Raw genomic sequence first — 144,179 nt, 5'->3', positions numbered from 1 at the left:
TTCTTAGGTGGTCCATCCCTCTTTCTCATTCCCTAAAATATAATGCATGTTCTTGCTCAAATGTGGATTTACCTTAAAAAAACAAAAGACAAGAGCAGTCTGGTAGAGCAGGAACAGTTCTTTTTATTAAACATTGAGGCCAGGAAAGCAATTACAGAACGGAGGTCTGCGGACTGTCTCTCAATGTAGATTTGTTTGTAGTAGGTTTTTCTACATTCCTCTGAACACCACAAAGTAATTAAACATTCCTCTCTTGGTAAAGAATGTTCACAGTTTTCATAGAGTCATAAATACAGTTCCAGATAATGAATGCAGGTGGGCCCGATCTTGTGTGGGCCCAATGTGAGTATATGTGTAGATGTCTGACCTGACTGATACGTGGTTGCTGCGTGCGTTGTGTTCTAAATACATGTGACATGTAACTTTATAGTGTTTTGGGAATGCACACACCCCTCTGGCCATGTGTGTTTTATTGGGGCCAATCTCTGGGGACCATTGTGATGTCAGTGTGCCTACCTGTGGGATCTGATCTGAGTTTTCCTGTTTGTGTAGTTGTCTGGCAGCTAAGTGTTATCCCACCAATAACTTGTCAGACAGTAACCTCAGGTCTAGGTCTCAGAGCCTGCCTGACCATGTACCTACGTGCTAGGGTTGATGGAGAGTTCATAATTTGAGAATCTAATAATGGTGACGCCACTTAATTTGTGTATTTGAATGTATCACTGTGTGCATTGACATTGATTACTTTAAATATTAACACACTCCCAGCTGAATTTTCAACCACTCCATCAAACCAATGCATCATGATTGTTACATTGTTGGGAGTGTGTTGTCCCATTTATCTAGCTAGTTGTATCCCACCCAATTTGAGGACTGTGCTTTAATAGCAGGAAACCCCCGTGTGCAGGAAACCACACAAAACAGTAACATAATAAAAATGGGCAACAATCACGTGCACAGACCGGTCAGCCACTGGGGTAACCGGAGAACCAGTTTGTGAACTGCTCCTGCTCAGGGGCACCTCCCTCTATGTGCATGTCTTACTGTAGTCAGTGCAAAGCTTGAATGGTAAGAGTCAGAGTTCCATTGTCCATGTCATTGGCAGGTATGAAAGTACAGCAAGATGCACCCATCTTCGCACTTACCCCACCCTCCATTGTGGTCATCAAGTCCAACATGTGCCAATGTTGCATCACCATGAGGCAGATGGCTCTCAGCTCTTCCTTGATTGCTTTAAGGCTAAGCTCAATATTGTTCATCATTTTGAGCAGTTCTAACCTGGTTATTCACAACCAGCAAGCATTTATTCTTGTCTGCAAGGTGAAAAAGGGTATGCAACCTCCCTCTGACACTTAGGCATCAGGCAACAGTATAAATTCCTCTAGAATGTCCTTGTACTGAGCCTAGCCAAAATAATCAGCACGTCTTTTCTCTGGACCCTGATGCAACAGTGTTGTTTTCTTCCTGAGCGAATGTCGGTACAGTACTGATAGATCTTCTCCGGGGATGACTAGGGTTAGGGTGTGTATGGTGATTTGGGAGAAGAGGCCATGCCATGCGAGATGAGCTGGATATAAGCAAACTTGCTGTAATGCCAGTAGGTGTCCATCAGCATGGAGGTACCTTATTGCATGTTCGAAATATGTTGGATTGTGCCAGTTTTCATTCATGCCAAACAACACTGTTCCTTTCCCTCTGAAACATAAGGAATGCAGTGTGAGTTTCCACACAATTAGGTGTTGGCCCTTCCCTTCTCCCCACGTGTACCTATCTATCTCATTGTCCCAGATCTCCTGACAAAGGGTATCTACACTGTTATTTGACCCTTCCCTACAATACCAATTTCCCTTCATACCATCGAGGTGGACGGCCCCGTACTGAAACTTCATGTCTGAGGTCCACTTGTTGTTAATGAAAACAGCCCCAGATACGTTAAAAGCCACCCTCGGTCCACAGATGGAAGAGAGAGCGGACCTTTTTGTGCATTTGTTAGGTGGTTTGCTGCCTCCAACAATTTCCTCTCTGGAAAATCTTGAGGCCAAACAGTATTCTTCCCTATAGCTCCCTTTCTGCACATGCTGTTTAGCTCAGTTTGGATATCACTAGACTCAGTGAGAGGGTAAGGACCTGTAGGGTTGGTCTTGTAGCGGGTCAGATTTACTATTACTACCCTAAAGGGCTCCACTCTGTTAGGTTGTAATTTGACCCTAATCTTACACAGGTAGAGATGGAGAAGGTATTTTGCTTTTTCAGGGACTACATCTTGGGATAAGTAAAGCCTATTTGCACCTACTGCATGTGGTATCAGCAAACAGACATAACATGACCCAGCTGATGTCTGGGAACCCACATCTGCCATGTGCTGATAGCACGTGTTGTGTAAAAGCATGCTGTGTAGTGCATGTGTAATGCTAGTATTGGGTGTTGTGTAATTATACGTGACATGGGAGAGGTCCCTCTGCAAGCTCTGTGGTGATTTCTGAATGGACTCCATTAGACAATGCTGCTTTTTTTAAATGCATGGATGCAGTAGCAACCCTAGTAAATGGAGAATGTATAAATGCATAAAACACAAAACTTGTGAAACATTGTAGGTCATGTGATGGTTCTGGCGAAGATGCCCATAATCTTCTGGTGATGGGAGTTTTTTTAGGTGCAAATAGTTCAAAAAAATCTTTGGAGCGAGATGTGGTTCAGAATCCTATTGGGGGTATTGATGTGGAAAGTTCTTGGAGCGGTTGGTGGTTCTCGATCCTGTTTGGGTCTGGCAACTGAGAAGATGATGAACTGCTGTAGAGGTGGTGCCCTGTTGAATGAGAGCTAGGTTTGGTTGTTATAAAAGAAAAAAACATTACATCCTTACATGTCACCAATCATTCCTTAGGAATTCCTGTGTTTTTTATGATTTTAGTAAGGTGCAGGAAGGTGATCTCACTCAGGATACCTAGTCCGGGAAAGAAATGGGTTATTGTTTAGGCATGCATTGATTCTTATGGGTTGTTAGGCCTCCCCATCTCCATGCCTAATTAAGTGGACGTCTGAAAGTATGTTTTGGATGTTGGTCATTTTAATTTTTAACTGGTGCTTTGTTGCCAGCCCTCCAGTACCCTAGTGTGTGCAAGGAGGCACCATTGGTGTGGGTGGAGTTTTTGACCTATACATGCGCAGGGATGTGTAAAAGAAGAGGCGTGTCACACTGAATGTTAGTCGGCGATCTCAACGTGCCCTGAGGCCACATGTGTAGCCGTCTAGTCCCGGCATGTGACACTCAACATACCACTTCCAAGTGGCACCACGTGTCTTGCTAATGCCCTCTTTCTAGAAGTTTCTTTTGGACTACCTTTGAGGTTCTTTAATTTGGTAATTGGGTGCTTCCACAGACCTGCAATCTTAAGTGTTGTGAGCCAGAGGTGCCATGTGCCTCTGATTTGCGATGTGTGAAAATTGGATTGTTGTTCCCTTCAGTCGGTGCATGCTAGGCCTGCGGGGTTAGCTGATTGCTAGGCCTGAAGTAGGGGTGAGCATGTCACTGTGTTCTATAACTCTCGGAGCTCTGATGGACCTGTTGGTCTATTTTTTCCCCAGCATCGCCCTTCACCCTCTCCCTTCAACCATGTCTTATTTCCTTGCTACTACTTGAACATCTTTGAGGTAAAGGAGGTAAAAAAAACATTGTGGCGTGGAGAGCCTAGAGCAAGGACAAGAACTTGTTGAAGTTTGACCAAACTATGGCAATGTACTGGGATGACTGGATGCTCTGATAGATCCCCTCTGTTGATTCTGCACCATTGGGTGCTTTGCAATTTGCTGGAGTTCATGCTAGTACAGTGGGGGTTAAGCAGTCTTCGTTATCCCAACCGGGCTGGAAGCCTGGCTCCCGACACTGGAGGACAGTTTTGTTTTGGAACAAAAAAAGGGGGCCCCCAATTGGCTGGAGGCTGTTAACTCACTGAGGCACTATGGCTGCTGGGACTTCATGCCTAAAGACATTTAAGTTCTGTCTGGGTGGCCGAGAGTGGGGTCCTTTTGACCTTGTTAAAGGAACCCACCCCAAGTTGGTTTGTGGGTGCGAAAACCTGGGGTGCTGTTTTTTTTACGCACTGGTCGGGGAGTCGCCCAGCCCTCCTTCATAAGAATGCCTACCCCATGGGGTGAGGCAAAATGACCCCACCCTGGAGGACCAGCAGCAGAGCAGGTCCTAGGCTCCAGCCGGCACCCGATATGGTGACCTCCAATGAGGATACCCAGTCGACAACCACACAGCAACCGAGAATGGTGGACTCTAGTGAGAATACCAGATCAGCAGCCACACAACAACCCAGAATGGCGGACTTGAGTGAGAATACCTGAACGCAGGTAAAGAATTACCTTTCTGATGTTGTCTCATTTGTCCTGTTCTTGAGTTTTGTACTGTAAATTTTAGGGTTTGCTTGAAATGGATGGGGGTGTTTAATTTGTACTGCAGATTTGGGTTCTGTGTCTGTGTGAAGACATTACTACCCCAAACAGTTACTCTTCCTGCCACATAGGTGGCCACGGTCCTATTTTGTCTTGGTTCCCTATCTGTGGTCGCTGTTTCCATGTGATAGTCCAACTACCTGACCACTGTTGCAGTGGTGCACAGGGGGCTGACTTCCCTGCTGCTGAATATAAGGTGCACTCTGGATTCTCTGGGCTTGGTTTTGCAGATGGAAATGTTGTGAGGCCTAGCGCTGGCTCATTTACTTCTCCTCATTGTGTGCCTTTAGTCAGTATCTGTCAGCCACGTGGCCATTCTGTTGCAATAGTAGCAATGTATGGCGGTTGGCTGCTGTCAACCTCCCTGATTTCTGTCATTATAGCTATACTGAAACCTCTAGAGTTTTGTTGTGACATGAATTGTTGCTGTACATTCCTCTCCTTAGTTAACATGTCACTGCTGCTGAGCCAGTGTGAGTGTGATGTCATGGAATGCTCAGGAGTGCCCTGAGGTGGATGAATGGGAGTTGGTGGCTGAGTGGCAAGGATGCTATTCCTGGTGGGGAAATGTCATTCTTAATTGTAATCTGTAACTAAGACTTATCTTCAACAATAAACAGTTTTTACGTCCTACTTGACTGACTATCTGGATACTTACACACAAGCCCCCATCACCAATTATGACACTGGTGACAATTGCAGAAAAAACCTGCATGTGGGAGAAAATAGAAGAGAAACTCGAAGTACAAGAAATACAGAAGAAATTATAAGAAGTGGAAGGCTAGGTGAAGAGTAAAGCCCTTGAAGCCCCATCCTACAGCCTGCAGTCCATATAGCTTGAATGGTGTTTGACCTACTTAACATCTGCGTATGCTGATTTTTTTTGTTATTTTGCTTTCAAAAAGTTTGAAATTAGCTTATGCAGCAATTCATCACTTTGGTTTGACATGATGGATGGCTGTTAACCAGCAGCACAGATTGACAAAGAATACTGCATTTCTTATGTGCAGTTAACTGGCATCAATCACTTTAGGAGGTATTGTGCGGTTTTATTGGCATACCCTGTAAGTATGATCGACTATTGAACCAGGATGGTGTCAGCATTGGACTAAACATCACAGCAATGATATGTTTTTGGGATGATTTAACCCCATCACAGTGAGAAAGCATGCTGTTGTGTGAGGGTTATTTTTCAAGTAATGTATCTAATTGGCATGTGTGATTATGCTGGGCGAGGCTGAAATAAAGAGGACTTGACTAACATTCATTGAGGCTCGAGTTGTGTGTAACAACCGTTGACATGGTACCAACTTCTCCTTAAGGCATTATCATACTTAGGAGCACACGGTAGAGATCATGCAGCATCTGGGAGCATCTGCAGATTGAAACCAGAGTTCAGCAATGCACATTGCGCTGGCAAGACAAGCTCAATTTACCTTTGAAATCAATGCACCACATCTGCAGACATCTTCCTCTACTGGATGTGCTACTGTGGCCTAGAAGGTGTACTTATAACATTGTAGCGAAGCACACACAAGGGGCAAGATATACAAGGCTCTATCTCTATTGGAGCATCACTTTTTGTGACGCTCTTGTGGTGCAATGCCCTGTGCCGTATTTACAAGGTGGTGTAAAGCCACTTTTTGTTGCTTAATGCCCCATTGTAAGTGCAGCTCTTCACGTGCAGCATTTTGCATGGAAGGGGCGTGCAATGGGTATTGCTATGGGTGTGCCACAGCAACACCCATTGCATTTTGACACTGTCTTCAGATTTACGATATTTCGTGAAGCTGAGGCAGCGCCAAAATCTAACGCCACCCCAGGGGTTGCATTAGATTGGTGCAACAAGAAGAAATTATTTAATTTCTCCTCATTTTTTGCTCCTTCTATGTGTGCTGCATTTTGACTATCCAGATACTTGTATACAAGCCCCTATCATTGGTTATGATAGGTTTTGTGGAGGGGCACCCTTCCAAACGAGTGCCATTTGCACTCTTGCGGCCAATGTGAACCCCTCAAGGGCGGCTTTCTTTGGTTTGTGTTGGACCTACTTAGTGGTGTCTCTATGGGCTTGCTCCTGTTTTTTCTCTGTCTTTTTCCTGTTTCTTTTTATGAAAGTGCAATATGCATGCTTGTATCTGCCTCCAGGGATTTGTGTCTAGCCCTACTATGCTGTCCAAACCTTTTCGTATTTTGGTGGGCAGCACCTTTTCAAGGATATAGTATAAGAAGATTACCTGAGGGCCTGTATGTGTCCATGGCTGTCCTGTCTCCTGCCCCCACCATTCTCTCATCCTGTCTAGAAAGTCTATTATGGTCTCCCCAAGTTCAATGGTCTCTGCCATCAACCCTCATATGTCTGAGCAGTCAGGGAATATTTCCCTCAAGGCTGTTTGTGAGAAAGCAGCCTCTTTCTAGCATGGTTACCCCAATTTCTGGCATGTTTGTCAGTGTGTTTCACTGTCTCACTGGGATCCTGCTAACCAGGACCCCAGTGCTTATACTCTTTTCTCCTTCAATTTGGCTGTTGGATACTGCTAACACAGTATTCCACTCATAAGTGGCATACTGGTGCCCCCTTATAAGTCCCTAGTCTATGGTACCTAGGTACCCAGGGCATTGGGATTCCAAGGTATCCCTATGGGCTGCAGCATTACTTTTGCCACCCATAGAGAACCCATGTAAAGGATTCCACAGGACTGCCATTGTAGTCTGTGTGAAATGGTACATGAACCCTTTCACTGTCATTTACCTTGCACCAGGTCACTTATAAGTCACCAATATGTCAGACCTTGTGTGTGAGGGCACCCCTGGACTAACAGAGGTGCCCCCACGTCATCCAAGACCATTTTCCCAGACATTGTGAGTGCGGGGATGCCATTTTACGTGTGCACTGGACATAGGTCAATACCTATGTGCAGCTTCACAATGGTAACTTCAAATATGGCATTGTAAGGTGTCTAACTTCTTTGAACTGTAGCCCGATACTGGGTCTAGTATTGGTTGTACAATTCCATGCACTCTAGGGGCTCCACAGTGGACACCCAGTACTGCCATACCAGCCTTCTGAGGTTTTCCAGGCAGCCCCAGCTGCTGCCACCTCACAGACAGGTTTCTGCCCTCCTGTTGCTTAAGCAGCTCGAGCCCAGGAAGGCAGAACAAAGCATTTCCTTTGGGAGAGGAGTGTTACACCCTCTCCCTTTGGAAATAGGTGTTACAGGCATGGGAGAGGTAGACTCCAAGAGCCTCTGGATATTCATTGAAGGGCACAGATGGTGCCAACCTTGCATAATCCAGCCTACACAAGTTCAGAGACACCCAGTCCCTACTCTGGCAGGAAACTGGACAATGGAAAGGGAAGGGACCACTCCCCTGTCCATCACCACCCCAGGGGTGGTGCCCTGAGCTTCTCCAGAGTGTCCCTGGGTTTTGCCATCTTGGATTCCAAGGTTTTGGGGCACTCTGGGAGCATCTGAGTAGCCAGTACCAGCAAGTGACGTCAGAGCCCTCCCCTGATAGGTGCTTACCTGTGTAGCTAACCAATTCCCCTTTCAGGGCTCCCTTGGGTGTTTCCTCAGATTTGGATTACAAGACTCCAACAGGAATCCCTTACATCCTTTACTTAATCTTCTACCAAAGAATCTGCATCTGTACCCTCCAGGAACTTTCTGAGTGGTTCTCCGGTGGTGTGGGATCCCTTTGTTTAGTGCTGCATGTGCCTCCATTTGCACCTTCTTTGTTCCCATGCTGCGGGACTCTTATGCATGCTGCCTTGTCTTCTGAGGGCTCTCTGAGTTGCTGAGAGCCCCCTCTGTCTCCTTCATGGGTAGAGCCCACCAGGTCCCTCCTGGTCCAGGCCAGCACCATTTTCTGCTAACTGTGTGCTTTGTATGTGCCAAGGCTTGTTGGTGGAATCCAGCGATGCAAACCAGACTGCAATCAGCCATCCGGCATGTGAAATCATCTGCACCAACAAGGAACCTGCGTACATCTTCATGGGTGCAGTACTGACTGTTCCTCTTCACTGGTGGTTCTTCTTTTGCACATTCATCTGGATTAGCAGAGGCTCTTGTTCTCCCTGCACTTTTCAGTGCTTCTTGGACTTGGTACCCTTCTTCCACAGGTCTTCAGGTTCAGGAATCCATCATTGGTGTCTTGCAGTCTAATCTGGTTATTGCATAATCTTGTAACACATGTTCTTGTGTGTTCTTGGAAACTTACTGTGATTTACTCCTGCTCTCCTGGGCTATGAGATGGGTTCTATTACTTACCTTTGGTGTTTTTATACACTCCCAGTGCCCCTCTACACACTACACTTGCCTAGGTGGGAAATCGACTTTCGCATTCCACTTTTTTAGTATATGGTTTGTGTTCTCCCAGGCCCATTTCTAACTATTGTGATTTTCTCTATTTGCACTGTTTTCTAACTGTTTTCACAGCTATTAATGCATTCTAGTACATATACTATGTATATTACTTATATCCTAAGGGAGTATAGCCTCTAAGGTATTTTTGGCATTTGTGTGACCAAAATAAAATACCTTTATTTTTGTAACACTGAGGGCCATATTTATACTTTTCGACGCACAACTGCGCCAACGCAGTTGTGCGTCAAAAAATCTAACGCCATTCTGAAGCGCCATGCGGGCGCCGTATTTATTCAATGACGTTAGCCGGCGTTAGCCGGCGGAGCTGCCTGGTGTGCGTCCAAAAAAATGACTTACACCAGGCAGTGCCGGCGTAGGGGAATATGGAGCTTGGGCGTCAAAAAATGGGGCAAGTCAGGCTGAGGCAAAATTTTCGCCTAAACCCGATTTGCGCCATTTTTTTTTACTCCCAATCCCCATTGAAATGACTCATGTCTTAGCAAAGACAGGAGTCATGCCCCCTTGCCCAATGGCCATGCCCAGGGGACTTATGTCCCCTGGGCATGGTCATTGGGCATAGTGGCATGTAGGGACAAATCAGGCCCACCTATGCCACAAAAAAAAAAAAAACTTACCTGAACTTACCTTAAGTTCCCTGGGATGGGTCCCTCCATCCTTGGGCGTCCTCCTGGGGTGGGCAAGGGTGGCAGGGGGTGTCCCTGGGGGCATGGGAGGGCACCTCTGGGCTCCTTCCGAGCCCTCAGGTCCCTTAACGCCTGCCCTGACCAGGCGCTAAAAAACGACGCAAAAGCAGCTGGATGTCATTTTTTTTGACCCGCCCACTCCCGGGCGTCATTTTTGCCCGGGAGTGTAAATGCGGTGCACATGCCTCGGAGTCATTTTTTAGAAGGGAACGCCTACCTTGCATATCATTAACGCAAAGCAGGTGTCCACGCTAAAAAATTACGCAAACTCCATGAACTTTGGCGCTAGACGCGTCTAACGCCAGAGTATAAATATGGAGTTCGTTTTGCGTCGAATTTGCGTTAAAAAAAACCGATGCAAATCCGGCGCAAACAGAGTATAAATATGGCCCTCAGTGTTTTCTTTAATGTGTGCAAGTACTGTGTGACTACAGTGGCATTGCATGAGCTTTGCAATGCTCCTAGATAAGCCTTAGCTGCTCAGCTACAGCTACTCCTGGACAGCCAGACTTCTAGACACTGACTACATTTCAATAATAAGGGATGACTGGGCCTGGTATGACGTGTAAGTACCTTTGGTACCCACTACAAACCAGGCTACCCTCCTATACTGTCCATATTTGGTGCATGTATGAGATGAATGGGGCTCCATCATGCTCTGTGTTTGTCAGCATGATTGCTTGGATGCGGGCTTAGGTGAACACTGAGTCAGTTTATTCACCAATATTTCTACTCAGAAGACTTTTAGCATCGCCTATCACTAGGGTAATTCCTATGGTGTTCTTCTCGAAGCATGAGATCCATTTCCCTGCCCCATCCAACAATGGCAACAGTTTGGCTCTTATCTTTTCCTTGTCCATCTGAGACCAGGGCACATAAATGATCCTTGACGTACCTTTTTATAGTAAAGGGCATATTTTCATTTTGGTTAGCTCCACTGGTTTACCCTTGGCATGGCATTCCCATCTCCTCAGAAAATCCTGCATGTAAGGGAAGTTCCACTTGGTATCTTTCCCTCTGTGCCAGCCTTCAGCAACAGCTATGTCCTCTGGTTTACAGGATCCTTCCTTCAGCCAGGTTCTATCATACTGATCACTTCCTTTGGTTCAGTGGGCTAGCAGGCAACAAAAGCGTCACACAAAGATCTCAGCTTCATCCTGAACTACCATGGCCCTTGGTGTTGGTTGATTTGTCCTGAGTGCTCAGGAGGAACAATGGGAGTCTTTGTCACTGCTCTACTTGTGTGCACCCAAAGATGCCATCTTCATTCTCCTATGCCTAAGCTGAGTTTGCACCAGGATACCTTTCTCCATGATTTCCTGCTCAGCCCCTCTCCTGCATTGGTGCTCAGGTGAGTCATGGATCACAGTTAAAAGGCTCTCCTCTAATTCTACCACGGAATCTTCCTCATCTGGGGATCTATACCGACCCTTGATTTCTTCAGCTGGTGGGCATGCTACATTACTCTCTTGTTGGGCTTCCAGGGTGTAAGATCTCTCAATCTCGCCTCAGTTAACATCTTTCTTCCAATCCAGACTAGATTTCAACCTTCTTTCTGAGCTATGCGCTGTTCTTCCTAGTCAGGACCTTTCCTCAACCTCGCTTTCTGTTGTTTCTTGGGCTGCCAGAGTGCACCCTATGGCTCACTTCTTGGCATCAGATCCCGGAGGACTGCAAACCCTTTCCTTACCCCAGCTAGTTGTCTCATTATCCAGAATTGCTAGCAACCTCCCTGGGTGGATTCCCTGGAACCAGTGGGAGTGTGTGTTCTCTGTGCCACTGAGGTTTTGTGGCCTGAACGTGATGGATGGGAGGTTGAACTTCATAGAGCTCTGGCACTGGACTGGGGCGGTGCTGGGAGTGCCTGGGATTGTTGGCCTTTTAGTCTGTCATCTTTAGATCTGACAGCCCGTTGTTTGGTAGGGTCCCCTTAGGCTCCCTTCGACTGACGGATTGGTACAGCCTAATGCGGGGATAGCAATCATAAGGGAGAGCACCTACTCACCTACAATTTGTGGGTGAGGTGCGGTCACCTTGCCTGCTGGTTGTGGGTTAGAGTCACTGGCTTGGGCTTCCTCAAAGATGGCCCATAACTCAAGTAGTGCCCCCCTTTTGTCCTTGTTTTGCCCTGTGTATTTTGTTTGTATGTATATTCTTGTGTTTGTAAATATATTGGTGTCAAAGGTTTCCTCTTTTGGCAAGCAGGACATGTGCCTTAGTATGTGTGTATAATTTGTGGCAAAATTTGCTAAGCTTTTTTGCCTGCGAGGGGAACCTGTTCTGCATATGCTTTAGAGGTCTCTTCATGATGGATCTGGGTAGTCTTTTTTGTTTTAAGGGATAGTTACTCTGTTTAGTTTTTGTGCGTTCAGGGGATCTTAAGTTATTCACGTTTTAACTTTTCTGTTACGGATATTATCAGTTCTGCTCTGGTAGTGGGAAATATATACACAGGGATCACTAGTCCTAATGAGCTCAACATTATTCACAGATGCATCAAAAACATTTAACAACACAACCATCAATGCATTTGAAGGATCACAACCTAGAAAAAAGTGAAATTGCTAATTCAAAACAGCCTGAAATTTGGTGTCAAAATAGTGAGCCTCATTTTGCCATCAAAAAGCAATTTTTAAGAATCAGCAATATCTCCATAGCGCATTAAGACATAAGAAAAAAACACAAAACTTAAGGTAAAACACAACAGCATTAAATTTACCGGTATAGCACATTGAGTCATCAACCACCACAACACTCAAGACAAAACACAGACCCATTAATTTACCAGTGTCACAATTTCAGAATTGCACCATTCCAACTGGCAAGAAGAAAAGCTGATAAGACACAAAAAATAAAGGGGTCAGCCTTTCAGAAATACCTTAGCCTGATCCTAGTGCATGTTATCCTGTGATAAGGTGAAGCGCTGTGCAGTGCACTGGACTAAGCAAGCCTCATAACAGCTCCGGGACAAATATAACAACAATTTATATGGAGAAAGAAAGGAATAGCTTCCACAACCATAGGCCCCTCATGGCCGCACACAAGCTATGCCTAATCTCCTGAATCCCAATTGTTCTAGTTTCCTAACATCTGAATCATACCTGAGGTCACACCCAGGGGTCCTGTGTACAATCAATGTCATGTCCAGAGGTCCAAGTGAACACACCTCTCACTTCTTTCTGATACCAGCAGTGTTAAGAAATTGGTAGCACTGAGAAAACCTCTCTGACCTAGTTAGATTGAAGTGTGGGCCCTACATCACACCCAGAGCCTATGCAAAACATCTGAGTCGTGCCCAGTGGTTCAACTGAAAAGCACCTTTTACAACAGAGGTGCTGACCCAACTATACCATCTGTGTAACACTAGTGGTCCAAGCGATCAGCAACCATAAAAATATCAATATTCACCTTCCTTGACGCTGACACTCAACAAAAGGTGACTTCTGTGAGCTCTGCAGATATACTTTTTTTCCTAGTTTGCCACAGAGCAAATGCTAGGACTAAGGCTCTGATGTAGTCTCTTACCCTTCAGACGGCAGCATCAGGATGGACCTCCACCCACAGATTCAGCAGAACTTTCAATCAATTGTAGCATTTGGTCACCTTCCTTGCTGAGCAATTGTGAATACATCGGGCTGGATCCCCTTCCTTCAGCTACATTTGGGTCTGAGGAGCCCATCAGCTCCTGGCTAGCTCACCAAAATGTTGCGTGAATGTGGATTTACCATAAAAAACAAAAGGCAGGAATGGTTTGGTGAATTAGGTACAGTTTGTTTAATTAAACATTATGGTCAGGAGAACACTTACAGAACCGAGGTCTGAGGACTGTCTCTCAATGTACATTAGTGTGCAGTAGTTTTTTATACATTTCTCTGAATACCATAAAGTAAAAAAAAACATTCCTTTCTCAATAAAGAATGCAAACAGTTGTCATGTAGTCATAAATGTACTTTCAGATAATGAATACAGGTAAGCCCCAACCTTATGTGGACACTCACTGTGGCCAATGAGTATGTGTCCAGATGTCTGGCCTGAGGGTCGTTGGGTTGCTGCGTGTGGTGTGTGTGCTGTGTTCTGATTGGCCAACACTTTCTAATTACATGTGGCATCTAACCTTGTGGTGTTTTGGGAATGCACACACCCCTCTGGCCATGTGTGCTTTATTAGTGCCGATCTCCAATGACCATTGTGGTGTCACTGTTCCTATCTGTGGGATCGGATTTTAGTTTTCCTGTTTGTGCGGTTGTCTGCCGGCTAAGTGTTATCCCAACTGTGACTTGTCAGTCAATAACCTCAGACCTAGGTCTCACAGCCTGCCTGGCCACGTACCTATGTGTAGGGGTTAACGGAGAGTTCACAACAGGGGAAACTACTAATGGTGATTCAAACTTGTTCATGTGTATGAATGTATCGCTGTATGCATCAACACTGATTACTCCAATATTAACAAGACAATGACTCTTTCCCTTTCCACTCATCTCCAATTTAAGCTTGGAAGATCATTAGGTTTTACAAGGATTTCAGGCTGGCATTATTCTTCTTGTTAGAACATTGTCAGCTCGATTTCCTTTCTGTATCTTAACTTCATCTTTGCACACATTTATTGACTATGTTCATAACTTCTGGTGTTTTTTTTCTGGCCACTGTATGGTTTGTTCCTGGACTGGGCATTTTATTTTTACTTTCATTTGAAGGGGGGGCTTTGTGATCTTTTCATACGCATTACTCAATAGTTTCAGTTATCTATCAACCTTTTCTTGTGCTTCTATAAATTACTGTTACTTATCCAATGTTTTGGGGAAACACCCAGTGGACCTCCCATGCTTGCAGGGATCATGGGTATTAAGCCCCATTCTCAAGTCTATAAGGGCAGAATGAAGCATTTGCAATCCAAATTGATGGTTAGGGAGTTTGCTTTTATTTAAAAAAAATGTACTCACAGGTCCAAAAACAATTACATAGACCACGTAGCGCTGCTCCAAGCTCTTGCACAGAGTGAGACCAATTGCTTTTGCATTAGTAAGACCAAGCTGTCAGATAATGTTTACTGATATGTGAAAGAAGGCACCCGCATGTATCCAAAAGAATTCAATGTAGTGCATAATGTCTGCTGCACGCTCTTCATAGAGTAAGCCTGATTACATGTCTTTAAGGTAATCACGATCTGCAGTGTAGACCATCACAGCGTCAGTCTCAGTCCTATCTTTCACCCCAGCTATCCACCAAATAGCAATGCGCAGGAAAAAACTAATCATTATGAAACAACAATTATCCCACTAGGTTTCATTTAGCAACATAAATTATGTAGACTTTTTGATTGCCTGTTTGTACACTCATTCACAAATCAATATAGAAAGAGACCGTAATCCATTATGGAAAATCATTTAATTTATAATAAATTAGACCAAAATTGTCAAAAATAAACATTGCACACATGGATCTACAAAACACAACGATGGTGCTCGCTAAAGGAAAGTGATCACACAGTGCAAGTGGGTGCAGAGATAAAGAAAACATAAAAGGTGATCCCAGAAGAGGCAATAAACAGACAATTTGTCTGTTACAGAGGTGATGAAAACTTCTTAACGTTAAAAATTGGAAGGAATTAATCAGTCTTCTATTAGCTCCTTGTAGATCAATGCGTATTAGACTTCCTTTATGCCCCAGTTGGCAATAGTGTTTTGACTCCAAAGGCATTTGTTGAGTCATCACCTGGACAGAAAACAAGTTGTAGAGCATAGGTGGATCCTATCTTAAATGGGAGCCCGTCAAGGTCCGTGGCCTGGTACAAATCAAAAAAGAAAAATTAAAGCCTAAAACATGGTAAATAGATATGAATAAGCATTATATTGGAGGAATAAATCACAAAGTGCATTCAGCGAGTATGGGCTCTGCAAGGATGGCAAGTTTAGTTTGCAAGCATATCCCAAATAACTCTGACGGTGTGTATGGCTTCAGATAACCAGTATTGCATTTGAGTCTACCTAGAGGAGTGAATGAATCTCTGAGCTGGCATGTGGCTCTACTACATGCATGCAAAGGATTAGACCAAGAAGAACAAATAAGCAGACTTTGCCAATAAGAACTTTATGAAATGTCTAAATGTGCCGCGCCGCTGCGCGCGGCACGAGCCGAACATTCGGCTCGGACCGCGGCACGCGGTCTAAAGACACGCCGCGTCCACCAGCCTGCTCTTCACCTTACGAGTCCCCAAATTGGGCATGAGGTCTCGTTCCTTTTTAGCGTACCGCGCTCCCAGGCAGGTCTGATCTCCCCCACTCACCTGTTCTTCTTTTCTTCTTCTTCTTCTTGTTGTCCCTTACTTTATGTTTTCTCCCTTCCCATATTACCCCTCTCTTCCCAGCATTCCTTGTTCCCTACTCTCTATGGCTCCTAGTCCATTCTGTTCTCTGTGTTTTTCCCTATCTAAGATGGTGTCCTTCTACTTCCTGTTGGTCACTTCCTGTTTGTTGGTATTTAAGGGCTGTGATTCTTTCTCTCCTTGCGCTGCAACACTTTCTGTTTGGATGGTGTCTTCGCTCCTGCTTCCTTGTATCCTGTGCTGGTTCTCGTCTGTTCCAGTGTTTTTTCCTGTATTTTTGCTCCTGTTGTTACCTATTCATTTTGTTCCTGTAGCAGGAACCTATCTTTTTGGAGGTTTTTTCCCCTTTCAGGATTTTTTTCCCTCTGGCACTACTTCTGAGGGACACGGCCTGCTCTTGGCGTACTCATTGTCTGCAGCACCGTGGCTACCAGAAAGAGTCGCCCCTACCTGGGCCAAGGACGAACATTCAGGAACAAGATCCTCGCCACTCGTTCTGCGGACTCCAGGTTAAAGCAGCACGTAAGTCGTGTCAAAATGGAGCCCTGTCTCCATTCACCTCACCTTAGTGTATGCCTCCACCCTCCAGACACAAGAATGCAGGCAGCAAACTTCCTCAAAAAGTTATTTTCATTCTACAGCTGGTACTATGGCAAACCAGGGGCATCTAAAATGGGTCTGTCAGACCTGTCCACCCAGTCGTGGTCTTCCCCCTCAGATTTTTGCCTTCCTCCTCTATTTTTCTGATCTCATTTTTGCTAGCCTCAGGACTCTGCACACTTTACCACTGCTAACCAATGCTAAAGTGCAAGTGCCCACTCCTCAAAACATGGCAACATTGGCTATCCCCAATTGGCACATTTGATTTCCTTGTAAGTCCCTCAGTTGAGTGGCAATACATGTGCCCAGGACCTGCAAATTAAATGCTACTAGTGGGCCTGCAGCACTGTTTGTGCCACCCATTTAAGTAGCCAATTAAACATGATGTAGGCCTACCTTAGCAGTCTCTGTGTGCAATTTCAAACTGCTATTTCAACCTGCGAAAAAACATATTTTTTCAGGCCCAAACACTCCTTTTTAATGTACCTAAGACACCCCTAGGTTAGGCCCTGGACAGCCCAGAGAGCAAGTGCAATACATTTAAAAAGTAGGTCATGTACCTTTAAGTTTTACATGACCTAAAACCTTCAAAATCAGATATCCTTGGTTCCAACAATTGGATTTGTGTCATTCTAGTCTTGTATTATTTCTTAAAATATCCTCTATTTTCTAACTCTACAGTGGGCTCCTTTTTGTGGTGTGTTTTCATTGTGTTACTATTTATAGTGTTCCACAAACACTTTGCATAAGCACTGTGTGACATCACCCTGAGAAGAATTGTGGTTGCTGAATAAGATGGGGACAAGATCTCAGAAGAACACTGGGGGAGGTGATTGCAAACATACCCCTACAGTGGGACAGGACACCTTTCTTACATGGGGACCAAACCAGGCACTCTCCTATAGAAGCCATCTTGATTGCTAAGTTTGGACTGACAACTGAAAAGTAACATCAGAGGTTCATGTGTCAGAAGACCCTCAACTGGTCCTGGGTGGATTTAGTGGATTACTATAGTAAGTCACTGTATGGTTGAGTGCTGGGCAGCATAGTTAATGCATATAGTGGGATGTTCAATCTAATTCTGACAACTTATATGTACTTTATACCCTATTACCCCCAAACCAACAGACTTGTGGAGAGATTCAACAAGACCCTGAAGGGCATGATAATGGGCCTGAAGAGTAAGTGGGATATCCACCTGTCATGACTTCTCTTTGTTGTCCGGGAAGTGCCACAGAAAGGAGTTGGGGGTAGTCCCTTTGAACTCCTCTATGGCCCTCCTGTTAGGAGACCTCTTAACCTTGTCAGGGCGGTGTGGGAGCAAGCTCCAAGGAAATCCCCTCAGGATGTAGTCAGCTACATAATGGCTCTCCAAAACCAGATGCACCGTTTCTGGGAAAATGCAAAAATCAATCTGAGGCAAGTGAAGAAGTTATGAAACTCTGACCTGGCCAGAAGCCCACTCTGGTAGAGTTTCAATCTGGCCAGAAGGTGTGGGGTATGAAGCCTGTGAAGCCCAGAGCACATCAGCATCACTGGGCAGGCCCATGTGAGGTGACAGAGCAGAAGGTGGAGTCCACCTACCAGGGAACTTCTTATGGGTGTTCCACATAAACTGCCTCAAACTACACTTTGAGAGATCTGAATTAAGCATGGCCCTGGTGACAGATGCAAGGGAGTGGAGAAGGACAGCAAGTCTCTCCCTGACCTCATTTCTCCCCAGGAACATGATGGGTCCTGGAGGTTGTCAACCTCTCCCCTACACTGACCCCAGAACAGCAAAATGACTGCCGCCTACTGCTGGGGCAGTTCTCATCTCTGTTCCCCCCTGGACTCACATACCTGTGTGTCCATGTAATTGGCACTAGAGGTAGTCCACATGTTAAAAATAGGATTAACAGGGTGTCAGACAAGATGACGGCCAGTATCAAGAAGGAGGTCTCCAAGATGCTGGTTTTAGGAGTGATTGAGCCCCTCAACTTTCCCTGGTCCAGTGCTGTGGTGTTGGTACCCAAGGCTACCCTACCGGGTGCCACTAGAGAACTTAGTTATTGTGTGGACTACTAGGATGTCAATTCCATCACAAAGACTGTCAAAAAACCCATCCCCAAGCTTTTTAGCTCAGTGGAAGGCTGGGCACTGTCCAGTTCCTATGCAGCTTTCCCTTTATTTAAATATGCTGGCAAATTGGTCTGACTTAGGGGGCAATAGAGAGGTCTGCATTCTCAACCCCAGATGACCACTTCTAATTTAGGGTGATGCCCTTTGGCTTAAAGAATGACCCTCCCACCTTTCAGAGGTTGGCTAACAGTGCCCTGGCTGGGAAGGAGGCATTCTGTGCCACCTACCTAGACAACCCTCCAGCCATGAGAAACACCTGTAATACCTAAAAGAGATGCTTCAGGTTCTGCAGCAGGCAGGCCTGACTATCAAGGCCAGTAAGTGCCAGATAGAATAGGGTTCCATGGTGTATCTGTGCCACATGGTGGGCGGGGCAAAGTGCTGTCCCTCCAGTCCAAGACTGAAACTATCCTGGCCTGACAGCTCTTTAAAACACAGACTGGGGAGAGGCCCTTCCTGGGCCTCATAGGATTCTACAGGAGGTTTGCTAAGGGATATGGCACCATTGTTGCCCCCTTAGTGAAGACAACTTCAAAGAAGCAGCCCATACAGTTGATCTGGACACAGACCCTTTGACACCCTTAAGGAGGCCATATGTATAGCACATGTACTCAAGGCCCCTGACTTCTCTAAGGAGTTTATAGTGCATAGAGATGCTTCAGAACATAGGGGCTGTCTTAGCAAAGAACAATAAGGAGAGCCTAGACTAACCATCCAATCAATAGCCTTCATTAGTAGAAGGTTACTTACATAGGAAAAGAGGTGGAGTGAGACCTAAAGGAGACCTTTACTGTGGTCTTGCCAGTGAAGAACCTGAGACTATATCTGTTTGGGATTTACTTCTACGTTCACACAGACCACAAGACCGTTAGATTGCTCATAGAAATAAGGGATGAAAATTCCAAACTGTCGAGGAGGTCCATCTCCCTATAGGGATTGGACTTTATGGTGGAACACCATCATGGGTCAAAGCACGCCAGTCTATCCAGGTTCTTCCATTTCAGTGATGAGAACTCCCAAGGGTTGAAAAGTTCTCCCCAATTTCTGTTGCAAGGGACACATGTTAGACCTGTCAAACGTAGGATGGTCTTCCCCTCCAACCTTTGCCTTTTTCCCCCATGTCTCTGATATCGTTTTTGCTGGCCTTAGGATTCTGCATGCTTTAGAAGTGCTCACCAATGCTAAAGTATATTTGGGCAACACAAAAGGATGATGGACGGATTGCTGTACAATGCAAACACTCACCCCCAGTCACAGATCTGGGTTTAATCCATCGTTCTTTTGCTCACCATGCCACCCCAGTTTGGACCCAGCCGTATGCAAATCAGTCTTGACCCTGTTCCTCATGGGAACAGTCCAGCCTGAACTGCCAGACCAGGTCCTCCCTGACTGAAAACAAGCATAGCATCCTGTGATCAGTTTTAAGGTATCACCCTTCATCAGCCAGGCTAGCTTGAATCCAGCGGCACAGTGAGCAAGGGACCCACGTCTGGCCATACCCTTCCCACATAGGGCAACTTTAGCAACGCAAAAGGATGATGGACGGAGTGGTGAACAATGCAAACACTCACCCCCAGTCACAGATCTGGGTTTAATCCATCGTTCTTTTGCTCACCATGCCACCCCAGTTTGGACCCAGCCGTATGCAAATCAGTCTTGACCCTGTTCCTTATGGGAACAGTCCAGCCCCAACTGGCAGGCCAGGTCCTCCCTGGACCGGAAACAAGCATCCTGGGACCGGTTTCAGGGTATCACCCTTCATCAACCAGGCTAGCTTGAATACAGTGGCACAGTGAGCAAGGGATCCACGTCTGGGCATACCCTTGCCACTTAGGGCAACTTTAGCAACACAAAAGAACGATGAACAATGCAAACACTCACCCCCAGTCACAGATATTCCCTATGTGGAACCTGTGTGGAATAAATTGGATTTGAAATTGCAATCCTGAAAGTGCCTCTTTAAGAACATTGGTATTTGCCTGCTATATCCATTTATTGCCTGCAGTCTGCCTCTTATCGTATGACTGGGTATAGCTCACAGTTGGGATGAGTATATCCCTCCCAGACAACCACACACAATAGGGAGCTTAGGTGTGCCTGGATGGGCCATAACTGGCTGGAATGAATAGGCTGTGTCTGTCTCCACACAAAAGGCTGCATGCCCCCTGTACTAAGTGTGGGGCCAAGACAGGGAAGGCAGGATGCCTGCGGACTTCAAAGGGAAACCATTAGAAGCTTCTGTCCAACTTCAAAGGCACAACTGGGTATAAATACTGAACCTCAGATGCCACCACTTTGGTACACCATGGGACCTGTGGATACTCTGCCAGGAAGAAGGACTGCTCTGCTGCTGGCTGAAAGACTGCCACTATGCTGGGTTGCCTTGCTGTCCTAACCTGCTGCCCTCCTGCCTTGGTAAGAAGAACTGGACCTGCATCTCTTGAACACGGAACCCAGGGTGACTCTAAGGGCTAGTTTGCTGACCTCCTGATCTGAAGCCTAAGGGACATAACAGGATTCCAACAACCTTGCACCTTTACCTTGACTCTGCCATCTGTGAGTCTATTTTGCCAATTGGCGCCACCCAAACCCTGAACCCTTGGAAGTGGGCTTAAAGTGCTTATCAGTGTCTCTGGATTCAGTGGAACTGATGCATCTCTTCTGCTACTGCTGCTGCATGTGCTGGACCCACAGCAAAGACTGGCATTACATTGCAGCCATTTGGAACCATCGCATCACCCCGACAGCACAATGTATCCTTGGCACAGGCCCTAACATCCACTTTTGACTGCAGCCTCAATGAAGTAGCCAGAATCCACATTGCAGCCCCTCAGCTCTTTGGAACTGATGTATCACCCTGACAGCATGCCCCATCCTCAATGCCAGGCTTTGCATAGAACTCCCTGTCGATAGTATCCTCGATGAAGGTGCAGGCTTTTACATTACAGCCTCGACGCATCTCGCAACTGACACAATGATTTGGCTGCAAAATGCATCTTTGAAGCAGATCTTTGCAATGCCCGCAAACCAGGATTTAAGGAACTTTGTTCAGTGGGCCTAGCTGAGTCCCTATGGCCAGCCCACTCTACATTGTGGTTGGCCTGAAGTTGTATCTTTTTCCTGGTCTGGCACGACTAGATAGCCACAGTTGCTGTGTTACGCCTTCCGGCGCTAATTTTACTAAAACCTTTAAAACTGATTATCTCCTGATGTGCTCATTGGATTTTTGTTGTTGTGGTATTGTTTTATTTATTAAAATCCCACTGTTTTACTAGCTCTCTTATATGCTTTTTTGGCATGCTTTTTTGGCATGTTTTTTCACTATGCTATTGTTTGTAGTGTTGCACAAATACTTTACACTTTGCATTTGAGTGAAGCCTGACTGCTCTGTGCCAAGCTACCAAAACGGCCGAGCACAGATTAATTTAGGGTTTGCTTTGATGTCACCCTTAGAAGAATTACAGTTGCTGCTTGAGAAGGGTTTCACACCCTCAACCTGGCATAAAATCACTTGGGTATAACTCCATCATAGGTAGGCCCCGATTCCATCTTAGCTCATGGATGATGCTTTCATCGATAATTTAAATAATGGACACCGCCATATTCCCTGTTTTATGCAGAATCTTTCTCATGTTTGCCTTTGAACACAGTTGCTGCCAGACCTTATCTTTCTAGGAGCTGTGATATTGTTAAGCTCTTTGATTAATGACATAGATGCAACATCTAAGACAACATTTGGTTGTGACTAATGTCTAATTCACACTATGCCAAGGATAAGTAAGAATGGACACAAACATTTAACCAAAATAATCAAGTCTGAATTGACATCCCTTGTCCTTATATATCCATAAGGAGACCTCTTATTAAATGCATACTTTGATGCATGTTATCTATGTAAGAAAGTCCTAAAACAAATGTCATAAATACCAGTCTCTGATAAGACATAGGATATAAGGACTGTCACTTATCCACTTGTCATGAGAGGTCCTTCACCTAGAGTGAAGTTACTCAAGATTCTGCCAGAGATGGTCTCACCTATTGCCAGCACACTTCACACTCTGAAGGTGATACTTCTTGACTGAAGCTGATTAAGCTAAGTCCCAGAGGAAGACCAACTGATTGCCACTGCAGTTGATGTTTAATGGAACACTGTCTTTACACCTCAGCTGAAAAAGACAGTCTTTGTTGTCAGGAAGGTGTGCAATGCGTCCCTTTTCCTGAAGAAATTCTAGACTGCAAGCTGCTCTGCATGTTATGGTCTCATATTATGTTACATAGAATTATGCATTAGGGTGTTGGGTTCTGTTAGATGACAGTTTAAATTACATTTTAGCACTGCTTGAAATGTTCACTTGTTATCATTAGTTATACCTTGTCTTGGCACTCTTTTTAAAATAATCTGTCTAGTTGTTTTAGATGTATGGAGAAACAGATTGTGCTTATAGTAATAAATACTTTTAAGTGTTCATTCTTTTCAGTACAGTGTTTGTAATACTATGAATAATGAAATAAGGTTTGTTGCTGTTTACGCACTGCACCTGATCCCTTTCCGGGATTCTTAGTATCCCAAAAGCAGCATCTCTATGCCAATTGTACATTGAATAGTGTTCTCTAGGGCTACAATAACTTGGATTTACATTCATTGCTGGTGCATTCAACCAAGTTCACCTGTGTCACCCATTGTTGGGAAAGCACTCCTTGTAGAGTTACACCCAAATCATAACTCACACATGTACTGGACCTCAAACACCATCACTTCAGTACACTTTTTGGACCTGTGACTGCCACTTTGCTGGCCTGCTCCTCTTCTTGTCTCCTGCCTGCTGTGCTGATCCGCTGCCTGCTGCCCTCTTGCTTCGGAGTGAGAAAGACTGGACCTGCAGCTCTCCAACCTAGCACCCAGAGTCACTCCAAGGGTTAGTTGGCTTGTCTCCTGATCTGAAGTCTCAGAGACATGAAAGACTTCCAACCACTCTGTCCCCAGCAGGCCACCATTCCTGTGAGGGCGGCCAGTCCCAATGGGGTCGCAAATTGCGACCTACCTCATGAATATTTATGAGGTAGTTCATTTGCGTCCCCATTGGGAATCGCAGACAGTGTCATTGACACTGTTGTACATCAGGTTTTGCGACTCACAATTTGCGAGTCGCAAAACCTAATTTTCACACGTGTGGCCCTTAATGTCTAAAGTAAGAAAATGCCAACTTTCTAAAAGTGGCAACCTCAGAATTACAATTTAAAATCCAACTTCACTATCAGTTCTGATTTTAAATGGTGATTCTGGAGACACCAAACTCGAAAATTGGAAGTCTTCTAGGTTGTGAATTACACTTATAAGATGTGATAAGGTAATACCAATGTTATCCTATGGGCGAGATAGGCCTTGCTAAATGACTTTGTGAGTATTTCAACACCAGGACATGTAAAACATAAAATTGCATGTCCTGCCTTTTAAATATATTGCACCATATATTGCACCCTGCCGTCTGGGTTGTCCAGGGCCTACATTAGGATTGACATATATGGACATAAGGGGGAAAGTTTGGGCCTGGCAAAAGAGTCACTTTGGCAGGTCGACATGGTAGTTTAAAATTGCACACCTAGGCTCTGCATTGCCAGGCCTGAAACATGGTTAAAGTGATATTAAGTGGGTAGCACAGCTCAATCAGTGCTGCAGGCCCACAAGTAGCATTTAATTTACAGGACCTGAGCATATTTGGTGCACTTTACTAGGAACTCAGTTGGGGGTAAGCCAATATTCCTATGTTTAGGAAAGAGAGAACATGCAACTTCAACACTGGTTAGCAGTGGTAAAGTGCACAGTGTCCTAAAGCCGGGAGAAAGACGGTCAGAAAAGCGGATGAGGTAGGAAAACAGTTGGGGGAAAACCACCATAAGGCTGTCAGGTCTAACAATCTACAGCTCGGATTTACAGGCATATGAGAGTGTATGCTTAATCTGACTTCTAGGCAGGTATAATTTCAAAATGTGATATTTCAGCTCGCCTTTTCTCCTCAATGGCAAGTCATTTTTCAACTGGTGGTCCTTGCTTTGTCCTTGTATGTGTGATTTGTTTACATGATATCATTATGCTCTATTGTTGAGCTACAGTGGGTTATTTTAATGTTTGCATCATTGGTCCCAGTGACCTCCATAAGTATTTGAAGGTTGTTATGAGGGTTTCTAGGGAAGGGTCTCTCTCTCTCTTTCTCTTTCTCTCTCTCTCTCTCTCTCTCTCATGCTCAGGCCAGAATTCAATTCACTGCCAGGAATTCATCATACTGTATTGATTTCTTAAGACAAAGACGGCCTCATTTGCATGTGTAAATTAGCAGCGAGCGCACTGCCAGCACTCTGGTACATGTCCAGTTACTTAATAATTTCCTGCAGATCTGCCAGGCTTTTCTCTTCCGTCTGACATTACGAGATCAAAACTTCACTTACACTGGTTGTACAGTTACAGGTGATAAAGGTTCATCTGAACCACACGCACCTTCCAATTGTTTAACAGCTAAATGGTTTCTCTAATTAGGTTCATGTGTCTCACAGGAGATGAGTTTGTTTTTGTTTTTCTGATAGAATCTTGGACAGATTCATTTGAATCCTGCAGCAAATGTTCATCATCAGGCAGGCAGGGACATTTCTCGCCACCAGTGAATTTACTCGCTCAGAGTCACCCTATCTTGCCTGTAAGCTTCCATATTTTATCTCAGTGGGAGAGGGGTAATAAAAGTTGTTGAACATAATTTATCTGTTAGTGGCTACTTTGTATGCAGGCATCAAACGTGGAAATGGTTTCCCTGGTTAAATTAAATGAAGTGCAGCCGAGCGGTAGAGAAAATGGTACATAATAACCTTGCTCTGCACATCTTTAAGCCAATCTCAGGGCCACAGTCAAACGTGCCTTCAGACATTAAACTCAATAATCATAACATTTGAAACACGCAGCTTTATATTCATTTGTATTCTGAACGGGGAGGGGAGTGGTAGAAGGGAGAAAATCAGAACAGCAGTTGTACTGCGCTCATCATGTTTTTTTTTTTGTGTGTTGTACAGCTGTGGTTCCCAACCTTTTGACTCCTGAGGACCCCCACTGAATCGCTACTGGAAGCTGGGGACCCCCACGCAATTTGTATGACGTAAATTTAAAAAGTTTAAAAAGTAATTCACACAAACAAGTACACACCAAACAAATGCTGAATTACAAAGAATATAAATATTTTATTTAGAAAAAATATGCAAAAATCGAAACATTTTAATGGGAAGGTTCGCACTGCATATGGGCAATCAACTTTTCAATGTTTGGTTTTATTTAGTAAAACTGAATTCTCGGGTCAGATTCTAGATTTCCCAAACAATTTTTGTTTCTATTTTTTAGGTAAATAGGGGCATATTTATACTCTGTTTGCGCCGGATTTGCGTCGTTTTTTTTTACGCAAATCCGACGCAAAACTAACTCCATATTTATACTTTGGCGTTAGACCCGTCTAGCGCCAAAGATCTTGGAGTTTGCGTCATTTTTTTGCGTGGACACCTACCTTGCGTTAATGATATGCAAGGTAGGCGTTCCCGTCTAAAAAATGACTCAGAGGCATGTGCGCCGTATTTACACTCCCGTGCAAAAATGACGCACAGGAGTGGGCGGGTAAAAAAAAATGACGTCCAGCCGCTTTTGCGTCATTTTTTAACGCCTGGTCAGGGCAGGCATTAAGGGACCTGTGGGCTCGGAAGGAGCCCAGATGTGCCCTCCCATGCCCCCAGGGACACCCCCTGCCACCCTTGCCCACCCCAGGAGGACGCCCAAGAATGGCATAATTTGTGCCCCCCTACATGCCGCTATGCCCGTCATTTCAATGGGGTTTGGGAGTAAAAAAAAATGGCGCAAATCGGGTTGAGGCCCAAATTTTGCCTCAGCCTGACTTGCCCCCTTTTTTGACGCCCAAGCTCCATTTTCCCCTACGCTGGCGCTGCCTGGTGTAAGTAATTTTTTTTGACCCACACCAGTCAGCTCCACCGGCTAACGTCATTCCATAAATAAGGCGCCCTGCATGGCACTTTGGAATGGCGTTAGCCGGCGCTAAAAAAATTTACGCACAACTGCGTTCGCGCAGTTGTGCGTCAAAAAGTATAAATATGGCCCATAATGTCTGAGAAAGCTTTTTCACATAAATGTGGTGGGGAAAGGAAACAAAGCCATAAGGATCTGTCATCTCTCCATAGCCTCGCTGTCACATGTAATTCATTTTTTTATAGCACCTCTCATACCAATGAAGGGTATCGAAGCACTTCAAAGAGGACAACAAGGTGTAGGATTTACATGTCATCCACAGTGGTACGCATTTTCGAGGAGTGCTTGGTCTGGAGAAGCACTAAATCAGGATTCAGAACATAACACAGTGGTTAGCATTGATTTTAATAATAAGAATGTAATTCTACGCAAGCATGCCTTTTTTAGTAGCCTAAGGAAAATGAAAGACTGGGGAAAAACATAGCTTTCTAATTTGTGCTATCCAGTTTGCATGCATGAGTAGGGAGTTCATAGCTCACTTTGCTAGAATAGGATTGGAACTTATGACCTTCACAGTAACAAAAAAATCTCTGTGACAAAAACAGTAACCCACTGTGCTATGCACATAAAATACTGTTCTTTGCATGATAAACATTCTTTGCGGCAGGCATATTACACATCTGTGCTACCTTAAATGAGTCAAAACTGCCACTCCCATCTCTCTACAGCAAGTACAATAGTCACCAAAGTTATCCTGACGCTTTTATTTTTGCCTGGAACGTGGGTCCCCATATCCAAATTTGCCACTTCAACCCGCCAACCTTACCTCCTCCCCATTGTACAGTGAATGGGTGTTTCGTCCTCTACACATTCGTTTTGGAAAATTTGAAAAGCTGCACAGACATTGAAAGATACATATAAAGTGAAACTGCAAACATATAAATCACTGCTGTCAACTTTATCGTTCCCATGTTGATTGTCATTAAACGTGGTCTTTGTTAGTCTAGCTGTATTTTTGTTCAGTAGGAAAAAATAGTTGCACATATTGCATTATTTGAAAATTCAAGAGAGTTGCTTTCTTAACTGAACAGTGAAGGTAGATTAAGCCATTATTGTCTTACGATATATTCATAGTACCTGTTTCTCAAATATATTGCACTAGAAAAATGTCTCAGAAAATGGAAGAAAAAACTGTCGTCTACCAATGAAAGGCAGCTGGGCTGAACCATCTGGGTATGCACTAGGGTACACCTACACCGTAGCACATCTGTAGAAGACATCTGGTACAGTATAATGTCCTCATTTATGGAGGCATTTAGGATCCCCTCAAAAATTTGGTTGACCCTCAGGCGCAGCCTTGAAGAGTATCAAATGGCAGCAATTGATTGCACCCATAATTACCAGAAAAACAATGCAATACAATAATGATAATTAATTCTGAAACTAAATGGCACATATTAAACACCTTACTGTTGTTTAAAGGTTTACAGGAATCGCAGGACATTTGGGTGGCACTTTCATTATGGTTATCAGGGAGAGTAGCAATGTCCAAAATCATAGAACTACTTAGATGTTTGTAGTTGTTTAAGTGCAGTTTATATGCAATCTAACATATTAGACTCGCCCCTCTCTGCATGCCTGCACCTGAACTTTTCCCCCTTTTTTCTCCTATTTTTATGATTTTGTTTCTGCTGGTATTATGACTATGTGACTATGTGTACTTTCACTGCTAAAGTGTTGGTGCTCACTCCTTAAAACATGGTACAATTGGCTTACACCGGATATATTTAATTTACGCATAAGTCACAAGTAGCATGGTATACCATTAAATGCTACTAGGGGCCAGGCAGGGCTTTTTGTACCACTCACTTAAGTAGACCTTCAAATATGCCCCAGGCCTGCCGGTGCAGCCTGAATGCAGTTGTTAACCTGCAGATTCAACTTGGGAAAATAACAGCATTGCCAAGTCTTGAATTCCCTTTTATTTGCAAGATCAGCCCTAAAGGAGGCTAGACAGCTTCTAGGGCAGGGTGCATTGTAATTAAAAGGTTGGAGATACTTTTACAGTTTATATGTCCTGGTAGCAAAAAACTCCTAACATTTTTCACTACTGTGAGACCTATTTCTACCATAGGATAGCATCAGGTTGCTTTATTACATTGAATATATGCTAACTTTTCATTAGGAACAGGCAAAAATGTCCTGTTTGGTGTCTGAGAAAGTGTAATTTGAAACCCTCTTCAATGGTAAAGTCAAATATAAAGTGACAGTTTTTAAAATGTCTGCTGCCTCTTTCTCAGTCACATGACTGGGTGTAGTTGGCAGTTGAATTTTGTATAATCTTCCCAGACAGCCATACAATAGAGGGATTAGGTGTGCTTGGATGGGTCATCAACTGTCACAATTGGGGGGGTGGGGGGAAATGGGCATAGCTGCAGTTGCAACTGAATAGGTTATGCCCTGTATTTACAACAAAGGACTGCTCATCATGCAGCCAGCTTGGAACCAGGGGGGGCAGGATCCTTCAAGCATTTTAAAGAGAATTCTCTAGAAACTTCTCCTACTTCAAAGAACGCACCAAGTATGTTTCTGGACCTGTGTAAAGACTGTCAGAGGACTACTAGTGCTGGGCCTGCTGTGTACAACAGAGAACTTCTTTGCGGCACATGAATGGTCTGAAGCCTGTCTTGAGTAGGGGTGCTTGATAAATTCTGCTCCTCCTGCGGAGGTGGCAGAATTTTTGCCACTAGTTCTGGCCAAATTAAGCCAACCACTGTGTGTTGGAGTTTTTGCTACTGCAAGGCTCGCCAAAGGTATGTTGGTATGTAGGCTAGGGCAAGTGAAATTTGGCTTCCCTAGTGATCATTTTGGTTGCTGGGAGGGATTGGGTGACAATTTCGCAATGGTGGTCCGTTGGGGGTGGTCAACACTGTTCACGAAAAGTTGCAGCTGGAGTAGAAAATCTACTTGAGTGGCTGCAAAATCATCCCAAGAAGCAGTGCCCTCTGGCACACCAAGTGTGCTGTTCAAGCTGATTTTTCAACATGGAATGGACTCCCAGTGGTATTAATCAGCACAAGCAGAGTCATGAGCCGCTTTGTGTCCATTCAGGGACTCCAAAGAATCTCGCTGACTTTTCATGTAACTCCCTGGTATTTCACGGAGTGAAACTCAGTGAGTTCCAACTATCCCTAGTCTTGAAATCTCAGAGGCCTGCCCTGCTGCTTGAGCCCTATTTCACTGTCTTGAACCCAGGACTACCAGAGTGACTCCAAGGACTATTTGGCTGGCGTCCTGATCAGAGCTTCAGGAACAGAAAAGTTTCCAACCATCGTGAACGCACACCTGGACCCAACCTAAATGAGTCTTAAAGCCCAAGTGGTTCCCTTCCAGTCCTAGGCCCTTGGTGGTGGTCCACAAGGGCCCCAGATAGCTGTAATGCCAAACTTGAAATGAAAAAAACCTTTGGCTAAAATCTGTTCTGACAACCGAGAGGAGACCAGGACCAACTTGCTCATTTTTCTGCCCAAATGGTTTCAAGTCTTGAGAAACTCTTGTCGGCTAAGCCTCCAGCCTCATCTTGCTAAAGATGTTTGACTTCCAAAACAGAGACTAACAGCCTGGTTTCGAAATCTGTGGATGGGTTACTTTGCCACAGCAGTGACGGATATCCCATCTGTTGAAATATAAATCCCATTCTATTCTCTGGGATTTAGATTTTGGCGGATGGGATATTCATCACTGTTGTGATGGAGTTACCCATCTGCTGAGTTCTAATCAAGCCACCTGGAGCCTTAAGCTGCTGAACTTTACCTTTTTACTTTCTTTCAAGCCCGAGATTAATCGCAGACCGGTCTCAATCCACTTCTTCTATCGAACTTGCGCTCCATCTTAGTCTACCATATTTTTATACTTTGACCCGGTCTTGTGCAATTAAATGTCTAAAGTTGGCGATTTGATCTTTTAGGCACTAGTTTTACCTTAAACTTTAACAATTTGTAACTCCAGTTCTTCTGATTGGAGTTTTGCAGTTTTGATGTCAAATGTATTTTTAAAATTCACTCTATTGTTTCTAATTTGGTTTAGGATTTTCCTTGTGTTATGTTTTCACTTTGTTACTGTTTGCGTGCTGCATGAATACACATTTCCTCTGAGCTAAGTCTGACTGTTTTTGTGCCTTCCTAACAGAGGGTTAATTACTGGTTAATTTAGTGACTTTTGTGGTTCACACTGACAGAGATTGTGGGTGTTGCTTGACCAGGGCTATTAACCAACTCAACCAACACCCCAATCTTTCACATCACAGAAATACATTAAGCAGTTGAGATCAGCACTAAACACCTTAATATGGGGGAGGAAAGGAACAGAGTCACAGACATGCAAGCATACTATCTGGAGGCCCCGCTGCAGCTTGTAGCAGGCTAGTTTATCCATCAAACTAGCATGGTAAAAAGTATTTAGTAGGCTACTACATGTAGATGATCTGGTAGGTCGTTTGTTTCTAAGTGCCAAGGTGCCCCAAGGAACTTGCTGCTTAGCGCAAGTCATGATGAGTAATCTAGAAAAGATACCCTCTGAGATGGGGCAGGTAGATGCCATGTACGCATGACATCACTATTGTTGGACCTGGCCCTTGAGGCAGGTTCACCCCCTGACTTTTTGCCTCCTTCCTCCTATTTTTGTCTGACCTCTCGCTTTTGGCTCTAGGACTCTGAGCACTTTATCACTGCTGACCAGTGCTAAAGTGCAGTTGCTTTCCCTTCTAAAGTTGGTATGATTGGCTTATACCTATTTGGCATATTTAATTTACCTGTAAGGCCTGTAAACTAAATGTTACTAGTGGGCCTGCAGTGCTGCTTGCACCACCCACTGAAGTAGCCTTTCAAACCTGTCTCAGGCCTGCTAGCGCAGGGCCTGTGTGTGCAGTTTTCTGCCACAGGGACCTGGCATCTAAATGTACTTACCAGGCCCAGAACTCCCAGTTTCCTACATGTAAGTCACCCCTAAGGTGGGCCCTAAATAGCTATATGGGCATGGTGCTTTGTAAGTAGAAGGCATGCCGGGTTGTGTGGCCTGTCCTGGAAGTAATAAACAGCCTAACTTGGTGTTTCACTGTTGTGAGTGCTGCCTTGTCACAGGATTGCATTAGAAATGCCCTCCCTTATATGTAGGGGGTATTTTCTGGTTTATGAGTGGTAGCGTAGGCATGTTTGGTCTGGTTGTAATGGTGGTAAGAAATGCTGCTTATTGGTGTAAGTGGATTTTTTATAACTATTACTGAATGGCTACTTCTAGAAAGGGAGCAGTTTGCGGTGCTTATGACTCTGGTGTTTTGCAGCTTGACTCCAATCCACATCTGGGCAGAGTGACAGTTGGGCTTTGAGCATACTTTTCAGACAACCTGTACAAAGGGAGGGTGGAGGTGTCACAGAGGTGCATCTGCATACTGAATAGTCTTCCTGGGCTGAGAGAAGGGAGAGGCGGGGCACACCTGCATTTGTAAAGGCTGTGCCCTGGCCTCACACAATAGGGTCATTTACCCACAACTGATGTTTGGAGCCTGAGGTAGAGGAGGGGGGGGGCACTCCCAGAACCAGTTGTAGTTGTAAGTGGTTGGAACCTCCTCTCCCCTTCTTTGTAAACACACTGTAAAATTGAGTATAAGTACAGGGGAGTTTTCCCCACAATTTGGAGACATCTTGGAACTGGACACAGAATGCTAGAAGGACTCACCAGGAACTGCCATGGACTGCTGCTGCTGTGTGGACCTATGACCTGCTTGGTCACTCTAAGGAACTGCTTGCATCCCCCTTGTGCTGGCCTGCTGCTAGGCACTGTCACCAGTGCTCCTTTGTTCCCCAGGGGCAGGGTGCTGTGGCCCCTGACCCCTACAACTGCTTAAAGCACAAGGACTGCTTCATTACATCAAATGGCGCCTGGAGAATGCTTTGCAGGGCTTATATGGAGCGCCTGGAGAGCGCTCTGCAAAAATTAACCTAAGCGCCTTGAGAGCGCTTTCGTGGAGGAGTTATTGCGCTGGGAAGCACTGTGGCTGCACATTGTTGCACGCTTGGGAAAGAGTGTTATTCCTGCCGAGATCACCGCCGGCACCCAGGCGTGTTGAAAATTGAGCGTGTCAAGAGCATGCCCCTTGAAGTGCCCCCGGGGCACGAGTGAGACTAGAGAAGGAGCGAGCATGCTCCTACTGTGCCCCCGTGATGAAGTGCACTCTGGGAGCACCCCTGGGGCACAAGCAGGCACCTACTTTTGTGACTGCACACCACTTCTGCCCGGACTGGCCTGTTTGAGGAAGATGATGTCGGGCATGGAAGGGAGCCTCATCGGAGGTGCCCTGCCCCACCGGAGGGTCTTCACCTATACAGGACACAGCATGGGTGGAAGCCTCGCCGGAGGCTCCCCGCACCACAAGGTCCTGCCATTTTGCCCCACCTCCGGCAAGAGACGGACAGGGCCCCTAATGTTTGGGCCCTTGTACTTTTGGGGCATTGTTGTGGCCCCCCTTTTTTGTGAAAGGGCCAGTGGAGGCCATGGGGGCCTCTGAGATTACAGGAAACGTTTTTGCACACAGAAGCCCTAGGGGCCCTTTTTTGATCCTCGTGGCACAAGAAGTGGCGTTTTCATCATAAAACAGGTACTTTTCAAGGATGTACATATTTCACATGTTCCTGTTATGGACATTAATAATGCATATACTACCCTGCTTGTTTATAATGTTTCATATATGTATGCTAATCTTCCTTTGCTGGGCATGACATGCTAATATGTTTTCTTGACTTGTCATGTGTTTTATAATGTTCCTGATATGGGCGTTTATGATATTTCTATAACAAGTGCATTTGTGTTGTAATGTGATTCCTGACTACTGCTTATGTTGCAGAATACTAAGTAACCTGTGTGTTATATGTGACTACTGCTGGTTCTGCAGAGTAACTAATGTGTAACGTTCTGACAACTGTTAGGTAGCAGGATATTACTGACATGTTGTGTTTGGTCTAATAATTGCATTGTGTACAATACAGTATATTTTCATATAACTTGGTGTTGTGTTTCCTTTGTGGTGGGGACAGTGCTTCACGTGTATTGTGTGTGTTGTGCAAATGCTTTAGACATTGCCTCTCGGATAGGCTTGACTGCTCGTGCCAAGCTACCAACGGGGTAAGCAGGGCTTATCTTGGACGTGTAACTCCCTTGCGCTGCCTAGAGTGGGTGGGTTCTGCCTGGCTTAGGTGCATACCCTAGCCAACCAGAAACCCCATTTCTAACAATTGTGATGTTTGCCGGAGATTGCATGCATGGAAATCAGTATGGACATGTTCATGTGTAAGTGAGGAGGGTGTGGTACACTGTGCAGGAGATAGTTGTCCTGTCTTCATTTAAAATAGCCAAAGAGATGTTCCAGTTACATAAAGGCCAATTTGTTTACAATATCAATACACACTTTCAGGGCAACACATATAACTGGCCCGGCATCCCTCAACAAGTGTATCTACTTTCAGAAACCTCCCAGACACCTCTGCTCATCTATGCTCCTAATCCCACATATCCTGCACAAATGAAAAGATGGATCTGGTGGTTGAACCTTCTCCTACATCGCTCCTAGAGTCATGGAACGACTCGTTGCTACACATATGAACCTCTTCCTTTTGACTTCTTGAATTCAGCAAGAAGCTGAAGACCTGCAATTTTGAGTAGTTCCACTATGCCGTAGGTTTGGCTAGACCTACACCTGCTCAGCCACAGGGCACTCTCCTGGGTTGTAGAGTGCTATAAAAATCTGCATAACATAACATTACATATAACCTAACATAACGTAACATACCATAACATAACATAGCATGTCACTGCCTGTAAACTATACAGCAATATACAGACCACCTCCAAGGTATCCAATACTGTGAGCCTCATGGTATCAGAGACATGAGAATAATACCCAATTCTGTAGTGCTCTCAGGGAAGATATGGGTAAACATACATTAAGAACATGATAGAAATGGAAAATTGACAGTGGGATAGATTAGACAGATAACCAATGCAAGGGTAACCAATGGAAGGGTAACCAGGGTCCTTTACAAGAACCAGTGAAAGGAAATTTCACCTAATGTAAGATTTTGTTTACTGCGTTTTAATTTTATACATGACACCAGAGATGTTACATAGGATTAGCACTGATATGAGAGCTAGCTGTCCTAGATGTTGAGTACCAGAAACCGTATACTTTCACTTGGTATGAAACTTTCCCAGGGTGGCAGGACATTGGGAAAATGAAATAGACAGATATAAACAGCATGTGTCTCTTTCAATATCACTAACCCGGAAAAATGGTTGTCAGAAAAAATGCTGCCAAGTCTAAACACAAAGTAAAAAAAAAAAGCTTTGTGCAGTTTACGATGTAAAAATACAGAGTACTATTAGCTGGCTCTGATCTATAGGGGCCATGGTAGATGGTTGGATCTGGGATGTCACTCAATCAACAACACCAAAGAAGATAAAAATTGAACTGACCAGAAAAGATGACAAATTGCAAGATGATTTAGACATTTGCAAGATGTTGGCAAGAAACTAAGTTACCCATCAGATAAAGTACCCCCTTGAAATCTCTGTAGGTTTCCCATTAGAATGCTAATGGAAATAGTCAACTTATTGCCATTGTCATATGTCAAAGAATATTCTGTCATCATATTGTGCGAGTCATATTATAGATGCCTGTACAGCCTGTGGTAGTTGATCTGCCCTGAAACTCTGTATACAACACCTTTTCTGTTCATTAACCCCTTCAATGTGCAAAACTCGTGTGCGGAGGACGGACCAATTCCATCATCATCACATGACCCCAAAATCCCTCTGCAGTTTACTGCAGAGGGATTTTTTTTTAAAAATACCCTTGGGAGGTAGGAAAGAGCTTCCCCAGCTCCAGAAACTATTTTTTGTTTTTGTGAAATGACAAGCAGCATTCATAGCGTGCTGATGTCATTTACTTTAAAAGAAAAGTGAAATTAACTGATCAGCTCATTTCACTTTCACTGCCTTGGTGCTCGTGGGATTATCTTAGACCCTGAGTACCTAGGCAGATGGGAGGGGTATCATTGTTAAGGGGATACTCTCTCCTTTCCAATGGCACCCTTCCCTTGTGGATCTCTGCTTGTGGATTGCTATAGGAGCGTGATCTCTAAGCAGGGATCCACCCACTAGACACCAGGGAGGCGGGAGAGCGGCCCCTTGTGCCAGGTCTTTTGCTCTCCCTCTTAATTGTGTGGCATAATCACTATTTTTGCCCCCCCTTTGAGGGCAGATGAGGCAATAGCACCTGATCTGCGCCCTGGAGACAGAAAGTCCTTTAGATCCTGGGATTCTTTTTTTTTCAACTTATAAGGGTGGGTGGTGCCCAGAATGGGTATGCCAATGCCCCACCCCTCCCCAGACACAAACAGTCAATCTGAACCCTCTGGGAGGCAGATGAGTGTTATTAGCCCCAATCAGCCCCTAGGGGGAGCAGAAAGCCCACTAGACTTTTTTTTATATAAAAGAGGGGTGGGTCTGCACAAAATGGGCATGTCGATGCCCCTACAACCCAGACATAAATAGGAAAAGGGGGGCAGAAAGCCTACTAGACACCAGTTTATTTTATCATATAAGGGTAGGGGTTTGTGGAAAATTGGGTCATTAGTTGTGTGGCCTGCACAAATAATAGTTCCTCAGTTGTCCTAATTGGGAAACAAAAGTCCCATTGTAGCACTTGACTCTCACAGGGTAGTGAGGCAGAGCCGTCTAAGGCTTACTCAAGGGAGGTGGTGTGGGCAAGGAATCACCAATCACTGGCACACAATAATACCATTCAATAAATGATTGTTCAATTAGTATTTTTCCTTAGAAAAGGAGAAGCACATTTATTATGCACACATTTCTAAATTCTAAATGCAATCATTTACAAATATACATTGGCAGATGGAACATACCAAAGGGTCACTAAGACATTTCCAAGGGGTCACTAAGACATTTCAAGAGTGTTCAAACAGTCTTGGAGTAATAAGGATATTGCCTTGGCATGAATCATTGTCATAAGGTCAGTAATGATAGATCAATAAAACCTATTCAATACTCATGTAAACCAAATAGAAACATTTGTCAGAGATAACCTTTAGCATTTTGGCATTCTTCCTGGATTGTAATGGTCAGATCAGCCCCTAATGGGTACCACAATGGAAACAAATAGCATTATGGAATGTATGCATATAAAACTAATAGGAAGAAGCACATTTTAGTGTAACCTTACATTCAGCCCTTTCAGGGCTTAACCACATAGCATCTCATCAAAATGCAGTTGCATTCAAGGCATTACACTGAAATGTGATCCCTAGAAGTTGCAGTACTGAAATTCTCAGGCCTTCCAGACCTTTAAAAACCTTATTATACAAAAGGCCCCTAGAGGGCAAAATAAAGTTGTAGAACAAATGCTCCAGCCATGGGAAAGCTTGAAAATACGATTAGAATGAGGGAAGGTTATGAATTTGAGGTCTCCCCCAGCCTAGGGCTGGGACCTAGATGATGATCAAGGGGAAAGAGTGCATTGTCCTGAACACTTTGGTGTGGGTCCCATCGTCCTAGGACCACCTCAGGCTGAGTTTTGGGCAAACATATAAACCACACAAAAGGCCATGCAATGCATTATGGGGTGAGTTTCCCAAGTGCAGTGAATATGGTAGCAGCAGCTCTCCCGGCGTGTCAGGGAGAACCATGTTGTGGTTTTCCTCATTTTACATGCAGCTTTGCACCGTATTGTTTTTTTAGGTGGGGCACCCGGTCCCACCCGGGTACTCCAGAACTGACTGTTGCTGGAGGGTACCCACCCCAAGCTACCCTCGCTGGCTTCCGATGCGGCTCGCACTCCTGGTGTGACCACGGGAGCTGGCAACCCACTGGGGTGTCTGTCTGCTCCAGAAGCAGACGTGTGTGTTTGTGGGCACCTTCCCCTCCCCTCAGACATGGGCACGGGGAGCAGGGAGTACAGGCCACATGATGGGGTGCAGAGGCACTGCCTCAGTCATCATTAGATGCCCTAAGGCCCAGGGATACGTTCCTGGTCCCCTTCCACCTCCTGCATCCTGAGGGAGAGCGACAGTGCTTCCCCTGTGGTTAATAATTTTCAGGCCGGGGATGGGGTCCCAGCCCCTCCAACATAAGTCTGCCTCAGGGATGGGTTCCCCGGGGGGGATATTAGCATGGGGTAGGTGCCCCCATGCACACCCTCTTCCCATCAATTTGCCCCACCGTTTTCTTGAACTGTCACCTAGGCCCTGTTCCACCCTAGGGGTAATTGATGAAATGGCAGCAGAGCCCCATGCTCTTCAAGGGAGGAATTGGGTCAAAGGTCACTAAACTTAGAAATGCCATAACCTGGGCCCTGTTGGGCCGCTTTGGATGATCCTGGGCTCATTTTACATCAGTTGCAACAACTCTACTCACCTCCCAAGTGCTGTAGTCCTTCAAACACTGGTTTCCCTGGCTCCCTGTGTAGTTTTCCTTTGTGCTTTGTTGGTGGGTGCAGAAAAGTCCAGGGCTTCCTCCAACTGGTCCTCAGGGGGAGTAAGGGGGCCAGCTTCACTTGCCCTTGGGAAGACCCACTGGACCTGTGGTCAACTGGACAGAGTTCTGGGTCCTGAGTGTGGGGTCAGGGGGTTCCTTCCTCCAGTTCTCCATGGCAGTCCCAGGATCCAGCAGTGAAGCAGGTAGAAAGTTCACAGTTCAGACAGAGCCTTCCCCTTGTGCAAGAGTTTATAAAGGAGTGAGGAAGGTTCTAGAAGAGATCCAGCCATAACCACCGCTGGGGTACCACATCACCTCTCCACCCTGTCCCAACCATCCTGCACAGCATGTTGGGACATTCCAAAATGGCATCATCAAGGAACCACTGGCCACATCAGTTCCTGGGGTCTCATCTCCACCCCTCACTGACCATTGCCAGGGACCTGCACACTGGAATTTCAAAGGTGCCCCCCCAGTGGTTTGTCTCCAGTTGTCTGGCCTCTCACCTTTGGTCAGGGGGCTTGGGCAGGCCCATCCCTAGTGCAGTGTGACAGCTGGGTGATTGATTTGGAGCATTCCACCTCACCCCTTTTTCTCCTCAGGAGCAAGGAGAAGTGGTGCGAATTGCTCCTTTTGTGTGGGGATGGCCTTTGTTCCTGCTGCTGGATAGAATGTAATTACTGGACACAGCAGGGTGACAACAGGCCTGGGCTCTGATCCTGAGCTGAGCCAGCAAAACTTGAAAATTCTGAATGATCCACGAGATGTACAATTATAATTTTGGAAGTGGCAAATTCCCTCCGTCGGTGTATGGTGGAGTGTCCCTATAGGTAAAAAAGTAAAGCATACTGACCTTTCCTAATACAGTAGTTTACACTATCCCCAAGAGCAAAATGCCACGTGAATACCTACACCTGCAGAGTCCCCATTGCACCAAGCTACCTGTAAGCTGTTACAGGGTTGTGTACAACAGTAGTCTTCCATGTGCAGCCCGCTCACTTGTGCACATGCATGTGTGTTAGAAATGGGGTCTTTGTTTGGCAGTCAGTTTACCCCCTGTCTAAGCAAGGACCCTCACTCTAGTCAGGGTAAAGGAGACTCACCCTGGTTAACCCCCGGTTACATCCTTGGTAGCTTGGCACGAGCAGGCAGACTTAACTTCAAAAGCAATGTGTAAAGTATTTGCACCAACACACACAGTAATTCAGTGAAAACACTACAAAATGACACAGCACAGGTTTAGAAGAATAGGGAATATTTATCTAAAGAAAACACGACAAAAATGACAAAAATCCAACATACACAAGTCACGTTTTCCAAGAATAAGAGTTAAAGGGCCAGATGTAGCAAAGTATTTGCACGTCGCAAACTGCGAAAATCGCCGTTTGCGAGGTGCAAATGCCTCTTTGCTATGCAGAAATGCATATTGCGAGTCGGTACCGACTCGCAATATGCATTTCCGACTCGCAAATAGGAAGGGGTGTTCCCTTCCTATTTGCGAGTCTGAGTGGTATGCAATACCATTTGCGACCGCGTACGCGGTCGCAAATGGCATCGCAGTTACCATCCACTTCAAGTGGATGGTAACCCACTCGCAAATTGGAAGGGGCCTCCAAGGGACCACTCCCTGCCCTAAAAAAATACCGAAACTAAAGTTTTCGGTTTTTTTTTAAGTGCAGCTCGTTTTCCTGTAAGGGAAACGGGCTACACTTAAAAAAAAAAAAAATGCTTTATTTAAAAGCAGTCACGAACATGGAGGTCTGCTGACGACAGCAGGCCTCCATGTTTGCGAGTGCCTATACTCGCTATGGGGCCGCAATTTGCGACCCACCTCATGAATATTCATGAGGTGGGTCATTGCAACCCCATAGCGAGTTGCAGTCGGTGTCTGAGACACCGTACTGCATACCAATTTGCGAGGTGCAAAGTGCGAGTCGCATGGACTCGCACTTTGCACCTCGCAAATTTTACATTTGCTACATCTGGCCCTAAATCCTTTAGAAAACAGTGAGAATGTTGTTAGCATACAAAAGTGCCTGGGTAGCATCAAAATAAGACCGCACTGGTGAGTGTGATTCGGAAAAGGCCAGCAATGCGTCGATTTCTCACTGGCAAGCTAAACCGTGCATCGTTCCTCCTCCAGTCGGGTCAGTGTGCGTCGTTTCTCCTCTCCCGCAAGACAGTGATGCATCAATCCAAACAGGCACCTCGGGTCCGGGCAGGATTTGCATTGTTTTTCTGCACCCAGCGATGTTGCGTTAAAAATCCAGTCGCATGGTACCACAAAACTGCAATGTATGGGGTTTGCGTTGTTATCAGCCACCGTTAGTGGGTGTTGAACATCGTCTCTCCAGCCACATTGCTTCGATCTTCCAGCCACGATGCAGGTGGAACGTTGATTTCAGCCGTGAAGCTGGCGCGCGTCGTTTATCAGCCGCAATGCGGAAGGTGCGTCGAAAACCTCCCTGCACGCCGACCTGTAAGTGGGTATTCCGTCTTTGTTTACCAGCTTCACCTTTCAAGGCCCAGGAACTTGATAGGGCACCCCTTGGCAGGGCAGGAGTCTCAGCAGAGAGTCCAGGTACTGGCAGTGGAAGTCTTTGATAGACGTGAGAATTCAACAACAAGAGGAAAGCTCAGTTCTAGCCCTTGGAGATTCTTCACAAGCAGGAATGCACAACAAAGTCCAGTCTTTGTTCCCTTTCACAGGCAGAAGCAGCAAATGCAGGATAGCTCAACAAAGCACAGTCACAGGCAGGGCAGCACTCCTCCTCAGCTCTTCAGCTCTTCTCCTTGGCAGAGGTTCCTCTTGATTCCAGAAGTAATCTAATTTTCAGGGGGTTTGGGTCCTCTTCTTATACTCCTTTCTGCCTTTGAAGATGGCCTACTTCAAAGCAAAGTCTTTCTTGTGTGTAAGATCTTGCCTTGCCCAGACCAGGCCCCAGACACACACCAGGGGGTTGGAGACTGCATTGTGTGAGGGCAGGCAAAGCCCTTTCAGGTGTGAGTGAACATTCCTCCACTCCCTCCTAGCACAGATGGCTCATCCGAATATGCAGGGTACACACCAGCTCCCTTTGTGTCACTGTCTAGAAAGAGGTGCAAACAGCCCAACTGTCAAACTAACCCAGACAGGGAATCCACAAACAGGCAGAGTCACAGAATGGTTGAAGCAAGAAAATGCCAAATTTCTAAAAGTGGCATTTTCAAACACACAATCTCAAAGCTAACTTCACTACAAGATGTATTTTTAAATTGTGTGTTCAGAGACCGCAAACTCCATATGTCCATGTACTCCCAAAGGGAATCTGCTCTATAATAATATTTAAAGGCAGCCCGCAGGTTAACCTATGAGAGAGCTAGGCCTTGCAACAGTGAAAAACTAACTTTGCAGTATTTCACTGTCAGGACAAATAAAACACATTAGTATATATCCTACTTTAAACATACACTGCACTCTGCCCATGGGGCTACCTAGGGCTTACCTTAGGGGTGCATTACATGTAAGAAAAGGGAAGGTTTAGGCCTGGCAAGTGGATACACTTGTCAAGCTGAATTGTCAGTTAAAACTGCACACACAGACACTGCAGTGGCAGGTCTGAGCCATGCTTACAGAGCTACTAATGTGGGTGGCACAACCAGTGCTGCAGGCCCACTAGTAGCATTTGATTTCCAGGTCCTGGGCACCGCTAGTGCATTGTACTAGGGACTTACCAGTAAATCAAATATGCCAATCATGGAAAGCCAATTGCACATACATTTTACATAGGAGCACTTGCACTTTAGCACTGGATAGCAGTAGTAAAGTGCCAAGAGTAACAAAAACAGCAAAAACAGAGACGAACACACATTAACAACCTGGAAAACAGAGGCAACAAGTTAGGGGAGACTGCGCCAAGGATGCCAAGTCTAACAATGTGCACATGAGTTCAAATGTACCCAGCAAAGTGCTCCTTACCCTTGCTGTATTGCAGCGTCCTTATAAGGTGGGCACTCGCGGTATACATGTTCAATCCATTTGGCAGGTGATTACCTTGAGTGGGACACAGGTAGTGAGGCGCAGCCACAGAGAAAACTCCACAAACTGTGGAAAAAAACACAAACAAATCCAGGCATACTGCTGGGGGAGAATGCAGTGCAACAGGGGCACCCAAAATGGGCATGCCAATGCCACCACCCTTCCCAGACACAAACCACCTTTCTGCTCCCCTGGGGGAAGATACAGCTCATTACCCACTATCTGCCCCCCCCGGGGGGGGGGAGCAGAAAGCCCTCTAAACAGCAGAGTTTGTTTTTTTTTTTTTAAGAAGGGTGAGGGCTGCCTACAGTAGGCATGCCAATGCCCCCACCCTTCAGACACAAATAGGAACAGCCTTTCTATTACCCCCAGTCCACCTTCCTGGGGGAGGCAGAAAGCCCGCTAGACACCAGGGATTACTTTTTTTATTTTTATCGGTGGTGTCTGCCCGATATGGGCATGGCCATGCCCCCACCAAAATAGGGTAATAATCTTTCTGCCCTCCCCGGGTGCAGTTAGAGCCAGAAACCTACAGTTGCCCCCCATGGGGGTAGAAAGCCCACTAGGCACCAGGGATTACTTTTTTTATTCGTATTGGTGGGAGCTGCCCAACATGTGCAACTTCATGTCCTCTCCCACCCAAAAAGGGAAACAGTCTGTTTGCCTCCTGGTGGGGCAGATGGAGCAATTATCCCATCTGCCCGCTCCGGTACGATAGAAAATCCACTAGACAACAGGGATTACTTTTTTTAAAGTGTTGGGGCTGCCCAGCATGGGCATGGCCATGCACCCACCCACTCAAAAATCATTTTGCTTGCCATTGGAGTAAAATGCTTTAGACCACATTTCCCCAGTGGACTAAAGCATTTCACCCCAATGGCAAGCAAGAGGATAATTTTTTGTATTGTTTTTACAAATTAGGCCAGGAGAGTTTGAGTAATTCCCATTTTCATCCCACGTGCACTGATGAGCAGCACTTTTTGGGCTAGGGTAGGCTGCCACCTGGAAAAAGACTACCAGACCTAGACAATTCTGAAAACTGGACATTTGGGAGAGTCTGGGATGGTGGGACACAGCTAGTGAGGCTCACCCACAGAGAAAACTCCACAAACTGCGGAAAAAAACACAAAAAAATCCACGCATACTGCTGGGGGAGAATGCAGTGCAACAGGGGCACCCAAAATGGACATGTCAATGCCACCACCCTTCCCCAGACACAAACTACCTTTCTGCTCCCCTGGGGGCAGATAGGGCTTATTACCTGCTATCTGCCCTCTGGGGGGGGGCAGAAAGCCCACTAGACACCAGAGATTTTTTTTTTCAAATAAGGGTGAGGGCTACCTACAATGGGCATGCCAATGCCCCCACCCTTCAGACACAAATAGGGACAGCCTTTCTATTACCCCCAGTCCACCCTCCTGGGGGAGGCAGAAAGCCCGCTAGACACCAGGGATTACTTTTTTTATTCATATTGGTGGGGTCTGCCCGATATGGGCATGGCTATGCCCCCACCAAAATAGGGGATTACTTTTTTTATAGGTGTTGGGGCTGCCCAGCATGGGCATGGCCATGCTCCCACCCACTCAAAAATCCTTTTGCTTGCCATTGGGGTGAAATGCTTCAGACCACATTTCCCCAGTGGACTAACGCATTTCACCCCAATGACAAGCAAGAGGATTTTTTGGGGTATTGTTTTACAAATTAGTCCAGGAGAGTTTGACTAATTCCATTATCATCCCACGTGCACTGATGAGCAGCACTTTTTGGGCTAGGGTAGGCTGCCACCGGGAAAAAGACTACCAGACCCAGACAATTCTGAAAACTAAACATTTGGGAGAGTCCAGGGTAGTGGTGCTTTGCATCCATCCCACACCATTTTCTTACCCCCAATGCCCACACATTTCCTACCACCCAGTGTTCCCCTTTGTCTCCCGATAAAAATGATACCTCAAATGTGTTGGTGCCAAAAGGAGAGTCAAACTAAAAACATGTAAAAAAGAAAAAAACTGCCCTTTTGGGCCCACTTTGGTCACGTTCTTGGCTTTCCCCTGTTGCAGGCATTTGACCCACTCACACAAGTGAGACATCATTTTTATCAGGAGACTGAACAGAATGCTGAGTCGTAGGAAATTTGTGGCTCCCCTTAGATTCCAGAACTTACCATCACAGAAATGTGAGGAAATGTTTTTTAGACAAATTTTGTCGTTCGCAAGGGATTCTTGGAAATAAAGTGTAGTTGGAGCCACATACGTCACCGCTGTCTGGATTTCTCTAGTTATCTAGTTTTAAAAAAATTACACAGTGGCTATGCTTCCCTAGTTGCTGGCTTAGCTTGGGCCTAAAAACAGGTCAGTTTTGCATAGAAATAATTGATGTTGAGTTTTGGGATGTTTAATCTTGCAGGCAATAGGCATACCACACAGGTGAAGTACCATTTTCATCAGAACACTTAGAAAAATGCTGGTGGAAGCAAGTTTCTGGCTCTGTGCAGATTCCAGACAATTCCTTGACAGATATGTGAGTAACGTCAAAGTTTGAGGTATGCAAGGGATTACGTGTAAAACAACCTGGTAAAAATACCCCAATACTGGATTTCCCTAGGTGTATAGTTTTTTTTAAATCTACAGGTTTGCTAGCTTCTCCTATGTGCCAGCTGATGAAGGGTCCAAAAACCACAGCAACCCACTTTAGAAAAACAGGTCAGTTTTGTGTGGAAAAATGTCCATGTTTTGTTTTGGGCCATTTCCTGGCACGCACACTAGGCCTGCCCATACAAGTGAGATGCCATTTTTATCAGAAGACATATGAGAATTCTGGGTGGAGGGAAGTTTGTGGCTCTGTGCAAATTCCAGACCTTTTCATCACAAAAATGTGAGGAAAATATGTTTTTTAGTCAAAGTTTGAGATTTGCAAGGGATTCTGTGTAAAACAACCTGTTGAGAACCACACAAGCCACCCCATCCTGCATTTCCCAAGGTGTCTACTTTTTTAAAATCTACATCTTTGCTAAATTTTCCTAGGTGCCAGATGAGGTAGGGCACAAAAAGCACAGCTACCTATTTACGAAAAATGGGTCAGTTTTGCGTAGAAAGATTTGATGTCTCCATGTTGTGTTTTTGGCCGTTTCCTGTTGCGGGCACTAGGTCTACTCACACAAGTGAGGTGCTATTTTGTTCAGAAGACATAAGAAAATGCTGGGTGGAGGGAAGTTTGTGGCTCTGTGCAAATTCCAGACCTTTCCATTACAGAAATGTAAGGAAAATGTGTTTTCTTAGTCAAAGTTTGAGGTTTGCAAGGGATTCTGTGTAAAACAACCTGGTGAGAGCCACACAAGTCACCCAATCCTGGATTCCCATACGTGAATAGTTTTTAAAGATGTACAGGTTTGCTAGGTTTCCTAAGGTGCCAGCTGAGGTAGAGACCAAAAACCACAGCAACCCACTGTGCAAAAAACGGGTCAGTTTTGCATGAACAATTTTATGTATCCATGTTGCCTTTTGGGCTGTTTCTGCGGGCACCAGGCCTACGCACACTAGTGAGGTACCATTTTTATTGGGAGACATAAGGGAACCCAGAATAGTAGAACAAGTGTTATTACCAACTGTATTTCTTTGTATTTGCACCTTCCAAACCTAAGATAATGTGCAAGAAAGAAGTAATTTTGAGAAGCACCTTCTAATTCACATGGTAGTATGGGCACCCACAAATTCAGAGATGTGCAAATAATCCCTGCTTTTAAACCTCATATCTTATGCTCATTTCAGGAATACATTGGTTTCCTTTATACCTACAGTTCCCTATGTATATTTTACCAAATCAATTGCTGTATGCCCGGTAAACATTGCAAGGTGCAGCTCAGCTTTTGGCTCTGTATACCTCGAGTTCTTAGCAAACCTGCAAACCCTATACATATCCCCGCAACCAGAAGGGTACAGCAAACGCAAAGGTATATTGCTTTTGAATATTTGTCATAGTTAGAAAAAGTTACAGATGAAAATATTGACACAAATGGATGTTTTTTTTTTATTCAAGTTAATTTTTTTTTATTTCAACTGTTACTTCCTATAGGAAAACCTTGAAGAATCTACACAAATGACCCCTTGCTGAATTTATTATTCTGTCTACTCTTCAGGAATGTATAGCTTTCTGGGATCCACCACTGGTTTCATACGCATTTCTGCCACTAACTGGAAGGAGGTTGAAAGCACAAAAAATAGGAAACAATGACTATTTCCATTTGAAATGCCAAAACTATGTTGAAAAATGTGTTTTTCTCATTCGAGTTCCTGAAAGCTTGAAAGATGGTTATTTGAGCACTGCAAGCCCTTTTTTGATGCCATTTGCAGAGAAAAACACTTTCTTCTGCAGCACTTTTATTCCATTTCCCCCAAAAACCTAAAATTTAGATATATTTTGCCCATTTTCTAGGTCCCCTCCAGGGGAATCCACTAACCCTGGGTCTCTTTAGAATTCCTAGGATATTAGAAAAAAGGGCTCAAATTTGGCCTGGATACTTTCTCATGTGGACAAAAAGTTATGGGGGCTTAAGAGTGAACTACCCCAAACAGCCAAAAAAAAGCCTTAATACAGGGGGAAAAGGCCTAGCAGCGAGGGGGTTAAAGAGTAAAACTTAATACACATATGTTAAAAAAGGATGTAAAACAGTGCAGAGCTGGATTATCAACCTGCATAAATGCCTAAGCTGGGGAAACATTTGTAATATTATGCAGGTGCAGTATTACATGATGAAAATTGAGTCTTACACATTTGTATTGGCTGTGGATTGAGACATGTGGGGGTTTGCTACTTGAAATGTTCCTATGCTAGACAAACACGCAGATGTGACTTGATCATTCCAGTGTTTGTCTCCTATTGGTCTGGCACTGATACAACCAAGGTGCCAGTGTTAAACTGATTCTTGGTATATGTCGTCAGCTGGCCTAATATTGCAGATCCTTTGTGGACGCCTATGTAGATGTTGCTACACATCATGGTTCTGCTGTCTTGAGTCCATTTTAGAGCCTTGGTTAGGCACACTTAGTTTAGTTTAGGCCTGTGTCCTGTGCCCTTTTACCTAGTTCCATGCTTTCTTTCGTTCATTTTAGCATACCTTGCTTCTAGCAGGAATGTTTTATTTTTCTAATCAGTTGCTGTTCTTCAAAAGTGTTATTACTTTCCTTGCACAACTTTTCACTGTGTACTTCTAGCCAAGGCTGCCTAAGGCTGTACATGATACTCTATCTAGTATTGTCACCACAAGAGTGCACAGTCAAGCTCAACATCTAGACACAACACACATCAGGCCTGTTTCTCAAAACACAACACAATTTGTTATAAAAACATCTCATAGGCCAAAATAATGTTAGAGAGGTAATTCCAGCCAGATGATCCATCCTATTCTGTGTACCACTTCACTGCCAATTTGCTGACACCAGCCCTGCCTCTACAGCCAACAAAGGAAGTGACGGGGAGACCCCTACTTTTCAGGTATGTGGATGGGTGTTCCTTCCTAGGACTAGTAAAGGCACAGAGGGGCTATCACTGCTGTGCTGTCATGTAGAAGCTAGAAAGTGTACGTAGGAACATTAGGAAGATGTTTATTCCAATATCTTGGGAATGTGTGTCTGCTTTTCACTTATGGTAACAAGTCTAACTGTCCTATGTTTCATCTTCCTAATAATTGCAGCTGATGCATTTTTTCATAGATTTCAGTCTTTTTCAATAAATGCATAAAAACTGTCTTGCATCTTTTTGTCTGCCTTTGCTTGTGTAAGACTTGCACTAATGATAGAAAGGGGCTGGACCATAACTTCCCTGAGAAGTCAGAGTGTAATGAATCAGGCTGCCACAAATCACCTTTACTTTCTAGGTTTGGGTGAGGTGCTGCTAGCTGAAATGGTTAGGCCAACAGATACCAAAGGCCACCAGAAATCATCAGTCTTACCTCCATGTCAAGAGTCGGACGACACTGCAGCAAGATGTTTTAATACTCCGTTCATGCTTGATCATTTTGTCTATTAAATAACCTCCACCTGCAAAGCTAGACATGTATTAATTTGTATCTGCACTTTGTAACCCATGGGTGGTCCCTTTTATCATCTCTTTCTAGAAAGGGTTGTAAGCACAAAATGAAAATACTGACTCGTCGACTCTGTCCTCCTATAACATAACTCATTTTGAGCGCAGATGAAGAGGGTGTCAGATATGTACCAACAGCCTCAGTCATAGAGAAAGTATCAGCCAGCATGGAACGGTCTGCAGTGTCAGTTGTAGGTATTCCAGTTCACAGATCTAACAACTGGAAATGTCTGAGCAACACTTTCATTCTTCTGCCGTCATCGGTTTAACAAGTGGTAGGGGAGCAGGAGGAAAAGACAGTGGACCATTAACTACCATCCGCCATCTCGTTTGGTTCCCTGGTGACTTAGAGAAACTAGTGGATCAGTCTCTGCCAGAGCACTAACTTTATTACCTGGTTTTTCACTGCTCCGGTATCAGAACAGAGAATACCAGGACTATAAATCTAGACCCATATTTAAACTTTTTGACGCAAAACTGCGCTAACGCAGTTTTGCGTCAAAAAAATTAGCGCCGGCTAACGCCATTCTGAAGCACCATGCGGGTGCCGTATTTATTGAATGACGTTACCCGGCGTTAGCCGCCGGCGCCGTCTGGTGTGCGTTAAAAAAAACGACGTACACCAGGCAGCGCCGGCGTAGGGGAAAATGGAGCTTGGGCGTCAAGAAATGGGGCAAGTCAGGTTGAGGCAATTTTTGCACCTCAACCCGATTTGCGCCATTTTTTTTTCACTCCCAACCCCCATAGAAATGACTCCTGTCTTAGCAAAGACAGGAGTCATGCCCTCTTGCCCAATGGCCATGCCCAGGGGACTTCTGTCCCCTGGGCATGGTCATTGGGCATAGTGGCATGTAGGGGGGCACAAATCAGGCCCCCCTATGCCACAAAAAAAAAAAAAAATACTTACCTGAACTTACCTTAATGTCCCTGGGATGGGTCCCTCCAGCCTTGGGTGTCCTCCTGGGGTGGGCAAGGGTGACAGGGGGGGTCCCTGGGGGCATGGGAGGGCACCTCTGGGCTCCTTCAGAGCCCACAGGTCCCTTAACACCTGCCTTTTGCAGGCGCTAAAAAACGGCGCAAAAGCGGCCGTACGTCATTTTTTTTGACCCGCCCACTCCCGGGCGTGATTTTTGCCCGGGAGTATAAATCCGACGCACATGCCTCGGAGTCGATTTTTTAGACGGGAACGCCTACCTTGCATCTCATTAACGCAAAGTAGGTGTCCACGCTAAAAAATGACGCTAACTCCATGGACTTTGGCGCTAGACGCGTCTAACGCCAAAGTATAAATATGGAGTTAGTTTTGCGTCGAAATTGCGTAAAAAAAAACGACGCAATTCTGGCGCAAACAGAGTATAAATATGCCCCCTAATGTGCTCGACAATGCCCTCTAAGGGATGCCATACACTGCATTTGTGATCACGACACTTTGGAAAATAATATTCTTTTTTTTTTGGAATGCCATAAAACACAAATGGATGGTAGACTTTACTCTTGGATCGCCATGAGGTGTGTGAATTAGATATTTGTGACAGTGATATTTTGGTAATTGATATTTATTTGTTTGTTGGTTAAGCTAGAGAAGAAAATATTTTTGTAAACACTATCTTTTCCTATATGTTAGGGAATCAGCGTTGTTTACATTGATATTATGACAGGCTTTATGTGATAGAGAACAAATTCTAATATGTTGGGGAATAACAGAAAAAGCAAGCAAAAATATTTTGCTGCACATGCTTAGTTTTAAAATTGGATGGGAATCTACCCCCGCTATGCCGATATGTGTCCATGCTTTCAGAAGCAAGACACCTGTTAATCCTTTTTGGAAGAAATAAAACATCCGTGCATTAAAAGAACAGAAAAAGGGGTTTACACCAGACATATCATCTAAGCTGAGAAACAGACAAACGCAATACCTTTTGCTCCCATTCTCAATACGATTCACATTTAAATGCCAGGCTTACCCTGTCTTGGGTTTTGTCACTCCAAAGCCGAAAATCTGATTAATATACTTCAAAAAGTAAATACCAAACTCAATGTGTGCATTTTCCAGAATTGAGTTCGAGAAGAACAGTCCTGGTTTACTGCATTTACAAAAAAATAATTCACAATCATTTAATAATTGCGACACTAATTCTGGTGTTTCTTTATGACTCATTTTTATATCTGCTGGAGATCGGATGTGAGCAATATAAATATGTAATTCTGATGCTGGGTCTTTTGAAAATGTGATCAAGTCTTTTCTCTTAAACAGAATATCTGAATGATTTCTGTTTTCATTCATTGAATCTTTTGATTCTATTGGATACATGTACACTCACTATGAACGCCCTTAAATACTTTCGCCTTATTCATCTTCTCCTCTTAGTCATTAAGACTTTGGGGCTTTCTTCCACTTCATCCTTATTCTCAGGAAGGACAATTGAAAGACACTATGGGGGTCATTACAACCCTGGCGGACGGTGTTAAAGGTGCGGCAATACCGCAAACAGGCCGGCGGACCAAAAAAGGGAATTATGACCCTGGCGGAAACCGCCAACAAAGACAACCACTTTAACACACCACCCGCCACAGCGGTACAGACAAGCAGCGCGGCGGTCACTGCCAACAGACAGGGGGAAGACAATGTACCACCCATAGTATCACAACCCGCCAATCCTCCACCTTTTCCGGGGCGGATTCACTGTGGATTAAAACTCGGCGGAAACAGCCATTCCAATGGGAAAACGCTCACCTCAACACATCCCACGAGGAACGAGGACTCCATGGAGCCCGAATTACACATTCTTCCGGCCCTTGTATTCCTACTCATCTACGAAGACCAACAGCGGCCGAAGACAACGGTGAGTACAGCACCTATGACATGAGGGAGGCAAAAGTTAGGGGGACACCCACGAAACACTCCCACCCCACCCCCACCCTTACATATTACAACATACACACCAATGCATCCCAAAAAAATCACAGTAACAACCCACAATCCCCCTGGAAGAATGCAAAGACAAAGCGAAATCTGTTCAAACATTGTAATGTATCGATATACATGTCTGTCAAAAATATACAGTTATATAAGAAAATCAGCCACAAATATATACATTACGAGAAGTAGTGCAGATATGCACATAGCAATGTCCGTGCACCACTAGTCCAAAAATGAATGGGGGAGGCCCACAAAAGATACCTTTCCTCAATCGGAGAGAACACTGCTGGGGCATCAGATAGAAATACTACAGGCAACTCAGGGGGAAGGGAAGGGGGGCACCTCAACCGGATGACAGCAAAGCCAGATCCACGACGGGGCTCCATGCCCATTGATGTATCCTGGGGAGTGCAAAGCCACAGTCTCTCAAGTCTCTACAGTGGGTGGCTTGCCCACTGATCAATCCTGGGGAGTGCAAAGCCACAGTCTCTCAAGTCTCTACAGTGGGTGGCTTGCCCACTGTACCATCCTGGGGAGTGCAAAGCCACAGTCTCACAAGTCTCTACAGTGGGTGGTTTGCCCACTGCCATATCCTGGGGAGTGCAAAGCCACAGTCTCTCAAGTAGATAACATCCGCCAGTGGCTCTGGAGGGGGACTGGTGGCCAGACTGGATCAGTCTCCCCGTGAAAGTTCCTGTCCCGTCACTGTCCCAGATGCACATGGGATAAGGATGCTTGATGTGGCGGTCTTTACATTCTTATCCGGTGCATGCCCTGTTCAGCAGTGCTTTGCCATGGCGGTGCTTGCCCTGTTCAGCGGTGCTTTGCCATGGCGGTGCTTGCCCTGTTCAGCGGTGCTTTGCCATGGCAGTCTCTGGACTGTTCAGCGGTGCTTTTCCATGGCGGTTCTGGACTGTTCAGCGGTGCTTTGCCATGGCGGTGCTTGCCCTGTTCAGCGGTGCTTTGCCATGGTGGTCTCTGGACTGTTCAGCGGTGCTTTGCCACGGCGGTCTCTGGACTGTTCAGCGGTGCTTTGCCATGGCGGTTCTGAACTGTTCAGCAGTGCTTTGCCATGGCGGTGCTTGCCCTGTTCAGCGGTGCTTTGCCATGGTGGTGTCTGGACTGTTCAGCGGTGCTTTGCCATGGCGGTCTCTGGACTGTTCAGTGGTGCTTTGCCATGGCGGTTCTGGACTGTTCAGCGGTGCTTTGCCATGGCGGTGCTTGCCCTGTTCACCGGTGCTTTGCCATGGCGGTGTCTGGACTGTTCCGCAGTGCTTTGCCATGGTGGTGTCTGGACTGGTCAGCGGTGCTTTGCCATGGCAGTTCTGGACTGTTCAGCGGTGCTTTGCCATGGCGGTCTCTGGAATGGGCATTGGTGTGTGGCATGACGATCCCTAGACTGGGCATTGGTGTGTGGCATGATGTTCCATGGACTGGGCATTGGTGTGTGGCATGACGATACCCAGACTGGGCATTGGTGTGTGGCATGACGTTCCCTCATAGTGCACCGGGGCTGTGGCAGCCGGGTCCCTCCTGGGCACTGACTCTGGCGGTTGTCTCCTGACCAGTGACGATACTTGGGCCCTCCTGGGCACTGACTCCGGCGGTGGCGGTGGTCTCCTGACCAGTGACGATACTTAGGCCCTCCTGGGCACTGACTCCGGTGGTGGCGGTGGTCTCCTGACCAGTGACGGACGATACTTGGGCCCTCCTGGGCACTGACTCCGGCGGTGGCGGTGGTCTCCTGACCAGTGATGATACTTGGGCCCTCCTGGGCACTGACTCCGGCGATGGTCTCCTGACCAGTGACGATACTTGGGCCCTCCTGGGCACTGACTCCGGCGGTGGTCTCCTGACCAATGACGATACTTGGGCCCTCCTGGGCAATGACTCCGGCTGTGGTCTCCTGACCAGTGACGATACTTGGGCCCTCCAGGGCACTGACTCCGGCGGTGGTCTCCTGACCAGTGACGATACTTGGGCCCTCCTGGGCAATGACTCCGGCGGTGGTCTCCTGACCAGTGACGATACTTGGGCCCTCCTGGGCCCTGACTCCAGCGGTGGCGGTGGTCTCCTGACCAGTGACGACGGTGCTGGCGGTGGCGTCTCGACCGCCGGGAATGATGCCACCCTTCTACGCCGTGAGACTCAAAACAGGCTGGGCAGACTTTCTCTGGCCCTTCTCCACCTTTGGTGGAGTCACAGCTGACTCTCCAATCCCCTTGGGACCCCTATCAGTTTTTTTCCCACCAGGAGTCTTCACACGGTCCCGTCGTCCACTTTCCAATTTCAGAGCCTTTACAGGGGGTGGGCTGCCAGTGCCTTGGCTCCGGGTCATACTGCCTGCCCTGGTGACCGGTGCACTCCACATACCTTGAACAGGCACCACTGGTATTGGAGGCTTTTTGGATGAGGCGCTACGACGGGACTGATGAATTGGAGGGGGGGTGGTGGCAAAAAGGTCAACTTTACAGAGGGACAGTTTCTGACGAACAATGGGATGGGTAGTTGGAGGGGGTCTGGGAGTGGAGGAAGAGGAGGTGGTTGTAGGAGGTGTCACTTTAGGTGTTTTGGGTGCAGGTACTGGAGGCTTTCGTGAGGTGGATGGATGTTGGGTGTGTGAGTGCCCGCGTTTGTGTACTTTGGGAGGGGGCATCACAGACACACTGGGAGAGGACATAGGGGACGTGTAAATGGCAGTGGAGGTGGTGAGTGCAGGTGAGCGGCTTGTGGTGCTGGGTGTCCTGGTGCGATTCCTGGTGCCTGTAGATGTGGTGCATGCAGGTGTGTGTGTAGACGAGACTGGGAGGGAGGAGGGAGGAGGGAGAAGAGGAGGAGGGGGACAGAGTGGATGCAGTGGATGTTCCTGTGTCTGTACGTGGGTGAGGCTTGCGTGAGTGCCTGTGGGTTGTGTGGTGCCTATGTTTGCTTGAGCTACTTGTGTGTGCTGACTTGTGTGCATGCTGGTCTGTAGGTGTGCTTGGGATGGGCTGGGGTACAGGGGATTGGGTCTGGGGGGAGGAGGTTGGAGGGGGGAGGCTAGACACATGGACAATGGCTGCCATCAGTGCTGAGGCCAGAGATTGCAGGGTTCGCTGAAGGACAGCCTGACCAAAATGAATGCCCTCCAGGAATTCATTACCGTGTTGCAACTCTCGTTCTCCACCCTGGATGGCATTCACAATGGTAGACTGCCCAACAGTGAGTGACCTGAGGAGGTCAATGGCCACCTCACTGAGGGCAGCAGGGGTGACTGGGGCAGGGCCTGAGGTGCCTGGGGCAAAGGTGATGCCCACCCTCCTGGGTGAGCGGGCACGGGGCGAAGGCTGAGGGGCCGCTGGGAGGGCGGTGCAGGTAGGGGAGGTGGCGGCTGTACCTGTAGAAGTGGGGCGCACAGATGGTGCCGCCACCACAAGGGAGCCCCCATCGGCGGACGAGTCTGTGTCGCTGGTTGGTGATCCGGTGGCCGACGTGAAGCTCCCCTCGCCCTCCGTCCCACTGGTGCATTCTGAGTCCGTGGTGTTGCCCTCCATGGCCATGTGGGATGCAGCTCCCTCGTGCTCCGATGCCACTGTACCTCCGCCTGATGATGCTGATGCACAAAAGAACAGGGAGAGCACAAAAGGGGGGGGGAAGACAGAAGAAGAACAGGTTGAGTGCATGGCATACCGCTACCGTTGGCGGACAAGACAGATACAGCAGCCCCCTGCATTACGCCGTGCTCCTGGCCTCTGCATATGCAATTCCTGGGATATGGCCTACATCGCTATGGTGGACATCTGCACACATGGATGCCACAGGGGCAACTATACCTGTACTTGGCACTGTACTGAGGTGGGGTAGAGTGCCACATGGGCTGCATTACAGAGGGGCCTAGTCTACGCATTTCTGGCTGGCCTAGGTACACCCACAGCCTTCCTCCCCCACCCAGACCCCTCTACTGCGCGCAAAGTCCGCAGAATGAGGTTGTACTCACCCCCTTGTGTCTGCTCCCTACTCTAGCCATGTGGCCCATTCATTGACATGCATTAATGTTCCCTGAACTCTGCCCCCTTCCCTCTTCCACCCAGCCATCTCCACCCAGGCCTAGCCCATACAACGTGCTCCCTGTGTACTAACCTGTTGGTCTGGAGGACCGTAGAGTAGCGTGTACTGGGGGAGGACCCCGTCTACAAGTTTCTCCAACTCCTGAGCAGTGAAGGCAGGGGCCCTTTCCCCAGACGCAGCAGCCATCGTCGCTTCCAGACCGAGGTCACAGCAGCACTTGCAGTGTAGGTCCTCTTCTGTCGAAGGTCAGGTATCTAGTGATTGAACAGATATAAAATGGCGGTGACGTCCGTGGCGGTAACGTCCGCGGCGGTGCGTATCATCACTGCCGGCGCACCTGTTCATTGGCTCCTGGGACCCATAGGGTCCTATGTGAACCAATGCAGCATTGCGCAGCGGTCTACGACCGCCTACCACGACGGTGTGCAACGCCAGCGCAGTTACCTCACAATCCCATTGTCCCAGTGTAGAGGTCAGGCAGCCGCCATTTCAGGGGACCACATGGCTTCATTTAATTCTGCGTCACACATAGCTAGGCCTACGCTCACCACACATACAGGAAGGGTTTTGTGTGTGGTGTCGTGTTCTGTGTAACTGTGGGTACATACCTGGATGAAAATTGACTTTATCGTCACTCTTGTCCTTCGTAGGTGCCGTCAGCTGGGACATGTGAGAAGATGGCGGAATCCTCGAGTGTACCGACCGCTGGTGGACCTGTTGACAATAGAAGAGCGACATGTCATTGTCACATACAGGTTTGACCGTGCCACAATCCAGGAACTATGAACCCAGTTGGAGCCAGACCTGATGTCACCAATCCGCCATCCCACAGGAATCACCCCTGACGTGCAGGTGCTGTCAGTGCTCCATTTCCTTGCAAGTGGCTCTTTTCAGACAACAGTGGCTATGGCATCAGGGATGTCCCAGCCTATGTTTTCCAACGTCTTGTCCAGAGTGTTGTCTGCCCTGCTGAAACACGTAAGGAGATACATCCTTTTCCCTGAGGTGGAGGATTTGCCTACAGTTAAAGGTGACTTCTATGCCCTTGGACATATCCCCAACGTGATAGGTGCCATTGATGGGACCCATGTAGCTCTGGTCCCCCCCCCACAGGAGTGAACAGGTGTACAGAAACAGGAAGAGTTATCATTCTATGAATGTCCAGATGGTCCGTTTGTCAGACCAGTACATCTCTCAGGTTAATGCCATGTTCCCTGGCTCTGTGCGTGACGCCTACATCCTGCGGAATAGCAGCATCCCTGATATGATGGGTCAACTCCAGAGGCACCGTGTATGGCTATTAGGGGACTCTGGTTACCCCAACCTTTCCTGGCTACTGACCCCAGTGAGGAATCCCAGGACCAGGGCAGAGGAACGCTACAATGAGGCCCATGGGCGGACTAGGAGGGTGATCGAACACACCTTCGGCCTCCTTAAGGCCAGGTTCAAGTGCCTCCATATGACAGGTGGTTCCCTATTCTACTCACCGAAGAAGATGTGCAAGATCATCATCGCCTGCTCGATGCTTCATAATTTGGCTTTACGACGCCAGGTGCCTTTTCTGCAGGAAGATGGTCCAGATGACGGTGTTGCGGCAGCTGTGGAGCCTGTGATGAGGAGGAAGCTGACGAAGAAGACTACGACAACAGGGAGTCAGTCATACAGCAATATTTCCAGTGACACACAGGTGAGAACATTTTCAGATTTTACATTACATTCACTGTCACACGTCTTCCTCTATCCTGTGTGTAATTACTTGGGATTATTTGGTAATTGAGTTGTTTCTTTCCATTACGGTTTCACAGGTGTGGTTACCAACGTGTGTCATCTACTTGCAGGACTTTTGATGTGTGACATTGGTATGTTGCTTTTACATCTCACAACGTATTTTCACACTGTCATTGATATTACATTTGAACAACTCATAGACTGAATCCAGATTGTTTTGTGTTTCAAGGTTGTTTATTGAAGTGCTCACAATTGGGAGGGGGTTGTTAAATGGTGATGGGTGATAGCGGAGGAATGTCCATGGCAGAGTCCAGACTATTAGTCTCACAGGTGCACTGCCCATCTGGGCATAGGAAGAGGAGCTGGGGCAGTTTAAGTATGGACAGGGTAACAAAGTGGGGCAGTGGGGGGACAATCAGGGTGGTCTCATTTCCTGGCGGGGGTCTTGCCATCTTGCTCTGTCCTGTTCCTGAATCTCAGGGACCGCTTGCGGGGTGGTTGTCCGTCTGCAGGGGGTGGGGTGCTGGTGTGGTGGTCCTGTGGCGGGGTGTCCTGTCCACTAGCGCCGGCGGAGGTGGTGGACAGTTCATCGTCCATGCTCGTGTCAGGGGCCCCTTGGAGTGCCACGTGTCCCTCAGGGTCTGCTGTATGTCCTTCAGCACCCCTATGATGGTGCCCAGGGTGGAGCTGATGGTCCTGAGCTCCTCCCTGAACCCCAAATACTGGTCCTCCTGCAGGCGCTGGGTCTCCTGAAACTTGACCAGGACCGTGGCTATCGTCTCCTGGGAGTGGTGGTATGCTCCCATGATGGAGGTGAGGGCCTCGTGAAGAGTGGGTTCCCTTGGTCTGTCCGCCCCCTGTCGCACAGCAGCCCTCCCAGTTCCCCTGTGTTCCTGTGCCTCCGTCCCCTGGACCGTGTGCCCACTAACACTGCCCCCAGGTCCCTGTTGTTGTTGGGGTGGTGGGTTAGCCTGGGTTCCCTGTAGTGGTGGACACACCGCTAATTGACCTGTCCTGGGTAGGGAGGTTTGGGCCCGCTGGGTGGGTGCTGTGCTGGTGTTACCAGAGGGTGGAAGGTCAGTGTTGGGCTGTGCCTGTGCGAGGGGAACCGACTGTCCTGAGGCCCACAATGGTCCGGGCTGGTCATCAGGATCCAGTAGGGCAGAGCTGCTATCGTCACTGTGGGCCTCTTCTGGGGGTGGAGTGGTGTTGTCTGGACGCTCTGGTGTGGTGACGGTCCTTCGTGTTCCTGTAGGGGCATAAGAGCATGATTATTGCATGTGTGTGTGTCATGGTGTGCAATGGGTGGGTGACCGTGTACCCCAGTGCTAGCATTCCTGTGTGAGGGCTTGTGTGATGATGGTTAGGGGGTTGTTCTGGGTATGTGCAGTGGGCATGCTTAGGTGATAGGTGTCCATGCTTCGTTGTGTCATGCAGGGCTTGGTGTTGGGATGTGTAGTTTGTGTTATTAGTACATTAGTGAGGATTTGGGGTGATAGGGGAGGGTGTGAGGGTGGGGGGTGTAATAGAATGCAGGTAGGGTGAGGGATATGTTAGTTAAGATTTGACTTATCAGTGTCCCATCCTCCACCGACTCCTCCGAGGCCCTCTGGATGCATGATGGTCAAGACTTGCTCCTCCCATGTTGTTAGTTGTTGGGGGGGAGGTGGGGGTCCGCCGCCAGTCCGCTGAACCGCGATGTTGTGCCTGGAGACCGTTGAACGCACCTTCCCCCGTAGGTCATTCCACCTCTTCCTGATGTCCTCCCTATTTCTTGGGTGCTGTCCCACAGCGTTTACCCTGTCCACTATTCTTCGCCATAGCTCCATCTTACTAGCTATTGATGTGTGCTGTACCTGTGAGCCAAATAGCTGTGGCTCTACCCAGACAATTTCCTCCACCATGACCCTGAGCTCCTCCTCGGAAAAGCTGGGGTGTCTTTGGCGTGCCATGGGGTGGTGTGTGTGATGTGTGGGGCGGTGTGAGTGTTGATGTGTGTGGTGATGTGTCGTGGTGTGTGGTGTTTTGTGCATGGATGTTGTGTTGGTGATGGTGAGGTGTGCCTCTGTGTGATGGGATTGTCTAATCTGTGCTGTCTCTCTGGCCTCCGTGACTAATTTTTGGTCGTAGGGGTTTGTGGGTGATGTGGGTATGTGTTTTATATTGCGTTGGGTATGTGGGAGTGTTGTTTGTATGTGTATCAGAAATGTGTATTTTGAATTGTCCAATGTGGCGGTGTTTTGTAGATGTGTGTGTATTTTGAGCGCGCGGTGTGTACCGCCAATGGAATACCGCGGTTAAAAGACCGCCGCGTCGATTCGTGGGTCGTAACAGCATGGGCGTGTTTCTGTTGCCATGGAGGTGGAGGTTTTGTTTTCGCCACTTTATCACTGACCTTTGGTGTGACGGACTTGTGTGGGTGTCTGAATTTCGGCGGTTTCCGAGATGTGTGTCATAATAGCTGTGGCGGAATTCCGAGGCCGCGGCGGTGTATTGGCGGTCTTCTGCACGGTTGTAAAGCGCCTTTTACCGCTGATGTTGTAATGACACCCTATGTGAAGATTATTGTAGATCTTTTTGTTTTGTCACTTTTTTTCTATGTTTTTACTTCTTTTTGTCCTGTTGATGGATAATTTATTTTATGTTGTGACATATAGCCTGTATATATTTCATTGTGTCCTATTTTTATATGTAAAACATTTGACCTGTCTTGTTTTTGTATATGTAAAAGACTTTGGCCCTGATGATGCAACACCTTTAACCGGCACTGCTGTGAAACACATTTTGTCCTGTTCCTGTCAGTGCTTAATTTGTGCTTTTTTTTCTGGTGCAGAGCACCCGCACTTAGGGGCATATTTATACTCTGTTTGCGCCGGATAAGTGTCATTTTTTTTACGCAAATCTGGCGCACAATCAACTCTATATTTAGACTTTGGTGCTAGACCCTTCTAGCTCTAAAATCCATGGAGTTTGAGTCATTTTGTAGCGTGGACACCTACCTTGAGCTAATGATATGCAAGGTAGGCGTTCCCGTCCAAAAAATGACTCAAAGGTTTTAGAAATGGGGTCTTTGGTTGACAGTCAGGTTACCCCCTGTTCAATCAAGGACCCTCTCTCTAGTCAGGATAAAAGAGAATCACCCACAGCTAACCCCTGCTTACCCCCTTGGTAGCTTGGCAGAGCAGAAGGCTTGACTTCAGAGTGCTAGGTGTAAAGTATTTGTACCAATACACAGTAACTCAATGAAAACACTACAAAATGATACAACACCAGTTTAGAACCATAGGGAATATTTATTGAAGCACAACAAGACCAAAATGACAAAAATCCAACATACACAAGTCAAGTTATGAGTTTTTAAAGATTAAACTCAAATATAGCGCTTAGAAAAAAAATAAATGCTTCGATGAGGTGTTAACACGGCGTCGTGACGGAGTCGTTCCCAACAAGCCGACACCAGCGGCGCTGGAAAGGGAGTCGCGTAGACCCCCAAGTACAGTACCTTTGGTGAAGAGTGAAAACAAGTCGATGCGCAAAGTCGGGGATCGCGGCGTCGGTGCGAAACATTGAATCCGCGCACTTCGAGTGGCGGCGGTCACAACGTGGTGCGGCGACTTCCACGGAGTCACGGACTTCAGCAGGGCTGCAGCAGTGTTGGGCCTGTGAAGAGTGTTGCATTCCAGCGCAGGTCACGGCTTCGGGTGCAGGTGGCGTCCCCGGATTCAGCAACGGGGTTGGTCCGAAGTTGATTTCCTTGGATTTCCACCAACTTTCCTTTCAAGGGCCCAGGGACTGGATAGGGCACCACTTGTCAAAGCAGGAGTCTCTCCAGAGACTCCAGGTGCTGGCAGAGAGAAGTCTTTGCTGTCCCTGAGACTTCAAACAACAGGAGGCAAGCTCTAAATCAAGCCCTTGGAGATTTCTTCACAAGATGGAAGGCACACAAAGTCCAGTCTTTGCCCTCTTACTCTGGCAGAAGCAGCAACTGCAGGATAGCTCCACAAAGCACAGTCACAGGTAGGGCAGCACTTCTCCTCAGCTCTTCTCCAGGCAGAGGTTCCTCTTGTTTCCAGAAGTGTTCCTAAAGTCTGTGGTTTTGGGTACCCTTATTATACCCACTTCAAAGCTAAGTCTCTAGTGAATGTGAAATCCTGCCTTGCCCAGGCCAGGCCCCAGACACTCACCAGGGGGTTGGAGACTGCATTGTGTGAGGGCAGGCACAGCCCTTTGAGGTGCGAGTGACCACTCCTCCCCTCCCTCCTAGCACAGATGGCTCATCAGGATATGCAGGCTACACCCCAGCTCCCTTTGTGTCACTCCCTAGTGTGAGGTGCAACCAGCCCAACTGTCAAACTGACCCAGACAGGGAATCCACAAACAGGCAGAATCACAGAAATGGTATAAGCAAGAAAATGCTCCCTTTCTAAAAGTGGCATTTTCAAACGCACAATCTTAAAATCAACTTTACTAAAATATGTATTTTTAAATTGTGAGCTCAGAGTCCCCAAACTCCCCATGTCCATCCGCTCCCAAAGGGAATCTACACTTTAATCAGATTTAAAGGTAGCCCCCATGTTAACCTATGAGAGGGACAGGCCTTGCAACAGTGAAAAACGAATTTAGCAATATTTCACTGTCAGGACATATAAAACACATTACTATATGCCCTGCCTTAACCATACACTGCACCATGCCCTTGGGGCTACCTAGGGCCTACCTTAGGGGTGTCTGACATGTAAGAAAAGGGAGGGTTTGGGCCTGGCAAGTGGGTACACTTGCCAAGTCGAATTTACAGGTAAAACTGCACACACAGACACTGCAATGGCAGGTCTGAGTCATGATTACAGAGCTATTTATGTGGGTGGCACAACCAGTTCTGCAGGCCCACTAGTCGCATTTGATTTACAGGCCCTGGCACCTCTAGTGCACTTTACTAGGGACTTACTAGTAAATCAAATATGCCAATCATGGATAAACCAATCAAGTACACATTTTGTAAAGGAGCACTTGCACTTTAGCACTGGTTAGCAGTGGTAAAGAGCCCAGAGTAACAAAAACAGCAAAATCAGAGTCCAGCACACATCAACGAACTGGGGAACAGAGGCAAAAAGTTAAGGGAGACCACGGCAAAGATGAAAAGTCTAACAAAAGGCATTTGTACCTTATTTATACTACCACGTCAAAATGACACACAGGAAGAGGTAGGCCTTAAAAAATGGCTCCCAGCCAGATTTGCGTTGTTTTTTAACGCCTGGTCAGGGCAGGCGTTAAGGGACCTGTGGGCTCAGTCCACAGGTTACCTTCCCTGCACCCAGGGACACCCCCTGCCACCCTAGCCCACCCCTGGAGGACACCCATGGATGGGGGGACCCATCCATGGTGAGTGCATGTAAGTATACATTTTTTTTTTAAAGTGGCATAATGAGGCCTAACTTGGGCCCCCCCACATGCCACCGTGCCCAATGACAGAAGTCCCCTGGGCATGGCCATTGGGCAGGGTGGCATGACGCCTGTCTTTGCTAAGTCAGGTTAGAGCCAATATTTTTGACTCTAACCTGACTTGCGCCATTCTTTGACGCACAACCCCCAGTACTCCCTACGCTGCTGGCGTGTTGGAATGGCGGTAGCCGGCGTTAAACGTTTGACGCAAACCTGCGCTGGTGCAGGTTTGGGTCAAAAAGTATAAATATGGGCCTTATTTTTTAGGACTGGTGCTTATGCTTCTGCCTCAAGCATTTGCTGCAAGCAAAGGACACATATGGGAAAGACGGAGGAAGAGAAAAATTAAAAAGCGCCAGAATACGAGAAAGCAGAAAGCCGCTAGAGTGAGCTGAAAGGCCAGGGAGTAGCTTTAAATGGATTGAAGAGGCCCGAGATGGCTTCGGGATTAGGCTGCCTCAGTATTCCGTGTTACCACATTTATTTGCAGCAGCCTCGTGTTTAAGAGGAGGGCTTTGGGCACCGGCACCTTTTTATTTACAAATTAAGCACTGGTTCCTGTCATTGTCTTTTTGTTCCTCTTATCCTTTACATTACACTCATGGTCACTGTCTCCTACTATGGAGACTCCTGGACATCATGTATGTTTCCTGGTGGTGTATTGAGTTCTGTCGCTTTCTGGTGTTCTCCTAAGTATATAGTTGGTTGGCGCACTGGTGGAGTAACAGTACTTTCCTTCTGCTGCGGACACAGCCTGCATGAATTGCTTTGCCCACATGGGTGGCTTGTAGCCCAGGGTTAGCTCGTATACCATACTGCCACCTGTCAGACACGGATACACCCTACATGAAACATGCCCCTTTGCACTGCGTCAACACAATCGGCCGCACCAAGGCAACTAAGCCATTGGCCACAAAGGACCCTGGCCAAGCTTTGCAGTGTTGTCCTGAGGGCTTTCACACTGGAAGACTATATCCCACCCACAAATATGTTGCAGAAGCTCCACAATGACCAGTGTTCCTTATTCTTTGACCCTCCAGATGTGATCTGGGACTGGTTAGAATGGCACAATCCTAATGCACACTGCCCACCATCTATGGAGTGCCCCTCTGGGCAGGTGTGGAGACCCTCTAGATGACATCACCATGGACCCCCTGCACATGTTGCTTTGGGGAAGCCCCATCCTCTTGACAGGCCTTGGAGGTTAGGCAGGCAGCCCTGGTCACAATGTCCTCTTTTGGTTCACAGCTACACCGACCCCCATCGAGCTCCTCATCTAGGGGGTGACTTCACTGTGGTTCCAGAAGTTAATCTTAACTGCCCTCACCCCTCCCTGCCGACCGCAAACTCAGTTTAACAGGCAGAGGCCTTGTCTAATTGGGTGACATAATTGGCCCTTTTGGACTTATGAAGATCACACAACAAGGGTATGTGCAAGTACTCTTTCTACTCTACCCCACATGGCCTGGATTTACAGCTAGACCATATCCTGTGTCTCTCTCACATCGTTGGGAAATTCACAAAAGCCACCTACTTAGGCAAGATACCCTCATATCACAACCCGCTTGAAATCCTTTTGGTGTGAGGCAGGGTCCGGTGCTGATTCCCACCTGGTGCGTGCAGCCCCTTCTCCTTGAAGATGCAACATTTAGAGACATACTGGCCACTACTATTGTCACCTATTTTGCTGAAAACTATGATACTGCCTTCACTCCACTTATAGAATGGGAAGCATTTAAGGAAGTGATCAGGGAACATCTATAGCCACAGTTATGGGTGGCAGACATTCTGTAATCAGAGAATTTTAACTCATAAAGGGACACCTAGGGCTTCTTGAACAGAAGTCGATACATGATCCTGTGCACTTAGACAACTTGCAGGAAGCTAGAATTAAATAAGCAGAACTGCTGGAGTGACTCAGAATTTTAGACCATAAAACATACTTGCAGAAGCTCCACACTGAGGGAGACAGGGCGGGCACTTTATTGGCCCACATGATACAGCCACCATTATGCCTCACCCTGATAATCTCCCTGAGGATCCTTGATACGGCCCACTGTACAACTCAGCTAGAGAAAAATTAGGTGCTCCATTCTTATTACACAGAACTAAACAAAACACAGCCCTCTTCCACACTCGCATGTGTCAGCATTCATGTAAGACATACAGCTCCCACAAGTATCAGTGGTGCACAAAACTTTGGGGGCCCAAATATCGCAGGAGGAACTGGCTAACCCAGAATGGCCTGCAATAAAACCCCAGGGATAGATGGGCTACCTGTAGAATTCTGTTCTACCTTTGCCTCCTGCTTAATACCCAGGCTTGAAAAATTAAATAAAGCCTCGCTAGCCGTGGGATCATTACCACCTACAACCTGCCAGGCCTTGGTCACTTAGTTACCTAGCTCAGTTGTACCCTGACCGACCTTTCTCCATGTAGGCCGCTCTCCCTCTTGACCTTGGAATACAAAATTCTGAGCAAGGGAATTGACCTGTCGCCTGCTCCCACCACTTCGCAAATTGATACATACTGATCAATGCAGCTTTATCTCACGCAGGAGTACCTCCCTCAATATACGACAATTCTATCTAGTCTTGAAGATAACATGTGACTTTAACACTAATGCAGTCCTGTCTGTCCTTAAACCTCCAACAGGCCCTTGACTCCCTGCGTTTCGTATACATGTTCAAGATATTACACCAATTCAACTTACCTCCCGTTTATATTAATTCATTCCTCTACCCATCCCACAGTGAGAGCCAAAGCTGGAAAACTGCATCATACCTGATCTCCTGTGGCATACGTTAGGGCTGCCCAATGGCTCTCCTTTTGTTTGCTCTAGCAATCGAGCCCCTAGCCCAGAAACTTAGGAGTGACTCGTCCATCTGGAATATCCAGAGGGTTCCTCAGTCCCATACAGTATCCTAAAGTGTACACTTAAGATCTGGGTGCAAATTTGGCATCCCTTGAGATTACACTCATCAAGTTTGCGGCTATCTCTGGCTTACAGGTCAATCATACCAAATCATATGCATTCTCATTCCATGACGCTGTTCCACGCAACATGCTATATTTCAGGATGCAATCCATATCTGTAGCTCACCACACCTTCTATTATCTGGGTATTCAGATATATAGAACACCTACAGATCTAATGGATAGAAACCTGTGTAAAGCCATCATTGGTTTACAAGCCTAAGTGTATTCTGGGTAACCTTACCCCTATCAGTAGCAGGTCAGTTGACATGCTCTAAAGTGGTAATGATGCCCAAACTACTGTATTACTTTGTGGATTTACCAACTATGGTCCTGACTCAATTTTCAAGTTACTAGACTTCTTACTACTCAACCTTATTTGGGGCACAAGGAGACACCAGTTGGGTCTATCCAAATTACAAATACTGACTTTGCACAGGACTTTTAGTCCTACTGTTACAAGGTCCAGCTTCAAATGCTGTCATACTGGTTGGCAGGGACACATTTACAAGAGATCGATACACACAGACTATGCTGCGATCACGCACGTTTCACCAATCGCTGCTGTCAGGAGTGGCATGCCCTCCAAAGTTCCCACTGCTATTGAACAAATATTCTACTATGTGGCCTGTCTGTCCCAGGAGGCACCCTCATGCATGCCAGCCCCATACCGTGGGAAGGTCAACTGTGGTTGACCTGTTTAGTGATGGAGTGTTACTGACACACCAAGATTTGCTGCGGCAATATAAAATCCCAGGGGCTCTCTTTCTCATACATGCTAGTATAGTCCATGATACATGGAAACATTGGTCTCTAACAGGGCTGGAACCAGACATCCATACATGGACTAAAATGTTGCATAAAATGTCACGGGCATATATTTGGTGAAGTGGATATACAAGGGGCTGAGAGCCTCATTTAAGAGGCTTGTGGCGCAGGGCAGTGCAGCAAGTGCCATGCGGTGCTGCCCTGCGCCACTGGGAAAGGGCAGAAATGCACCATATCTACAAGATATAGTGCATTTCTGTCCTCTCCCCCTGCGCTGGTGCATAAATTTCTGCCTAGTGCCAATGCAGGCATCCTTGCACCATGTAGGGATGATTGTTTCTGTACAGGAAGAAACACCTTTCTTCACAAAAACAAACACTAGAGATGTTTTCCTTGTGCATCACACAGAGAAAGAGAAAAAATGGGGAGAAATAAATATATTTTTCCTGTTGCTTCAATCTTACATCACCACTGAGGTGGCATAGGAATCTGACACATTCATAGACTTGTAAATCTGGTAATGTTAGTTTCCTTCAGGTTCCCTAGGTGTTGCATGGGAGCACCCCAAGCAACATCCAGGGAATGCCCTTTTCATTCAGTGTTATACGTGAAAGGGGTCCATATTCACAAGGCCATGAATAGCCATGCCAGGGGGCTTTGTGTGACCTTTTAAATCTGGGCTGCCACACTGCACCACCGGAGTGTCAAAGAAAATAACGCGTCGGTGGCTCGGTGTGCCACTAAGGCATCGTGAATGAAACCCTTAGAGCGCACTTACATGCCCCACTGCTCATGTTAAGGGCCAGGTGGGAATTAGACCTCAATCACCCTCTTCATGATAAGGAGTGGAGATTTCTCCTAGCATATCCCAGCATGATATCTTGTAACTCGTGCTGTTAATTTATACAGTTCTCATTATTACACAGAGCATAGTTAACACCATCTAAAGCCAATAAAATGTTCCCTGCTGCTTCATCCTGCCGTGGCTGCCGAGTTGAGGATGCAAACTTGTTACACATAGTGTGGTCCTGTCCCACATTGTCATCCCCCTGGACATGCATTAGAGACTTACTCAGGACACTGACGCGATCCCAGCATTGGGACACAGTCAAGCAATGCATTTTGGTGGTGTACCCTCACCCTAAAACGTATTGACCTAGCCCTTCTGCTCGACAAAAGGCAAATTAAATTGACAGTCGTCCAGGGCTCCCTTCGTGCTGGGCTGGCAAGAAGAAGGATAGCGCTGGGGCTCTGAAGAGAGACATTCATTGCAAAGGGAAGAATACCACGGCCTCCGTAGGCAACCCATAGCTATGGTATGAGGTACACTGTTAGAACAACTTCAGGCTTAAGAAGAAAGCTCAGATTAATCCCATTCAATATACACAAGACACACCATTTTCTGTATCTCTGCATAGGCCCATTCCCCTGCATGGCTATGTTTTAATAAGATCTGTGTATAATAACTTATGTGTCAAAATGTAAAGATATCCTCTCACACATACTGAATCATACACAAAACTGGGTGGACCTTATTTTCATAGGGCAGTACCGATTGGGAAGGAGGGCCAACTACTTTCTTGAGGATTGTTCACTGCTCCTTTGCTTCATCTCTGTGACTGTGTTTCAATGATTTCCAATCAGTTTTTATTAGGTATGTACTTGTCAAGATTAGTCTTCACTACCCTGTCATAAATCACAATGTATGTTGCTGTTTATCACTTTGATGAGTGTGACCATTTCATAAAATGCAATAAACTATGTTAAAAAGAAAAAGAAAACTTGTGTGAACCAGATAAGGGCTGGAGGCTCTGCCAAGTCCTACCTAGTATGTCAACTATGAAGTACTTTTAGTTTGTGGATTAAATTGATTTGCTTGTTTATGTTGTGCAGAAATACTTTAAACCTACCTATTCTGTTAATTGGTTACTCTTGGCAAATTCATCAAAGTGTTGCATCGCTTTTGCACCACGCAATGGATTGCAAAAGGGAAACAATCCTTAAAGTGCAATTTATCAAACCACACAGGCCCCCTTGCCTGGCCCTGAGTGGCTTGATAAATCCAGTGTTTTGCAATGCAAGTCAAATTGCTGTGTTGTGTTACTCTGACCCATGGAGCACTTTACATGGGTGGCGCATGGGTGTTTCCACGCAACACCCATGGGTGTTTATGCATTCCCAGATTTACCACAAGTGAGGTTTAACAAGGAGGGAACAATTTCTCCTCATTGTTCCTTCTTTCTATCTGTTCTGAATTCTGCTTTACACATAGAAAGAGGATCGTTCCTCAGGGGATTATTTTGTACAGGAAGGTGTTCTTTCCAGCACAAAAACCATTGCTTACAACACAGGCACCCTGGCACCATGGTGCAAGAGTCCCTGAATTAGCTAGACAGCACATTCGGATAGGTATGGAACGTTTCTGTCCTTTCCCTGCCCCGCAGCTCAGCAAGATGAATTGCTGCTCTGAGTGACTTTTTAAGAAATGTGCCCCTATGTTCCCATTTTGCTTATTCTGCCAGTAGACTAATGAATTCTTTCGCATCAAGATGCCTTTCGAAGTGAATGTTCATGCTTTAGAAATGCGAATCCATTCCATTCCATTCCACACCCTTCCTCATTCAGTATCCTCGTTCAACACAGGATAATCTCTGTATGGACTTCTAGTGTTTGATGAAAGTTTATCATGGCACGTTAACAATCATCATTTACTGACAGATTCCAATAACTTTAAAACATTACAAGTCGCGCTTTTTAACAGGCTAACTAAATTCAAAAATGAAAATGCACATGCACTTAAAAGTCAAAGATGACAATCCCTGACTCAAAAGTTGACATGTTTACTTTTAAAAAATGAACATAAACACTTCAGAAGTCTTTGACTTCAATAACTACATTAACATTGCCAGAAAAAGACCTAATGAATGCTGCAAGCCTTCGTCTGTTCGAAGTATGGTTTTGAAGTCAGCGAAGCCTCTGCAATAACTTATATTGTCTGCATCAGCCCCAAAACATCACAGCCTTAGACCGTCCCGTGTTTCATGTATCTTGGTACTGTGAATATGAAACACTCGTGGGTGGTCTCACTGTTTCAGCTAATCTGAGGGTAAATCAGGCTTAGCTTTTCCCACAAGGGTAGAACGACACTGAGCATATTGTCAATGTATGTACCTGGGTATATGTAAAATAGCAGCTAATATAAGTTCATAAATCTCTAACATGGAGTTTTCGTGCTCTCAAGGAAGCAAGCAGTGAGGCAACACATTCAACTGTAATACTTATCCAAACCCTGTAGAGCTGTACTTCAGATAAATACATGGTACATGTAAATAATGGAACTGCGATGCATCGGTGGTTTTACAAAAGTAAATCAGTTAACAAATGTATAATCCAATGTCACTGTGCACCACCCTGATAACTGAATACAAAAAAGCACTTGCATAAAATATAAGTTGTTCTAAACGACTTATATATTAAGGCATAAGTAAATAACTCAATTAATAGATAATATTGCAAAGTTCATTTTCCTTCCCAGATCCTGTTAATAATAAAAAATATGCATTTTCTGTTTCTGGTTTCACTAAAACCTTTCATTGAGTAAACTTAAACCATTCGGAGAGTTTGTATGTCATATGACTTTCGGTCAAACCGAAATAGAGAAGTTCTTCATTTGGTTATAGCTTCTTCATTTTGTTAAATTCAAATGAGCTAATGTTCACATGTAGCAAAAAGTCTTTATACTAAGTTTTGTCTTTATTTAAATAAAATACAGTTTCATTGAGCATTAACTGCTCTGACTAATAAAAATATTCTTATGTTACGAGCTTTTTGGAGGGAGCTTTAAAGAAATATAGCTTTAATATGTTTCTTTCCGTCAACATATGGAGCTTGGAATGTTATAGTTAATCAGCTGTGGCTTCCATGCCTGTACTCAGCTTGTGGTGACAACTCACATTAATCATGAAAGTTTTTAGACTGAAAACTTCTCAAGCTCAGTGTCAATGGTTCATGGAAAGCTATTTTACTTCAACTCAGAAAACAGAATTCTTTATATTAATTAAGAATAAACAGGCTTAACGTAGTGTGATTTGCTGTCATTCTACCTCCTCTTTCTGACTGGCTGTTCTCTTGTTAGGTCAACAGGGACACCCAGGTACATTGGTAGGCAATGAAAACACAAACCGCCTTAACTTAATATGCATCTAAACTATCCTTCCTTCCAAGAACATGATCAGAAAAGGTAATATGGACAGAAATAACTTCTCCTCCTGCTGTGTCCCATATGAAGTTGTCCTGCAATGCAGAGTTTGGAGGATATCTGCTCTGTCCCTTTGGGAATCCATGTTTTACAATGTGTAGCTGGATAAGAGGTCTACTGCTACTACCATTGACCAAACAGTCATACTGAAGGAGGTTTCTCTGGAAGCGATAACACCGAAGGTTAGCATACAGTGCAGCAAGTCCAGGGCTTGGAGGAAAATTCTGACTGCATGCCAGTAGTTTATTTGGACAACTAGACCTTTTCGGATTACTTTTGAAGTCACAGAGCAGAGATATCAAACTAGCACATCACTGGCTCTTCTACTGAGATGTGCCACAGGTTATGTCATCAAAGGAGACTGTTGCAGACCTGCAAAAGGTTTGGAAAGGATTTATACAGGGACCTCTCAGAAGGGTCTAAAAGTAAGTAGAGAACCCAAGTTATACATTATTTATGTTTATTTTACATTCTCCTAGCATGTGGCAAATCAATAAAGAATATTGGTGGTCATGATGAGTTTGGCAATCTTTTAGTAAGACTGCTGTGGTGGCAGCCGCTGAAAGACCACCATGGTGGCGCAAACGAGACTTCTGTATTACGGGTTGTGAGAAAACGGGGCTGATTGCAGAGGCCCCATAACTTTTTGCCCCCATTTTCCTCTTTTTGCTGGTGTTTTCCTGACTCTGATGGTGCCCTGGGTACTGCTAACCAGTCCCAGGGCCTGTGCTCTGTGTAAAATGGATATGCAAATTAGGCTAATTATAATTGGCTAAGTTAACCTACCTATAAGTCCCTAGTATATGGTAGGGCATGTAGGTTTAGGGACCACAGCATAGGTGGTGCACACCTAGGTGCATTGCTGAGGTGCCCAGTGTCATTTTAAAAGCAAGCCTGCCTTGCTGGCTGCTTTTAAATTAAAGTTATATGCAAATTCGACTTTGGAATTAAAGGTACTTCCAAAGTCTTAAACTACCTTATTTTTACATATAAGTCACCCCTAAGGTGTGCCCTATGTGCCCCTAGGGCTGGGTGCCATGTAACTATAAGCAGGGACTTTATAAAAATAGATTTATAAGCCCTGGTGAGGTAAAAACAGCCAAATTCGTTTTTCCCTCATTGAAGTAAATGGCCTTCATAGGCTAGAATGGGCAGACTTTATTTTAAATTTTAAAGTCTGCTTAAATGTTACATACCAATAATTTGGTATCAAATTGATTGTTGTAATAAATCCCACAACTTCCAGTTGTTGGATTTAATATAACTTGTCCAGGTAAAAAGTTTAGACTTTACCTAAAAAGTTGCCAATTTCAGCTCTGCATTGTTTTTGCTGCTGTGCTCTGATTGGCCAGCCTGCAGTAGCTTCTGCCAGGCTACTTTAATGAGGTGTGAAGTGGCCTGGCTTCACACAAAGGAATGTGCTTGGGGGATAGAATCTCCCCTCAGCAGATGGTGAGGCAGGAAGGGGGAGGGCTGCCAAACTGGTCTTCAAAGGCAGAGAAGGACATCTGGAGCACCCAGCAACACCACCACATCCTGCAACCCCAGACAGCTAGGTGCCCCCTTGATTAGATTAGGAGAGGGCAGGAGAGGGGTGTGTTTATGATTTTTAGCCACACCAGTGGGTGGGCTCAGCCAGATCTCTCCTCCAAAAATCAGATTCATCCATTTTGGATTTTTAGAGACTGTTGCCTTCTGGGATGGATTTTTGCAACACTTCCCAGGAAGTGGTCATCACAGGGGGACGACCCTGTCCCTGATTGGAGAACCAGGGCCCCCCTGTTTTTCACCCAGGAGCAAGGATAAAACTGGCAGACCTGCACCCACGCCTCAGATCCCCTCCAGAATTCAACAAGAAAGGAACTAAAGAAGAAGAAGGACTGCCCTGCTGGACCCCTGGCCTGCACCTGGACCCTGCACTCAGAAGGACTGCACCAGCTGCACACTTGGGCTTCACCACAAGAAGGACTTTGCCTGGCTTCAACTGGTTCAAGGAGGGACTCCCTGTTTGCTACAGGTGAAAAATTGCTAACCAGAGTCCCCTGCACCAACTCCTGAAGAAAGCGACCAGCTGACCACTGTCCAGTGGCCAAAAAGGAGTTTGCGCCAGGTGCATTCTGGGAGTTGAAGTCTGCACCCCCCAAGGACCATCACAGAACTTCTGGACCCTTGGGGTGAGCTGTGGACCCCAAAAGAACCTTAAAAGAACATCTGGGTGAAGCCCCAGAAGTTTGGAAAAGATTGGAGAAATTTTTGAAAAAAATCTCCATAAAGTGACCGACCCGACGCGGAAATTCTAGCCGGCTTGCCTCAACCGCGACCCAGCCTGACTTCGTGGTTCGTCCCGGTAAAGAAAAACATCCAAAAAAGAGACTAAGTCCGAACGTAAAAAGTTGACCGGAACCTTCCAGCCATCGTATCCGAGAAGGGCTCCACGGACGTCGGATCAAGATCCAGGTTTACCCCGGTCGAAGGATTTTCATCTCGAAAAAACGACTAAGTCCGAAGGTAAAAATCACCACCGAGGAAACCGACTTCGCGTATCCGGACAAGGGCTCCAGGAGGTCGGATCCAACTGGCAGGTTCGTCCCGGGGAAGAAAAACATCAAAAAAGAGACTAAGTCAGAAGGTAACTTTTTAACCGAGGCCTCCCGCGACTTGTAGCCGAGCAGGGCTCCATCGCGGTCGGCCTGAAAGTTTGACTTTGCCCCGGTCCTGGTGCAACCAGATGACCCGATTGGCGCTTTTTGTTTCTAAGCGCTAGAAAATAATAATACTTTAAAAATTCATATCTCCGGTTCCCCTGAACCGATTTTAATCGTTTTTGTGTCATTTTAAAGATAAAAATATAAGCTATTTTTATAAATTGGTTTTGGATTTTTAAACTGTTTCCTGTGTTTTATTTAATTACTGTTTTGTGATATTTGAATGCTTTACACTTTGTCTCCTAAGTTAAGCCTTGACGCTCGATGCCAAGCTACCAAGGGTAGAGCTGGGATTAATTTACTGAGACCTAACTGTACTTATGTGGAGGTTTGTGGCTTGTTGCTAGGTGTAGGTACCTACCTGCCCTACCAATAACCCATTTTCCAACACGGGTCAAAAACGCAAAACCGCCAAAAAACAGCCATAAATCTGACACCACAAGACTGAACGATGGCGGGAGAGAGGCAGTCAACCACCCACAGCGGCACTGACAGCATTCCGCTCTCCAAATTACGACCCACAAATCATCACAACGGTCTTTGCACGGTGGAAAACCATTGGCGGTGCAAACTACCACAGTCGAAATAGCACCTCCACTATAACACTACCCCACATTCAACAGTGCAAATACCCCACACTTGATACACATACACACAGCACGCACACATAAACACACCACTACAAAACACACACGCACACATCCTACAATCGGTTGCAACCACAACCTCAATCTCACAGACAGCGAGGACCCAAGAAGCCAACACTTAGCACCCACATACCACAGGCACATTTACACTTCACACTCAGCACACATGACACAACCTCACCATCTACAACACACACACATCACCACTGCACACAATCAGAACACATCACCACATACAACCACCCACCCCACATAACCCATTAACCAAAAAACATTCCATCCTTTGCACCACTCAACCACTACAACCACTACACTATCACCATGTCCCCACAAAAACACTCACACTTCACCGATGAAGAGTTGAGGGTCATGGAAGATGAAATTGTCAGAGTTAAGCCACAGCTGTTCGGAGCAGAGGTCCAGAAAACATCCATAGTCAGGAAAATGGAGTTATGGAAGAGGATCGTTGACAGGGTAAACTCAGTGGGAAACCATCCATGCACAAGGGAGGACATCAGGAAGAGGAGGAACGACCTACGGGGGAAGGTGCATTCCATTGCGGCACAACACCAGATTGCCATCCACAAAACTGGAGGTGGGTCCCCACCTCCTCTCGTGGAGTTCACAGCATGGGAGGAGAAGGTCTTTTCTATCCTGCATCCAGAGGGCCTGACTGGAATACCCAGAGGACAAGAGACTGGTAAGTCATGTAAACTCCCCTGGCACATTGTACACGTGCACAGCATGCACCCCTATTCCTCTATCACTGCCTATATCAGCCATTCTACTCTAATCCTCAACTCCCTAATCAGCTAAATCCCTTCCCCTGCATGTCCACACCACCCCACTAACACCATCCCAACCAAATTCCCCCCAAGTTAAAGAAAAGCATGCTCAGCTGGGAGGACTACTACTCCCACAGTGCGTCACCACATACTAAAGTATCCTAAAATGTGCACATTCAACATTGGAGCACCTGTATGTATGAGCAAAGCATATGCTACATAATTGTGAGGGGTCATTTCCAACCCATGACATGGCAATGACAGTAATGCACCACAAAAGACACAATCCCACATCTAAGCTGAAACCTATTTGAAACAAAATACTCTAGCAATGTAAAATTGGGGTGTAGCAACTGTTATTGTCATTCCTGTGAAGCATGTAAACAGCTGCATGCACCATGGCATCAGACTACAATCATATAAAGCTAATACCAACAACAAACTGGTCCATTCACAGGTGCCACAGCCTCTGTCACCCGGCATCACATTACTGAAATTACCAGTCCTCCACAGGAAGAAGGTCCAAGTGATGAGTACAACTTGGGATGTCTGGATCCGAATGACATACCTGGCCTATCTGGAACATCTGATTAATCTCCCACAACCAGCCTCACCCAGCCCACTGAAGAGGACCACACACCTGTGGCCACAACATCTCAGATAGCTCCACGTTCCCAAACCTGTGTCTCAAGGACAGCTCAATCAGCAGTGTACCCAACAGTACAGGGACCTGAGTCTTTCCATAACAGCCAAGACGATGAAGGTCCTCATGTCACTGATAGTGGGTACACTGTGCCACGGACACAGGCACAGGGGTCTAGAGCCAGTGGGAGGGCACCTGTGGGCCAAGGGATATGGCCACCCAGGAAAACAACTGGCCAGGAGGTCCTCTCCCAAGTCCTGGGAGCATACCTGCAATCCCAGGACAGGATTGGATAGATACTTGCCACCTTCCAGGAGAACCAGAGGCTGCAGAGGGAACACCACCAGGAGGCCATTCACCCGTGGCAGGCATTCAATGCCACCATGGCCTCCATTGCAGGGGTGCTGAAGGAACTACCCACCATCCTGCCTCAGTCCTCCACCCACCAGTAGGCCCCTTCCCCTAGCCAGAGTCCAACACAGCCCTCTAGTCTGCTGCAGCAAGTGGAATGGAGGCCCTGCCAGGGGACTCATAGGGCACTAGCAAACCTCCTTCTGTAGCTGAGGAGCCCCCCGCAAACGTGCTTGTTGAGCCAGACATCCTGCAGGAAATTAAGGCAAGACAAATCCCACTGCCAGGAAGTAACCTTCTCTTGAACTGTCTCCCTTGTGTACCACTGAGACACCCTATTGATTCTCCACTGTCATTGACCCATTTTCCATTGGCCCCTGAATACTGGACCTGTACTACCCACCGCAGGTACTGCTCTCATGATTTCAAAAACCATGACCCCACTCTTCTTCACTTTGAACTATATTGTCAGAACAAACACTACTGAGCACATATGCTGTTTATGTGGTGTTATTGAGTGCTATACCAATGTCTGTACTCCAAAATCAAAATGTCAAAAAAAAGTCAGACAAATGTATATCATGGAAGGGGATGGAAGGTGGAGGAAAGTGCTAAAAAAATAGGTCTTCCTTACACATGATCTGATTTCTTCTCCAAAGGCAGCCAGCAGATGAAGCAGGAAACTGAGTTAACACAGCAACGTTACCTGTAAATAGTGCAAGACAGTGAGAATAGACACAGTAGGATCTCAATTTAGGTGGCCACTAAACATGCTGTACTCTTACAAACTTACACAATGGGATTTCAATTACTCAATGTGGACAAATACAACATTACCTAAAGTACATGACATCTCCCACACTATAACATATGTCAGTACCTAACAGCTGACACATCCAAACAATATACAAAGTTGCAATTTCAATGACTGCTTCTAAACATCCAGGGCTGGGAGTTCTGTCTTACTACTAAGGATATGTTTGTGTCAATAAGCCCAAATGGTAAATCCATGTCAAAAGACTGTAAACTGTTTTGAATAAAAGTTGTCACACCAGGTAGTGCAGTACTTCGAATAAACATATTAGTAAGACAATTTGTACTGCAACACTTTTGCTGAATGTATACTTCATATCCCTTGTCTTCTAATTGTGTATAAAAAAGTCAATCACCATCTGCACAGTAGCCATAATACCAGTAAGTGATATCTCATCAGCCACACTGCAGATCAGAACAGTTTCAGATAACAGATTTTGCATTCATACCTGACTATCATTGGAAGTATTGGAGGGTCAGCTGAGTTCCTGAGTGCACATCATCCTCATCATCACAATCTTCATCACTGTCATTTGCTCCTTCATCTGCCACCAGTACATCAGCCACTTCCTTCCCATTCAATGAAGGAGCATGTCTTGTCAGGGCCACATTGTGTAGCATGCAGCAGGCAACAACTACCTGGCAGATCTTTTGCAGAGAGTAGAGCAAGGAACCTCCAGAGATGTACAGACATCGGAATCTTGCTTTCAGTAAGCCAAACGTGCATTCAGTAACACTTCTTGTCCTGCTGTGGGCCTCGTTATAGTGATTTTTACTTTCTGACCTGGGATATCTTATTGGCGTCAGCAGCCATGATAAGATAGGATACCCAGTCACCTGTGTAGAAGACATTTGCACACATTACAATCCAGGAGTGGCATAAGGTAATCTGTGAAGAATGAATAGCTAACTTTGGAACAACAAAAGAATGGACTTGCCAATGATCCAAGCCAGCTCGCTCTGTAGTTGTGCCATCATGTGTGGGACATTACTGTGCCTCAGAATGTAGAAGTCATGCAGAGATCCAGGGAACCTGACTGTCACTCAGAATATGTAGTGATCAGCAAGACACACCACCTGCACAATCTAAGAATGCTAATTTTTCCAGTTCTCAAATACTTGTTCATTGATCCTGGGAGGGATAAAAACAATGTGGGTGCCATCTATGGCCCTTATCACATGAAGGATATGTCCACATCATAGAAGTCATTCTTCACAGTGGGCAAGTCAGCATGTTGTGGGAACCTTATGTAGTTGTCCATGTGTTTTAGCAAAGCAGACAGAACATCTTACAACACAAAACTAAACATGTGCTGCGACATACCTGCTGCCAAGCCCACTGTCACCTGAAAAGAGCCAGGTGTTCAGAAGTGGGGCACTGATAGTACCTGTACTATTGGAGGGATGTCAGAGGGATTACGAATGGCTGGCAGGAGATCCATCTCCAACTGGGTACACAGTTCCCTGGTAGTCTGACGGTTCAGATGATACGTCTGCATAATGTGTCTTTCTTACATGGTAGCAAAGTCGACTAAGGGCCGGTAGACTGGTGCATTTCTCATTCTCCCCATTGGACAGTATCTAGGCAAAGGATAAAACTAAATTCATGACACCTCTTACACGGTTGTTGCAAAAAGTACACCATAGAAGAAGCAAACAGGACAAGTCATGTAAGGTATTTGATAGCTGACACAGGGAAATAGTTATTCACACACTAAACAACGGTGACATGCTGGTTGTAAATACCATTTCTATACTTGTCATGGGGTCTGTACACAGATGGAAGTCAGAAATAGTAATATCGTCCATAAGTCAGATACAGTTACCAAACTTCCACACATTGAAAAGATGATACATCATCAAATTGGCAGGTGACACTGACTTCACTAGTGAGTTCACATGAGTTGACCTCATACATCAAGAAACTAGTGATTAACATCAAGCTATGATGCACTAGGATGACATAGGATTCATAAAAATATGTAAAATGACAGCTGCCTGCCCTGCATGCAGAGGACAGATGGAAGTGACCTCATTCCTCCGGCATTAGTCATCATGGTGGTAGGTGGTCTGAACTGCCGTGAAACTACTCATTGGTTAACAGTGATCTATGGGAAACAGGGGCCAATGATGATCACCGCTGGTGGTGACAGTAATGACCGCTGTGGACGTGACCCCCATTTTCTATAGCCCAGCTCACTTGATTCCTGACACTTGAGCAAGCAAAACCTCCACTGCATGAGCCGCTGTGTTCTGTATATGGAAGCTACAATGGAACGTCCTGCAGCAAATAAGGCCACAGACTTCACCCAGGAGGAACTGGAGAAACTGGTGGAAGGGGCCCTACCCCAGTATGGACAGTTGTATGGGGCTCCAGATAAACAGGTCAGTACAATGTGGAATATTTATCAGCTAGGGTTTTATTTGACAGAAAAAGTGTGTGAATATTGACATGGCACAATTTACTGCTGGGGTTGTGTTGTATGATTGATAATGGTGTAATGTGGGCTCGGTATGAGCATGTGCTGTGCATGCTGAGTATAGGCCACTGCTGTAGGTGTAGTGTAACTCTACTTGATTATCTACTTTTATTTATCTCTCCCATGCAGGTCAGTGCTCATCAGGAAAAGGGGATATGGAGAGCCATCACCAAGCAAGTGCGAATCCTGGGGGTCCATGGCCAGCAGAGCACCCACTGCAGAAAGCGTTGGGAGGACCTGAGACGCTGGGCCCCGAAGACAGCGGAGGCCCAGCTAGGGACGTTCTCCCAACAAGGGAGGGGTGCCCATCAGATTCTGACACCCCATAAAGGCCTGCATTTATAGAGAGATAGATAGATGGGCGCTTGAGGGCAGCACAGCAGCCACAAGGGGGTGAGTATAGACTGCTTAATATCAGTTGTATGGGCTTCTATTGTGTCAGTTAGATAACTTAGGTACTAATGAGGTGTGTGTACATATGATCAGATTATAGTCTCTAGCTATTACTTCCACTGTTTAGAAGTGGTTTAAGTTAGCTTTTCAACACCATGCAGGCAGTAACATGTTGGTGCTATACATCCTTGTCCAGTTATCTTTAGACACACTCCTATGTTGTGATTCTCAAACCTCTATTCTCTATCCGTGAGTCTGCTTTAGATAGCCAATACCATTTGATCAGGGCTAGTAGTGGGTACTAATACTGTGAGTAGGGAACTTCCACTTTGAAATCATTGCATTGTCAATTGACTTCTGTACATCATAGGTCCTTTAACTACCTGTCCTATATTTTGTGTGCAATGTACTTATCCAGGACATGTCAAAAGTGCCAGATTGGTAAGTATATGTGAGTAGTTTGTAGTTATTACCGGCAGAATGAGGTCACTTCCATCTGTCCTCTGCATGCAGGACAGACTACAGCATGTCCAAACCAGTCGTTTTGTGGAAATTAGGAGGTAACAGCTTGAATATTAGGTTATGTCTACATATCTTGCCACGCCAGAGGAGGAGTAGAGTACTTGTTGGTATGTGTACTAGATGGGTAGGTATTGACCCTTTCTTTCTCTCCCAACTCTCTCCCTGTTCTCTTCTATCCTTGTGTGCATCAGCATCATCAGGCAAAAGAGAAGCGGCACTGGTGAGTTGGGAAGCTACAGCCCTTGGGACCCAGGAGGCAGACTCCACCGACACCAAAGGGACCAGTGGGATGGAGGGCATGGGGAGCACCACGGGTGAGATGAGTACAGCTACATCATCTCCAGATTCCTCCTCCAATGAAAGCTCCCTGGCAGTGGCAGATCCATCTGGGTTATTCCTAGCACCATCCTTGTCCACCACCCCCTTACCAGCACCGCCCTCCCTGTGGCACCCCACTGAGTGCCCGCTCACCCAGGAGGGTAGGCGTCTCATTCACTGCAGGCACCTCTGCCCCTGCCCCAGTCGGCCCTGCTGCCCTCAGTAAGGAGGCTATTGCCCTCCTGAGGTCCATCTCTGTGGGGAAGTCAATCATGTGAATGTCATCCAGGGACTGGCATCCCAGATGCAACAAAGTAATGTCTACCTGGAAGGCATTCGCGGTGCCTTGGCTGGCCTGTAGAGATCATTTCAGGCTCTGGCCTCCTCTTTGATGGCAGCCAGTGTCCCACCATCTTTTGTCCCCCCTCCAGCTACCTGTGCCCAATCCTACATCCCTCTCCCCTCACCCATCCAGAGCATAAATTCAGACCAGCATTAAGCCACTACAACAGACAAGGTGCGCAAAGACAAGCACAAGCACCACAGGACACACCACAAGCATGCACATAGTCAACACACACCTGCACAACAGCCGCTCCCTACACTGTCTCCCCCACCACCTCCTCCCTTACAGTCACATCATCACTCACACCTGCAATCACTACACCAACACTCCCTGATCCTGCTACCAGTCATGTCATAGCCAAAGACGCCACAGGAGCAGACCCGCAGACATCCACCCCACCCACCACATCTGCACTCACCACGACAACCTTAACGACTACATGCAGCACATCCACCGTACTTGCAGACACCACCCCAACATACACTCACACATCTTGCATCCCATTTCCCTTCATCTCTTCCCTCTCCTCCCAAAAACCGTAAACATCCTCACTGACCCACCCGACATACACCCATCACACACAAGCACACATTGCACACACCTGCATCCATGTCCAGCACACCAACACCTCCTACAACCACTCCCTCTACCTCCACTCCTAAACCTTTTACCCGTGACCACCCCACATATCTAAAAAACTTTTCCTTACCCGTCTTGAACTGTTCCCTGCTCCTGTCCCACCCGGTGATGCCCCTAAGTGCCATGTCTCCCTGACTCAAGCCAGTCCTTCCATCTCCCAGTCCTCCCATGGCCCCTCGAGTAGTGCCCATGCCCCTCCACCTGCAAATAAACCACCCCCTCCAAACCTAAACTCAAGGACCCCACTTCCAAGCCCAAGCCCCCACCACCGCCACCCCTCTTGCCCCTGAGGTGCCTGCCTGCCCCATTGATGTCCCTGCCATGTGGAGGCCAATTTGCATTCAGGCGTCAAGTTGGGGCATGTGATTGTGCCCAATGTGCCTGGGGCACTTTGACAACTGTACTGGCCAGTAGGCGTAAGTTGTATATCGTTTTAAAAATGTATTAATTATTTCAATACATCTGCACCACTGAGATGTTGGTGTCAAGGTTAAACAATTGTCCTGGATTTCCTTCAACATGGTTGTGTTATATCTGTATACATTGGTGTGTGTATCATATGTGTATGGGATGTATCTGTGTTGCTGCATGTGCAAGGTTGATGACTTTTGTCATGTGCTTGTTGCGATGTGTTGTTATGGTGGTGTGTGGCATTGTTTGGTAGTGGTGTGTGTGTCCGTGTGTATAGTGATGCATCTGTGATGTTCTTTACATGTTGCTTAGATGTGGCCTGTCACCTGAGGCCTTGTTTGGATGTCTGTACTATTTATTTGATTGTGTGTTGTTGCTACGTATTGCTGCCAGTATGTGTTGTCAGGTGGAGTTGTTCGATGTGCCTTTCTGACAATGGGTTTGTGTATTTGTGATGTTTGTGATGTTGTTGGCCCTGTGTGATTGTAGGCTGTTGTGTATTGATGTGTTTGACAGTGGCGGTGGTGTGCGTGTGCAGTGTGCTGTGAGTATGGCACGTGTCTGTTGGCCGTGTTTGTATTTAGCATATGCATTTGTGTATTTTGTGTGTGCCTGTAGATGTAAGTGTTGATACAGGCATTTGTTTGCATGTGTGTTTGGCTGTTACTGATCATGCTGGGTGTGTGTGTTGTGTGTGGTGTATAATTCTGCCCTTCCTTCCAGTGTGTGGTAGGCGGGGGTACTTAAGGTTCTCATCTTTGTCGTCGTCGCTGGTCGTGGAGGTGTATGGCGAGATACAGCAGTGGGAAGAATTCCAGTTCAGGTTCCATGGCGGCTGCGGACAATTCTGTGTATCTGGAGGTGAGTGTGTCCTTTTATACTGACCGTTTCCGCCAGGCTTTTTGTAGTGGTCAGACCACCCTGGAAATCCTGGCGGTCTGCTGACTCATAATATGGTGGGCGGTGAATTGGTCACTGGCGGCGGACTGACGGCACTGGCGGTACTGGCGGAAACTTTGCTGTGTTGCGGTGGGATCACCGCCATAGTTGTAATATGGCAGTTGAACCGCCTCCATGGCGGTCTGGTGACCGCCAAACTTGTAATGAGGGCCATAGCTTTAATTTGTAAACAATAGAGGAAAACTAAATAAAGAGAACATATTCGTTTGGAAGATCAGCCTCAGTAAAACTACATTCTGTTCTTCTACAGTGAGGAATGCATTTCAAAGAATTCCCTCACATTCTCTACAGGCAAAGGTGCAGGGGCTTAACTCCTGTCTTTCGTAGGGAGTCTGTGAAATATGGGATTTTTTTGATGGTGTGCAATAGGAAAAATATGAGAAAGATTAGTTCTTGATCACCAATATGCGTTTGGAATGAGTTGTTAAAAGTACTAATGCATGAGAAATGTAAACATTACAATAAAATGCAATTGCTAGTAAATCAATATCTCATGAGCCATGTGATTGGTATTAGTAAACAGGCCAACATAAATGAACATGTTCACATCAAAAATCGCAAATTGGAGAAAATCCTATAATAATGAGTAATAATAGCACGGCCAAAATGAGTTGCACTACTCTGCTGTTGCTGTAAAGCCAAAAATATGTCAGTCATACATCATGTCTCCATTTACAGGTCATAGTGATGAATGAATGCCACAAACTAACAGGTTTAGAAACCTGTGTGGAGTTTCAAGGAGACGCCATTCATTCTTCTGTCCAATTTAAAGACTGCCATCGTATCAATGTTGCAATTGACACACAAGTTGTAGACAGCTGTAGTTAATGGGACATGCTATACGGTGGACAGGCTTAGAATGCTGGGGCTCCAGACCTCTGTTGAAAAGGATTATCTAGGGGCTCTCAAACTACGATATTGAAGTGGTGAGTTTTAGAGGAGGACAGAGGCTCATTTGAAGGTGTGCACAGTGCAGGGTGACCTTGAGTTGAGATCCACGTACAAGAATCCAGGGTGCTAGGACTGTTATTGGGCACTGGGAAGGCCAATTCTGAAGGATATGTTGATGAAGGCTGCTGATGAAACAGCCCTGAAGATCCATAAAACAGTTCTAATCGCGTTTCACTGAGTTGAATACAGACGTGATCAGGAAGCTTAGTCAAACATTACCCTTATTTCTCAGATATTGACGTACGTGAACTGTACTGCACTGAATTACATCTCGGGAACGAATGCTTTTAATTTGTGACCTTTATGTTCACCTGCAGCAAGCAATTTTACAAAATGAGCTTTCATGCCGAACTATATATTATCATGACCTGATCTTTAAAACCTGTATGCTGAGATAATAAATACATTTAAAATCAGACCAACATTTATTAATGTCGTGCTTTCTTTCCAATATTTGCGATTGGTATTGGTACAACGTCTTGCATTGCCGAAATATTAACCAGAGCAAAATCAGGGAAATTTCCACCCGTTGCAATGTTAAGCTTTGTACCCTGAAATGATGTATTTTAAAATAATAGGTCACCTCTAAGGGAAAGTGTGAAGAAGTCACCAGGAACTCACAAAAAGACGTGATGTCAATCGTAATAAAAAAGCTGTGAACTTTTATTGGGACTTGAAAAATGTCTTCGGTCTGAGTAGAAATGCCAAAATAGGAGCATAGAAAAAGAATGCGCATGCCACAAATACTTCCCTAAGTAGATTTTCTCTTGCAGCTTGTGTTTTCCACCTATAACTGACAAATGCAGGAACAATAGGCACAATAAACGTAGAACTTCATTTTGCATTTTTAGGTCTGATGTAAAAAAAGACTGCTTTATTTCACTGTCAGAACCTATGTCGCGAGTAAAGCAAGAATTTCGCAAAATCAATACTTTCATTTTTTTTTTTAATGAAAGTGATTTTTCCTTAATTAATGATTTGGTTGTCTGTTATGGGTGACTGTAAGGATACTTGAGAAGAAAAATACAACGAGTCAAAGGGTTGATGGATGGGTGAATGCATTAATGAATTCACGTGCGAGTGACAAGAGTGAGTGACTGAGGGATTGCATGAGTTTGTGAGCGCATAGTTAGATGAAAGGAGACTTTGTTCATAGAGATGAAAGAGTGATAATTGAGCGTGCATTTATGAATAAAAAGGTTAATGGTAAGTGAGAGTATGGATGGTTGAAGGTGCTGTGATGGCTATGGTCCATCAGCATCACTAATTATTTGATGCCTGCAAATACTTGCTGCTAATGTCCCTTTCAAATTATGACAGACCTACATAGAAATGCTGAACAGTGCATTGTTACCAAAGTAACCTTAGGGAGAAGACTTAGATGTATACCAGCTTTCTTAGCATGGGTTTTACTAAACTATTAGTAAGATGTAGGATTCCGGTACTTTCTCAGATAGATAATATATTGGAGCCCTTCACTAGTACTGTAAAAGAGATCTCAAAGTGATCAGGTAAGTCAGACTACATTGAGGGCCACTTGTGCTGCTTTCTTCTTGTCTGGGTGTGGCATAGTCTGAAGAAGGTAACTCCAGTGTTGTGTAGTTGTGGCTTCCAATGGCATGAACCCAGCTCAATTTTTCCGCTTTTGGGACCATGGCAACAACTTTTATTGTCTTTCGGCTATTCAGATCGTGTGATAGAAGGAAGGGCACACAAAGCGCACCCCTTCTCTTCTAGTAAGCAGAGAATACATCTATTGTCAGGGTTTAGTCTAGCCTCTGTAACAACACTAATGGCCAGATGTTCTTAAATTGTCATTAGCGATTATCAAATTTCGATTTTCTCCTTGTTACAATTAGGAAATTGCTATTCCTAATATAATAAGCTTTTATTTTTAAATGTGCGATTCGTAGTCATTTGCAAATTCATTTTATTCATTTCAATTGACTTACCTCATGAATAATAATGAGGTAGGATACAGTTTGCACCATATTAGGAAAGATAGCTATCCCAGGGATGGCGGTCTACTGGTGTCAGCAGACCACCATTTCTGTGATTGCTTTTGAATAAAGCCATCTTTTTATTAATGCAGCCCATTTCGTAAAGGAGAAAGGGATACATTTCAATAAAAAAAAAATGAAACATTCAACTTAAATTTGTAAAAGTAGGCAGTGGTCCACCACTGCCAGCTCTCACAAAATGTATTTTTTTTAACATTCATAAAGTGGAAGAGGTCCCCTGGAGAACACCTTCCCATTTGTGAACGGCTTACCACCGCCTTTGAGGACGTAGCAAAATATTTATGTTTTGTGACCGGAATTCAGTTGCAAAACATCAATACATACCGCAGCAATTTAGAAATTGGAAGGGACAACCTAAACATGCCCATTCCAAGTATTGATTTGTTATTTGGACACAAACCCAAACTGTTATTCTGTGACGTGTTACTAAAACACAATTTGGTTCTGATACAACAATGAAATCCTTTTTGTGCTAGCAAATGGTTTACAACAGCGAAAATGGATCCCACATCTGGCTTTACTTGAGCGTATATAGCAAAAAATATTATAGCACCCCAGGATATGGGCAAAGCTACCAGGAAAAAGGGTCTGGAATAAGAAAAAGAATATGGCACATTCCTGCCTTTTCCTGTCAAAGGGGACAGCACAGCAAGGTGACTTGTTTCGTTGCACTGCATGACTATCCACATATATATGCCCCTAAATGTATGTACCCTGCTCCAGTCAAAGACAGCACTCTTTAGGCAGAGCAGTGGCCCAGGCAAACTCAGACTAGAAGCCCATGTGTTAGAAATTCTGTCTCTGGTTTGTAGAGGTATGCACCCTGTCCAAGTAGGGACTTCAATCCTAGTTATGGTAAGTCATAACGCACTCTAAATTATCCTGTGCTCTCCCTCTGGTAGAGCAGGCCCCAAGGGTGCTGGTCAAAGGTGGAATGTGGGTGTCTTGACAATGCCACCACTCGCATCCTCATCAGGCCCCACTCTTCACGATATTCAGCAGGCAATTTCAGCCTCTTGGGAGGCATTGGAAACAAAAATCGATACTCTCAGGGTGGAACTCAGTATATTGAAAAATGACCATCTGTGCCTTGCAGACAGGGTTGCGACAATGGAAATGCGACATTCCCTCAGACATGGTGACGCTGCGTGAACAAGTCACAGTCATGGAAGCTAAAGTTCAGACATTAGAGACCAGAGTGGAAAACAGTAAAAACAGGTCACACAGGAACAATATTTGTATTATAGGACTTCCAGAGTGAACTGAAGGGAGCAATATGCTGGAGTTCCTTGAGAGATGACTGCCTGAAGATGTGGCACCAGAGTGCCTGTTTTCCTATAATGATCTGGAACACGTCCCATATCGACTGCCTTTACTGGGCTCACCATCAAGACTGGTGGATGTCAGCCTCCTGTATTACAGAGACCTTGATCACATACTTGCCCAGGCTTGGAGTAAAGGTGATCTCAAAGCTGCTATTAGCACAGCTATGATCTTTCTGGGCTTCACAAGGGAAGTCCAGAAGCAACGTTCCACATTCCTCAAAGCTAAGCGACAGCTCTGCCTAATGGGTCTACAATATGCCATGTTATTCCCAGCATCCACTGCAGGTGGTGACTTCGGATGGGGTGCAGTTCTTCCACAACCCCTAAGAGATGTCGGAGTGGTTGGAGGTGCAGACGCAAGCTGGACCTAGTCGGGGTCCCCCGGGACCCGTACCATATGACAGAAACTCAAGCGGCACAATGGTGGTGCCTGAACCATAGCCTTGTCTGATGAGGAGGTCCAAAGGGATCAATAAAAAGCAGTGGAGGTAGTTGCTGCAATGAGTAGGGGTGAGATAAGTCCTACTCCTTCTCCAGATGTAGGTGAGGTTGAGGATTCTGATGTATCACAAGATGCCTGCTCAAAGGACTCCAATGCTTCTCTATTAGTCGTCACGCCTGGGGCCACTGATGAACTTATCTAGCAAAGACAGGGAGCTGTGGGCTTTCTGTTGTGGTTGAGGGGGAGCCCTTTGTGGGAATATAGGTTGCTCATGAATGCAGAGTTGGGGACCCCTATGGTCTCAACATGATTGTGTTCCATTAGTTGGGTGGGAGGGACTAGAACGGAGCTCTCCACTGGCCATAGCCTCACACTCTTTGCATTTTCTGTTGGTGCACCCACAAATATTTTTTTGTTAGATGGGTGGAGTTGAACTACTTGTCCTGTGGGGTGGGAGTTGGGAAGTTCGTTGTTTGATTCAGAAGGGGAAACAACTACAGGGTGGCTTGACTAAGAGATCCTTGCTATTGTGAGGGGAGGTGGACCATAGTGCCTGGATGATGAAACTGGGACAAAGCTATCTATCTTGTTTTCACAAGACAACCCCATGAACTAACAGATCCTCTCTTGGAATCTTAGGGGGATGCATTCCATGGCTAAGAGGCAGAGGCTATTCTCATATCTCAATAGAATTGGTGGTCCAGATCACACTCCTCCAGGAAACACACCTTACTGCCAAAGAAAGGATGGCGCTGCAGCACAGCTGGAGAGGATAGGCATATTGCACTGCATATTCTGCTTATGTGAAAGGTGGCATGGGTTGGGTCTGGTCTGGGGTCCCTTTCCAACATACTAGGCACTTGATGGACCCTAAGGGTAGTTATGTGGGGGTCACCAGGTGGCTTGATGGCTGGGATGTCACTATAGAGAGCAAATGTGGACCAAACACAGGCAAGATGACTTTTATGCTGACTTTTCAAAGGTAATACCCCCTCACCTAGTGGTTTGATTATTTTAAGAGGCGACTATAACTACATTGAAGACCCTGAGCTTGACTGATCTCACCCCCACCAATTACGGGATTCCCCAGTTCTCAGAGAAGCCAGGGGATTCTCTGGCTGGCAGATAGCGTGGGGGCTGATAGATTCTTGGCATTCCCACCATCCGGGGAAATGGAACTACTCATTCTTTTCTTCCCCATATGATCTCCATGGGTGCCTCAATGTGATCTTACGTTCACCAGATGTCCATAGCTTAGTGCACATGGCAGAATACCTATCTAGGACCATTTCTGATCATGACCCATTGTGGTGGGGTTGCACTGGGAGAGACCTGGACCCTGCATCCTGACATGAAGTTCAGGCCAGATTAATTAGAAGATCTGGTCTTTCAGAACCCAATTGGAAACACTATTAAGAATTATTTTGATGATAATACTGACTCTGTGTCATTACTGCAAGAGGAGTGGGACGCGTTCAAGGGTGTGATCTGAGGTCGATGCATCTCTGAATCTGCAGGAGTACTATTGATCTTGTTAATGGAAATCTTGTCCATTGAGAGGCAGCTGTGAGCCCCTGAATAGCACAGGCCAGGCCATCTAGAATTGCAAGACAGACGTGAAACCAAAGAGAAGGTGGCTGAGGGGATAGAGTACCCAAGATGTTTGATCATAAAGATTATATGATCTGGGCTCATGTGGAGAGAGACTCCACTGGATCACTGGCTGGCCAATCCAGTGAAATGGGGTTTGGTGATTGTGGAACTAGATCCTGCCCAGGGCTCTAAACTGTACCAACAGGAAAATGTTAATAACGATTTCTACAAGTTCTACTCTGGCCTCTACAGGAATTCTCTTATATGCATGACGGAGGATGGAGGGGCATTCCCAACTCCAGTGATGCTCCCTACCATATCTCCTCAGGAGGCAGAGGACTTGGAGAAAGATATCTTGTTCCCAGAGATTCAAGTAGCTGTAAAGAATGTGGTTCAGAATAAGGTGCTGGTCACTGACGGTCTCCTGGTCGAGTTTTATTTGGTTTATGTGGAGGACGTGGCTCCTAGACTGGTAGACCTTTATAGTGTGGCTAAAGTGGCAGGATCATTACCACTATCAACACCAGAGGCCGTAATAGTACCTCTACTGCAGCCAGGGAAGCCGGCTCATGATGTGAAGGCTTAGCATCCACTGTTCAACATTGATTAAAAAATACTTAGCAGGGTTTTGGCCACTCAACTACTTTACCACGTGCATACTCTTATCCGCCAGGACCAGGCAGGGTCCATACCAAGTCGCAATTCTGCACTTAATATTCAGGGGCTCCTTACGTTTCTGGAGGTGAATACTTACAATAGGGGGGCAGCGGTATTTCCAGTGGATATTGAGAAGGCTTTTGATAACCTGAAATGGGCCTATGTTTATGACATGTAGTTGTGTTTCCTCCTCGGAGAGAACTTTGTGTCCTGGATTAGGTTCTCATATGCAGACCCCTCAGCTAGACAGATTGCTTTATATTGGAAGCATATAGTGTGCAGCAAGGGACCCACTTTCATCCCTCCTTTCTGCTCTGGCCATGGAGCCACCGGCTTGCCACACTTGAACAGGAGATGCGTATAGACGTATAGTGGTGGGAACTCAGATGGACCATATTGCATTGTACACAGATGACCTCATGCTTTTTTTTCAGGATGTGGGGGAGCATTGGAGGGGGCACGTGATCTCCAGGGGCACTTTGGCTCCCTCACAGGCTTATGGGTCAATTGGCAGAAATCTTGCTTATTTCCTGTGATGGCCTCCAGGGGGGTACTGGAGAGTCTGGGGGGGGGGGGTTGCAGTTGGAATCTAAATGTCCGCCCTACCTGTGAGTGCGGATCTATCCTGAACAAATGGACTTTGTTCTAACATGGTGTTTTGGAAAACGCTCCACCATCAGTAGCAGGCCAAGGGGCCCTTTTGAAAATGGTGGCTCTTCCTCAACTGCTATATCTTTTTCTAAAGCTGCCGGTTTCGATCCGACAAGAATTTTTTTAAAGACCTAGATACACTCATTATGGAATTTTTTGAGGAGTTCTAGTTGTAGGAGGTTGGCACTGACCACACTTCAGAGACCGGTGGCAGAGGACAGATTAGCTTTTCCCAATTGTGAAACCTAGTACTTGGTGAGCCAGCTCCAGTGGCTAGCACAATGGATAGTCGGCCGGTTATCACCTGGAAACGAGGTTGGTCCTTTTGTCCCTGACATTCACAGAATAGCTAAAATACTTCTTCAACTACACTGTCCCAGTGGTGAGGATACTACTAGTATAAAATATTGTGCTGTTGGTGGCTCAGAAGCCTGGGAAGACCTGGGTGAAGATACCATAGTCCTCTGAAATTCTGTTTGGATTTCTGGCAGAGCTTCCGTATGCGGGAGATTGGCAGGGAATGTCAGATTGGATAGCAGCGGGGGCAGCGATGTTGGGAGCCCTTTCTAAGGCTGAGACACTCCTATAAATTGAGGAGTTCTAGTTGAGGTATGATCTATCACAGGCCCACTTCCTCCATCATGGAGCCGTGACAACGGCCATATGCAGGCACTGGGAACAGACACTGGCGGAACTACCCCAGACCAAAGGCTGCCAATATCTGACTTCCTCTTCAGGAAACTTCAAAGCGGTTACTTGCTTCTACAGGAGATTACATGAGGACATGCTGTTGCCCCTAGATGAACTCAAGACTGACAGGAAAGATGACTTGGGGATCTCTATTCCAGATGAATACTGGGAACATATCCTCGAGCGCATACCCAAAGTGCCCAGAATGGCAGATTTAAACTCATAAATTTCGATATATTGCACAAAGCGTATCTTACCCCTGGGAGACTTAAGGGATATTTTGGGGGTCATTCTAAGTCTGGCGGGCGGCGGAGGCCGCCCGCCAGACTTCCCCCTCCGAAATACCGCTCCGCGGTCGAAAGACCGCGGAGGGTCTTCTAAGTTTTTCCCTGGGCTGGCGGGCGGTCGCCAAAAGACCGCCCGCCAGCCCAGGGAAAAACTCCCTTCCCACAAGGATGCCGGCTCGTAATCGAGCCGGCGGAGTGGGAAGGTGCGACGGGTGCTGTTGCACCCGTCGCGTATTTCACTGTCTGCCAAGCAGACAGTGAAATACTTGTAGAGGCCCTCTTACGGGGGCCCCTGCAGTGCCCATGCCAGTGGCATGGGCACTGCAGGGGCCCCCAGGGGCCCCGCGACCCCCCCTACCGCCATCCGGTTCCCGGTGGGCGGACCGGCGGGAACTGGATGGCGGTAGGGGGGGTCGGAATCCCCTCGGCGGCGCAGCTAGCTGCGCCGCCTTGGAGGATTCAATAGGGCAGCGGTACACTGGCGGGAGACCGCCAGTGTTGCCGGTCTGACCGCGGCTTTACCGCCGCGGTCAGAATGCCCTGCGGGGCACCGCCGGCCTGTCGGCGGTGCTCCCGCCGACCCTGGCCCCGGCGGTCTAAGACCGCCGGGGTCAGAATCACCCCCTTTGTGACAGAGAGTGCCAAGTGCCCAAGGTGTGGGAAAGTAGGTGCTGGGTTTATCCACATGTTTTGGAATTGCGGGTATTTAACTGATTATTGGTGAGGCATCACACGGACATTAGCCGAGTCACTGAGCAGGGCATTCCTGGCACTCATGGGCATTGTCTTTTAAGCTGGTTCCCACAAACTGCTAAAACAGAAATCACAAACCAGTTCCAGGATCTGGCATTTATCATAGGAAAGAAGGGAATTACTAGAAATTGGAGGGACCAAGGGGACCACAGATGGCAGTGTAGAAGAGGGAGTTGTTACGGTGGGTGAGCTATGAGAGCGAGGTAAAACTTTGAGAAGCCAAACATAAGAAGGCTCTCTAGATGGGGCAAGGGCCTAGGAGGCATTAGTGGACATATTAAGGAGCCCAGATCCCCATGCCCCTGAAGAAGATATGCTTACCCTTAAGAGCAGTATACACAATGTGGGTCAGAAATCAAGTGCAAGGGTCTTAACTAAGGGGACGGAAGAGGCGGGAATCCACAACAGATGGGACAGATGCACAAGATTGCCATGGACCTGTTCTTTCATGTTGTTGCATATATTACCTATGAAGTTGGACCGATTTAGGCATGCCAGTGGGAGAGAGGTAGGGATGAATTAGGCAGGGAAGAATGTTACTATGTTTTTATGTTACGTTAATGATGGAGGATATGGGTGAGTTGATGAACTGATGTTCTCAGATATATTCAAGCCATGAATTCTTGCATGTTTTAATATGCTGCCTTCCATTTTGTTGTACTATGATGGCAATGTATCTTATTGCATGAAGATCACAGAATGATCGTCGGTGAGGCCCAATTAGTTGAGGTGTATGTAAGCTAAATGTAAGCAGAAACATCCAATAAATTCTTTTAAAAACATATATATATATTTCTCCTCATCACACCTCTCCTTGGGAGGAGTATCTTTTTGGATTACCGGCTCTCGTAAATTTGGGAATGCATCAAAAACCATTGGAGTTGCATGGGAACACCCATGCAATGCCCTTGGAACACCTTCTTAGCACAGAGTAAGGCGACACAATGATTAGTGCTGCTTTGCTCCATATCTATGGAGCCACTGAGGGCAATGCAAAGGGGCCTCGTGTGGATTCATGAACCTCACCTAATTTTTGAGTCACATATGTACCACCTTGCATGGTGAAAAATGACACAAACCAGGTCATAAATGTGGCCTTTTATTTCAAGCTCATTTATTTTGGTGTCATTTTCTAATCATCACATTTTGTGCAACCTCCTTAAAATACATTCTATGACCCCTGCCATGCAGAAAAACTGCCAGTCAAACATAGCATCAGGAGGAGGATAGATAATTTTGCTTTGTGCTTGTATGTGTTCAGTGAAGAACAAGGCTCAGGGTGGGAGCATGTTGGGCAGTGTCAATCTCATGCTTGTCAGCTGACTAATTAGCTGCCCATCATTACAACACAAAAGTAAACCCCCTCACAAACTCAGTGGCCAGCTGTAAGAACAGTTAAAGGTTGCTTGTGCTTAAGGAAAATCAACGCAGATGTGTGGTGTGGAGGGATCTTAAAGGAGTGGGACTCATTCTAAATTTGTGATGGGCAGTGTAGCATGAACACATACAATGTAAACAAAGCCATATATATGAACTGGTATCAGCAACACCATATTGCAAGTCCTATGGAAAGTTCCACATACAAAATATTCCATAGCTCAAATCATCTGCTGAAATTTCAAAACTCCCCTCAAACTTATAGCCTTATTACAAGGCTGGTGGTCCGAACAACCACATTATGAGATTGGCAGGCTGACCAGCCAACCTACCCCCACCAGGATCAGTGATCCCAACAGGCTGAAGACATTTCCTGGTTGTAATCAGCCAGGGCAGCGCCGAAGTCAGCCCCCTGCTGATTACATCCTTGTTCTCTGCCAGACTTTTTGTGACAGTCTGACTGCCATGATAAGGCTGGCAGAGAACAAATGCAGGGGGCCACAGAAGCCTGTGCAGACAGTGTGCATTTCAAGGGTTCTGGTGTACCCTGCTTGAAGCAGCATTGCCACCAGCTCAATTCTGAGCCTGCAATAATGCTGCTGATCTTTCCCACTGGGCTGACGGGCGAAACCTTGGTTCCCACCCGTCAGCCCAGTGGGAAGTTGCAATAGGGCTGGGGGGAGACCTTGACGGTGGTCTCATCACCACAGGTCTGTCTGCCAAACTCGTAGTCAGGCCCTAAATGCAGAAGAAAGAGCATACAAATGTGACCACTCACTACAGGCTAAATGAAACACCAACTCATTTAGCAGCGTCAAAATAAAGGGAAAATACATGATAGGCAGCTCCAAAATGTGAATGACACTTCCAGTAAGCAATCGCTGAATGAGCTGCTCCTAATTTACCAATGGTCAAAGTGAGTTGAACCAAAGCCTACACTTTGTGCATTTTTTCATAACACAGGACCTGAAAGGCAGTTAAAGCTATCTTCATTCTATTCCTTATCAGCGTGCAAACAATATGATTAGAGGTACAACTTTATTATTATTGAAACATGCATAACGATTAAGCAGTTGAATATATGTTAAATTCTATTGGGACAACCAAGATCAGTCCACTTTCAGGCTTCAATGATGGTAACTTGACTGACAGACGAATGAAGGAGCTATATTATGGCGAGAGACAGTTATTGAAAATCCTCAAAGCTAAACACTGAAAGGCAGAAATGTTGAACTCGATGCTTGGTGCATTCTGTGACTGTTGCTATTGGAGATGGCATCCCAAATTACTTTGTTACATGTCCTCAAGTCTTTGCCTGAATTGTAGAGTATCTTCAAATCAGTGTCAATATATTGTGTCCTTTTAAACATTTTGGGGCAGATTTAAGAAGAGCCCCTAGCACCACCGGAGTGTCACTTTTTGTGACACTCCCGTGGCGCTAACCACTGCGCCATATTTACAAGGAGGTGTAACACCACTTTTTGTGACATTATGCTTCCATGTAATATGGGCCCCTCTGACATAGATTTCTGCGTCAGAGGGGTGTGCAATGAGTGTTGCAGTCGGCGTTCCGTCGCTACACCCATTGCTTTTGACACTGCCCCAGATTTACGAGAAATAGTAAATTTGTGGCAGCGCCAAAAACTAACGATACCTCGAAGGTGAACTTAGCATGGCAAAACAATGATGAATGCTTTTATTCCTCCTCTTTTTTTGCTTTTTCTATGTGTGCTGCAGCACACATAGAAGAAGCAAAATGCCATGGATGACTGTTTATGTGCAGGAAGGTGTCCCCTACTGCACATATACAATTATTCCGAAATGATGCTTTATTACTTCTATGTGTGCTGCATTTTGCAGTAGACATAGAAGTGCCAAGTCACCTTCCTGCACATAAATATTCTATCCCCTCAACACAGAGACCTTTGCACTGTGGAGCAAGGGTGCCTGTGTTGGCACAGGCAGCTTAATTCAGCACCGGTGCACAGGGAAACACAGGGGTGCGCTGTATTTCTGTAAATATGGCACATGCCTGCATTTCAAAAGTGCTGTAGCGTGGCCACTGCTAATTTTGGAACAGCACCTCGCTGCACCACTTTGCCATAAATCAGGGCTTTTATTTTTTATAAAGTTTGGCATCTCGAAACATCTTACAAGCATGTATGATTCGCCTGTATTTCTTGGTTACCCGATTATCAGCTATGGAGCAGCTGTTTTCATTACCTCTGTCCACTTTTGTAGTTCTAAGCTGCCTGTTTGTCCAAGATTCTGAATTTCACTTAGCCACTGTGGGCCGCATCTTCTGGTGATTGGTAACAGTGCTAGGGTTTGTTGAGGAGGATCACATTTCGGCAATTGTTCTCTTGTACATTATCAGGAAAGGCCACTCAGAACACCTGCAAACATTTCTTGAATAATATTCGTTTCCTTCTTTTGATGGTGGGTACTTTGGGGATCGTTATGTTCTGGCAGATTTTGTTACGTAGCACATCTTTTTTACTCAAATCATAGCATAGCCTAATCAGAGGACCATTCGACTGATACTTGATGACTTGACTTTGCAAGAGGTAACTCAAATTCTCTAGAGAAAACCAGAGTCAATGCCTTCTCCCATAATGTAATATTGACCATAGATTGTGTTCAGGGTTAAATAAAAAATTAGCAGCTTTTACAGAATATCTAGAAGTGCTTGGGGGTTTGGCTGCATAGCCAAGAAGAGCCAGGCACTGTTTTCGTGTCAGCTGTGTTTGGAATGTAGAATATCGTACTTACTAGTATTAATGCCATTTTCATTTAAAAAGTGAAGAGCTGGCTGAACAGACAATTTATTTAGATACTATTTATAATTTCTCTCTGTTTGAGAGTTTCTGTCCCCAAACAAAGTCCTGAAATAACCTTGGACTGCTCGATCTGCTATCATGAGACAATCAAGTGCTGAAGTGAAGTATGTAATCATTCAAATTGAGTGCACAGACAGTACGCTTTATTGTGTCTAAAATACATGTTGTGTTAAAAAAATCTCTAAAACGTCTTGAACAATAGAACAGCTTGCAATCAAACAAACAAATTAGTCCTATAAAATCTAAGGCATCAAAAAGTATAGAAACTCTATATACATTTCTCCGACCAACTAATTCAACATATTATGTAGCTTCAAACTCGGTTGAATAAAGTGCTAAAACACGAAAATCCTCCTGCTCTATCCTGTTATATGCATAGTTAACTATGAAGTAATAAAGTGCACGAACAATGTTGGAGAAAGTCAACTGCAAGACATCTAAAGGTATCAACACAACTTTCTGTCTTAATCGTTTAAAGGTTATTAACCGCAACGTGGCTGCTGGCAACCCTTGACTACTATACATACTTCTGTCCAAATCACAATGAATCTATGCTTATAGACTAGAAAATGCAGATCTGTATAAGTCTCCTACATCTTTACTAATTTCATAAATAAAGTGCATATCAAATTGAGACTAAGAACCAGTAGAACATATTGTAATATTAACTCGACATACAACTTGATGAGGGTTGGTTTTACGAGCTAAACAATTCAAACCATCGCATGATTCCTATGCTATAAACTGGTTACATTAATAAAGTGCATGTGCAAATTTTAAAACATAAAATAATGTAATCTCATCGTACTATAGGAATCTCATGCATCTCTAAGTGCTAATGTCAATAATGAAAAGCACATGCAATTGGAACTAATGACCAGTAGAACACATTGATGAATGAAAGTCTTCTACGTTAAGAAAATCCAATCCAATATGTGACCACTCTCTCTATGTAAAGTGATTGCAATAAAATAGTTACATATGAAAATTTAAAACAATAGATAATGTAAACTCAACATACTATAGAACTCACAGATTAGGCTGCAAACAGCACTGATTATTTCTGTGCAATGTACTACCCCTATTCCGACTAACAAACTATGGTGGTCATTCCAACCCTGGCGGTCCATGACCGCCGGGTTGGAGGACCGCGGGAGCACCGCCGACAGGCCGGCGGTGCTCCAATGGGCATTCCGACCGCGGCGGTAAAGCCGTGGTCGGACCGGCAACACTGGCGGGCTCCCGCCAGTGTACCGCCGCCCATTGGAATCCTCCAAGGCGGCGCAGCTAGCTGCGCCGCCGAGGGGATTCCGACCCCCCCTACCGCCATCCAGTTCCCGGCGGTTCTCCCGCCGGGAACCGGATGGCGGTAGGGGGGGTCGCGGGGCCCCTGGGGGCCCCTGCAGTGCCCATGCCACTGGCATGGGCACTGCAGGGGCCCCCGTAAGAGGGCCCCTAAATGTATTTCACTGTCTGCTGCACCCGTCGCACAGCTTCCACTCCGCCGGCTCGATTCCGAGCCGGCTTCATCGTGGAAGCCTCTTTCCCGCTGGGCTGGCGGGCGGCCTGAAGGCGGCCGCCCGCCAGCCCAGCGGGAAAGTCAGAATTACCGCCGCGGTCTTTCGACCGCGGAACGGTAACCTGACGGCGGGACTTTGGCGGGCGGCCTCCGCCGCCCGCCAAGGTCCGAATGAGGGCCTATCTCCTGTTTTGTGATTTAATATAAAGCAATACTATTTTATGGCACTAAATTTTTCCAGAACTATTCATGCAGTGACGGGTTAACAGTTTATTACCCAGCTACAAATGGGGATACCGAGCAGCGGCAGTTCTAAGAAACGGCCCGCCATTTGATGAAGTAAGGAGGCTGGGGGGAGGGGTTCTAAAAAAGGGGGAGCACAACAGAGGCTCTGTATGGCCTGCAACCACGCAATGTGTGTAGCACAAATTTGATTATGCGAGTGCGGAGTGTGATTGTGGAAACATACTGAGACAGGTCCTGGGCGGAAATGACAAGGGTGATTTACCAGGCCCCACCCAGTACTAGTTAAATATGTACATGATTTTACATAGCATAGGATAAGGTAATGATACAAGGTATATAAGGGAAGAGAATGAATGTGGGGAGAAATGTGTGTAGGTCCCGGTGAGAGCACTTGTGGTTGAGTGTGAAAGACTGATAAGAACTGCATGACCAGCCTCTATGAGCATGAAGATGTATGTGTGGCCCAACATGGGGGGATAAAAAATTATACAGACATTACGTGGCCTGTGAGGACCGTGTACCACGTAGTAAGGGTCTGACATGGCATACTAGAATAGAGTATCAGAAAGGCATTGCATACTAGAAAAGAATATGAGGAAATTAAAGATATGGGGGATCTGTTACAGATTTTACCTAGACAGTGAGCCAATGGAAGAGAATGTGATAATATTTGAGATTGCCAAATGATGGCAATTGACTGGTCTCAGATTTGCAACTATGATTTGGATACTAAGGGATAGGTTCTGACTTTCCAGTGTGTGACAGTAAAAGAACCCCCCCCCCCACCTAAAGACTGATGAGGCCCTCCCTTGACAGTTGCAGGGTAAGTGCAAGGAATGTAAGTACACAAAGAGCTATGGTTCAGTGAGTAAACATGAGTTACTGGTGGACAAGAGGTATAAAGAGAATATTCTTACACCTATAATGGACACTGTGTGCAGTGCTTTCATTCACTACGTGTGATTCACATTGGGTTTTGAATTAACACTAATGTGTATCATATGACATACCAACCTACCATGGTAACCTCCCTTTGTTATTTAATTTTCAGGAGATGTTTAAAGGACATAGTTAGGATTTAGTCTCACCTTATGCATGCTAGATATAACAGGCACACAATAGACAGTAGGGAGTAGAAGATGCTTGGCCCAGAAGAAGGCCGGAGGACATGTTGGCAGTTTAAAAAGCGTGTAGGGATCCATTATAGATCCACTAAACACCCAGACGCCTCATCATATAGAAGGGAGCAAACTCTTTTTAATCCTATCCAATATCATCCTGAAAAAGATAATCTTTGGATAGAAATTGAGATATTTTTATCTTTAACCTTTTTATCATACTGGTACCTTACTGACCAGGATACAATTTATCTAGTTCTCCCTACCCCTGGAGGAGCTAGTTCTCCCCTGGAGTTACATGGGTCACCAGGTCAGTATCATCTGAACCTGGTGGGTTGGACTAGTCCTAGATGAGGCATGCCACGATTAAGTGGGTGTGGCTTTTCCTTCCATAAAGGAAATCCCCCCTAAAGAAGGAGAATACTCATGATAGCGCAGTAGGCATCAAATAAGTATACAATAGTGAATGAAGCTCTGGCCCCATTTTCATGATTAGGAGTGAGTGGGGCAAGTTGATTCTCCTATCTCTCTGGAGTAGAGGTTTTCGTGTTAGTTCTCAATACCAGCAAAAAATGTAATCAAACTCTCCCTCCTGCCCCATGGTACAATGATTTATTGCGCCTACTTAAAAGAAGACGATGACAAAAAACCTATAGTCATGAGGACAAATTAAGATACAGAGAAGCTCTACAAACTTACTGGAAAACTATGTAGCATTGCTAAAGCCAAATTATATTCAGATAAAATCACAGTGGCCAAAAACTGCCCTAAAACTCTTTTTAGGGGAGCCAAGAATCTCTCGGATGAGGCCTATACCTCCCCCAGTGCCCCTCCCACACAAGTTTAATGTGATGAAATTCAGTCTTTTTTAAAAGAAAGTAGCAGATATTCACTCCTCCTTTGCAGGCACTCCTTCAATCAGTTTTTTGTGAAGTTTCTTCTGACACAATCTGTGTCTTGAATACATTCCATCCTTTAAATGTGACATAATTTAGTCCATTTCTTTTGGCTACTAGATCAGGCTCTCCACTTGACCCCTGTCCCCTCTCGATATTGGGCAGGCTTGTGTCACTGATTATGGAGCAATTTACAAAGCTGCTAAACTCCTCTTGACAGAAGGCATTGTTCCTCTTGCATGGAAGCATGCTTTGGTAACATATTTATTTAAAAAAAACAAAATCTAGACCCTCTTATATTTTCAAACTGTAGGCCTATATCACTTCTACCTACATTGGCTAAGGTGTTGGGGAAACATGTCAACTGCATCCCTCATCCTAAATTGAACTAAATGGTCTACTGCACCCCTTACAATCAGGATTCAGGTCTGGTCACAGTATTGAACCAGCCCTTGTCAGCATTATGGAATCATGGCACTGTCAGTTAGACAAAGGTGGCATGGCAATGTTAATCCTCTTTGATTTCTGTGCCACATTTGACACTGTAAACCATTCCACTCTGCTGAACAGACTATGAGATATGGGTCTGTGGGGTGCAGCCCTTTATGAGCTCCTTGCAACATGATCACACAGTTCAGGTGCATTCACATCAGAATAGGTGTGAATCACAGCACATAGGTTCTGGGGTGCCAGAGGGTTTTAACTCAAGCCCTCTTGACTTCAACCTCTACCTGAGACCATTAGCTGAGACTGTAGAATCTCATGAGCCTCCTTGTTTTTGTATGCAGATGACACCCAAACTGTGTTAACCTTATTATCTCAGGATAACCACAAGACAGAGGTGGTCATTACAACCTCGGCGGTCTTTTTACAAGACCGCCGAGGGACCGCCGTGCCGAAGACCGCCAGTGCAGGCGGTTTTCCTCTCGGCGCATTATGACAGCTGGCAGCCCTCCGTCCTTTTCCGGATGGAGAGCCGCCAGCAGCCATACTGGCGAACGGCGGGGAAGTGGAGGTAGCTCCACCTCCACCGCCCCATCAACAGAACACCGCCCACCAAATCACGTTCTGTGATTCGGCGTGGCGGTGTTCTGTTGACAGGGTGCTGGCGGCAGAGCTGACCCATGGATCCCGTCCCCTCCCGGAGGATCAACGGACCAGGTAAGTTGATCGTCCGTTAGGGGAGGGGGGTGGGGGAGTGTTGTGTGATGTGTGGGTGCATGGGTGTGTGCGTGTGTGTATGTAGAGGGGGTGTGTGAGTGCGTGCATGCATGCAGGGGTGTTGTGTGTTTGGAAATGAGTGCGTGTCTGTATGTATGTATGTCTGTATGGATGTGTGCGTGTATGTCTGAATGTGGGTGTGTGCGTATGACTGTGTGTGTGGCTGTTGGCATGTATGTTAGTGTGTGTGCGGGTATGTGTGTTGGTGGTGCCTGCGTGCGTGTCGGGTGTGAATGTGCAATGTAATGTTGGGGGTAGGGGTGGGGAGGGTGGTCCTGCCACCTTTGGGGGTGGCAGGGGTGGTGGGGGGTGTAGGGGAAGGACTCAGGGTGGGGGTGGGGGGTAGGGGAGACCCCTATCAATGCCAGGGAAGGACTTCCCTGGCACTGATAGTGCTCACGGATTTCATGGCGGTTCCTAACCCCATGAAATCCATGGCGGTCAGCTGGGTCATGATACCGCCGGCGGTATTGTGATGACCGCCGGGCTGGAGACCCTGGTCTCCAGCCCAGCGGTCGGATCGGAGAAGTGGCGGATGACTATGGCGGTAACCGCCATAGTCATAATTCCAAAAATTTTACCGCCAGCCTGTTGGCGGTAAGACCGCCGCTTCTCCGCCAACCGCCAAGGTTGTAATGAGGGCCAGAATCTATTAACACCCATCTTGCCCAACTTTTATTATGGATGAATATGAACTCATTAAAATAGAATTGGGACAAGATAGAGATTTTGCTGCTAGGCAACCAACCCCACCATTGAGGGCCTCATCTGTGGCCATCCACTCTGGGTATCAGTCTCTTACTGGTTCACATGGTAAAAAATCTGGGCATATGGCTTGATGACAAGTTATCCAAGAGTCACCAAATCAACACAGTATCTGCCACAAGTTTTGGTATCCTTAAATGGTTAAGGAAAATCTTGATGTGCCTCCCGGCCATTGCTCAAAGAACGGTAGCCCGACTCTGGTAATCTCGAAACTGGACCACAGAAACATCCTCTACTTGGGTGCTGAAAAATCCCTGGTTAGACTTCTTCAGACCATGAAAAATACAGCAGCACGGCTCCTCCTTCATCCACCCAGATTGACCTTATCAGCCAGTATTTTACATACTTCTCACTGACTGCAAACTGAATGCCGAGATCAATTCAAAGTCTTATGCTATCTGCATAAGTGTCTTTCTAACACAAGGTCAATGTACGTGGGACCTTTGGTGTCCATGTAGACACTTAAACACTCACTCCACTCGAGCAAGCAGGAGCTGTCTGTAGTTCCCAGAATTAAGAGAACCCATCAAGTCAGTTGTGCATTTACACACCTGGGGCCAAAATTATAGAACACCTAGTCACAATCACTGAGTGCCTGCAAATCATGTTTAGCTTTCTGTAAATTGCTCAAAAAACCTCTTCTTCAATGGTCAGCCTGGACTTTAGTAATACCAGTTAGTTTAATGAGGATGCCAGTGAGGGAAAATGTTTTAAGGTAGCCATGCACTCTACAAATAATGCAAATAGATAAGATAAATAAATAAGCCTGAAGACACATACAACCTTTGCTCTGTATTAAACTCTTTTTGGGTCTCCATCCTCTTGTCCACATTTAATCAAATACAGGTGGTGAAGCCCCTCCTATACACAATGACCCCCTTGTATAGAAGGATTCATGAAAGTCCACTTCCTTCAGATACCTAGGACCCCTTAGGTAGTCACATCCCTATAATGCACAGCCTTCACCCATCATTGAACTCTTCAAGGGTAGTGTTAGACTTAAGCATCATTGACATGGTCTCCCCTCTCATTTTGCATCTGTTTCCCAGGTTGTTGATGTGTACTGGACTTAGTTTTTACTGTTTTTTTTTTATACTCTGGACAATTTACCACTGCTAAACAGTGCTAAAGTGCAAGTGCTCCTATGTAAAATGTAGGTGTAATTGGCTTATCCATGATTGGCATATTTGATTTACCAGTAAGTCCCTAGTAAAGTGCACTAGAGGTGCCATGGGCCTGTAAATCAAATGCCACTATTAGGCCTGCAGCACTGGTTGTGCCACTCACCTTAGTATTCCTGTAAATATGGCTCAGACCTGCCAATATTTGTGCAGTTGTAAATTGAAAATTCAACTTGGTAAGTGTACCCACCTAACAGGCCTAAACCTTCCTTTTTATACATGTAAGGTACCCCTAAGGTAGTCCCTAGGTAGCCCTATGGGCAGGGTGCAGTGTAAGTTAAAGGTGGGACATGCACTGATGTGTGTTACATGTCCTAACAGTGAAATACTGCTAAATTCAGTCTTCACTGTTTCAAGGCCTATCACTCTCATAGGTTAACATGGGGGCTGCCTTTAAATATTATTAAAGTGCAGATTCCCTTTTAGATCAGATAGAAGTGTGGAGTTTTGGGTCTCAGAACTCACAATTTAAGAAAACATCTTTTAGTGAAGTTGGTTTTCGAATTGTTAGTTTGAAAATGCCACTTTTAGAAAGTAGGCATTTTCTTGCTTAACCCATTCTGTGACTCTGCCTGTTTGTGGATTGTCTGCCTGGGTCATTTTAACAGTTGGAGTGTTTGCGAATCGCCTCTAGACAGTGACACAAAGGGAACTGGGGTGTAGCCTGTAACCTGAATGGGCTGTTACAATGCAGTCTCCAACCCCTTCATGTGTGTCTGGGGTCTGCCTGGGCAAGACAGGATCTTGCGAACAAAAGAGACTTTCCTTTGATGTAGGCCCACTTCAAAGACATAAAGGGGTAGAAGTATTAACCCCCAAAACCCCTAAAAATTAGATCACGTCTGGATTCAAGTGGAACCTCTGCCAAGGAGAAGAGAAGAAGAGCTGAGGAGAAATGCTGCCCCTGCCAGTGCCCATGCTTTGTTGGGCTATCCTGCAGCTGTTGCTTCTGCCTGTGATAGGGGACAAAGACTGGACTTTGTTGTTCATTCCTGCTTGAGAAGACTCTCCATGGGCTTGAACTGAACTAACCTCCGGTTTTGAAGTCTCGGGCCATCAATGACTTCCTCTGCTAACAACTGGACTCTCTACCGAGACTCCTGCCCTGTCAAGTGGTGCCTTATCCAGTCCCTGGGCCCTCGGAAGGTGAAGTTGGCAGACAAGAGCTGAAAATCCATGCACAGAACGCCGTGCGGGGAAATTTACGACGCACCATCTGCATTGCACCTGATAAACGACGAGGCGCCAGCCTCACGGCTAAAATCGATGCTCCACCTGCATGGCAGCAGGGAGATCTACACATCACAGCTGGAGAAACTACGCACAACACCCACTTGCGACTGCTGATAATGAAGCACACCCTGCGCAGCACAGTTTTCTAACACTGTGCAACAGGATTTTCCACCCATCGTCCCTGGACATCATAGTCAAACTGACTCTGCGCGTATCCGAGGTGCCCCATCCAGAAATCGATGCATCACTCTCTTGCGAGGGAGAAAAACAACACATCACCGACCTGACCGGAGAAGAAACGATGTGCGACCTCTCTTGCGAGGCAGGGATCAACGCATCACTGCCTTTTCCGATGCCCCCTCACCCGTGCAGCTTTATTTTTTTACGCTAACCAGGTACTTTGTATAACAACAGCATTCTCTCTATTTTCTAAGGATTAAGACACTTACTCTTTTGAAAATTCATAATTTAACTTGTGTATGTTGGATTTTTGTTGTTTTGCTCTTGTTTGATTTGGATAAATATTACCTATTTTTCTAAACTGCTGTGGTGTCCATTTTGTAGTGTTTTTACCGCATTACTGTGTATGTTGGTGCACATACTTTACACATTCTTTCCGACGTTAAGCCTGCCTGCACATGCCAAGCTACCAAGGGGTCAGCGGGGGTTAACTGAGAGTGATTCTCCTTTACCCTGAACAGAGTGAGGGTCCTTGCTTGTAGAGGGGGTAAACTGACTGCCAACCAAATGCCCCATTTTTAACAGGTAGTCCATCTGTTGAGGGGAATTGTTGGAAAATGGCCCCACTAGAGGGTCACCCCAAACTTTTTGTCTTCCTCCTCTTCTTTCTTTAAGCTCATTTGTGTTGGCTTTAGGACTCTGGGCACTTTATCACTGGTAACATTTGCTAAAGTGCATGTGCTCTCTCCCTAAAAACATGGTAACATTGGCTCATACCCAATTGACATATATAATGTAATTGTAAGTCCCTAGTACAGTGCACTATATGTGCCCATGGCATGTAAATTAAATGCTGCTTGTGGGCATACAGCACTGATTTTGCCACCCACATAAGTAGCCCTTTAACCATGTGTCAGGTCTGCCATTGCTATGCCATCACTGCCACTTCGACTTGGCATTTAAAACTGCTTGCCAAGTCCTACATTCCTCTTTTCTTACATATGTCACCCCCTAAGCTAGGCCCTAGGTAGCCCATATGGCAGGGTAGTATCTAAATAATAGGCAGGACATGTACTTATGTGTTTTACATGTCCTGGTAGTGAAAAACTCACAAATCCATTTTCCATTACTGTGACGCCTGCTCCTCTCAAAGACTAGCATTAGAACTGCCCTTGTATACTTTTAAGTGGTAGATTCTTATCTGGAAGGGGTAGCCTGTCATATTTAGTATGGCCATACCAGTAATAGAAAATCCAGCTCACTGGTGAAGTTGGATTTAGTATTACCATTTTTAGAAATGCCACTTTTAGAAAGTGGGCATTTCTTTGCACTTTCTGCCATCTGTGCCTCACACCCTGTCTCCAATCCACATCTGGTCTGTGCTGGTTGACCAATCCCCTTGTGCATAACACCCAGGCAGCCATAAACACAGGACAGTCAGTCATATCTACATTCATCTGTGTTGAAAATGGGGTCTCTGGCTGGCACTCAGTTTGCACTCTCTCCAAGCAGGGACCCTAACTCTAGTCATGGCAATGGAGATACACACTTAAAATAAGGGTAAGGGAGTTACACTCCTATGACAATCCCCGCTCACCCCCTTGGTAGCTTGGCACAAGGAGTCAGTCTTATCTGACAGGCAATGTGTAAAGTCTCTGTACCAAAACACAGAGTAGTACAGTGAAAACACTACAAAATGGACACCACACTATTGGACAAGACTACAAAAATCCCAAAGTATCTGGTTTGCATAAAAAATAAAACCGCATGGGCGAAAGGGCATCGGAAAAGTCAGTGATGCGTCAATTCCTTACTCGCAAGTGAGACCGTGCATCATTTCTTCTCCGGTTGGGTAGGCGAGGCTTCGTTTTTCTCTGTCGCAAGAGAGCCATGCGTCGATTTCCAGACAGGGCACCTCGGGTCTGCACAGGTTTCACAATGATTTTGACGCCCAGCAGGGATGTGTGCGAAATTTGGCCGCACTGTGATGGATAACCGTGTTTTATGGGGTTTGCGTTGTTTTCAGCAGCCGTAAGCAGGTGTTCTGTTGTTTCTCCAGCCACGATGCAGGTGATGCGTTGATTTCCCATCCACGATGCATGTGTCCCAGGGACTCGATAGGGCACCACTCGTATGGCAGGAGTCTCAGCATAGAATCCAAGTGCTGGCAGAAGACGTCTTTCATGACCCTGGGACTTCAAAACAGGAGGCAAGCCCAGTCTAAACCCTTGGAGAAACTTCACAAGCAGCAGTCTTTGTCTTCTTTCAGGCAGAAGTAGCAACTGCAGGCCAATCCAGCAAAGCACAGTCAGAGACAAATGAGAGTAACTCCTCATCCACCTCTTCAGCTCTTCTCCTTGGCAAAGGTGTCTCTTGAGTCCAGAAGTGATCAAAAAATCTGGGGTTTTGGGTCCACTACCTATACTGCCTTTGAAGCTGACCCCAGACAAACACCAAGGGGTTGGAGACTGCATTGTGTGAGGGCAAGCACAGCCCATTCAAGTGTAAGTGTCAGCTCCTCCCTCCACTGTAGCCCAGATGACCCATGAGGATATGCATGCTACACCCCAGCTCTCTTTCTGTCAGTGTCTAGTGGAGTTTCACAAACAGCCCAACTGTCAGTGTGACCCAGACAATCAGTCAAAGTCACAGAATGTTTTAGCAAGAACATGCCCACTTTCTAAAAGTGGCATTTTGAAACTGACAATCTAAAAACCAACTTTACCAAATGATGTACTTTTAAATTGTGAGTTCTGTACCCAAAACTCCATATCCCTATCTGCTCCCAAAGGGAAATTGCACTTAAAAGATATTTAAAGGCAGTCCCCATGTTAACCTATGATAGAGAAAGGCCTTGCAACATGAAAAACAAATTTGGCAGTATTTCACTGTTAGTACATGTAAGACACATCAGTACATGCTCCACCTTCAACATCCACTGCACCTTGCCTATGGAGCTACCTAGTGTCTACCTTAGGGGCACCTTACATGTACAAAAAAGGAAGGTTTGGGCCCGGCAGGTGTGTACACTTCCCAGGTTGAATTGGCAGTTTAAAACTGTACACACAGACATTGCAGTGGCAGGCCTGAGCCATGTTTACAGGGCTAAACATATGGGTGGCACAACCAGTGCTGCAGGCCCACTAGTAGCATTTGATATACAGGCCTTGGGCACCTCTAGTGCACTTTAATAGGGACTAACTAGTAAAGGAAATATGCCAATCATGGAAAAGCCAATTACACATACAATTTACACAGGAAGCACTTGCACTTTAGCACTGGTCAGCTGTGGTAAAGTGCCCAGAGTACCAAAACCAGTAAAAACAAAGGCCCTCATTGCAACCCTGGCAGTAAATACCGCTTACCGCCATGCTGACGGCCGGCAAGATACTGTGACTGATGTGGTAATCCACCACGGGTATTATGCCCCACACAGAGAATACCGCACAATACAGACACCAACACAAGTCCGCCACACCAAAGGTCAGTGAGAAATTGGCGATAGCAAAACCCACACCGTCACGCCAACACGAATACGCCCACAGTATCACGACCCATGGTCTTTCAACCGCGGTAAACCATTGGCGGTACACACTTCCGCGCCCAAAATACACACACTTACAAAACTACTTCACAATGGACAATTCAAAATACACACACCTTGACACACATACACACACCACACCCTCACACCCATACCACTATAAAACACCCACCCACATTACCCACAATCCCTTACAGTGAAAAAAAGAGATCAAGACCAGAGAGACAAGCAAAGAGCACCCACTCAATCAGAGGCACAGAACACCATCCACGCACATCACAGTATACACCCCAACACATTATCCAACACATCACCTCGCACATCCACACACATATCACTCACACCACATCCTTGGCACCCCAAAGACACCCCAGGTTTTCTGAGGAGGTGCTAAGGGTCATGGTAGAGGGAATCATCTGGGTAGAGCCACAACTATTCGGATCACAGGTGCATCAGACGTCCATTGCAAGGAAGATGGAGCTATGGCAGAGGATCGTGGCAGGGTCAATGCTGTGGGACAGCGGAAGAGGTGGAACAACCTACGGGGAAGGTGCGTTCCGTGGTTTCAAGATACCAGATTGCTTTACAGAGGACTGGCAGCTGATCCCACCTCCTCCCCCTCAACTACCAACATGGGAGGAGCAAGCCTTGGCAATTATGCATCCTGAGGGCCTCTCAGGAGTAGCTGGAGGACTGGACTCTGGTAAGTCAAATCTTTACTAATATATACCCCACCCTACATGCATGCCATCACAAACTCCTACCCCTACCCTCACCCCCATCACTCCACTACCTCACACATAACCCACTATCACAACCCACCCATCCCAATACCAAGCGCTGCATGCCACACCAATGCATGGACACCCATCACAGACCTGCATGGACATCCATCACCACAGCATGCACACTAGATAGACTCACCCAGCCCACATAATCACTACTCACACAAGGCCAAAGCGACAGTGAAAGCACAATTATACAGGGGAACACACATATTGCCCAAGATGACACACACAGATACAATAACAATGCATTTGCATCCCAACAGGACACCTACGCAATGTCACCGGAGAGGAGGTGCCACCTACATCCAGTCCCCCCTCAGAAGAGGCCCACAGTGATGACAGCAGCTCTGCATGCCGGGATCACGATGACCAAGTTGGCCCATCAGGGACCTCTGGACAGTCGGTTACCCTGCCACAGTAACAAACCACCAGAGAGCCTCCCCCCTCAGGAAACACCACCACAGCACCCACCCAGTGGGCCCATACCTCTGTTACCAGGACACGTCAATCAGCAGTGTGTCCACCACTACAGGGACCCCAGGCAACCCCACAAACACAGGACGATCAGGGACCTGGGGTCAGTGGCAGTGGGCACATGGTTCAGGGGACAGAGGCACAGGACAACATGGAAGCTGGGAGGACTGCTGTGCGACAGGGGGAGGACAGGCCCAGGGAACCGACCCTCCACAAGGCACTCTCAAACATCATGGGAGCATACCACCATTCCCAGGAAACCAAGGGCACGGTACTGGCCAAGTTATAGGAGACCCAACAGCTGCAGGAGAGACAGTACCTGGGGATCAGGGAGGACCTCACAAAAATGTACACCATCCTGGTCACCATTGCAGGTGTGCTGGCTGACATGGGCAAGTCCATGAGGGAGGCAGTGGCACAACAAAGGGCCCCTGACACTAGCCAAATTTAGGAACAGCCTTCCACCTCTGCCGGCGCTCGTGGACAGGAGGCCCCACCACAGGACCAACAGGTCACCAGCAACCCTCCCCCCGCAGAATGAGAACCACCCCACAAATGGTCCCTTGGATCCAGGCAGAAGGCAGAGAACATTGTCAAGACCCCCGCCAGGAAATATGACTCTCCTGATTGTCACCCTTCTGTCCCACTCTGTCACCCTGTCCACCTAGAACTGTCATTATTCCCTTTCCTATGCCCCATTGGACAATGCACCTGTGATACCAAGAGACTGGACTCTACCTTGGACGTTTCTCCACCATCACCCCAGCCCTTTGCACTTACCCCCATACTATTTAGCACAAATGTTCAGTGCATTATACCACATGATGATAGTTTGTAAGCAGCAGTACATTTGGCGGGAGCCAGAATGGGGTACACCGATCTGAAAAAAAGGAATCCAAAGGGAACAGTCAGTGTTGATAGACAGAGGGTAAGAGGCTACCATGTACAATGCCCAAAATTATACTGAAATGTGAAGTTGAGTTACAGTCTCTTACCTGTGTGTCACTGGAAGTACTCCTGTATAATGTTTGTTATGTTGTCCACATCTTCTTCATCTGCCTCCCCTTCCTCACTGTCCGCAGACTCCACTGCTGCCACAAGACAATCTCCAGGCTCATCCTCCTGCAGAAAAGGCACCTGGCGTCTCAAGGCCAGGTTGTGCAACATACAGCATGCCACGATGATCTGGCACACCTTCTTGGGTGAATAGTACAGGGATCTACCAGTCAGATGGAGACACCGGAACCTGGCCTTCAGGAGGCTGAAGGTTCTCTCAATAATCCTTCTTGTACGCCCATGTGCCTCATTGTAACGTTCCTCTGCCCTTGTCCTGGGATTCCTCACTGGGGTCAGTAGCCATGAGAGGTTGAGGTAACCTAAGTCACCTGTAAATATCGAGGGACAGCTGTTAGAGACACACCAACCCTTAGGCACAATCCCATACTCAGACCCCAACTTATACAGTGTGGGGACTTTGGCCTCACCTGATAGCCACACCCGGTGACTCTGGAGTTGCCCCATCACATAAGGGATGCTGCTTTTCTTCAAGACAAAGGCGTCATGCACAGAGCCAGGATATTTGGCATTCACATGGGAGATGTACTGGTCCGCCAAACACACCATTTGCACATTCATCTAATGATAGCTTTTTCTTTTCCTGAAGACCTGTTCGTTTCTGCGGGGGGGGGACAAATGCCACATGTGTACCATCAATGGCACCAATGATGTTTGGAATATGTACCCGGGCATACAAGTGAGTTTTCACTGTGGTCAAATCCTCAAACTGGGGGAATACGATGTAGCTGCACATGTGTTTCAGCAGGGCAGACACCACTCTGGTCAACACGTTGGAGAACATTGGCTGAGAAATCCCTGATGCCATGGCCACTGATGTTTGAAAGGAACCACTTGCCAGGAAATGGAGCACTGACAGGACCTGCATTACAGGGGGGATTCCTGTAGGCTGATGAATAGCTGACATCAGGTCTGGCTCCAATTGGGCACACAGTTCTTGGATTGTGGCACGATCAAGTCTGTATGTGATAATAATGTGTCTGTCCTCCATTGTCGCCAAGACCACCAGGGGACTGTACACCAGAGGATGCCGCCATCTCATCATCTGCCTCAGCGGTTGTAGCCTATGGAGGAGAACGGTGAGCAGAATGTCATATTTCCACAGAGATGGCACAACTGTTTGTGAATGTATGTCACAGAAGCAGTGTGTGAAGTCGAGAGTCAGAAGAAGTGCCAATATGTGCTGTGACACAGTTAGTTGCCATGCCATGTGCCCCCCTGAAATGGCGTCTGCCTGACCTGTGAGGACGGACAAGGGTAAATGAGGTAAGTTTGCTGGCATTGTGCGCCATCGCGGTAGGCGGACGATGTCCGCCACGCAACATCGCATTGGACCCTGTGGGTCCCAGGAGCCAATGGCGATGTACGCCGGCGGTGACGGTACGCACCCCTGAGGACGTCACTGCCATGTTCTAGTTATTCACTCACTTGCTACCTGACCTTCAACAGGAAAGGACCTACACTGCAAGTACTGCTGTGGGGAAACGTCCTCTACGCCGACTCTTTAATAACGAAGTCCTGGTTAACGAAAGCAGAACAATGCTTTCTTTAACCACGACTTTGTTATTTTGTGCCTAAACCACGCATGTCCTGAACAACGAACATGCGTGGTTAAGGCACAAACAAGGGAGTAGGCTGAGGAGGGCGACTCAGATGACGAGGCGACGACTCAGGTAAGTGGGGGGGCGGGGGTTTTAGGTTTTGGGGCGGGGTGGGGGTCGGGGGGTTTTAGGTTTTGGGGCGGGGTGGAGGGTCAGGGGGTTTTAGGTTTTGGGGTGGGGTTGGGGGGCGGGGCGTTTTAGGTTTTGGGGCGGGGTGGGGGGTTTTAGGTTTTGGGGGGTTGGAGGGGTGGGGCGTTTTAGGTTTTTGGGCGGGGTGGGGGGTCGGGGGTTTTAGGTTTTGGGGCGGGGTTTGGGGGCGGGGCGTTTTAGGTTTTGGGACTGGGTGGGGGGTCGGGGGTTTTAGGTTTTGGGGGGTTAGGGGGGTGGGGTGTTTTAGGTTTTGGGGCGGGGGTGGGGGTGGGGGTTTTAGGTTTTGCGGCAGGGTTGGCGGGCGGGGCGTTTTAGGTTTTGGGGCGGGGGTGGGGGTTGGGGGGTTTTAGGTTTTGGGGTGGGGTTGGGGGGGCGGGGCGTTTTAGGTTTTGGGGTGGGGTTGGGGGGTCGGGTGACGCATGCAGGATCAATGGGTGCCTATTACTAATGCCTTTACCAGGAATGCCTTTACAACGAAATATCGTTGTTAAGGCATTCGTGGTAAAGGCATTAGTGGTAACAACGAGGTCGGTGTTCTGACCTCGTTGTTCAGGCACTCGTTGTTTCGGCAGGCGGTGTTCTGACATACAACCGCTGCTGTGACCTGTGTCTGGAAGCGACAATGGCTACAGTGTCTGGGGAAAGGGCCCATGCCTTCACTGCGGAGGAGTTGGAGAAACTGGTGTATGGGGTCCTACCTCAGTACACGTTGCTCTATGGTCCTCCTGCTGAGGCGTCCCTGGGAACAGGGTCAAGACTGATTTGCATGTGGCTGGGTCCAAACTGGAACGGCATGGGTAGCAAAAAAACTATGGATTTAGGCCCAGATCACTGTACTGGGGGTGAATGTTTGACATTGTTCAGCATTCCGTCCATCACTTGTTCTTTTTGCATTCGCTGCCCCAAGTGGGAAGGGTATGCCCAGACGTGGGTCCTGTGCTCCCCATGCCACTGGAATCAAGCTAGCCTGGCTGATGAAGGGTGATAACCTGAAACCGGTCCTAGGATGCTTGTTTCCAGTCCAGGGAGGACCTGGCTTGGCAGTTCGGGCTGGACTGCTCCCATGGGGAACAGGGTCATGACTGATTTGAATATGGCTGGGTCCAAACTGGAAAAGCATGGGTAGCAAAAAAAGGATGGATTTAGGCCCAGATTTCTGTACTGGGGGTGAATGTTTGACATTGTTCAGCATTCTGTCCATCACTTGTTCTTTTTGCATTTGCTGCCCTAAGTGGGAAGGGTATGCCCAGACGTGGGTCCCGTGCTCCCCATGCCACTAGAATCAAGCTAGCCTGGCTGATGAAGGGTGATACCCTGAAACCGGTCCTAGGATGCTTGTTTCCAGTCCAGGGAGGACCTGGCTTGGCAGTTCGAGCTTGACTGTTCCCATGGGGAACAGGGTTAGGACTGATTTGAATATGGCTGGGTCCAAACTGGAACGGCATGGGTAGCAAAAAACTGTGGATTTAGGCCCAGATCTCTGTACTGGGGGTGAATGTTTGACATTGTTTAGCATTCCATCCATCACTTGTTCTTTTTGAATTCGCTGCCCCAAGTGGGAAGGGTATGCCCGGACGTGGGTCCCGTGGTCCCCATGCCACTGGAATCAAGCTAGCCCAGCTGATGAAGAGTGATACCCTGAAACAGGTCCTAGGATGCTTGTTTCCAGTCCAGGGAGTATGTCCAAACTGGAACGGCATGGGTAGCAAAAATGATGGTTTTAGGCCCAGATCTCTGTACTGCGGGTGAATGTTTGACATTGTTCAGCATTCCGTCCATCACTTGTTCTTTTTGCAGGGTCCTGTGGGTGTCAGGTGTACAGATGCTGGTGTTAGGCATTGTACCCCATGGGCTGGTGACTACCATAGTGATTTGTTGGGCATGGCCTAGTGCATAGGGCAGCTCAGTGTGTGTTGTGTCCGCCAACGGCAGGGGTGTTGCTGGCATTGACCAAGTGTATCATCTGTCTCTTCCCCCCCCTTTTTGTTTTGTCACCCTGTCCTTGTGTGCATTAGCATCATCTGGCGGAGGAGCAAAGGCACCGGCGAAGGAGGGAGCTGCATCCCACATGGCTGATGAGGGTGAATCCACTGAGGATGAAGGCACCAGTGGGACGGAGGGCGAGGGGAGCTCCATGATGGGGATAGGAGGGGAGACCAGTGACAGCGATTCCTCCTCTGATGGAAGCTCCCTGGCGGTGGCAGATACCTCTGTGCCCACCACAACAATAGGTACAGCCGCCACCCCCCCTACCAGCAACGACCTCCCAGCAGCCCCTCAGCGTGCTTCCAAGGGCCCTCTCACCCAGGAGGGTGGGCATCTCCTTTGCCCCAGGCACCTCAAGCCCTGCCCCAGTCAGCCCTGCTGCCCTCAGTGAGGAGGCTATTGACCTCCTGAGATCCCTCACTGTTGGGCAGTCAACCATTCTGAATACCATCCAGGGTGTCGAGAGGCATTTGCAACAAACAAATGCATACCTGGAGGGCACTCATTCTGGCGTGGCGGCCCAACAGAGAGCATTCCAGGCTCTGGCTTCAGCAATGATGGCAGCCATTGTCCCTGTGTCCAGCCTTCCCTCTCCAACTTCCACTACCAAGACCCAATCCCCTCTACCTCACCCTACCCCAAGCACATCTTCAGACCAGCGTGCACACACATCAACACACAAAAGTGGCTCAGGAAAACATAAGCACCACACATCATCACACAGGCACTCACACAAGCACTATAGCCATGCAGACATACCAACATCCACTTCCTCCACTGTGTCCTCTTCGTCCACCTCCCTCCCAGTAGCGTCTCCACTCAAACCTGCATGTACTACATCTTCAGCCACTACTTCCATCACCAGCACGCCCACCACAACACACCCCTTGCGAGCAGTCACCACCCCCACAACCATGCACACGGCCCCTGTGTCCTCTCCCAGTGTGTCTGTGAGCCCTCTTTCCAAAGTATTCAAGTGCAGGCACACACCCACTCAGCAACCATCCACCTCACAACAGCCTCCAGCCCTTGCACCTTCACCCAAACTCAGCAGGCATACACCTCCTACAACCACTATCTCTTCCTCCACTCCCAAACCCCCTCCATCTTCCCGTCCCAGTGTGTCTAAATAACTTTTCCTGGAAAACATTGACCTCTTCCCTACTCCTCCCCCCTGTCCTTCCCCTAAGGCCAGGGTGTCGAGATCCCAGGCCAGCAGCTTATTCACCAACTCGGCGTCTGCTGTGGTCCCTGCAAGTCCGAGGGGATTGAAGGGGGCACCCGTCAGGGATGGCAGTGTACCACCTACCAATGCAAAAGACCAACCAATTCCGCCACCTGCCAAGGTTAAGAAGGGGCCAGCATGCAGCACGGACAAGACGCACGGCCCACCCAGCAAGGCCTCATTCAAAAAACAAGAGGACAGTGCCAAGGTCCCAGCAGCGTCTACCAAGGTGGGGAAGGGAAAAAAGAGCAAAGGCAAGGGTCGGAGCCTCCAGGTGAGGGACTGGTGAGCACCATCACTCCTGACAGGCCAGCAACCTGTGCCGCGGTACGCACCGCTGCAAGCACCCCCACCTGCACCGCCATCTGCACCGCCATCTGCACCGCCATCTTCACCACTACCTGCACCGCCATGTGCACCACCCCCTGCAACGCCGCTGCCACAACAACAGTTAGCAGCATTGTTCCCAGTATGGAGCTGTCCGAGGCTGCTGGAGACGGCCTGGTGTCTCCCTCCACTACTACCAGCACCTGCACCACGGGCAGCACCGGCAGCATCTCCGCTGCAGACACAGCCACCTACACCGCCATATGCACAGCCACATGCACCACCACATGCCCAGCCAGTGCCACTACATCAGACTTCAGCAGCAACCCCAGTGGGCAGCCGTCCGAGGCTGCAGGAGACGGACTGGACCCTGCACCCACCACTTGAAGCACCACCACCAGCACTGGCACTACCAGCAGTTTGCAGCCTAAGTCGCAGCAGGATGGAATCTGGCGCTGCCTCCATGGAGTATCATGCTGCCTGTTCCCTGCACAACTCGTGCCTCAGAAACCCCAGGTGCAGCTTCACTAGGCACAAGGCCCCCTCCAGAACCAGTGGAGATATGCATCCACTCCCCGTATCCTTGGCAGGATGAAGCAGACTGGACACAAGACCCCCTCCAGAACCAGCGGAGATATGCATCCACTATCACTTTCCTTGGCAGGATGAAGCAGACTGGGCACAAGACCCCCTCCAGAACCAGTGGAGAAGACATCCACTCACCCCCTCCTTGGTAGGGTGAAGCACAGTGGGCACAAAGCACCCTCCAGAACCAGTGGAGAAGGCATCCCCTCTCCCCCTCCTTGGCAGGATGAAGCACACTGGGCACAAAGCCCCTTCCAGAACCAGTGGAAGAAGGCATCCACTAGAGAGACTGTGTGTTGGAAAATGGGTTATTGGTAGGGCAGGTAGGTACCTACACCTAGCAACAAGCCACTAACCTCCACATAGGTACAGTTAGGTCTCAGTAAATGAATCCCAGCTCAACCCTTGGTAGCTTGGCAACGAGCGTCAAGGCTTAACTTAGGAGACAAAGTGTAAAGCATTCAAATATCACAAAACAGTAATTAAATAAAACACAGGAAACAGTTTAAAAATCCAAAACCAATTTATAAAAATAGTTTATATTTTTATCTTTAAAATGACACAAGAACGATTAAAATCGGTTCAGGGGAACCGGAGATATGAATTTTTAAAGAATTATTACTTTTCTAGCGCTTAGAAACAAAAAGCGCCAATCGGGTCATCTGGTTGCACCTCGACCGGGGCAAAGTCAAACTTTCAGGCCGACCGCGATGGAGCCCTGCTCGGCTACAGGTCGCGGGAGGCCTCGGTTAAAAAGTTACCTTCTGACTTAGTCTTTATTTTGAAGTTTTTCTTCACCGGGACGAACCTGCCAGTTGAATCTGACCTCCTGGAGCCCTTGTCCGGTTACGCGATGTGGGTTTCCTCGGTGGAGACTTTTACCTTCGGACTTAGTCGTTTTTTCGAGATGAAAATCCTTCAACCGGGGTAAACCTGGATCTTGATCCGACGTCCATGGAGCCCTTCTCGGATACGATGGCTGGGAGGTCCCGGTCAACTTTTTACGTTCGGACTTAGTCTCTTTTTTGGATGTTTTTCTTTACCGGGACGAACCACGAAGTCAGGCCGGGTCGTGGTTGAGGCAAGCCGGCTAGAATTTCTGCGGCGGGTCGGTCCCTCTCTGGAGCTTTTTTCCAAAAATTCTCAAATCTTTTCCAAACTTCTGGGGCTTCACCCAGATGTTCTTTTAAGGTTCTTTTGGGGTCCACAGCTCACCCCAAGGGTCCAGAAGTTCTGTGATGGTCCTTGGGGGGTGCGGACTTCAACTCCCAGAATGCACCTGGCGCAAACTCCTTTTTGGCCACTGGACAGTGGTCAGCTGGTCGCTTTCTTCAGGAGTTGGTGCAGGGGACTCTGGTTTAGCAATTTTTCACCTGTAGCAAACAGGGAGTCCCTCCTTGAACCAGTTGAAGCCAGGCAAAGTCCTTCTTGTGGTGAAGCCCAAGTGTGCAGCTGGTGCAGTCCTTCTGAGTGCAGGGTCCAGGTGCAGGCCAGGGGTCCAGCAGGGCAGTCCTTCTTCTTCTTTAGTTCCTTTCTTGTTGAATTCTGGAGGGGATCTGAGGTGTGGGTGCAGGTCTGCCAGTTTTATCCTTGCTCCTGGGTGAAAAGCAGGGGGGCCCTGGTTCTCCAATCAGGGACAGGGTCGTCCCCCTGTGATGACCACTTCCTGGGAAGTGTGGCAAAAATCCATCCCAGAAGGCAACAGTCTCTAAAAATCCAACATGGATGAATCTGATTTTTGGAGGTTACATCTGGCTGAGCCCACCCACTGGTGTGGCTAAAAATCATAAACACACCCCTCTCCTGCCCTCTCCTAATCTAATCAAGGGGGCACCTAGCTGTCTGGGGTTGCAGGATGTGGGGGTGTTGCTGGGTGCTGCAAATGTCCTTCTCTGCCTTTGAAGACCAGTTTGGCAGCCCTCCCCCTTCCTGCCTCACCATCTGCTGAGGGGAGATTCTCTCCCCCAAGCACATTCCTTTGTGTGAAGCCTGGCCACTTCACACCTCATCAAGGCAGCCTGGCAGAAGCTGCTGCAGGCTGGCCAATCAGAGCACAGCAGCAAAAACAATGCAGAGCTGAAATTGGCAACTTTTTAGGTAAAGTCTAAACTTTTGACCTGAACTAGTTATATTAAATCCAACAACTGGAAGTTGTAGGATTTATTACAACAATTAATTTGATACCAAATTCTTGGTATGCAACATTTAAGGAGACTTTAAAATTTAAAATAAAGTCTGTCCATTCTAGCCTATGAAGGCCATTTACTTCAATGTGGGAAAAACGAATTTGGCTGTTTTTACCTCACCAGGGCTTATAAATCTATTTTATAAAGTCCCTGCTTATAGTTACATGGCACCCAGCCCTAGGGGCACATAGGGCACACCTTAGGGGTGACTTATATGTAAAAATAAGGTAGTTTAAGACTTTGGAAGTACCTTTAATTCCAAAGTCGAATTTGCATATAACTTTAATTTAAAAGCAGCCAGCAAGGCAGGCTTGCTTTTAAAATGACACTGGGCACCTCAGCAATGCACCTAGGTGTGCACCACCTATGCTGTGGTCCCTAAACCTACATGCCCTACCATATACTAGGGACTTATAGGTAGGTTAACTTAGCCAATTATAATTAGCCTAATTTGCATATCCATTTTACACAGAGCACAGGCCCTGGGACTGGTTAGCAGTACCCAGGGCACCTTTAAAGTCAGGAAAACACCAGCAAAAAGTGGAAAATGGGGGCAAAAAGTTATGGGGCCTCTGCAATCAGCCCTGTTTTCTCACACAACCCCCCCCCAGCCCACACGCCCAGGAGACTCAGCCCAACCCTGGGAGAGTCTTCCTGGCTTGTTAGGCGAGGAAGACAGTGAAGAAAACTGGCTGTCCCTTTGCAGGGCCTACTCTGCCTTATATCCTCCTGTCAGGGTCACTCCCTATGGGTAGTGAAGCCATCCCAACAGTAAAAGGACCCAACACAAACTGAAACTTTCCTCTAGGGGGGTCTTCCTCCTTTCTCTCTGCCAACTTGGGTAGTGAGGTGCCCACCTCCTCTACTCCAAACTTTGCTAGGGCAACACCTAGCTTACCCAAAGAGGTCACCCAACACTTGAGCAACCCCACCATGACCAACAGGGTCAGGGGGCCTACTTTGCTATTGGCCCTGGGGTCTGCCTCTCAGGCCAAGTACAGTGCTGCCTGGAAGGCTAGCACCCAGCAGAGGCTACTGACAGCTGTCAGTACCCAGAATCACACCCTAAGCTCTCCACTGACAGGTGGCTGAGCTGCTTTAGGGGCTTCTTTGGGGTCCTGGCACCCCTCTTGCTGTCTAGAGTGGGGGGCTACCACCTCCTGTGGCAGACACCCTCCTTCCACTCTCCCTTCTGTCAGTGCAGGGGCAACACCCTGCATCTGGACAGCTGCCTGACTACTCAGGACTTCCTTGGGGTCAGGGGAGGCCTCACCAGTGCCAACTCTGGGCTCCCCCCCTACTGGGGCAGAAGGCCTTTGGCTCCTTGGAACTCTCTTTAAGAGTGGCCTACCCTTCCTTTTCTTCTTTCCTTTTCTTGTTGACCCCTGTCTCCTAACTGTAGGGACTGACTCCCCAGGACTTTGGGTTGGGGGGCGCCCTGGGTGACCACCCCATCTGTGACCAGACTCACCTCTGGGAGGTCATTGCCCAGGATACAATCTAGGGGAAGGTCAGCACTGACTACCACCCTAATCCAGTCAAGGATACCCTCCCTCTCTAGGGGCACTATGGCTACAGGTTTGGAGGTGACCTCCCCTGTGGCTATCCTGACTTTCTTTGTCTTTCCTGGGACATACATGTCTGGGGTCACTAACCGGTCACTCACTATAGTGTGACTGGCACAGGTGTCTCTCAGGCCAGTGGTAGGGATCCCATTCACTTGAATGTGGTGGAAGTGCCTACTCCCACCCTCAGGGATCACCAGCTTACCATCTGGTCCTGTCTCCCAGCTCAATGCTAGGAGGACTTCATCATCTGAGGAATCCTCCTCTATGGCTACACTGGACAGCCCAGTGCTAACCACCTTCTTTGGACAGGCTGCATCTCCTCTGAAGTGACCTGTCTGCTGACAGTCAAAGCAAGCCCTACTGTCCAAGAGTTTTTTTAACCCTGGGTCTCCCTGTCTCTGCTTGTCAGAGTGGGAGTGGGATTTACTCTCCTCCTTCTTAGGGTTCTGGGGTACAGAGGGAGTCTCTGTGGTGGGCTTACCACCTCGCTCCTTAGGTTTTTGGGGACCTGTCCCCCCTTCTTGGAGTCTCCCCCCTGGGACTTGACAACCACCCTGGTTCTCAACCACTCATCAGCTGCCTCCCCTAGCTCTCTAGGGTTGGTCTGCTTAGAGTCCACTAGATGCTGGCGTAACCTTTCTTGGGTACAATTGGTCAAGATGTGCTCTCTCATGATCACATTGTATAACCCCTCATAAGTATCTACTTTGTTACCAATAATCCAGCCCTCTAGTGCCTTTAGTGAAATGTCCACAAAGTCAACCCAAGACTGGGTACTGACCTTCTGGGTGTCCCTGAACTTCATTCTATATTGCTCTGGGGTCAGACCAAACTTCTTGGTTAAGCACCTCTTCATACTAGGGTATGAATCTGCCTCCTCCCCCCTTAAGGTCAGAAGCCTATCCCTCCCTGAGTTGGGGACCAACTCCCACAAAAGGGAACCCCAGTATTGAGGCCTAACCCTTCTCATTTGGAGTGCCCTCTCAAAGGCCCCCAGCCACTTATCTATGTCATCCCCCTCTACATAAGCAGGAACCACCCCCTTGGGTAATCTGGGGCAAACTCCCCCACCCATGGACACCTCAGCTTCTTTATCGCTGCTTCCATCTCTTTTCTCTTTGTATGCCCACTTTTTCTTTTCTAGGGCCAGCTTCTCTGCTTCCAAAGCTATGTATGCTAGCTGGGCCTCCAGCTCTCTTTCTCTGATGGATGGGTTCTCTCCTCCTGAAAGGACCCCCTTCCCACCACTAGCTTTGGATCTGCCCCTAGTGACTGTATTTACTGAGGACCGTTCTTCCTCGTCCTCACTTAGGGTCAGATGCCTTCCCTCCCCTGAGTGGTTAGAGCTTGCATCCTCCCTTCTTTCTCCCTCCTCTGGAGCTTCTTCTGACTCTACCTCTTGGGCCTCAGCACATGCTGTCAGGGATGTGATCAGGATTTGCTTCCTGAGATCAGTGGTTGCAGGCAACCCTCTTTCAATACACAACCCCCTAAGCTGGACTACTGTCAGTGTGGGTAGGCTAGCCAGATCAAGCTCCATGGTTCCCTAGTTTTGTGTCAACAAAAACTTTTTGCAAAAATTGGAAACAAGAATTTAGAAAAATTACAAAAATTCAATAATTGAAATTAATCCAAATTAAAAATTAAAAACAATTTTTGCACTAGGACAATTTAAAGGATTTTTAATTTGTTTTACCTAAAACTGTAACGTGATATTGAACACAAGTACAGGATCCCGTCGCTGCTTCCAATTATGTTGGAAAATGGGTTATTGGTAGGGCAGGTAGGTACCTACACCTAGCAACAAGCCACTAACCTCCACATAGGTACAGTTAGGTCTCAGTAAATTAATCCCAGCTCAACCCTTGGTAGCTTGGCAACGAGCGTCAAGGCTTAACTTAGGATACAAAGGTGGTCATTCCGACCTAGGCGGGCGGCGGTTGCCGCCCGCCCGTCGGAAGCCGCCTGAATACCGCCCCGCGGTCAATAGACCGCGAGGGGTATTCTGACTTTCCCGCTGGGCCGGCGGGCGATCTGATTCAGATCGCCCGCCGGCCCAGCGGGAAAGCGCCTTCCACAAGGAAGCCGGCTCGGAATCGAGCCGGCGGAGTGGAAGGCGTGCGACGGGTGCAGCAGCACCCGTCGCGCTTTTCAGTGTCTGCATCGCAGACACTGAAAAGCCTAGTTGGGCCCTGTTAGGGGGCCCCTGCCGTGCCCATGCCATGGGCATGGGCACGGCAGGGGCCCCCAGGGGCCCCGCGACACCCCCTACCGCCATCCTGTTCATGGCGGCTTTCCCGCCATGAACAGGATGGCGGTAGGGGGGGTCAGAATCCCCTCGGCGGCGCAGCGAGCTGCGCCGCCTTGGAGGATTCTAAGGGGCAGTGGAAAACCGGCGGGAGACCGCCGGTTTTCCCGTTCTGACCGCGGCCAAAGCGCCGCGGTCAGAATGACCAAGGGAGCACCGCCGGCCTCTCGGCGGTGCTCCCGCCCCCGTTGGCCCTGGCGGTAGAGAACCGCCAGGGTCAGAATGAGGGCCAAAGTGTAAAGCATTCAAATATCACAAAACAGTAATTAAATAAAACACAGGAAACAGTTTAAAAATCCAAAACCAATTTATAAAAATAGTTTATATTTTTATCTTTAAAATGACACAAAAACAATTAAAATCGGTTCAGGGGAACCGGAGATATGAATTTTTAAAGAATTATTACTTTTCTAGCGCTTAGAAACAAAAAGCGCCAATCGGGTCATCTGGTTGCACCTCGACCGGGGCAAAGTCAAACTTTCAGGCTGACCGCGATGGAGCCCTGCTCGGCTACAGGTCGCGGGAGGCCTCGGTTAAAAAGTTACCTTCTGACTTAGTCTTTATTTTGAAGTTTTTCTTCACCGGGACGAACCTGCCAGTTGAATCCGACCTCCTGGAGCCCTTGTCCGGATAGGCGATGTGGGTTTCCTCGGTGGAGACTTTTACTTTCGGACTTAGTCGTTTTTTCGAGATGAAAATCCTTCGACCGGGGTAAACCTGGATCTTGATCCGACGTCCATGGAGCCCTTCTCGGATACGATGGCTGGGAGGTCCCGGTCAACTTTTTACGTTCGGACTTAGTCTCTTTTTTGGATGTTTTTCTTTACCGGAACGAACCACGAAGTCAGGCCGGGTCGTGGTTGAGGCAAGCCGGCTAGAATTTCCGCAGCGGGTCGGTCCCTCTCTGGAGCTTTTTTCCAAAAATTCTCAAATCTTTTCCAAACTTCTTGGGCTTCTCCCAGATGTTCTTTTAAGGTTCTTTTGAGGTCCACAGCTCACCCCAAGGGTCCAGAAGTTCTGTGATGGTCCTTGGGGGGTGCGGACTTCAACTCCCAGAATGCACCTGGCGCAAACTCCTTTTTGGCCACTGGACAGTGGTCAGCTGGTCGCTTTCTTCAGGAGTTGGTGCAGGGGACTCTGGTTTAGCAATTTTTCACCTGTAGCAAACAGGGAGTCCCTCCTTGAACCAGTTGAAGCCAGGCAAAGTCCTTCTTGTGGTGAAGCCCAAGTGTGCAGCTGGTGCAGTCCTTCTGAGTGCAGGGTCCAGGTGCAGGCCAGGGGTCCAGCAGGGCAGTCCTTCTTCTTCTCTAGTTCCTTTCTTGTTGAATTCTGGAGGGGATCTGAGGTGTGGGTGCAGGTCTGCCAGTTTTATCCTTGCTCCTGGGTGAAAAGCAGGGGGGCCCTGGTTCTCCAATCAGGGACAGGGTCGTCCCCCTGTGATGACCACTTCCTGGGAAGTGTGGCAAAAATCCATCCCAGAAGGCAACAGTCTCTAAAAATCCAACATGGATGAATCTGATTTTTGGAGGTTACATCTGGCTGAGCCCACCCACTGGTGTGGCTAAAAATCATAAACACACCCCTCTCCTGCCCTCTCCTAATCTAATCAAGGGGGCACCTAGCTGTCTGGGGTTGCAGGATGTGGGGGTGTTGCTGGGTGCTGCAAATGTCCTTCTCTGCCTTTGAAGACCAGTTTGGCAGCCCTCCCCCTTCCTGCCTCACCATCTGCTGAGGGGAGATTCTCTCCCCCAAGCACATTCCTTTGTGTGAAGCCTGGCCACTTCACACCTCATCAAGGCAGCCTGGCAGAAGCTGCTGCAGGCTGGCCAATCAGAGCACAGCAGCAAAAACAATGCAGAGCTGAAATTGGCAACTTTTTAGGTAAAGTCTAAACTTTTTACCTGAACTAGTTATATTAAATCCAACAACTGGAAGTTGTAGGATTTATTACAACAATTAATTTGATACCAAATTCTTGGTATGCAACATTTAAGGAGACTTTAACATTTAAAATAAAGTCTGTCCATTCTAGCCTATGAAGGCCATTTACTTCAATGAGGGAAAAACGAATTTGGCTGTTTTTACCTCACCAGGGCTTATAAATCTATTTTTATAAAGTCCCTGCTTATAGTTACATGGCACCCAGCACTAGGGGCACATAGGGCACACCTTAGGGGTGACTTATATGTAAAAATAAGGTAGTTTAAGACTTTGGAAGTACCTTTAATTCCAAAGTCGAATTTGCATATAACTTTAATTTAAAAGCAGCCAGCAAGGCAGGCTTGCTTTTAAAATGACACTGGGCACCTCAGCAATGCACCTAGGTGTGCACCACTTATGCTGTGGTCCCTAAACCTACATGCCCTACCATATACTAGGGACTTATAGGTAGGTTAACTTAGCCACTTATAATTAGCCTAATTTGCATATCCATTTTACACAGAGCACAGGCCCTGGGACTGGTTAGCAGTACCCAGGGCACCTTTAAAGTCAGGAAAACACCAGCAAAAAGTGGAAAATGGAGGCAAAAAGTTATGGGGCCTCTGCAATCAGCCCTGTTTTCTCACACTGTGGCTTTGAACTCCCCTCGACCAAACAGTGGGAAAACCACCCACTTGAGAGACTGTGCCTTTGTACCCCCCAGGAGCAAGCAGTGGGCAAACCACCCACTTGTGAGACTGTGGCTTTGCACTCCCCAGGACCAAGCAGTTGGCAAAGCACCCACTTGAGAGACTGTGTCTCTGCAGCCCCCAGGAGCAAGCCGTGGGCAAACCACCCACTTGTGAGACTGTGGCTTTGCACTCCCCAGGACCAAGCAGTAGGCAAACCACCCACTTGAGAGACTGTGGCTTTGCACTCCCCAGGACCAAGCAGTGGGCAAAGCACCTACATGAGAGACTGTGCCTTTGCACCCCCCAGGAGCAAGCAGTGGGCAAACCACCCACTTATGAGACTGTGGCTTTGCACTCCCCAGGACCAAGCAGTGGGCAACCCACCCACTTGAGAGACTGTGGCTTTGCACTCTCCAGGACCAAGCAGTGGGCAAAGCACCCACTTTCGAGACTGTGCATTTGCACCCTCCAGGAGCAGGCAGTTGGCAAACCACCCACTTGTGAGACTGTGGCTTTGCACTCCCCATGACCAAGCAGTGGGCAACCCACCCACTTGAGAGACTTTGGTGTTGCACACTCCTGGACATCTTTGTGGGCATGCTGCCCCCTCCAGGAGCAGTGGCGGAGTACCATCTTCCTGCTGAGGTGCAACCCTTCCCCTTCACCTGTGGTGCCTGTGTTTTTTCGACCTGATGCCCCTGCAGTGTTCTCTCCGTTTTGAGGCAGGAGTCAAGTGTGGGCTTCGCCCATGACTTTTTGGGCCACTGGTCCATGGACATTTGCATTGGACAGTGTACAGCCCTCTGTACATATTGTAAATATTTGTATCAACTGTGGTTTACAATCATTACCTTTATATGCATTTTCTAAATATCACAGATTTGACTCGAAACCTTTTGTAATGGTGTTCTTCCAGGGAGTTATGGGGTGTAAATGTGACCTTGCTGCATGTGTTTGTGTGTATGGTGTTGTGGGTGAGGGTGGAGGTGTTGCGTGTCGCGTGTGTGTGTCACTCTCTTTTTCCTCCCCCGTTCCCTGTGTGCTAGGTGCAGTACTCACCGTGGTTGTCAGCACCGCCTTCTTTGAAATTCCTGGTGTATTAGCAGATACACCAGTATGAGGAGGACGTGCAGTTCAGGCTCCATGGCGTCCTGGTTCTTCGTTGAATGTCAAAAGGTGAGTGGTTCCCCTTCAGTGTACTGTTTCCGCCGTGCTTGTGATGTCATTGGTACCCCGGAAAAGCTGGCGGATTGGTGCCTTGTAATACGGTGGGCTGTACATTGTCTTCCGCCTGTCTGGTGGTGGTGACCACTGCGTTGTTTGTTGCTACTGCCCTGGCGGTCGGAGTGTTTAAGTGGCCGTCCATGCTGACGGTTTCCGCCGTGGTCGTGATCCCATTTTTTCTACCGCCGGCCTGTTGGCGGTAGTACTGCTGCTTTAACACCGACCGCCAGGGTTTTAATGAAGGCCAAAGTCAAGCACACAGTTAAAACATAGGAAGCAGAGGTCTGGGGGTGCTTGTGTACATTAGATTTTCATCATTCTGACCTTATTTTATTCAAATAAATATTATCTGTTTCTCTAAACTTGTGTGGTGTATTTTTGTGGTGATTACACTGTGTTACTGTATGAGTACAGAAATGCTTTACGCATTGCCTTCTAAGTTAAGCCTACCTGCTCTGTGACCAGCTACCCGGGGGGGGGAGCACAGGATAATTTGTGTTGTGTTGTGACTTACCTGACTACGATTGTGGTCCCTACTTAGACAAGTGTGTATACCTCTGCCAAGTAGAGACCCAGGGGCATATTTATACTCTGTTTGCGCCGAATTTGCGTCGTTTTTTTCTACGCAAATTCGACGCAAAACTAACTCCATATTTATACTTTGGCGTTAGACGCGTCTAGCGCCAAAGTTCATGGAGTTAGCGTCATTTTTGGGCATGAACACCTTCCTTGCGTTAATGATATGCAAGGTAGGCGTTCCCGTCTTAAAAAATTACTCCGATGCATATGCGTGGGATTTATACTCCCGGGCAAAAATCACGCCCGGGAGTGGGCGGGTCTAAAAAACCCGCATTAGCGCCGGATTTTAACGCCTGGGTCAGGGCAGGCGTTAAGGGACCTGTGGGCTCAGAATGAGCCCAGAGGTGCCCCCCCATGCCCCCAGGGACACCCCCTGTCACCCATGCCCACCCCAGGAGGACACCCAAGGCAGGAGGGACCCATCCCAGGGACATTAAGGTAAGTTCAGGTAAGTATTTTTTTTTTTTTTAAATTGTGGCATAGGGGGGCCTGATTTGTGCCCCCCTACATGCCACTATGCCCAATGACCATGCCCAGGGGACAGAAGTCCCCTGGGCATGGCCATTGGGCAAGGGGGCATGACTCCTGTCTTTGCTAAGACAGGAGTCATTTCAATGGGGGTTGGGAGTGAAAAAAAATGGCGCAAATCGGGTTGAGGCGATTTTTTTTGCCTCAGCCTGACTTGCACCATTTGTGGACGCCCATACGCCATTTTCCCCCTACGCCGGCGCTGCCTGGTGTACGTGTTTTTTTTAACACACACCAGACAGCGCCGGCGGCTAACGCCGGCTAACGTCATTCAATAAATACGGCGCCCACATGGCGCTTCAGAATGGCGTTAGCCGGCGCTAATTTTTTTGACGCAAAACTGCGTTGGCGCAGTTTTGCGTCAAAAAGTATAAATATGGGCCCCAATTTCTAACAGCAATGAGCCAGACATGGGTGACCAAGCCTTTAATATGCAAAGTCTTCATGAAGAATCCACTCTCTGCAGAATTCCAAGCCCCCTTATGTTATGTTGTGGACTATCAACCAAACACAGGTGGGCAAAGCCTTGCTGCACGTAGACATTTTTATGCATAAAACCCCTTAAGGGCAGGCTGGCATCTTTAGACACTGAAGCTCACTTAGGTGATCAAACCGTCAGTATTGTCCCAATAGTTTTTCACAGGCCCTTTTGTGGGGTAGGTGGGGTTGAACGTTTATTTTTTTGTGAATAGTAGATTAGTACTCTGGCACTCCTGTGTAGAAAGATTATTTGTTTGTGAATATTAGATTAGGACTGTGCTACACATGCAGTACTGGTGAAATACCTGTTAAACAAGGTTATTTATCTGGTGTGGTACCACAAAGTATTGAAGCACAGAAAGATTATTAAAAAATGATTTGTTTTAAATCATTAGTATAATTGGAAGTTTTGGTGGCCCATAGAAGAGCTGGTACATTCATACTGTATTGTACATATTTAAAGATAGAACTGGACATATTGCTTGATGTTGTTAAGAAAGATCCTGTTCCCTTCTGCTGTAAAATGAACTTCATCCCTACGTTAGACACCAAGTACGTCAAAACGGATGTTCCTGTGTTATATAGAGCTCACACCATGGTCACTAAAAAATTCAGAAATTGCGCTATTTACATGTTTCTGGAATTTCACAGTCTTTAGATAACACATGCATATTTTCAGAAAGTTCTTTGTTTTGTAAATTCTACACCAGTAAACAATTTTCATGCAAAGATTTCATTTCATTAGGACCAAATTGAAACTTATTACAGCAATAAGTAAATTAAAGGAGCACAATTACATGTTGTAAACATCAGTGGACCACCAATAGGCATGCATGCCCTTTCAAAGGCTGTTCCCATCATGGGGAAAGGCTGGAGGGGAAACATACACTTCCCTCTTGACTTGTCACTGTCCAGCAAGTTCAAGTTCACATAGAACTTACAGAATGTATATGACATGCTCCTCATATGCGGCCAATAGTGGAGGGTGACCAGATAATGGAAGATTTTGCCCTGTTACAGACTTACTGCCAAGGGTATTTTATGAATTACTACAGTACCCCGATTGAAACCTATCACAGCAATAACTAAATGAAAATAGCACAACAACATGTTGCAAACAAGAATAGTGCAACAGTAGACATGCACTCCCTCCAAAAGGCTGTTCTCATCATAGGGAAAGGCTGGAGGGGAAATTACACTTCTCTCTTGACTTGTCAGTGTCCAGCAAAGACACATAGAACTTACATAACTTATAGGACATGATCCTCATCTGTGGCCAATAGTAAAGAATGACCAGATGATCAAACATTTTGCCCTGCCCTAGATGTACTGTCAAGGGTATTTCATGAATAACTACAGTACAAAAGTAGTTTATCACTTGGGTACCACCATAACTGAGGTTAACCCTGGCTCAGAAACCTTGGGCTCAGCATACAGAAGAGAATTATCCCAATAAATGTGGGGATTACCAGAGGAATCAACATTTGTGTGGGCTCCTTGCAGAACTCTACCTGCGATAGAACACCTGCAGCTTGCCATCCAGACTGCTCAGACATGTCTCCCAGAGCAGGAAAATCATACTCTGTAGGTACTGGGACCTCCATATCAGGGTCATCCTCTTCACTAACAGTGGGAAATACAGGGTTGGGATTCACATGCCCCCTCCTTTAGCTGGCACACTCTAGGACCACTGTTTAAAGTTCTAGGGCCTGATTCATGAAACGTTAGCACCGCCTTTGCCTCATTTTTTGCAAAATTATATTTTGTAAGTTTGGGCCACTTTTGCGTCAATAAATGACGCAAAGGGGGCACTAACTTTTCATAAATCAGGCCGTAAGTGCTTCTGACTCTTCTGACAGGCTACCATAAATAGTGTGGTCACAATCACCCAGTAAATCAATCCCAACATTTCAAAATTAAAATCTATAATTAAGTCTTAAGACATCAGGCATGCACAATCGCATTATTACAGTGGCCCCACCAGTAATGATACGTGTATTTTTTCAGTACTCTGAAGAACTATTTGTAACTACATCTATAGAAGAGGAAATATTTGTTACAACATATATATTGTAATTAATTATCATAACAGGAGACTTTGAGTATTTGAATTGTTCATATTTCCATTTTCAATACTTTAGACATTATTCCAATTCCCACAGGAAAAAGAAGAAAATAGTTGTAATAATGATGAAGAAATACTTACCAAATGATGTGACAAAGCTGTTGTTTGTTTCTACCTTAATGATGTAATCCCTGCCACAGTTACAGAATACATTATCATGGCACAGTAATGCAGATTATATTGGTATAGGTTTTCATCAGTGTTCCCATTTCCTCGACTTGTTGAATGAAGTATTCTGTTTAGAATATTAATGACACTTTTGATAGTAGAATACAAATATTCCTACTGGTCACTAACTTTTATGTGAGTAGAATAACAGATTTGCAGAGAGGTTTCTCTGTTGCACCTCCAAAGGTGTAATTTGTGGGCTAAACTCTAAATAACCCTCTAGTAGATGCTCTTGTCAGCAACTGTGGCCTTTAAATGTTCATATTGGCATGTTGATTTTAATGCTATATTCTACAAATTAAGAGTGTGACAACATTCTTCTCCATTTGTTTTAAAAACGTGGATTGGGCAGAGGAAACACATAATCACTTTAACACATAGAGCAGACAGTAAGCCTTCTCCCTTTCGTCACATTGCAGTTCATATTATACACATTGGAATGTTAGGAACTACGCTTATGGTACTGGAGAGAATGTATGCATATAATGGCTACCCCTCCCACATTGCAGTATTTTGTGCTTCTTCCTTCTTCATTAGCAACATCCAGACTTCACTGGGTGGAATGTTCTAGTACCCTTATGCTCTATTTGCCTCTGACTATAATGGTAGCAAAAACCATTATTCTTCCCTACTGGCCTTCATGTGTGACAGTGGCCTATGACTTAAGTGGATTGCTTTTAACACATAGGATATGCTTAGCCAACAGACTATACAGTGTTTCAAGAAGGAGGGGTTTCAAAATTATGTTCAGTTTCCATGGCATTAATCAGTGGCAAAATGATAAGATACATTTTCACACAGCTGAAGGATAACTACTTTAATTGTTGCACATTTTCACAGACCCTTCACGGTGCCTGAGCTAGTCACTAATACATATACACAGCAAGAGCTTATAAAGCTACTCAAACTTTGTGGAACAAAGGGCTGTAAAGCTCCTGTGTATTCAAGTAGTCTTTTTTGTTCTGTACTAGAATATTTTGGATTTATACAGTGGAGTATTTTAAACGTTTTATGTGCTATCATGCAGGCACCCAACAGCCATCAAAAGTTAATTCTCTTTTTCGAAGCCCTTCTTTTCTCAATTGGGAAAATTTTCTCAAGAATTGCCCTTTTGTGGTTGGTATATGCTTCTACCTTAGACTACAGTGATGTATAAATACACGCTGTTATCATATACCAGAATGTACACATTTAGATGTCCTGACTCTACATAAGATATTAGTATTTATTAATGTTTTCCTATTGAAATAAATGTTTAGAAAATACTGATACAATTGCTCCTCCTTCTGTTTTACATTAGCCCAAGGGTGTGGCCCGAAGCCCTCACGACCACTGCAGGCTCCCCAGCCAGCGCCCATCGTGGGTGCCAGCAGGAGCTGGCAATGTTTTTTTCAGGTGGTGTAGGAAAGTACCATCTTTCTTGATATGTTACCCCCATTTTTACCTGTACGTCAGTATGTTTTTGCCTGTCTCACTGGGATCCTGCTGGTCAGGACCCCAGAGCTAATAGTTTATGGCCTAATTTAAGTGTTGTGTATACTGCTTAACTGTGTCACTGAGGCTCTGCTAATCAGAACCTCAGTGCTTATGCTCTCTCTGCTTTTAAGTTTGTCACTATAGGCTAGTGACTCCATTTACCAATTTCAATTGACACACTAAATCCACCTTATAAGTCCCTAGTATATGGTACCTTGGGACCCAAGGCATTGGGGTTCCAGGAGATCCTTATGGGCTGCAGCATTTCTTTTGCCACCCATAAGGAGCTTAGACAAACCCTTTCACAGTAGTGCCACAAATAGTGCAGATATTATTTTACAGCCATTTTCACTGCACTAAATTAAAAGTCACCTATATGTGTAACCTTCATTTAATGAAGGCTAGGTGCACAGTTACTAAGTGCACCGAATAAATCTCCTGTGGAGTGACGGAGTCACTTCCCTGCTCAAGCAGGCACCTTCTAAGTCGACGACCGGTTCTCTTGGACTCCTCTCCTGGTGATGAGCATGCTCCTTGAAACACAGGTTGTGGATCCCTTCAACAAAGACTGTCCTGAGGTCCTGCTTTCCTAATTTGGAGGAGGCAAGACCCTGCCTTCCCAAACTATGACAGTTCCCCTGTCCATAGCGTCTTCTTCACCTCCTGAGGCCTCTGTGCACTATTTGCAAAATTCCTTCATGCACAGCCTCGCCCAGGTACCCAGCACTCTATCCTGTGATGCTCAACTCGCTGAGTTCACCTCCAGCAGCGTGGGACCCTCCTTTGTAGTGCTGCTCCAACTGCATTTTGCACCTCCTTTGTCCCCGTGTCCTGGGACTCCCGTGGGTGCTGTCTGATCTTCTGAAGTGCTGAGTGCCCCCTCTTCTTCCTCACATAGAGTTCAGGCCCCCAGGTCCCTCCTGGGTCCAGACTTCGCCATTTTGATGCAAAATGTGACTTTGCCGGAACCAAGGCTTTCTGGATGAATCCAGCGCCAATACTCGTTTGCATCCAACATCTCTCCGTGGGACAACCAGTGAATCACACAGGAACCCGCTGACATCTTCCTTGGGTGCATTTCTGCAGTCTTCGTCCAACCAGGGACTCTTCTTTTGCACCCTCTTCTGGGTTGGCAGGGGCTCCTGTCCTTCCTGGAACTTTGTTCCGACTTCTGGACTTGGTCTCCTTCCTTTGCAGGTCTTCAGGTCCAGGAATCAACCATTTGTTGTTTGCAGTCTTGCTTAGTTCTTGCAATAACTTGTAGTGTGTCCTAAGGAAACTTGCAGTACTTTACTCCTAATTTCCTGGGCTTTGGGTTGGGGTATTTTACTTACCTTTGCTGTGTTCTTACTTGCCCAGCAATTTTCTACACACTACACTTGTCTAGGGGGGAATTTGTGATTCGCATTCCACTTTCTTAGTAAAGGGTTTATGTTGCCCTTAGACCTATTTTCTCCCATTGCATCCTATAGCATTTCCTATTGTTTGCACTATCCTATGTCTAATTACCTACCTTATTTTGGTGTCTAGTGTATATATTGTGAATAATACTTACCACCAGAAGTAGTATTGCCTCTAAGATATTTTTGGCCTTGTGTCATCCAAATAAACTACCTTTATTTTTGGTAACACTGAGTATTGTCTTTACTTGTGTATAAGCACTGTGTAACTATAAGTGGTATTGCAGGAGCTTTGCATGTCTCCTAATTCAGCCTAAGCTGCTCTGCTATAGCTACCTCTATTAGCCTAAGCTGCTAGAACACTACTACATTTCACTAACAATGGATAACTGGACCTGGTGTAAGGTGTACGTACCCAAGGTACCCACTACAAACCAGGCCAGCCTCCTACAAGTGGGTGCCCCAGTGCCCACCTGGGGCACCCACACATGCCTGTTGGTGGGGGAATGGGGTGGAGCCCTAAGGACCCGGTTGCTCCTCAGTGGGTTAGGGAGAGGGCCCTGTGCTCCTTCCCCAAAATAATGTAACTCTGCCACCCCCCGGCCTTGCTCACCCATGGATTATTTTAATAAAAAGTGGCAGATGGACAAATTTATTTTTATCTATACCTCAGTTCCTTTTGCTGATGAAAAAAAATATATATATATATGGTCCTCGTGTTTCCTTCTTAGGCAAACAGGTTTTCAAGCTATATAAATTATGCAACCAAAGAAGGTAGGGAACTCTTGGAAGCTCCCAAATTTTAGTTGAAGAGCAGCTTCTTTATATGATGCACTTTACAACACCACTGGAGCACTTCAGACACATCTCAACTTCTGTCATGGTCACTAACTTGGAGACATAGGAGACAGGGCCATATTTAAAGAAAAGTGGCGCATCACAGATGATTCTCCACTTTTCTTGCACCCCCCTCTACCAGCACCTAGCAATACTATGGTTGTGCCTTATTTATAGTACAGCGCATTTTTATATAGTACCATTTTTGTGGGCCTCCTAGCACTGGAACGCCCCCTTGCATACATTATGCCTGGCGCAGGCATAATGTGGCACAAGGGGTTAGAAAGTGGCGCAATGCTTGCATTGCGCAGTTTGTAAATATGGTGCAGCAGAAAAGTCACTTTAGTGCCACCTTTGCGTAAAAAAAATGAAGCTCTGGCTGTGCTAAGGTGGCGCTAGTGGCACCTAAATATGCCCCTTAGGTTGTCACATTTCCAAAAGCAGTGTGGAATTGCAGGGACCCCACTGCTGTTTCCGAGTGGCCGATTTGGGGTCTTCTTTCTTAGAACGAAATAGAGTACCCTCGCATGGCAACCCCTCTCCGCCCTCGGCAACAATTTATTCCTGAAGAAAAAGCTCCTACCTTGTTGCCAGAAGCAAATTCTTGAGCTATTACAGATCAATTCTCATTTCAATTAAGTCAGGGGTGTGCTGCATGGAGGGCCCATGTGTTGTCACCAAAGTGAGCTCATATGCCACAGCGTGCTGAGACAACATCTGTTATGCCTTTAAAATTTATTGTAATATGCATAATGCATGACAATAAAGAAAAGAAAAACAATCCTCATCAAATTCCTAGCCAAATATATGAACGATGTTAGCCATTTTTAAGAAGCCGAAATGTGACGTTCTTTCAGTTCATAACCTAAAAATAATGTTATCTCACTTTTACTTCTAATCGGCATTCACAACTTTTGACTGAAGTGGTTTACTTGTTTCCATCAAAAACATCAACTTACATAATGTGTTGTTTTAATGTGACTAAAAGTTACATTCTTCAGAAACTTTTCACTTTTGTAACTAACTGTTTGCCTTACTGAAGCCTCAACTGCATTTAAACATTATTTATTTCACAGCTCTTGCACATAAGGTCATATGGAAAATTTGGTGGAGTGAGAAATTACAGTGCTGAGAAATACATTGGCTATATGTGTACGCCTGCAGATGCTCTTAGTGTTGAATAGACTGTGGAAAGAAGCTTAATGCTATAATCATCTTGGGAGTGTGCATCATTTTCACATTTAATTGAAGTGAGATACTCGTCAAGGCGAAGAACAGCATTGTGAGAATGGCAATGCGTCTAAAAGGAGCAAGTCCCATGTGGTGTTCAATACCTTAATGCTATTAACATACCAGATGGTTGAAAGTTTTTGCACCTGTCTCAGCAGTTGTGTTTTTGTCACTGTTTGCAGAAATATACTCACAATATATTTGTCAAAACCAATTGATAAAAGTCCGGAAGGGTGAAATACTGCTTACTAGATATTCATTAATATCTGACTGCAACACCACTGCTGATTTATTTTTAGAATCTCATGTCCTATGCGGTCTTTATCTGCTATTTTATAGTCTTAATAATCAAAGTATGGATTCTAAACTCATGAATAAAGTTCTTATCAAAACAGACCTTCTGATCATTAATTGTGGAAGGATTTGAATAGGCATAAAGAGTCGCCGGTCTAATAGCTCTAACAGGTATACCTGGCGAGACGTTTCACTAAATATTTATATGTGCATTTGCACGACTGCTCAAGCTTTATGAAAATTGCCCCTGTTGAGTCTACTACTGACAATTGTTTAGTGCTACCAGTAAATTTAGATATGCCCTTTATCACCAAATGTGTTAATATTCAGGTTGCATTCATTTGTCTAAGTATTACGTTCAATAAGGTAGGTATTCTAAATTTTTGGCGCCATTTAAGGGAGAAATCTTGTTCCTTGATGAGTATGTAGATACATGAGTTTGTATTCAAATTGATCATTTACCTCCTATCTCTCCTCCTTTCCCAAACACCGGGCTGTCATTGCCCTGTGGCAGGAGCACCACAATGGCAGAGGAGCTATTTAAGAAAAATATAGTATTCAAAATGTTTCCCGAAAAAGGACACATTCAGCCAAGAAGGCTGAATACAAATATAGTGAATTCGCAAGCCAGAGGAATTCAAAATGTATGTGAACATTTGAGTGAGAGAAGAAAAACAGGAAATAAAAACAGGAAATAATCAAAAGAGAAAGAAAGTTATAAAAACAAATGATAAATTAGAAAAATCTATACAAATACTTTTTTTCTAATTATGTTTTTTATTTTTTATATAAAAATGTTTACCTGTGCTCTCTCTCTATACCAAGCGGTTGCTTGTGGGCTGTGAGGAACTCTAAGAGTAAAGAAGAAGAGAAGATTCCCTGATACAGAATCTTGAGTGATTCAAACTTAAAGAGGTTGAAATAAAGAAAAGGCAGAAAAGTAAGATTGACTCCCACCTGTGGGACCTTTATTAGAGCATTTATGGCTCACCCACATACACACATGCTGCCAGCCAAAAGGATACAATCAATTACTAACCACATGGCCATCATGGAGGTAGATGCCATGATGTAGTGCTTTTTTAAATAGGTGTGTCTTCTAATCTTTACTAAATGAAGGATTGTTTGGGTCTTTCTGATGAATGCAAGTAAGTGTTTCCAGGTTCTGGGTTCATAAACTGAGAAGGCCTTTGCCTTGTTTTTTTTTTGTTTTTTTGTCTGTAGGCTGATGGTGTTGTGACAGCAGGTGAAGCGAGAGTCACCGAAGACGACTTTGGGTCCCATTAAGAGTTTGGCGGACCGCTGCACTCATGGTGGTCCAACTGACAGATTACAATACTGCAGGTCTTACCGCCATGAGACCACCGCCACTGTCAGGATCTTGAATCACAACAGGTTGGCGGCAGTGAGAGTCGTGGTCAGCCACAATGGTGGTGAGTTCGGCACCGCTGTATGGAGCATGACTCCCTTTCCGCCAACCTTCCCAAGGTGGTTGCACTGCCATGGAAAGGCTGGCAGAAAAGCAGTGCTGGGGGCTGCAGGGGGGGCCCTGCACTGCCCATGACCATGTTGTGGGCAGTGCCGGGTTCCTCTGCCATCACCCTTGGAATGCACACTGCCTGCTATGCACACAGTGTGCATTCCGAGGGTGGTTCTGTGCAACAGCATTGGCCTTGGCTCCCTTAGGGAGCTTAGTCAAGTGCCATCTCACTGTTTCCACTGGGCTGACTGGAGGAAATGTCATAATATGATGTTTCCGCCTGTCAGCCCAGTGGAAACATCGTAATATGACGGGGTGAGGCTGCCGGTTCCAGCCTCACCCCCGCCGTATTGCCGCCAAGATCTTAATCAGGCCCTTTGTCTGCAAGATTGATTTGGATTGATTGGGGTGTTGCTGTGGTGGCTCTGTAGATGATGCAGCTGGTTCAGAAGACTGTGTAGGCTGTGAGGGACCAGAGGAATTTCAACAGGGTAGGAGTAATGTAGTCATATTACTTAAAGGTCTTGATGAAGCACAGTGCAAGAGGTAGGATTCCCTTAAAAGGTGACAGTATGGAGTCTCAAAAGCCATGGAGCAGAGTGTTGCCACCATACAGATGCTGGTGTATGAGGAATTGAAAGGCTGTTCAGAATTCAGTTTTTGGGAAAAGTTTGACTTTCTTAACTAGAGAGAGAGATGGTACCAGGCAGTCTTTATTTTCCTGGCTATGTGTTCCAGGGTGAATCTGTGTGATTCGGCATTGGGTGAAAATTGGGTTTGAGATCTGTCCAGGTTTGAGCCATGTGCCAGATAGGGATTATTAGTTACTTGTTTTACTTGGCACATTTTAGGAATTCTTTTATGGTGGGTTTGGCAGATAGGTAGGGTCTAAATGAAGTGCTGGCAGTGTCTGAGGCAATGGATGTCTGGAGTGAAATAGCCTTTCAGGTAGAGATGTGTATTTTTGGCCCATTGGTGAATTTTGATACTGTTAGCTGTAACCAAGGGCATCCATATTGAAGGTGAGGATGACAAGGGAGAAGATGGAACTCTGAGGACTCTGCAGTTCATAGTGTTCTTCTGGGATAGTCATGTGCAAGAACTGGATAGATAGGAGGAGAACCATTCAAGGATGATGCCAGTGAAAACATTTGTTTATAGAGGTGTAATGTTTAATGGTTTTGAGGTAGCTGAGATTCTCAACAATATCAGATCAGGAGGGTATTCTATTTAATTTGCAATGCTGCTGTCTCATTGCTGGAGCATAACTGAAGCCGGATTGATAGCCATTGTCAGGAGATTACCCATTAAATCAAACTTCTACAGGAGCAGATGCCTTTTACCCAACTCCCTCCAACAGATGCATGCTCAGACTTTATTGATTATCTGAACCATGCATCCACTAGGGGAAAAGGGGAATGGGAAAAGAAAAAGAGAGACCGCCTCCAGATCCAGTTCCAGCCTGTGTTTCCTATTTAAAGATAGGACATTTAGTGTGTGCTTCTGTAACCTGCACCTTTATTCTTATTGGGATTTCTTTAAAGGAAGGACCTGCAGTTGGGTGATAAGAGCATAGATAAGTACATTCCTACTGTGCATTCAACTGTTTAACCATTCACATTCACCCAATTCTATAGTTCTCCTAACCTGGATCTTTTGAGAGACTAGCCTCCCTGTAAGAGAAAAATGTTAACTTAATATCTTCTTTTCCCCAGGAGTCAGAGGTATCCAAGGTTCTCTGGAGAACAGTTCAAAGGTTCACAAATATACAATATACTAATGCACACCGTAGCAAGAAAAATAATTAATTACTCACAACTGGAAGAATTTTCTATGAAACAATGTGCCTCAGGAACACTGCTCATTCTCCTCAGGATGAGAGTTGAAGTGCACAACTCCCAGAGAGAAACAGCAGGAGGGAAGCTTCGGCACGAGGCTAAGGTAGAAACATTAGAGCGCTGACCTCACAAAGATTTGTGGCCACCATCTTGAGTGACAGTTAAATCTGAAGAAGCTAGTTCTAAGAACAGCCTCCACAAGAAACACCGGGAGTGAGGACGCCGCTGTAACCAACGTGGGTACAAGGAAAAGGGGAATCGTTTTTGCTGAGGGAAGAACTTACCAACACTGGCAATAGTTTTCCTGACAGCCATGTTGTAAATGGTTGAAATAGATTTCGGCTTGGAGATGTGTAGACTGTTTTTTCACTAAATTTGCAGATGAAGAGTAGGTGAGTGATGGCCTAGTAATTGATGAGGTATTTAGTGTCTAATTGTGTGTCTTCAATGGTGGGTGTATCAAGCCTGTCTTTTGGAACCTCTGATACAGTCTTCATTAAAGCATAACTTGACAAGGGAGGGTTGTGGTGACAGAAGTCATGGGGTGTGACTATGAGAGAGTTGAAAATGTCAGCAATTTTGTCAATGTGTTGTGTAATATTCAGATTATTTCTCCAATTAGAGGAGGTTGGCTTGTGGGGTTTGAGCAATGTTCAATTTAAAAAAAAAAGAAAAAAGAAAAAAGGCCAGGGCCCTCGTCAGAGAACCCCACTATCAAGCTAGCACTGCCAATTACCTTATCAACACAACTACTAACCATCTCATGCATATAAGTGTCTTGGGTTTTAGTCACTTTAATGTACACTGAATTAATAACCAACTGTTGTTATGCTCATCTGTGCCATGTGGCATACTGTGATAAACGCTAGTGCTGACAATTAGGCACTGGTGCAGAGCACTGGAAATCACTAGCCGAAATTAAGCCCTGGTTTCAAGGGACAAGCACAGAGTTAATCCTGTTCTTGGTTGTCTTTAAGACCGATTTACTTCTATTAGTAGCTCCATCCATAGTGTTGACAAGTGCTTGATTTGGCTGGTACAATGGGTTTTCTCAATTTTGTGTTAAGGTAGTGTAGTAGACTGACACATTCATGGTTTCTATTTTTCTTTCAAATTATTTCCTCTCTGCAGCTGGAGTTTTTGTTGTCAGTGATGCTTTCGGACTATAAAGGTGATGAAGGGTTCTGGTTGGACTACCACATTTTAATTGAAGTTTTCAGATGTTTTTCGAAAGATCCATTGAAGTCATTTAGAAACTTTAGATTGTTGACAGCCTTTTGGGTTGACCTTGATTTATTAGTCTGATGCTGAGCATGGTGAAGTGGATAGTGAGGTGGTCAGGTCAGTAAACAGGTATGGATGTTTTGCATTGGCTAGTTAATCTTGTCAGAATGAGGAATTTATGGGTTTTACCTTTGGAGTATGTTGGTTGGGTGACATTCTGTACTATGTTGGGGTGTTGAGTTTGAGTAGGGTGACTCTTATTCCTTTCTACTTGAATTGTCTGGTATTTTGAACTCATTGAGTATGGTACAGTTGGCATGCCAAATGAATGGGAAGTCATTGTTCAATCTGGGAGGCTTGTAATTGAGGTGGGAGGTGGTGCAATGAGCTGCAGAGTGGAAAGTCAAATGTAAAGATCTCTTTGGTCTTGAGTGTCACTTGGTTACCTTAGGGATAACAGCATGCTTTTCTCCCTTCTAATGCATTTGTATGCTAGATGTCGTAGCCTATAGGAAAGGGGACATTTAGGATATGCAACAGTGTGAAGGTGACACATGTTTTTCTGTTGAAGAGTATTTCAAGGTTGTAGTAGGCACTGATGTTTTCAATGCCTGGAGCAGACTCGGAGTTCATCAGCATAATATGGTAAGTGTGAACAATAGTTTTAGGGTGAGTGTTAATATGTGTGGGGATAAGGTTTTGTGTGTGTGTTTGCATGATGTAATTTTAACTGTTATTGTGAAGATGTATGGTGAAGGGAGCTCGGCTAGACACATGATGAGATCTTACCTGGTAGGTAGTTACAGACGTTGCAGTGGGCCAGGGTTCTGGGCCAGAGGCCTCTTGTTCTTCAAACCCCCAAAAGGTAGCACCCTTATTTGAATCTCCCATTATTAGCCCGAATCACAAAATGCATAGTCTGTGTCGGCTCTTTATACGAGATGCGTATGTGATTGGATGCACTGATGAGTAGACTGAAGTAGGGAGGAGCAAAGGGTTTCAGATAGAAAACAGTGATGTCAATTCTTATAAAGATAGAAGCTGGGAATTGTAGGGAACTGTTGTGATGTACTTCCTGCAGTAATAATTTGAGTAGGATGAGATCAGTTTATCTGACTTCCTCTTTTAACGTTGTTTTGGTGGGAATCACTATGTCACTTGTAGAGAAGGGTGTCGGCCACTACAGTGATGACATTTGCTGTACAGATATATGCCCAGAATGGCAGTGAAATCAATTTCTGTAATGTTGAAGGTTGTGCAATCATCATTTGCCTCCTGTGCTTATCCTATTCCAACACCGCAATTTCAGAATCACAACTTTGAGAAACCTGGTAAACATAATAAGAGTCTCAGATGGTCTTTGGAGTGGCATGATTATGAACCTACCACCACTTCTATAATAGGCATCTTGGGTTTCCATACTACAAAACCTGTTACATCTGCCTGCTTTTTACCACTAGTGGTGACTCCATGAGAGCGGAGGAGTGTTGTCGCTCCACTGGAGAGCAGGAAACAAGAAAAGCAAAAAGATTTAGGGGGTCATTCCGACCGGGGACCGCGGATGCACCGCCAACAGGCTGGCGGTGCATCCAGGCCAATTCTGACTGCGGCGGTAAAGCCGCGGTCAGAAAAGGGAAACCGGCGGTTTCCCGCCGGTTTTCCCCTGGCCTGAGGAATCCTCCATGGTGGCGCTGCAGGCAGCGCCGCCATGGGGATTCCGACCCCCTTACCGCCAGCCTTGTTCTGGCGGTTTTGACCGCCAGAACCTGGCTGGCGGTAACGGGTGTCGTGGGGCCCCTGGGGGCCCCTGCAGTGCCCATGCCAATGGCATGGGCACTGCAGGAGCCCCCTAACAGGGCCCCACCAAGATTTTCAGTGTCTGCATAGCAGACACTGAAAATTGCGACGGGTGCAACTGCACCCGTCGCACCCTTTCCACTCCGCCGGCTGCATTCGGAGCCGGCATCCTCGTGGAAGGGGGTTTCCCGCTGGGCGGGCGGGCGGCCTTCTGGCGGTCGCCCACCCGCCCGCCGGGAAACTCAGAATTAGCGCGGCGGTCTTTTGACAGCGCAGCGGTATTCTGACGGCAGGACTTTGGCGGGCGGCCTCCGCCACCCGCCAAGGTCAGAATGACCCCCTTAGTACCATTTTATTTTTGTATTGGCAACATTCAAGTCTCAGGGTTAGGCAGAAGCAGGGAAGAATAGTGTGCACTTCAGTTAAAAGCACACATGTCACTTTGGCTGGCTGTCCTGAGACGTCCTTGAGACTGACATGCACACTTCCAACACTCCAACCCAAGCTGTCTTAGACAGCTGGGTGGAGAGCAAGCGCAAATCCCCAGGGTTTTAAGGAACGTTGCACCAGCACGCTCCAGCCAATCATGGTGCTTCTTCCCTTCTGCCTGAGCAGCATGAAAGAAGCATCTGGATTGGTAGAGGGGAGTAACTGGCTGCAGCTCTGGGAGCCTTTGCTGCCGGGATGAAGAGGAGCACTGAGCATGAGGCACTAGGTACAGGAAACTTATTTTTTAAACTTGGTTTAACTCACTGACAGGCACTGTAAAAAAACTTGCAGTGCCTTCAGTCTCAACTCCAGAGCTCTCAATCATAGCACGTTATAAATACCGTTTAAAACTGACCACTATTGAGAGCTTAGACTTTGAGCCTAAGGGCACTGCTGATTTTCGTGCCCGTCAGTGAGATACATTTGCTCCCAAAGCCAAGTCCTGTTTTGGGTGCCGCAGGCCGCCACTGCTTTTCACATTCTACTCCAGGACACACTCTGGTGTCTCAAGGTTTGCTGATCATTGATGTCAGTGAAATTCTATTTTGAGGAACCGGATAAGAAGTATCCATATTGTGTGATAACTCAACAGATAAAAACATTTGGTCAGGTAAGACCTTATGCATTTCTGCATTTCTTGCCGAAGTCATCTTCTTCCAATGCACAATTGTATAAAATTAAAAAGATAAACTGCTAAATATACCATAGTTTATAGTATTTAAGGCATTGAGGGACACATGCATGAAAGACATACATAAGAAACAACAAATTGTGAATGATGCAGATTCATAATTTGCGATTGCTTATTTAGAATGTATAAAAAGTTACCCTCCATTGTTAACAAATCGTGATTTGGTATTTCCAAATAAGAAATCTGTAAAACGGAATCACAAATTGTGAATAGCAGTCACAAGTTGCAAATAGCAATTGCAAATTGTGTATTTTACCATGTCCACTCATGATGACATTAATAATACCAGGAAGTAAAATGACAGAGTGCCAGTGTATGCAGCGGAGGAGCAAGGAGGTTTGTTCACTATGTGATATCACGGTCAATTTGAGTAGATAATGGCATGCCAGGGAGGTGCACAGGATGTCAACAGAAAAAGAAACAGAGGAGATGTTAGCTTTAAGGCAAAGGGATGCAACTGTGACTGAAGGTGGGCCAAGTACTGAAACTTTTCTTACGGTGATGGAAGAACTAATTACAACATTTGATCAGGACAATAATATAAAATACAAATAGTTATAATGTTTTATTGTAAAGTTTTGAAATGTCAAGAAAATAACGCAATAATGCGCAGAAATAACATGAAGGTCTTAAAAGGAAATAAGTGCATTTAAATGGCAAGAAATGTAGTAGACAATCATAGGTACATGTACTAGGCCTGAATAGCTGAAGCAGAATTTACTGACAAAATGACCTATTTTAAGAATGTGACATGATTATTTTTCCTAATCTTCCCAAAGACATATTTTTTCATAATGAATATTAGTTGCATAACATGTTTTTGCTTAACTCTGCAAATGTTTTTACTTACAGAAAGAATACTTTTAAATAATGAATAAGTAACTTGTCATGTAGTGAGGTAACAAAGAAGTTTATACTTTAAGATGCAGTTTTCTAAAGGCAAATGAATGGTGTGAAAGCTTATAAGCATAAACTTTGTATTTGATGAAAAATGTTTTACTTGACATTGCTAACTGTTGAACCTGGCTTTTTGACAGGGACATCCCCAAACTGTTTGCCTCCTTCCTCCTATTTTTTCTGACCTGTTGTTGTTGGCTTTTGACCTCTGGGCACTTTACCACTGCTAACCAGTGCTAAAGTGCATATGCTCTCTGTGTAAATTGTACTACTGATTGGTTTATCCATGATTGACTATTTAATTTACTTGTAAGTCCCTGGTAGATTGCACTACATGTGCATAGGGCAGGTAGATTAAATGCTACTAGTGGGCCTGCAGCACTGGTTGTGCCACCCACCTCAGTAGCCCCTTAACCCTATCTCAGGCCTGCCATTGCAAGGCCTGTGTGTGCAGTTTCACTGCCACTTCGACTTGGCATTTAAAAGTACTTGCCAAGCCTAGAACTCCCCTTTTTCTACATATAAGTCATCCCTAATGTGTGCCCTAGGTAACCCCTAGAGCAGGGTGCTGTGTAGGTAAAAGGCAGGACATGTACCTGTGTAGTTATATGTCCTGGTAGTGTAAAACTCCTAAATTCGTTTTTACACTACTGTGAGGCCTGCTCCTTTCATAGGCTAACAT

The sequence above is a fragment of the Pleurodeles waltl genome, chromosome 1_2 (assembly GCF_031143425.1).
Source record: "Pleurodeles waltl isolate 20211129_DDA chromosome 1_2, aPleWal1.hap1.20221129, whole genome shotgun sequence".
In the NCBI taxonomy this organism is placed as follows: Eukaryota; Metazoa; Chordata; class Amphibia; order Caudata; family Salamandridae; genus Pleurodeles; species Pleurodeles waltl.
Note: the sequence above shows the minus strand (reverse complement) of the source record.